The 144,179-nt window shown below is 37.1% G+C and overlaps 2 protein-coding genes and 1 long non-coding RNA gene across 6 annotated transcripts; 1 reads left to right on the forward strand and 2 right to left on the reverse strand.

The window, feature by feature from the left end:
* Window positions 1-513: 513 nt before the first annotated feature.
* On the reverse strand, window positions 514-13,985 carry LOC124153532. 3 transcript variants are annotated; one of them, XR_006863678.1, is made up of 5 exons: window positions 13,717-13,985; window positions 13,186-13,485; window positions 7,729-7,987; window positions 7,509-7,629; window positions 514-2,069 (listed from the first exon to the last, which is right to left on the reverse strand). It is a non-coding gene; the product is annotated as an uncharacterized LOC124153532 (long non-coding RNA). The 3 variants fall into 3 exon arrangements; XR_006863680.1 differs by having other exon boundaries at window positions 514-2,087; XR_006863679.1 differs by lacking the exon at window positions 514-2,069 and adding an exon at window positions 2,409-5,363.
* Window positions 13,986-14,139: 154 nt separating this feature from the next.
* Window positions 14,140-108,208, forward strand: LOC124153531 (sphingomyelin phosphodiesterase-like). 2 transcript variants are annotated; one of them, XM_046526758.1, is made up of 15 exons: window positions 14,140-14,321; window positions 71,522-71,574; window positions 92,261-92,475; window positions 94,456-94,814; window positions 95,131-95,317; window positions 95,679-95,812; window positions 96,312-96,476; window positions 96,896-97,126; window positions 97,490-97,662; window positions 98,103-98,297; window positions 98,446-98,616; window positions 98,733-98,931; window positions 99,156-99,340; window positions 99,949-100,134; window positions 107,362-108,208. In XM_046526758.1, exons 3-15 carry the CDS (start codon window positions 92,331-92,333, stop codon window positions 107,429-107,431), a joined length of 2,400 nt encoding a protein of 799 aa, XP_046382714.1. In that variant the 5' UTR covers window positions 14,140-14,321; window positions 71,522-71,574; window positions 92,261-92,330; the 3' UTR covers window positions 107,432-108,208. The 2 variants fall into 2 exon arrangements, with proteins under 2 accessions (XP_046382714.1, XP_046382713.1); XM_046526757.1 differs by lacking the exon at window positions 107,362-108,208 and having other exon boundaries at window positions 99,949-103,069.
* An 11,732-nt stretch (window positions 108,209-119,940) lies between these two features.
* On the reverse strand, window positions 119,941-123,510 carry LOC124174193. Its single transcript, XM_046553291.1, has one exon. It carries the CDS (start codon window positions 123,508-123,510, stop codon window positions 119,941-119,943), a length of 3,570 nt encoding a protein of 1,189 aa, XP_046409247.1.
* Window positions 123,511-144,179: the final 20,669 nt, after the last annotated feature.

The raw sequence follows: 144,179 nt of genomic DNA on the forward strand, positions 1-144,179 counted from the left end.
TGTAGAAGCACTAAACCTGAAAAACTATCACATGGAACCAGCTTCCCCCCTGCAAGAATGGTGACTTCTTACCTCCTTCATCAAACAGAATAAAAATAGATGCTAAATTTTGCAGTGTAACACACAATCACAACAGTCCAAAGCAATTCAGTCAATCCTGAAGTCATGGAAGAATTATATTATTCATTAAATCTAGATTGTTAAATAATTGACAGCATTTAAAAGTGGAAGTGTCCGCAAAGATTCTAGCCTTTCACTGAATCAAAATTAATGTTTCCAGGAATGAGGATGCTGAGAAAGAACATTGAAGGAATCTTGGGAATTTACAGGTTGAGATGTACTGGATATAATAAGTCATACGAACTGACTATCTCTATCATGCAAATGGTATACCAGTAATGAACTGTTCTACATGGGTTGAATGTGATAGACTAAAGCTAACTATTTCAGAGTGATTTGAAAGAACCCTAGAAGCAAGGGGATTCGATTAAAGGAGATACAAAAACATAGCAGTTGAATGTTTTATCAATCACATTTTATTCAGCATCACCACAAGGCAGCTGTATTACATTCAGTGTCACTTTTGCCATTAACTGCTGTGAAATTGGTCTTTTATAGAAGACAATTGTCTCCCATGCGTTAAATGAGTGGTTTATGTGACTTACTGGCTCAGTTACACATTACAGCCATGTATTTCCACATGAAAAGTGAATATAGACGATTGGAAGAGCCGGGGGTGACGATTTTGAAATCTGATCTTAATGCATGCGGAATAACGATTCTAGCAGCAGACTTGAGAATCCTCTAATGTAACATTAATGCCTAGAAGTATGATTGAGTTGAAGTCATGGAACAGCTCAAGATTTCCTCAGGTGGAATAATAAAAATTCACACTCAAGATAATTACTAGGAGTGAGGAAATTTAATATGGGATTACAGATTTGAAGATAGAATTATAGACAAAACATGACCTCTAAATAATTAAAATATAAGGGATGAATGCTTTTTTTTTCATATCACATCTCTTTCATGCCACATTATCAACAAAGCATGCAGATTATCAGCAACAAAAAGCCTTTCTATGAAAAAGATAACAGCTCAAATCAACTTTTATTCGGATACATTGTGCAGAAAATAGGATTCCCTTTCCATTTAACATTATTTGTAGTGACATCCAGCATTTTTATTTTCTTTTGGTAGACTTTCATTTCCTACACCAGCAATTGTGCTACTTCTCTTAGAAAATAGATTGTTTTGAGGGTGAAATTCATGGCAGTTTCAATTCTATCCCAAGTTTGTCTATTTCTAACTCAAGCACTTCTTCAAACACAATTCTCTCTCATGAGAATTCTTACATAGTGACACATTAAAAATTAAACAAAATGCAGTTTCAAAGCATTGATTTTTCCCAGATAAAAAAAAATTACCACCAACTTAAGATCACATCATGATTCACTTCATAAAAAGGCAAAAAAAAATTACAAATTAAAAGCCAGAATTCATAAAATAATTGAAACATATCTATTTCATTATCAATAGCATTAACAAATATTAGAGTACATATCCTAAAACAAATTTATCAAAAGCTAAGCTCAAAAGAGGCGTATAACCATCAGTATATTCATCCAAATAATTCTAAGGATAACCTTGTATTTCACCAAATACATACATATGAAAGAATGTTTTCAAGTGAATGCTGCATGAATACTTGATTTAGTTCATTTTGGAATATAATTTTTTTATCAAAATAAAGAAAAAAATGTAACAAGAAAACTACTTCTCACAGAAATTTAGTTCCTCCATGTTTACACAGCAAAAAAGTAGTTGAGTCAACCAAATACACATGGTAACTTGAATCTTTGTACTTCAACCCTATTCCTGACAATAATTCTCCCTTAAAAGGCAAATGACAAAAAAATCAAATTTTGATATAAAAAGTAATGACATAAAACTGATGTTAATTGAATTTCTGAATTCCATCAACTTGATATTACTAGAAAGTAGTTTGAGAACAGGCCTCAAGATGAACAATATGACGATGAAATATCTCTCCACCATTTTTCCGGCACCTGCAATAAGACATGCCACTGAAATAAACATTAACTTTATCACAAATGAAAAATCATTGAGACCACAAATCAAGATCTTACAAATGGACATGTTTTTGGCATTCTTTGAAGCAGTACCAGTCCACGGAATTTTATCAGTGTAAGCCAATTATGATTACAGCCCCACCACCCATAATAATCCAGAATTCATGACCAAGAAAAATTGAAGAAGAGGTTAAGTTTTTCTTAAATATAAGAATAATACAAGGGTTATGTATGCAGGAACCACTAACTTTCAACAGGACCATACCTTAAATAGTGACAAGATTTCCTGTTATCACCATTTTTCAAAGTACATTGTTATCCCGTCACCCATGACAGCATTTCATAACATAATCGGGGTGTCCAGCCAATTAAAAGAAAAAGTCATGCACTATTCAAGGATTTCCAGGGAAGTTTTACAAACTTCCAGGCTAATCTTCGTGATTACCGAGCTGGATAAGAATTTTAAAACACCCAAAACTACTTCAATGCTCTTAAATACTATTACATTTATGTATTTACAAGGACAAGGAATAGGTTTGTTAACACAAATTGAGTGTAAAATTTAAATTGATTCATTTCAAGCCAAGAAGCTGCCTCGACCCCCTAAGTAGATGCTGGCGTCACCTGGAATTCTTCTTTTCGCTTTCTTGAATCAAGAGAGCTATAAATTTCAATTCTGTTGTCTTATCTGACATTCAACATCTCAATGCGGCTGTAAAAATTCTACTCAGCTGCAGCACTTACAACTGCAATTACAACAAACACACTTTAGGCCAGAAAATGGGTGTTGACCCTTCAAAATTTATTGTGAAATGAATTTGAAATGCAAGAATTTGAATTTCCAGGTTGGAGCAAAAATCCAAGCATAATTCTAGATTTCTCTGATTGCTGGACACCCTCGCGATGTGAATGAAAAATTTTATAGAACATACCATTAGGTAATAAAAAAATACCACTGCCAATACCATGTAATCACTCAATGTATTGGAACTAACATACTTTTAATTGATTTTTTTAAGTCTATCACAGCAAAGGCCTCCCAGTATTTTATATTAGGTGCACAAATAAGTTCTCTAGTTTTTAACAATTAAATTACAACCTTATTATAAAAAATTGTTAGAAATAATTCATTCCAAATAATTTCCATCACTAGCTACAACTATTACCCATCTATCTGGCATAGCTCAACTACAGTTACGGTAATGGTGTTCGTCTTTCGAGGTTATCCACAATTAAAGATCTTTTTATGAGGACTTCATGTGAGTGGAACTTCTGATCCGGTTGCCCATGCGCCACTGAACAGAATAAGTGATAATCGGATGGCGAAATATCTGAGGAATACAGCTGGTGGGTTAGGACTTCCCATTTCAGTGTTTCCAGATAGGTTTTAATGGGTTTGGCAACATGAGGTTGGGTGTTGTCATGCTATAGAATCCCTTTGTCGTGCCTCTGTTCGTATTGTGGCCATTTTTCACACCATACTCAGCTCAATCGCATCAACTGGAGTCCATACCGCTCCCCAGTAATAGTTTTGCTTTGTTCGACAGTTCATAATAAATAACACTGACGAGGTCCCACTAAATACAAAGCATAATCTTCGCAGCGTGAATATCAGCCGAGCCAATGATGTACAGATATGACCAGGCAGTCCCAAAGAGTCAGGCAGTCTCTTGGAGTTTCTGTAATACAACCATTTTTCATCACCCCTCACAATGCAATGAAAAATAGTCCAGGAAATGAAGCTCATAAAAGTGCAAAACTTTGCAATTTCTTCAAACTAAATCGATTTGCAGAAAACTTAGGGATTAGACAAATCATACCTCTATTTATGCCAAAGGGCGCTTTTTATTTTTCGGGGGTGAAAACTACCCCAAAATGCTAAAACTTATAAAATTATATTTTAAAGCTTAATAGGTTAAAATTTAGTTTAAATTATTCGTATAGCTATTTTTTTATGCTTGGAAAATAATCTGGAGTATTTCAACCCTTAATAATCAACCGTTATTGGGGGTTAATGTAAAAAAATTTTTTACCCTAAAAATATAAATTATTTATCGCATTGTGTTGATTTAAGAATGCTGTTGCTTGAAAAAGGTAAAATTTCATTATGAAAATTGTCAACCCTTAAATACCACCCCATGTAATATATACTTGCAATGCTTATTAACTACTATAATTGGCATGTATAGGAAAATAAGTGAAATCACAGTTCATTTAAAATTTATTCAAACAAAAAAACTCTGAATACTTATACATAAATACAAAAATAAAACTTATACAAACTCAGACAAAAATTGATTTTTTTGATCATTTTAATTTACATTATCATCATCGTGGTCGATGTCATCCTCGTATATTTCTAATACAGGTGCCCTAATGTTACAATTCTCACCAGAGCACCCAGAACAAGTTGAATTGCTATGTAGTCCAACTTTTCTGCAGCCACATGAAATGCCACACCCATTTATACAATTACAAAAAATCTAATTTAGAAGTTCTCTAGGTGCTGGCGGTATATTCACACAGGGTGAAATGAACATTGCTTAAGAACCATCCCCAATTGTCTGTCGGCTGAATGCTTTTATTTCCAAGCCACTGCTGAATTTGGTTATATGTACTTTTTGAGTGGTCGTCTAAGGCATCAATGGTGAGCAGAAGAAATGACAGTTTCACGGCATTGAGTTCCTCTGTATCATCACAACACATAAAAGTAGATTTTATTAGCTTTCGCTTCGGATGGCTAAAAGATGCTATATTTTCTTCTTCTTTTTTTTGCGCTAAAAAGCTTGAACATTAATTGGATGGGTATACTGGCTTCTGCAGGAATTATAAATAAAATCTTCTTTCGAAAAGTTGAGTTTGGCAAATTTTAGATCACCTCTCTCATGCAAAACCTCCTTTAATTTCTTTTTTCCCTTTAGACATACATTTGAAAGTTTTTCGTCGCTTCTTGAAGTACAAATGGCACACTAACTGCCATCTGATTCGTGAGTGCTAATGCTCCCACTAGCTTGCTCTATGAATAAATTCTCACAATTTTAACATGAACTCGGAAAATATTGTAAAATAAATGTATTTTACCAACAAAATTTTGAAATGGAAAGCCCCTCATTGATGATGATGGTCGCATTCAAAAGATGTACTGTATCTTCTTATTCTTTTTCTTACTCCTTTTTTATATATATATTCACTTTTTTCTCTGATGATTTTAATCACAGCACAGAAACGATATAACAATATGATAAACAGAAAAAACTTCGTCATGGTAACCTAAAAAATAAATGTATATTTATGTAGACATTACATGAAACACAATCAAACGGAGACTGCAAGGCTTCCAGTCTTCCCATCACATGCATGCACACAGGTCACATGCGAGCAAGAGCACACATACACACGTGTGTGTGCATATATACATCTTATGGGTATGCGTGTTTATTTTGCAGTAAATTTGAGTGTATCGTTAGCTTCGAACGTAAAGCACATTAAGTATATACTGGTTATGAGGAATGTTATGCTCTGAATTGTGGATTTCAAATTTTTCGAAAATAAATTTGATTGGTATTTCAAACATAGCTCCTTCATTTTTGATGATAGAAAGTTCATTTAAATAGTATTTTGTAGGGTTTTTTGAGGAATACAAGGTTATGTGAATTAAATTTCTTCCAAATCCTTAATTTTGAAAGGGGAGGGGTTTAAAGGGTTTAAATAAGGCGGAGCTCCCTTGTAAATAGAGGTTTTAACTATCAATATATCACCAAATATTTATTGTACAGAAAATTTAAACACACAAAAATATTTGAAAATAAAGAAGCTACAGATTATTAGTCTTGTATTTTTTTTAAATATCTCCAGTTTTTTTTGAGTTATTTTGAAAAAAGAGCATTTATAACAAAATTGTAGAAAATGGCTTTTCACTTTTACCTCCATTTTTTTCAAAATTGAGAATTGTAAATTAACCAAACTTCTAGGTCTAACTAACAACTAACAATACTTAAACAAAGGGCACTTCTGAAGGGAATTAATCAATTTCAACTAGTGTGGTAATAAGGAGTTGTTTTCACGGATTTTTTCGTAGAAAAAAATAGGGACTTATCTTATTTTTAATCATAACTCGCTCAAATTACATGATACAATTAAATTTTTTTTCCCATTATAAGAAATTTTTTTAAATACTTTTAAATAGATTGCATAAGTTTTCCTCGAAAAATACAGTTCTCCAACCATTTGGTATTGAATCTTTCAAATTTAGCGTTTGACAAACAAAAGATAACCATCGACAAGTTGTAGCTCCATCCGAATTGGTCAAAAAGGAAATATAAAATAAGATTTTTATTTAATTTATCACAAGCTACAGTTTTCTAACTGACAATTTCCTGATAAAATTAATACTTTTCAAGTTATTTGCCAATAACCGATTAAAATCGCTGATTTTTTTGTCAAAAAACTGCTACTTTCAATCGCGAATAACTCTTAAAATATTAATTTGACGAAAAACATGGAAGGAACATTTTATTCTTGGAATTCGTTTATCTACCGATTCCTATGGTCAAAATATAATTAAAAATTTCCACCCCCGACATGGGGTGGAAACCACCCTCAGGGTAATAGCACCCGTCGGCATGACATAGATTTTGATCCTTGGTATATTTCCAACTTATTGTGAAAATTTCAAGAAAATCGATTCAGTTTGTAAAAATTGCAAGCCAAAATGCTTCATTTCCTGGACTAAAAACCCTTCTTTCTTTGTTGCAGGAGCTGCTGTTCACAGGAAAAAAAATGAAGCTCAACGTCTCCTAGCTTCAAATCATAAGAAATCCAAATCACTTGTTTTTGAATCATTCCAAACACATGCATTCACTTGGAAATGGGTAGGCGGGTAACTCCTAATACTGAAGCAAGCTCTTCTTGAGTTTGGGATGGATTTTCATTGAGCAATGGTTTAAGGTTTTTGGCCTTCCCTCACATGGAGGGTGGTCAATGTTGAAACGACCATCTTTGAAGAGACAGAAGCAATCACAGGAAGCTCTTTAACTTAGATCAACAACACCCGCAAATGAAAGTTGCTCAGCACAAACTCAGATATTGTCACGCAACAATAAGGATGTGTCGCCAATACATACTAACTCACCACCGTCATTAAGCAATTTCTTTACCAAATCTCTTAGCTTTGTTCATGATGTTTCCGATAAGTCAAAATTGACAAGCAATCACTGCTAGAGCCATCTATTGACTAACAGCAGGAACTTAGTCATGTACCTAATACATACAGTAACTCCAAGTACATGAAGCAGGATATTACGAAATTTTCAATAATACGAAGTTAAATTGTGGTCCTGGCGAAAAGCCTATGGTAAATACATGGCGCTGTTCGATAATACAAATTTTTTTGAAATTACAAACATCCCAACTTACCCTTTACAAAGCTTGGTCTGGAAAAACTTTCACAACCACAATTCACAGGCATCCCCTCCAAAGGACATGGTAGACAATCCTGTACATAATTGGGGTCCTTCATATTTCATGAGCTGGTTTCCTGGAAGGGAAGGAATCACGTAGGACAATTAAAGGACTTACAAATGATGTAGATTTTTTGGCAAAGTATTTTACAAACCATAACCGCCCTAACACTTACATCTCTTAGGCCATTACCTCAAAATTTTTGAGGACCTAGGTATGAAAGGACAACGGACTTCTGAGACCCCTGAAATCTGCTCCTGAGGACTGTCTCCAAGGCAGCTTCCATCTCTCATTGTAACTGCCAGATCTCAGCCCAGCTTGCTGAAGGCTGAATAGACTACTTACTCTTTTCAAGGCGAGACCCCATCCATTCTGTCAGTTACACAGCATGGCAAACACCCTTATTTTCCAATCCTTTTCTTAAGGGCAGGCATCTGTAAATTAATATTAGGGAATGAGAGGCATGTGGCATGAGGAACCAACTTAAATATGCTATTTTTACATATGCAAGGAGGTTGATCAATAAATTTCACCTTAGAAAACAAAGATTCGAAGAACCAGATTATTTAACGCAAGGAATGTATACCTATAGGTTCTGTATTAAAACATTAAAAGATTCAATATTATGGCCAAGTAAACATTTTGAATTGTCTCATATAGACTGATGGAGATTGGATGGGATGCAGAGTATATTCAGGGTAAATACTCTTAGAGATGGCAGCTCAGTTACTCATCAAACCTAGAGAAACTGTTACCTTAATATGTCCCTACACAAAAATTGGCTACATTGTTATTTATGTTAGATTAAACATCAAATATTGAGTCCTTTTCTAACATTGCACCCAACACTTGACAAGCTATATTAAACGTCATTTACATCGCGAATCCTCTCCCTTCCTGGGGCAAAAGACACCACTATTAATTAATGCTTAAAATTCCTGCATGACTCTTCAAAAAAACTGATTCAGAGGGAAGGCAATATTTAGCCTAGCTTGTCTCAAGTTTCCTTGTATCACCTAAGTAGCTGATGAATTCAAACAATAGCTAAAACCGCAAATTATTTTATCTTGTTATTTGTATATAAAAATTAGAATAAAAACTGTACCCTAAGAGCAATGTTTCTGATTACAAAAAACATATATAGATTGGTCGCTCGTGGTGATATATCGAACTATTGATAAGTCGCCCTTGGTGATATACTGAACTATCGATAAGTCGCTCTAGGGACTCATTGATAGGTCGCTCTTTACAATTTTTAAACCCTGAATGTTTTTGATGAAAAACTAAACCTTGTTATTCCACAGATTTCTGTGCAACTTAATTGCCCTGGTCTATCCTACTGTGTTAATATGTTTTATCCCCATACTAGCACTCATTAATGCCGAAGTCGTCCCTAAAAAAATTGAAATCATTATTAATCTGTGCAGAACTCGCACTGAGCCTGCCAGGCTCACATTGTTAATATTTTCGTTATACTTCATGTTCCAATTCTCAACTATGCGCTCAGATTTCCTCTATCTTTTCCTTGATCTTTTAATAACATTCTACATGCACATCAAATCCTTATCAATCTATCATCAGGTTGGAATAGGATGATTTTGCTTCATACGCACTCGGGCTGAGCCTGTCAGTCTCTACACAATCGCTCATGTTACATTTTTGATTCTCGCTCTTAGTGTTTTCTTTTTCTCTTATTGTGTGTATAGACAAAATGCAATCATTTATCGCTAACTTCAAACACTCTTATTCTCATGGAGTGTCTTCTTCTGCCTAATCAGCTTGATATTTTGAGTCAAAACTATTCACAAAGGAGTATGTTGGAGAAATCATTGTTGCTCTTCCTGCTGATTATGTTGTAGCTTGCTGGCAGTGTTTTTAATGAAATGCTAGAAACAATTACATAAAATACAAATATCTTAATTTTATCTGCTGGAGATCATTATACCCGAAATCAAGATGCTAAGGAGACAGAAGCTATTGAATTAAGGCATCATTCGGTCTTCTTCATTTAGCTGGTATCCATAAAATGAATCGCCTAAACTCTGCTGACTTTTGGGCTTCTGATAAGACAGGGATTGAGATGTTTCCATTGGTTATGTCAAGAAACCGATTTCAATGTTTGCTGTAATGTTTACCTTGTGATGAATAGAACCTCAGGGAAGGCAGAAAAGAATGATAAGCTAGCTCCGATTTGAGAGATATTTGAAAAATTTGTCAGCAATAGTAAGAGCGCTTACACTATTGGTGAATACACAACTATTGATGAGAAATTTGAGAGTTTTTGAGGTCACAGTGCACTCCAGCAATACAACCCAAGTAAGCCTAACAAGTACAGGATAAAAATTTTTGCTTTGGTACATGCAAGAGTTTATTATGCCTATAACATAGAAATTTATGCTGGTAAACAACCTGATGGACCGTATTCAGTCAGCAACAGTCCTTCTCATGTTGTGAAGAGGTTATACTCCCCTATCAGTAGTAATGGTCGAAATATAACGATTGACAATTGGTTCACCAGTTTTGCTTTAGCAAGTGATCCCCTGAAATGCCGACTTACTGGGGTTGAACAATTAGCAAAAATAAGCAGGAATTACCTCTTTGTTTTGTTTAAACAAAAAATCTACCAGAAATTTTCAGTTTATTTGCTTTCCACAAGGATTGTACTTTGGCATCATATATTCCAAGAAAGAATGCGAATGTGATTATTTCATCCATGCACCATGTCAAAAAAATTGATGAATGGAATGGCGGCGAAATAAAGCCAGAAATCATTACTTTTTATGACATGATAAAATCGGGAGTAGGTACACTAGATCAGTTGTGTGTGGCATGCAATGAGACAAGTAATACACAGCATTGGCCCATGAAAGTTCTTTATGCATAGCTAAATATTATTGGGGTAAATTCATACATTGTTTACGCGGGAAACAAAAACTTCAGAATATATTCAGATTCAGTAATGAAGTAAAATCTTGCAGAGCGTATCTGAGGCAATTGTCAGTTGAGCTCATAGATGAACATGTGAAAAGAAGGGGAACCATAAACACTCCCCAAAGATTTAGGGAAAAAATGTTAGACAAGCCTATCAAGACTAACATAATAGATGAATCAAAGGCATCTAAAAATATATAGAATCTAAAGTGCACTGGAATTAGAAGGTGTGCAGACTGTGGATACATGAAAAATAATTTACCAGATATGTCTAACAAAGTTATGGAAAGTGTATCTGTCTCGAGCATGCACATTTCTTATGTAGTGCTTGCATGCATTATAATGTTCATTGCTAATTTTTTCATAATGCTCTTTCTATCTTAATATTATCACATTTAAGTAGTTTTAAAAGTAAATAAATCAATAAAATGTAATGGTAATGAATTTTATATCCCAACTGAAATGAAGTAATAATTAACTATATTAAGGCTGTTTTACACGGTACACGGAATTGTGCAGGTTAGAGCAGCATTGATTTCTAAAATGGCGTGGAATTGTGCGAATGCATGAACGAAATTAGAACAGGGGCTATTTTACCATCTCGCATCCACGCATTCTCGCACGTGTTCAAGCAATTCACCGCTTTACACGACGCAATTTTGATTGTGCCTTCACACGTAAGTCAGACTGCGCAATTCCGTGTACCGTGTAAAACGGCCTTTATAAGATGCAAATGGGATTGATTTTAATTAAATGGACTGTTAAAGTATTATTAATTTTAATTCAAACAAAGAAAAAAGAAAAATAATCGACTCTCATAGGTTGAGACCTTCTAAAGAAAATAGAGCTAAACAGGCTCAGTGCAAGTACTACATGTGTTTGTGTCGGTCACTTTTTTGTCTAAACTTGTCAAAAGTGCAATTTTTGAACATTTATAGAAAAGAAAGTTTTCAAGTGAAAATCGTTTTGATAACATTTTTTAAAACTATACCAGCATATGTATAGCCTCTAAAATTTTTACCAGCTTTGCTCATTGGTTTAGGTTTTACAAGTGCACAAATATGGTAGTTTTGAATAATTTGACCAGTGTGCAGAATTTTTGTGTGTGCCTCATTGACTTCAAACACTCATATCTTGGAAAACACTTGAAATGGGTCTTTAATATTTTGGATTTTTCTTAACTAAGATTGAAACTAACAACAGGGGAAAAATAATCAAAATCTAAGATGGTGGGCGTGGGACCCCCCCAAAAATTGGTTGAGTTAACATGGAATGACCCAACTGCATAGAGCCATCCCAGTCAACACAACAATTATGGCCACAGTGTGGCCGAACTGTGGTTTACCTGTGGCAACTATGGCTATGGCTAGCCACAGCTTGCCATACTATGGCCAGACTGTGGTTGCCATGTGGCAAGCCATAGTGTGGCTTGCCAAACACATATGCAACTGTGGCCACACTTTGGAAAGCCACAGCTGCCACAGATGATAAAGTTTGTTTACGGTTGTTATAGATGCAGACTTGTTGATGAGTTATCAAAATGAGAGTTGGCTGATTTCATTGATATAAAGAAAGTGTGTTAAAGAAAGAATAATATGTATTAAAGGCTTCCACATTATTTATTGATTTAATCTATTTCGGCGTCTTTCCGTGAGTACTGTGATGTTGAAATGTGGGGAAGATTAGATAGATGTTGTAATGACGTAAATGTTGTAATGACTAAATATGTGATTTTACCTGTTACAGATTGGTCCATAAGCCTAGCTAAAATAACTTGAGGTGGATGTGTAACATGTTACTGTCTCAAATCCAAGGCAATATTGTAATACTAGCTTATCTGCAATGTTGTTATGTTTTTTTAGTGGCTAACCTAGGCGATCATTAATTATGTTTTTTATGGTGAATTTACTGCAATAATAAAGTACTTACAAACATCATTTACTTAGTAGGAACTTTTATTTGCATTTACCTTTCTGATACTCTATATCGCAAAGTGCTACTTGGGGTATGGGGTGCCAACCAGAGGGCATTTTAACGTATTTATTATTTAAATTGATGGTAAATTAAAATTTTTGGTTCGCATCTAATTTTCCAAAAAATCATTAATTTTGCATTGATGGGCATAGCTAGGATTGAAGGAGGCATAATAATACTAGTAAAAAGGAATTATTATATGTATAAATATTAATATATTAGTAGTGGAGCATTGTGGCTAGCCAAAATGTGGCCATAGTGTGGCTATCCACACTAAAGCCACATTATGGCTAGCCACACTTTGGCCACAGTGTGGCCGGGGGTCAAAACCATTATGGCGCCATAATGGCAACCCACTATGGCCATAATGCCATGCCACAGTATGGCCATAGTGTGGCCACATTGTGGCCATAATTGTTGTGTTGACTGAAATTTATAAAGCCGCTACACACGATGAATAATTGTATAAACCTGTTTCAAAATGTTATACAATCGTATACATTGCCATGGCAATTGTATAAATTGTATAAAATTTTGAAACAGGTTCATACAATTTTTTCATAGGGGTGATCATGCGAATGATCTCGTGATCATTCACTGGAACATGCGAGCAAAATAGAACATGTTCTAATTTTCACTAAGTGATCATGCTCATGATCATCCACCGTGTAAAGCGACCGGAAGTATGATATATAAATGTAAATCGCATAAAAAATTAATCACTCACATTTATATGTAAGCAGCAAGTAGCAGTCGACTATAGATGCAGAGGTTGCTACCCAATTGCTACCTAAGCACGTTGTTGTATCGTTGTTTATCCACAGCGACAATGTCTGCTACCCTAGCATCACGAATAATTATCACGAACGTGTTCTTCATTTCTTGAACGACGGAGTATTTTCCATCCATATTAAAAACGCTCATCAATTTTCATATGCAGCAATATTTATCAAGAAATAAATTTCTGGATTGACGATCTAGTCATTTGATGAAGTCCCCGACAAGTACATTTTTTTAAATTATACCTCTGGAAGTAAGCAAACACAAAAATGTCAGAATTTCCAAAATAAAGCAAATGTGCGGTTGACAGATGAATGTATCGATACAAGGGTTTTATCCCAATAATGACCACAGTATTATTTTTACACTTTTTCCACCAACACAATGAGTAATTGAGTTTTCGGTGTTGTCTGGGTAGGAAGACTTCTTACCCTATGATAAAAAAAAACGAATAATATATCAATTCAGCATAGCTTACCACTATCCACAGCAGAAGTAGCGAAGTGATCCTAAATGGCAAGTTCCAATGTTCACACGTGTGTTTCCAACATGGTATACCCATTTTCCATATCACCCCATTTTGAAAGCATCGTCACTTGCACCGCCATTCACATTTGAAGTAATCATCACACAAAACATTTCGAAAAAGAATGAGGTATATTTAACAGCATGAATGCATCGCTTTTCACCTGTGCCAACTGGTACCAACTGACGAAAACACCCCATGCCCACCCATGCCCTTAACAGCCCATGCTAGCCCATGCCACCGTGCCACCTGTGGAAAGTAGTAAGTACCTCCAATACTACGATAGATGGCAGCTACATTCATGCGGACACGAAAACACGAGTGTGAAAATGGCTGAGAAACTTATAAACTCTGTCGCTGGTGGCGTGGTGTTCAAAATAAATAGGTTGCTTCTTCGAATTTCTTGAGATTACTTGTTGAGGTGTGTCAAGGGAAAGGTCGCATTGCTTGGAATTCTTAGTGTCAAACTTGGATGTTGTTTTCATGGATAGCTGGACATGGTCGCCCCACGTAACATGCTGCAGGAATAGGTGATATTGGCGCTCTATTTTGTATCGGTAAGTGGGTGCTTCTGTCATCTTCTGAAATTTTACTCATTCCTTCTCTGCATCGGAAACGGGAGCAACCTACTATTCTCTCCTTTAACTCTATCAACATGGCATGTTAATGTTTTTTTAAGTTTAATTTCTGAAACGATGTCATAAATGTCCCACTCGGCGCACTCGTCATGTAGAGCTGTATTTTGTTTCTGGAAAATCGGCGGGCTTTCGAAATATCGAAGCGGGGGTATGGTCGTCTTCAGTGATACTATATGACTATTAGTATAAAGATATTTATCGGTATAAATCTTGATGCCAGCATCAAATTAATATAGAAACTTGCCATTTTACATTTTTTCGCCATAAAATTGATGTTGATTACGAATATACATCTTGTAAGTAGTACTTTGAATATGACCGAAGAGTGTCTCTTTGGTCTCCAAATGAATCTCGTGCGATCTTGGGAAATTATATGCCCTACCTACCTTGAATGTGTGTTATTCAGACGATCGTGGCTTTTTCTAGGCTGAACTCCACTCTCTCATATCCTACCTTAACCTTACGGTTAGATCTGATATTTTAAGCTTGTAGAGGTAAAGTGCTGTCTGTGGTGGAGTAAGGACCAAAACTTCTAGGTGAGGGAACCTGCTTGAATATCATGCTTGTGGTGAACATTAGGAGTTTAAGATGCTCGTGCGTCGCCCAATCACATCCAACAGCGCCAGAATCAGCCCCCGATCCGATCCTTATCTTCGAAGGTTGCAATTATTACTTTTTAACGACAGCCTCTGGAGACACCTTACACTTCTTTGCAAGTTTACATTTTTTCGTGCGTACTTTCTACTAACGTGCGTGCTTTCTTTTAAAGTTGTCTTGTTGCCATTCCTTTTTCATTTTTCTGTGTATGAATTAATGATAACGAAAGGTGTGAGATCTCAAAATATTATCAGTAATTGCAGAAGTTTTGGACATTGATACCTTATTTGTAATTTTTCTGCAATGGAATTGTGAATTAATTTCACTATATTAAGACTCATTGCCAATTTATTGACGTATTGCGTGAATTATGTCTGTTTTTGCCTGTTTGCCTGTTTTTAGGATGCTACCTTAAAGGCCAATCATTTAATCCAACGATGTAAGTCTTCCTTTCTTATGTTTTGGTAAACCCGCATTCCGTGTCTCTATGCGTTTTCTTTGGTATGTAATTTCTACGGTCATTGTTATAAGACGGTTTCGTTTGCCGGCTTTTTTTACTTGCCGATTTTTTGTGAGGTTGATAAATTATTTTTTCTTGTATTCCACCGTTTATGACACAAATGAAGAAATTTTTACTATTTCCGAGTACAATGTCAAATCTGGTAACTCTAGAGAAAATGTCTGTTTTTGGGATTACTGCCAAATTATATTAACCGGAGCAGGCTTATTTGTATTTTTTTAGATCTGAATCTCGTGCGGTGCCCAGAGCAAAGAAAATACGCGGAGTAAAGCCATCAATCGGAATTTGCATTTTATATAATTCCCAGCAAATCACTTCAGTGTAATTTTCGCGTGTCTATGCGATTGACAAAGAATGATCAAAATAATGCAGAGAATACTTCTCGTTTTTTATCCATCTCCTCACTCTAGTGTAATTATACATTATTAGCATCGCAATTCTTAATGCCTTTCAGGGAAAGGGACGTGGGAAGTTGATGACGTCACTCACTACTATAAGAAGCTGAGGACGTTACTCACTACCAGTCACCTTAGGCGATGAACAGGAAAGCGCCTACCCATTCATACTAAGGGGATCTGGTGGTGTCACTTCTGTTTTATCCACTAGATAATGGCCTAGCCTTGAAGCCATCTTTGGCGTCTGCTAATAGTCTAGTGCCTTTTAGGGTATTCTCCAATTATCTTGCCGGCCTCGGTGGCGACGGGGTAAAATCCTCGTCAGCCAAACATGAGGTCGCGGGTTCGAGTCCCGCCTGGGTAACTTTCCCTTATCCAGGGCATGGTTGTTCGTGTACGTTTCATTGTTGAATTTCTTGAATACCCCGATTTAAAATGGCCTATGAGAGCTGTATTCGGAGGTTTGGGAATAAAAAAAAAAAACATAGCTGGTTGAGCTGGAGACATTAAACCTTATCATGCTCTAGTGATATGAGAGCAAAATTAATTATTACCATAGTTTGCAAATTCCGATCGATAGCTTTACTCCGCGTATTTTCTCTGTCCTGAACACGACAACAGATTCAAATCCAAAAATTCCGGTCGCCACAGAAAGAAGTGAGTTTTGATTTTTGGGAGAAATTTGTCAAAAGTGGCTCATTGAATTGTCGCATAACACATTAAAATAGCCCTAAATATCCAAATGCGAGGGTTAGTGTTTTTTTTTTTTTTTTGAAATCCTAGACGGTCGTTTTCTGTCTATTGATTTGAGTAATTTGGCCTTGACCTTAGTATTAAGAAAATTAACTCATATCACTCTTATTTGTAAAGTATTTTACGCTAAATTATGCATAAATTCGCCGAAACGATGCAAACTTAAAGCATCATGCATCAGATTTGGTCTAGAAGATAGTTTTCTTCCTCCACATGGCTTGCATTTGTTTTGGAAATCATCGCAATGTGCACCATCAACAGCGCATTATTTTTTTCATTTACCTAGCCTTGTGACTACGGGATAAATAATTATCCGAGAGTTCCCTGATTTACCCTCCAAAAATTTATTCTTATTTCGTCTCAAGTACTTTATTTACTTTATTTTTTTTTCTTTTATATGCTGCGACCTTTGGAATTTCTGCGGCCGACTCATATTTCAGTAAATAGGATATCTTATTTTTTTCCTTTCCTGCATACTTTTTGCTCTTATTTTCGTATTTTTATCTGCCTCAAAATTTAAGGTACGGGTCATTCAGTGAATGAATGATGGCACAATACAGGCTCTTTACATTCGAACCACCAGCGACTTCCTTATCATTGCGTTATCCGCTGCGTTAAAATGTCTGAATGTGTCGTCAAAGGAGACAAAAAATGGCCCTAGCCCTGACGATTTTTCCACAATCCTTCCTTTCGAGAAATTACTGAGCTGTTGGTTTCCTAAGCGCTCAATCAATCAAATCGTTGTTTTTTTTCGTCGTCTTTCCTTCTCTCCCTTACTAGGAATATCCTCTCACATTCATTCTCTTTCTATTCCGTCTTTTGCTTCAGTCCTTTTTCACCCATTTGTGGCTTGTGATGTTTCAAGATGTTTGAAACACCCGAAAAGAGCAATGAGCACTATATTTTATGCACGAAATTGGACTGAAAAATTGTCACTTAAAACAAAAACAAACTAAAATTTATTCAAAATATTGCGGTGATATTTAATTAAAAATTACGTGAGTTTTTGAAACTGGGGGGTGAAAGGATCAAATGATCCCGTAATTATGACTCACATGAATTATTAAAAGACGTGAAATAATTTATAGAACCAAATCAAACTCGTGCGCGTTGTGCGGAAATTATTATTTCAAGGAAATACATTTATTTTAAGAAATTGTAAGTAGAATCTCCGTGAAATTTGTAACTTCTACTGAACTTCCTAGGTACATGATAAAAACTACAAATGGTAATTTCCACACTTCAATTCACAACTCTACTATGGACCATGGTTTCGACATTCTTTGGCATTTTCAAGGCCACCTCGAAAATGACGTACAATGTAGTAACCACGGCCATTAGTGGAGTTATGAATTAGGGCCTGGTTACACGATACATTAACACGCACAATCAGGGGCGCAGCCAGGAATTAAGGCTAGGGGGTGTTTCAGGTGCAACTAATACTGGGGTGCTTGGGGGTATTGTATAGCCGCCAGGGTAAGCGGGAGGTGTGGAGGCCTTACGTCAGAAAAAATTGAGATAAATGGTTCAAAATGGTGATTTTTACGGCCTTCTGAGGGATATTTTATTAATCCTCACATTATTATATAAGCAATATTAATCCGATTAAGTAAAATAGATTTAACTTAAAAATTTCTGTGAGCTCTTGGGGGGTTTTATCCCCCAAAACCCCCCCTCGCTGCGCCACTGCGCACAATGTCTAAATTTATGAACGCGAGAATGAACGCCAAAATGCACCGTATAATCACCCAACTTGTGCGAATGCATGCACAGAGATTAGAACTTGTGCTAATATGGTTCATGCATTCGTACATGTTCCGTTCCGGTCCACCGAAATCATTCAAGCGAACGTACATCAACTTGTACGTATTAATGTACCGTGTAACCAGGCCTTTAAAGTGCTTATCATGAATATATCGAACTTCCGCCATGTCAAGGCTGAAACGATTTTATACGTTCCTTGGTTCATTAATTAGATTTTCATTCAAAATCGAAGGTGGCCTTTTTCTCACCATTCCTTTGCCGCTAGTGGATCACCAGTCACATCTCTTGCTCGGCTTCCCCCTCCATCCCCCTTTCCCCTATCCACCTCCACCGCTAGTGTTACCCGCTCCCATTTTACCTCATAACGGGTCGCGTGACGTCACGGATCGTGAAGGATTCCACTTCTCCCGCGACGCAGTTGAAGTCCTGTCAGACGGCCTCTCCCTCCTCCCACCACTCTCCCCCACCTTTTACCTCCCCCCTCCCTACCTTGCGTTTTTACTCTGTTTTCACTATTTGCCAATTTCGTGACCGTCCGCGGTGAAGATGGGTCGCGCATGTTTACCTGCTTGCATTAATCCTGAATCACGCATCAGAGTCGACGAATGTAGATTATATGTATATTTGGTGGTGGGGTCTCGTAGCAATAATTTATGGAGGGCCACCCAATGATATTTTGCCTTTAAACAAGCGGGATTAATAAGAGACGTATGCCAAGCAATGCCCTCGTGCCTGATTTATTAAAATAATTTGACTGCAGTGCTTTATTTTCTCTTAATTTTCCTATTCTCATCGGGTCTCTGGGTATTGTAGTCGCACAACAGCGATGTATCCAAGGGCGTACCCAGGATCATAACTAGGGGGTGGGCAAGCCATGGTCTAGGGGGATGCAAGCCAAGTTGTAACATTTGAAAAAATAGTTTTATCTTAGTTACATATCTTATACTAATACATATCATTTTTCGTGGTTTTAAAGAAAATTTGTTGAATAGTTTCATTTCAGTTCACTACTGGTTTCGCTTAAAGACTTTTGCGATTTTTGCTTCTAGGGTGGGGGCAGCTGCCCCCACCCCTGCCCCTCGCTGGGCACGCCCATGGATGTATGTGAACTGTGCCAGTACAGTGGGTTTATTAATTTATCACTATATTTATTATTGTCGATTTCGATAGTTTTTGAAAAATAAAGAAATCCATTTCGATCCATCCATGAATTTTTCGATCCATCGCCTACTTCTCGAGCTATTTTCGGCTAAATATCGTCAGGCTATTATTCATTGTTACGGTATCCTTTTCGCTGAAAAGTTCATGACGTCACTGACTCCGAGCCGAGCGGCTCGCTCTTTCTCCTCTGCTTCTCGGCCTCGTTCATCCGTCTCTCGTGCTTCGTTGTCATAAGCACTCTAATGAGCAATTTCTCTTCGTCTCTCTGTTCTACTTCATGAGCCAGAACTTTAATGACATCACTAACTCATGAAAAGTGGACGGCAGCTTTCGTATTTTTTTTACATTTTCAAGTTATGAGAAAATGGGTGGATTTGAAAACTTCTTATTCGTTGTAACTTATCTTTCTTGTCCCTTTACAAAATTATCTTAATGAATCGCAAATTCGCGTCCGAGGGAAGGACTTCATTCGTGTTGGCAGGAGCGGAAAAGCAAACGGAATGCTGGCGGCGAATGGGTTATATTTTCATCACCTGAGGTTTGTGAGGAAAAGTAACTATAATTTGGCTTGCGATTGCCCCCTCATATACTACCTGAGTTGAAAAATAGCCAGCGGTTTCTACACTCATTGCATGAGTTGTTGTATTAACGTCATCCATTGCGATATCTCTATCATCAAGCAGTCAAAGTTAAACTGCTTCAACTTCGCTAATTGATCGAATGAAAGTTGACTTCGTCCTCAAAAGATTCGTAATCTCTTCCCGTTGCATTGCAGTCACTGTCAAAGCGCACGATTGAACGCAATAGTAGTCGACTTCTTTTTAGCAATCAACTTCAACTTGTAAATCCCGTACATGAAAGATCATCCCCAAATGTCAATTATCCGAGCCTTTGATCTAATTTTACTTATGTCTTTCCCTCTTTTCATCCGACTTTGTGTAAGTTTTTGTAGTTTAAAATGGGAATGAGTGTCTAAAAAATAATCCCTGGGAGGATATTTAATTTTTTATTATTTTATGATTGTATTTTTTATGCCTTACTTTAAGTAATTCGAGCAGGAAATCTGTAAACGCTGGTTAGGGGAATAACTAATTAAAAATTGTCGCGTGGTTTAGAAAGAATTGGAATGTAGAAATCTCTGACGGACTATCATTTACTCTGTGTGGTACCTATCCCAATGACCATTATCGTTTTCCACGGTTGTGAACCTCAGTCTTCAAGTTAAAAACGTTTAATCGTTTGGAAAAAGCGTTTTATAAGTTTATGTCCAAGTGATTACGAAAGAACGCAAATGGTATAATCAGAGGTATTGCTTGGAAGCTGCGAAAGACTTGAAGGCCAAACGTTGAACTGCGATTGCGGGATCGTTCGTATCGAGCGAGTTTGGGGTTGAATTTTTGCTTTATTTTCTATGATTTTAATGACATCCGTTAGGTTTATTGTTATTATCTGCTATTGCTTAAGCATTGATAGAAGCTGCATCATTTGGGGATAACCTGGTGAACTTAGAGTTTTCGATATCTGTCTTTCCACTGTCCATCGGAGCTCACTTAGCTTGAGGTAGTTACAGCGTTAAACGTGAGTATCTGAGAGCCCACTGCTACAAATCTTTAAAATGCCGGGGCCATTTTACGATTGTTACAAATTGACACCCTCTTATTTCGCAGAAATGACAGCCTCTGGTGTATTGAAAAGCATATTTTTGTTTCATTTGTAACGTGATTTACCAGTGGTCTGTAATGTCAGCTTAGATGGCATTTCTACCTCTTTTCTTGATACGTGTAGTCGTGTCATTTCGTGTATTTTTCTGAGGTGCATTATTTTTTTCTCATTTTACGTATAATGTATTACGATAGAGTAAATGCTTACTCTATGGTATTACTTTAAGGACTATTATTTTTGTTTCCTAAGTCATTTAAACAGTAATTTTCTATGATCCGTCATATTGCGAGTTAAATTTGTATTTAATAATAACAGAATGTAAAAGTTGTAATATTGCACCTTTTACATTGGGATAACGCGAGCTAAATCGCGTGTGCTAAGTATCACGCAAACGTTCGTATTTAATTTCTCTCCAACATGCCCTTGTACAGGCTTTCGAGGTAATTATTAGTTTTCTTACCTCACCTTGACCTATCAGCTCATTGAATTCGTGGAGGCGTTCCTTACAAAAGGATGATGGCAAAATAACTTTCCTTGTTCCTTTGTAAATTAATTGCTCGTGTGACGATCGACTTAAGACTTTGAAGCATCGGCATGTTTGAAGCTGAATTAATGGATTTTTCATGCTAGGCTAGGGGTAGGTAGCAGGTGTTTCGTTTACCCAAGCAATCATAGCCTTTCTATCCATTACGTCACGTCGTCGTTCCTGCGGAGGAAGTTGCATGCTTAACCTTGACTTAGTTATTGTTGAATTTCCTGGTTCCACACCACATCAAATTAATCACGTTAAATTATGGCCGCATGGAAATCCTGGGCCAAATCAGAAATGGATGTATAGTTCTCCCTCGAGATGTGTTTTTCTCATACTTTTTCATGCATCAATTTTTCCTAAACACCCTTTCCTGTTATGGAGGCATGAAGAGGTACGTTTCTTGTTTCCTCGTGTGTTCGCTAACTCATTCGAATTCTTACCTAAAATCCATTGTTTTCACAAAGGCGTCATCTTATGAACGCATCACCACGCTGTTTCCTTTTTACCATCACGTCTCACGTGCATTTTTTCTGAATCTTTAAATATATTAAAACGACTTAAGACTCGATAATATTTCTTAAGCTTCCGAAAAAGTTGTGAGGACTACGCTATCGTGGTCAAAAATACTTCATTTACCGAAGGATGAATTATTTTCATAAGTTCTATGGGTAGCGGCATATATTTGGGGCACCAGATACTTAAACCATTTTAAAATACAATCAAAAAATTTAACGGGTCGATCGACTAACGAAAGCGAGGTAAACCGCCTGTGAATTACTTATCAGTCGTAGAAGTATTCTTTTATGAAGGTAAGTCTTCAATTGGGATGTTAAAAAAAGTATTACCTAGATTGAGTAAATGTTCTCTCGCTTGTTTGGATTATTTTTTTTCGTATTCCAATGCCTTTTTCTCTCGGTTCTTTTGGCCCTTGCTCTAAAGTTGATTAAGTGAAGATGGTGATAGTTTTTAGTGTAGCTTGTACCTCAGTTTATCAGAAAACATCTTTGCAGAAAGATGTTTCGCCTACACTGTGTAAAATCCTTTTATGTGAAACTGCGTCGCAGATGTTTCTTAGCGAAGATTGAAGGCCGGTTGCTGCCCTCAACTCTTCCGCATACGACCGAGTGACGCACAGATGCCATGCTAGTAACCATTCCGCATCAGTACGCCACAGGCGATGTTTCCACGCGCGACGTACTTCCCATGTAGAAGCGTAACGAATGCTGGAAATATTCTTAAAATTATTTCTTTATTTGACCCATATCGTTTGAATACGTAATATTGATTTTCTTAGTGGAAAATTTCGCAATTGGTTTAGCATGAAATGAAATTGAAAATTTGAATTGCTTTTATTTAAGTCTATTATTGTGGAGCAATCTTCATTTTTTATTTTTTCTTGAAATTGTTTTTTTTGTACGAATCAGATTTAACGATGTTTACTTCGGCGTCATATGGACTCTGTAGACGTTTACGCCGGGCTTATGTCTTCACTATGTAAAATGAGCGGTAGCTTTTCCTCCACGACCCTGAATGAAGTAAAATCTGTCGAGAGACATTACATTTTGTCGGTTGATTATGAAGAATCAAAATCAAAAATAATTACTGATTTTCTACGTCGTTCATGGCTGAATACTAATGTATATTTATGTTAGTGGCTAGACTTAATTAATCGTGGCGTTTCATTTATTGTTCTCTCAGTATTTATCGTCATGCTGATTCCTTCGTAATGCACCAACAATATCGAAATTGCATCCATACCACTGGACATAACGAAAGCCGCGCTATGGCATAATGTTATGGCTTAGATTATGTTTTTGTAAACTCAATGGTAATGTTAACAGATCTTAATAGAAAGAAAAGGTTCATTAATAAGAGTATCCTGTCGGGTCAGAAATTTCCTCAGCGTCTCTTTCTACGATCATTTTCTGGGGAGGCTCCGGATATGTGGGTTACTAATCTCATTCGGTTTTCGTCACCATTGGACTTGAAATGCTAAAAAATGTCCCTGTATTAGGTCTCTCATGTCTTGGCGAGGCGCCAGTTTTGAGGAAAAACATTTCAAGGCCGGGTTCTCGGGTCTTAAAACTTTGGATTCCTCAGTCCATCCGCACATTTCAAGAGCCACGCCCAGTAGACTATCGGGAGCCGTGAGTCGTGCCACTTAGCGGGCCGATGCCCTTATTCTCTCGTTGTGTCACTTTTTCTTTCCTCTTCCGAACAAGAGTAAGGAGGTTCCCTTGCGACGATCCAAAGCAAATGCACCTTCCGCATCGTTTAAGAATTCTGCTTTCGGTGGTAGTATGTCTTTGAGGATAAAGAGATTGAATGATAGATTAATATAATGCAGATTGGAAAATAAAGTTTTAATTTAGGTTCGTATTTACACCAGCATCAGAGTAAATTCACACTAAATTTATTTTCGGCATATGCTCATACTGCCAAGGTTGAAATGGAAAAACCCTTGATCATATGATGGGTCAGATCCTGGTCTGATTGTCTTAGTGGCATCATAGTATTTCCCTATAGTAAAATAGTATATTTTTCGAAAATCATTTCACTTTTTCACAGTAATGCTGATGTACGGAATTCAATGCTAACTATAGCTTTTGTTGGTTGCATATTCATCTTGAGTGCTCTTTACTCTGTGGCTGTTACACTCAAAATAAAATGTCGGTTCCCTAGATTTTATTCGGTAAAGTAGTGCATTTTCAAGATGTTATCTTTGTTTTGCCCTTTTGTTAATTGCTTTTCATCTTGATTCGTCTATATCAGTTCGTTCCGTACATGGTACAAATTTCAATGAGAATGATTGCTAGTACCCCTCTTGACTGAGCTCTTCTCGCCACGCATTTCTCGTTCAAAACTGAAGCTTCGAAAAATTCTACGGATAATATAGTGTAGGTACACCTGCGACAACATTTTCCTGCATTTCGAAATTGAAAGTTTTCTTTCTATATTTTTTCTTATGAAAAAATGTCATATTTTTTAAAATTTCTTCGCCATATTCCCGGAAAATTTCACGCTGAATATTAATTTAAACTGGTAATTTGTCTCGAAAAAAGACAAAACACGATCGGTCGCAAGGGAGTGATACGGCCTCTAGATGGCTTACACACATGCGATCAAGGTTGAAATGACAAATTTGGGTGCACACGCATTATCAAGGGGACTAATTAAAAAGCTAATTCCTTATTTTTATTCCCAAATTGTGTTGTAGAATATAATTACCTTTATTTTTCTACAAATTACGCGGTAGTCAAACCAGACATTTTTTACCATCTTCAAACTCTGGTAATTATACTTTTGAATGGAGAGTACATAGTGGAAGCCAATGTCCGTCCCGTTAATTTTTGATTTATGTATCCATTTTGGGCGCATTTAAATCAGTTTTAAAGAAATTTCACAGCGCGCTGATGAGGTGAGTGAGATCCATTTATTCTCAATGGATAATATATAATATTTTAAATCGCGAATTATAGCATTGAGAAGATATTATTTTCAGTGGCGTAATTAGGAATATGCTTTGGTTGGAATGGCCTGGGGTGGCGGCCCCTTTCCCCAAGAAACGGGGGTCCGGGAAAACTTTTGATAAATGACATGCGTGGAAATACTATTTACATCATTTTGAAACTTAAAATTTATCTTTAAACAGATGCACTTATTATACGTCAAAACTAGACAATCGTTATAAGTATTTTTTTTATTTCCCTGAATCTTTTGGTGGGGGATCTATCCCCTCAAGCCCCCACAGTACGCCACTGGTTATTTTGTTGTATTATATATTTTTTACAGCTTCAGAGAATTCAATAGAGGAAGAATTGGAAATGTGGTGTTACAGAAGGATGATGAAGAATGGATCGACCGAGTAAGTAATGAGGAACATCATGAAGTATGATTGTATGATGAAAACAAACGTAATAGGCAGGTGGAAGGGGAGAAGGGAGGGGGACGTCCCCGAATGATTGACATGGGACAGGTTATTAAGGATGTGAAAGAGGAGAAATACGTCGTTATGAAAAGGATCGCGGATAAGAGAGAGCTGCGTCAAACCAATCTCAGGATGGTTGAATTATGATGATGACGTTATATTATCAATAATATACATTTCGGTTACCACCCCTATTATCATGCTATTCCTCCGTGAAATTCGAATTGCTCTGCCCATCAGCGACGCCAGTGGCGATTTTGGCTAACCATTTCCAATGCGCGGTGGGTGATAACAATGGTGAAAACACTTCCAGAGACCGAGTGAAGTGTCGTCTATCGTAATATTCGCGATCGAGTGTTCCGATGTCGGCTTCAGCTTTAGGTTATTGCGCAACCACCTTGTGTACTCTTGTTTTTATTTACTTCGAGGCTCCTCAGACTTCACCGGCTACTAACGCAACACGGTCTGCGCATAGGACTGTTCTCTCTCTTTCTCTAGCACGTGCTCTCACGTCCAGGAGTTCAAGTTCTCGCTGGCGTGTCTTATCTCTTTCATCTCCGCGATCCCCGCGCGGCCATCCGTCGGCGGAGGCCTAAATGGAGCGCGCCGATTAGCGAGGCTTTGTGATGTTTAGCGCGTCAGCGACTGTAACGGGTGCAGGTGGGGGAAAGGACGCAGATGATTCCCCATTGGAAATCTCTCCGCGTTTGGCCCAGTCCTCCTGTATTTCGCGGCCAAAACAAGTGCCCTAAAGAACGGATTTTTTTTCGGATGAAGGTTACCTCATTTTGCCTCGCGCGCAAACCTGGAAAACCCCCTTTCATTTCTTCAAACAGTGCATATTAGAGAGAAGGCATTGGGAGATGGAAAAACGTTTAGATGGCTGTTGCGTTTCATCGCTAATTTATTATAGTATTCTACCGATTAAGGTAGGTTTCCATGGAGTACTAAAGAAGTGATTTGGGAGCCTCCCTTTCCTTCCGCCGCTGCCTTCTTCAATTCACTGTAAGGCCAACTTCCTTTCAATCTATCTAAAAATCCTATTCTTTTCCTTCTCCTCCCTCGTTTCCCTAGCATTCTACCCTCTAACACCATTTTCAACATCCCCTCCCCGCTAAGTATTCCCTCCATCCATACATTCTGTCTCCTCCGTACCTCATCTAAAAGCTGCCTCTCCTCGCCAACCATATCCAGCACTTCGTCGTTCCTGTTCCTCTCCGTCCATTTCACCCACATCTCGAATGCCTCCAATCTTCTCTCATCTTCTTTCCTCAGTGTCAACGTTTCCGCACCGTAGAGAGCTACACTCGAGATCAAATTCTTCACTAACCTTTTCTTTAAACTCTTACATATTACTCCATAAATACCTGGAAACGAACTCTGCGATTTCTTATTAGTTCTTTTACTATAATTGGTTTTCTTAATTCTTCTAATATTGTTATCTGCTTTGGGACATGGTTTAACTTAGTGAGAAATTGAAGAAAAGAATGCTTTTAGCTTCAATTTCTACTTCATATACCTACTGTTTTGTACTATCGTTTTCTTTTTTTTGTGTTTCCTTTACTGTTATCGTTGGAATTCCACGAGGCGGCATTTTCTGGATCTTTCAAGGAACAAATTTAATTTGTTTTTTTTTTTGCTTTAAAAGTAGAGTTTACAATAGATTACCTTTTGAACTTACTAGGAGACATTTTTGTCCCCGTAGGACAAAATAATGGTAAGGTTTAAGATGAATATAGGTATAGCTTGGTTATAGTTCCGGTAGTAAGTTCTTCAGGGAGCATCTTTGGAAAGTGGTGGAAGAATAATGCTACTCTTCCATCCGGGACTCGAACCCGGATAACGTGATCCTCCATCCGTTACACTAACCCCAATGCAGGAGTATGGTGTGATGAATCACGCCTCTCTCCCGAGATATCGCGCATTCACATTAGCGAAAAGACCCGATGCGGCTGTAATCCGCGGGCCCTTCTCTCAGAGCGAAAAATCTTCGTGGAATGCAGCCTGGCACGCCCACGAAGCATCTTCGAAGGTCGTTCTGAATCAGGGACACCCTGACTGTAGATTCCAGGGTGAAATGAGGCAAGTCGGGACGAGAAGTCACCAAGAACAGCATTCGTTAACCTTTCGTCAGGGAACCCGCCTCTGCGTCCCACTTCCGAGGCCTCTTTGTTTACCATCAAGTCGTGATATCTGCTGTGGAGATAGGAACAGGCCATTGTGCTCAGTCAGGCGTCTTATCGAAGGATGCTTGTCGTAAGCCTATTTCTGTTATTGTTATCAACCTAATTCTCTGTCATGTGTCCCTCATAGCGCCGCATCCAAGGTTTGCAATGGGTGCCTCTCCTAGTAATTCTTCATTTCCGCTCGCAATTGCGACTCACTTCTGCATGAATATTATCGTTGTGACACTTGCGCTAGCAATAAAATTAAGATGGCGGCGGCGTTCAAGGGTAAGTTTTGCGGAAAACGACGCGTTCCTTGTTTACGCTGTCAGACGCGGATCGGTCACTGACAATTAAACATTGAGTCCCAAGAATTAACAAGTGCAAACATTGAGTGTGCTATGTGCATCCTACTTCTGAGTATATTATGGGATATGCCATATTACTTGTCGTTGGCGCCACGGCATAATCTAGAATCAATGGTGCCCGCATCCGGTATCATTCTTCCCTAGATCAAAGTCTCGTATCTTTCGTCGACCCTGTCCGCGAGTGGTAGCAGTTCTCCAGCCGTCGACACATAAGTCATTGTTAAGGAGGAACCATCATTTCAAACATGCCCGAAAACCTCCCCTTATTTTGACATATGTTGTTGCTCATTATTTTTTCTATCGAATAGTGAAAAAATATTACTATGTCACCGGCCATTTAAGAAAGATTTATTGATTTGAAAATGACGGATTTCCACCTTGAAATACATTGTCTTTATGGGAGAATGATGACCTTCCCTTGTAAAACATTTTTTATCTCAAATTTGGCCCGAAATATATCGTTGAAAAATTAGCACAGCATAGAATAGACATCGATGCTTAATATATGTATTTTTTTAGAAGGGGTTACCGATATGTTAGCGCCAGTATTTAAGTTTAAAGAACATACTTCCGGTTTTCTGCAGAGCGAGCAGCCATTATGCGGCGGAGGTAGTGGCAACGTTGCAAATATACGGAGGTTAAATATGAAGAGCGATATTGCACCTGTCGACCGCTGCATAATTCCAGTGAATTGGATTTTTCGGAGTCATTTTTCTACGTATTCATTAAACGAATATTCAGTTCATCTCGAAACGTGCAATACACCGAAGTATGAAATTTATCAGTGCTGGTTGTTAAAGTAATTCCTGTATGCGACTACATTTTATTAAACATGCGAATATTCATGACCGGAATTCAATACATCCCTTGAAATTGTCGTCGTATCGCTTCAAAAGCGAAAATGATAGAATATAATGAGACTTGCGATAGTTTATCTGTTCTTCTGAATACTACTTCAAATTGTTTTACGTTTATTTCGAAAAATATGTATCGTTTTCAACTTGTAGAAAAGTACTTATTTAAATACAAGTTCTAAGCGTAAAGTAGAAAAACTAGCGCATTATGTATTTAATCATCAGTTTAATTGATATTAAATGTCTAGAATAAGGTGTACAGGTAAATGAATGTACCACGAGACAAGCATATTGCCGTTGGGTACCGACTATGTAGTATTTGGAAATACAATTTCGCGAACGTACTAATTAATCGAATACTCACCCATGTAATTCTTCGAAAGTATAAAATAAAACAGACAAGAGTACTTCCTTTTTCACTGACCAAACAATTTACTTTGATACGTTTTCCAAAGGTCCAATTAGCATAATTTGAAAAAACAACAGTAAATACATTTACCTATTCATGAAGTCATTGCAGGAGGATAAAAATTAGGATGCATTCCTGAACAATCGATGGCAGCTGACATAAGTGAGTCCGTAGAAGTTGCAATGCCAGCCTTCCAAATTTACTGAAACTTCGGCACTAGGAACAAGTATTATTTAATTATCCTGATACTAATGATTCGAATTACATTTGGGTTATAACTGACACATTATTTTCTAATTTTCACTAATCAACTCCTTATTAATAGTATGGATGAGGCTATTGAATGGAAAATCTACAAAGAAATAATCATTAAAGAGCTTTGTGTCAGTCATTCGACAGGGACTTTAACCTTCATAAATCAAGACATAAACATTGATTATTTAAACATTGATGGACACTTTATGTTGGGAAATATTGCAAAAATTTCTTAAGAAATTAAAAATGCACGTAAACGATTCGGTATCCTTCAACAGATGCACTCGTTGAAATCGCTTCGATGGAATTGATGGATTCACTTTCGGCCACATTTCGTTTCCTCAAATAATCCAAGCTCTTACCTTTACCTTCAGACACAAATTTGCCTTTAAATCGGCATAATGACGCCATCACTTCAGCTCAAAGGTATATTTAATAACTTAAGGCTAAGTAAAAGGGATAATAAAACGAGTAATATTGTCACAATGCAACGTAACTCTACGAGGTAACGTAAACAAACAAAGGTGCTCAATCGCTGTGAAACTACGATATGCTGGCAGCGTTGTCAAGTTGGTGGTCAGCAATTATAAATAAACCATTTTTCCAAATTAGGTTGAAATTAACAGAGCAAAAGGTCTCATTAGTTAAGTTCATTTTATTCATCACAAATGATGTAGTTATAAAGCTTTACTGTATTTCCAGAGAAAGTACTTAAATTCTTCCGATACCTAAGAGTCAATATAACAGCCATTCTTCATATCACTATATTATTCCATTTTAAGTAAAATTCATGCATTGTACAGCTATTTTGATTAATTTAGCATTACTTTTAATTTTTATGAATGACTAATTTAGCGATTTTAACTCGTTGTTATCGAGTTTATCTAACTTATGAAAGCAGTATTTCGAAGCGCAGGTTCCTCCTTAACGTCTCGTGGAAAACCTGCGGAATTATTTGGCGTATTAAAAGATTGGAAATGATGCGTATTATACTCTTAAGATAGCGACGAAAAGCAGCATTATGTATGATCTCTTTACGCATGCTTTACTAGCAATATCTTTTGGAGAAAATGGAATATTTCCCATAGAGTAATGGAGTAGGGGGTTGTATAAGGTGAGATACATTGAACTATGAGATATATATATTTTATTATTCATGAGCGAACTGAGATAGTCACGCATATTTTACACAAATTAGATTGGTAACTGTTCAGAGACAGTGAGCTTACGTGCTAGTCTTAGTTTGCTTGAGCAACTAACAACTGATATCATTCAGAGCGACACGGAATACTTCATTCTAGATCGTATCTATAATACCACATCTGACAGATGCGATAAAATACTAGAAATATTTTGCCAACGGATAGGTGTTGGAGGTCATTTTTCTGTAGAACAATGAAGAACTTGATTAATGTTTTGTCGAGCTTAGTTCTCACTCAACGAGTTCTTTTATTATTTTCGATTCTTTTCGCAGGTAAGGGTGTTTGCCTAGTCGTGTTCCTAGCTCACGCTAATTGAGACTATTGGCGGAGGAGTATGTAGATGTGACTGCGAGTTAAAACGTCATTGATTATCTCTGGAACTGTTTCCTGTAAAATATCTTTCCATTCAATTCTTGAGATGGAAATGAATAGAATATACATCTACATCTACATAATACCCTACGAGCCACCTCTAGGGTGTTTGGCAGGGGGTGATCAATCACCAGCATGCAGCATGCATTTGGACTCCCACATGCACACCACACCGTCCAAAAAACGTCCCGCACACTAACAAACTATACTACTATATGCTGTTAGAAATAATAATTGAATTAAGAAGCATGCATTAATTTTTACATAGGTTAGTAGGCTACACTACAAGTCATGCAATCTATTTACGAGTTCTATTACTGCCGTTATAATCTCTTATTGATCGTGGAAAAAATGACATTCGGAATCTTTCTGTTCTACAATCTATCTCTCTTATTTCATTTATATGATCTGATCTTCCGTAGTATGTTGGCGTCCGTAAGATATGGTTAATTGCTATAATAATTAATTAATACTTGCTTAGTTTCACATTCAACCGTTCGTTTGCACTCTTTATCCCCGTCAGTAGCCTAAAAACGATGGAGATTCGACCCAGCCACTCGGATCGTTTCTCCATTGCTTTCGTCTCGCCATTTGGGACATAACAGATGCACGTGATGGCAATTGCGGCATGCATCTCCGCCGGACTAGACTGGCCGTAGCGGGTTGAAGTGTTCTCTCCCGCCGGTTGGCCTCATTCGGGCCCACAGCACGGAAGAGGGAGGTGGTCCTCCCCGGATATTCGCCCGGGGTAATGAGGAGCGCGTGGGAGGTAAGGCGGTCGCTACCCGCAGTTCGTGATTGCGATGCAGAGGGAAGGTATCGCCGGGTTCCGAATCCTCGCTCGCATTCTCCCGATGACAATTGTGACCTTAGAACTTTTATTAAAACGTACACACCCCTTTTTGCACTCCAGCATCGAGACAGTTGGTCCAAAATTGGGATCCCAACTTCAGCCTGCACCACTTCACGTCTCGCTGTTTTATGTTTTCAACTGATGGACACATACTTGTTTATTTAGGGGCTACTCGAGCTAATGTGTGTAGGACCGTTCATTAATCCTTGCGATTCTGCTGTTAATGCCGTATTCAGTTTTAGGTGTAAGAAAGACGTGCGTTTTGTATGCTCTATCATTATCCTCCTCGCATTGTCTTTGCCGAAGTTTGAAGCGCGTCAAAGCAGTCTCGAGGCGTTTTGTTGCGGAGGTGGTACATAGATACAGGTGTTCGTACATAGGTCTCGAGATACATGAGAAGTAAGTTACGGAGTCACGATTTGTGTACTGGTTCCATCATACACGAAGGGTGCGTCAGCTCTGAGACTGAGTCACAAAGCGAAGGTAAAGTCGACTCAGTGACGACTCAGCTCATTACATTGTGCATCGATGGGGGAAATGGTTGTCTGTTACTTCAATTGAAGTGCATCGTCGAGCCTACGATCGGAGAAGTATTTAATTACTAGGTAGGGCCTTCAGCGGCTTCCTCGGATGGTCATGTCGTTATCGATATCTGATAGACTTTAGTACTTTATTGTCGTGGGATGAAGTTACGCGTAAGGCTTGGGAGAGTAAGATATCTGTTGTTGGAGCCACCATTTTTTCGCATGTGGGGAAACGCTCAGTTTTTTTTGGTAGAGCAATTTTTTAAATCCTGAATTCAAATGATGCAATTGATGTGAGATTTTACTATCTTCGTTCAGAAGAGAATAAACTAGGGTATCCCAAATACTATACTAATCGCAATGAGTCGCATCAATTACCGGATGCCCTATTGCGTAAAATTCGTGGCTATATCAGTGCCTTTATATAGGTATTGCCATAAAATTTGCTTTTTTTTTGCTAGAAATGTTTCGTAAATTATCTTGATTTAGATTTTAGTCAGCAATGCGTTAATTGCGTTATTATTTATGCGTCTTGTAAATTATAAATGTAAGTGTTATTTCAGTTTGCGTGGAAGGATTTAGTTCTTTCTTGTGCAACAAAATCACTTCAGCAGGTAACCTAATTTCATTTTAAATGATATGCATGAGGAAGCCTCGTCGGAAAGCATCAATTAAATTTATTGAATAAAATAAAATTTATATCTTACACTCGCTAACGATTGATAGTTGAGTCAACTAAAGGGCTTACTTGTATTTATAAATTTGATTCGCAAAAGTAGAATCGGTGATGATTTCTCTAGGCTGAAGTTGTTCTCACTGGAGCTGATGGTTTCATAATATATAACTAGACCGACCTACGTAATCAATAGGCACGCCTATTTTTACCTCGGCGAAACGGAACTGTAATCGAATCTTCGTCGGTGAACAACTTCTCTCCGAATAATTTTTTACCCTTGGGCGATAGTGATGGAAATGGCTGTTGATTTTGCATTGAGATTTCTCCTTTACGCTGGCGGAAGTGATCGAAATGGCTTTGATATCGATTCCTCCAGTCACAGCCGAGGTAGGCTTGTCAGACTACTTTCGGGACTAAACAAATCATTAGTCAGTACCTGTTAATATTGTGTTTATTGACGACCTATCAACATGCTTACATTAATTTCTCTCTTTTCGACCCCCTTCTTAAATCTGTTGTTTTTAAAATGTTTAATTTTGTACAATATACGTAAGTGTGTATGTATTTAAACCAGTAAAAATATGTTATTAATTTCACATTCCAGCACCTGCTTGATTTTATAATGCGATGCTACCAAAAACTTACCAATTTACAATTAGTGGAATTATATTTTAATGTAATTATCATGCCTAAATATTCACCAGTGGAAACGTTCTGGTCCATAATTTGTCTTGTTGTTAGTGTTTTTTTCCACCAATTTTATTTGATTTTGGTTTTTAAAGTGAAGCCGGACGTGTGTGTGCAATTTTCTATTTTTCCGCTTGGACGCTTAGAGCTCTCTATTTTAAAATGTTCAAAGCCTATTGATGTGGATACAAATTTTAACACTTTATTTCATTCAACTTAAATTTAGCTTTTAGTACGCTAATATGAGGGACAGATACTTGTGAGAAGTAACTCCCTAGTCAATTTCATGAGCATGTTAGTTGCGATGACTGATAAAATTGGTTGTGCAACACAAAACGCAGAAAGTTGGTATATAATTAATACCCGTAAAGCATTTGTAATGGTTGAAATTTGGCTTCCCAGCTAAATGATGATATTAATAATGTTAATTTCTGTGCTGCTATCATTTTTCCCAAATTATTAGATTTTTAATGCAGATGAAATACATGTCTAACCATACACGCCCTGGGTATCGAGGAGGCACTCGGACTCGCGACCTTTGGTCTGGCAGGCGGGGACTTACCGCCGTCGAGGCTCACAATATTATATAATCCACTAGGCACCCAATTCATAGCTAATACTATTACTTCAGGAGTATATGACTTAAGTGTTCTCTATTTCTCGCAAGGAAGGAAATTATTACTTCACCGGTCTTACCATTCAACGTCCTGGATTAGATTTTTTAAAGGTCACACCATCAGTTGGAGAGCGACCGTCCTACTGAGGTCAGAGGCCTTATTAAAGACGTCTCATAGAGGTAGAGATGCCGGCGAGGTGAATACCATTCGGCCTATCAGTGGCTTAAACGGGAGCAATTGGCATCAGCTCTTGGGGTCATCGAGGGCGAAAGCGATCGTACACATCGAATGACATGAGCTCCTGCACCACGTTTTTCGCTGTTTCTGTTTAGAATGTATTTTTCTTATGTCAATTTCTGTTGTTCGTTTGCAAAATTTGCTCCGTTAAAACACGTTTCACCAAAGGCACTAATTTTATGGCTTACCACTTCATCACTTTTTCTTTAGGTTATATATTTCTCGTTTATAAATTTTATACTGTGCATTTGTAAACTGAAGTCTACCACAGAATCCATTCTGTGATTCTTCGGTAGTTTTATAGTTTAGTGTGCCCATTTCATTTCATTCCTAGAATATTAATGATATATTTTTTGTATTTTCATTGCCAATATTGCGAATTAGTTTTACATTGATTTGGTTAGTTAAAAAATTTGGGTATTTCGTGAAGGGTAGGATACGGAAGGAGAAAACATGATTGGTGTTGCCTTAGGGTACCATTATCATCAAATAACATTGAATTGATTACAGATCGTGAAATTCAGTGTAATTAAGTGATTGTGAGCTAAATATATGAATGAATCTAAATATCTGAACGGTAACTCTTACAGATTATTTCATTCTTTGATTTTTACGTGTTGATGAAATTATGTTGAAATTCCAGAATATATTTCTTGCTATTTGTTTCATTTTGGGAAAATGAGAATTTTTATGCGTAATAATAGCCAAAAATCGTGTAAGTGGTTTGATGTAACTCTCATTTCGGTCATCTTTTCGCACTTAACTTGATTTTCCTGTCTTAAATCTTTCATTACCTTGTCAATGTATCCCATTCGAAGCGTTTCTTAGCCGTTATTTCTTCCCCAACTCTTCTTAGGTCTACCACATTATTTACACTATATATTGATCTCCAAAATTATTCTGTAGCGCCTCTATTTCTAAATGTACATTTGCAAGAACCTTGTTTAAGTCGTGTGTATCACCTTCAAGTCGTTTTCGAAGTATAATTGCGTTTTATCTACCACCTGTTTCATAAAACCCTCATCTAAATGCTGCCCAGAGATCCACCACCTCTTTGGTATTTGAGTGAAGATTTCCAATCGGAAGCATTATCCAATATTCCTCATGCGCACTTCATGATCGTTAAAGAAGCATTCAGTAATAAAATAATACATACTCATCCATACGGATGCTGTGAGCTGTCTTTAGTAAATATCTCCCTGCATATTGAGACAACAATGAAAAAAAACTTACAAAGAAAGATAAAATCTGCTAACTGTTAGTATTAAAAACAAGACTATCCATGAAAGGTTAAAATCAAAAATATGGCTTACCTGAAAGGGCTATAAGTCAAACAGTCTTAGTAAAATGTGAGATGGGAGAATATAGTAGAATTTCAATAGGAAAAGTATAGAAATGGACAAAGAAAAACATTCACCTATTCGTCCATCTAGCAGAGCGATTAATTTCATTGATTGCGCAGCTGTTATGATGCCCTAATTATTAGAGAAAAGAATCATATCTTAAATCACTCTGTTCCCCAATATATTTCCTCTCCTATCCCTTCTGTCGTTGCACGTTGGGTGAGTAAGATACTTGGGCTTCCTCATGCAGCAGGAAGTGTTGTCTGCATCCAGGCCACCAGCATCTGTGTTCTTTCGGCCACCCTCGTCGGAACAGCCCTTCGACACTCTTTCAAGCGAGGGAGATTGAGCTCTTTGCTGAGTCACGCCGCCGCCCGATCCAGTGTCTTGTTCGAGGAGAATAGAAATCGCGTGACGCCGCTGTAGCCAGCGCTCCGCTTGGGCGACCCGTGAGGGTAATGCCTTCGTAAGTGGCACGACGATGATGCGGAGGGTGGCCGAGGAGACACTGTGAGTAAATACGTCGCTTATACGGCAATCGGCGGTTGATGCTCACGATTTTCTCGCTCCGAATCCGTGCGTCCGTGACTCAAGGCCGTCGGATAGAGCTCGCGCGTATAGAATGGATATCTGTGTTTGATGCGTGGGAGCTATTAAAACCCGGAAAATCTCTGTTTCGAGAAGAAGAATTTGCGGAAATGCATGAGTGTCTATTGTATTCTTATGATTCTATTGAATCCATTTCATTGTTTTCGTATCACCGCCAGGTTCTTGCCCTAATGAGGGCATTGGGTACCTAATGCTTCAGTGTACTGGAAGACCGGAACTCTGTATCCCAGTATTTTTACTATCCTCCCGGTTAAGGGATATTCACATGAATCAGTTTGCGAACTACCCCGGCTTGTCTTCCCTCCCAATTCAGCCTTTAATTTTTAAGGCTCCTTATGGCCATTCTTTCTAACTATAAGTCCTATTCTCTTCCGCCCCCATCTCCGTCCGCAGCATGCCAGGACAAAAATTTTGGAAAGAGCCAATACTTCTCTTTTTGATCCTAACACAGAAGAATTGTATTGGCAGCTACTGAAAAAAGTGTTGGCATCCAAAAGCGAGTGCCAATGTTCTGTCATGCCCACAACGGCTACCGTTTGCATCGTCATTTCATAACAGATTAAAATTCCATGGATTTCAGCCAGATGACGAGCATCACTCACACTCAAACAAGATCGTTGTTTCTCTTGATTGTTCGATTTAAGATATCAGTCGAACATACAAATTGGTGTAAATCGCTCCTGCTGCTTTATCGGTCTTTTTCTTGACGCGTTGCTCGTTTGAAAAACTTAACGCTGCTTTCTCGAAATTTTCGGGCTCCATACGCTTACCCTCTTCATCATTTGCCTGTATCCCAGATTTGAGAATTTGTCACGGTATTTTCTCAGATGTAAAATTTTTATACTTGTGGTACAGGTAAATGTAGGTCAAAGTCTACCCCCTATACCCTAGCGTTATTGAGACAATAATGCCAATTTTAGATCAGAAAGACCTCACGATGGAAGACAAAATACGACCGATCAAGAATGAGTGATACGTGCTTTTAAAGACTAATAGGCTGGTCGCGCGGGAATCCTTATACAGGCGAATGATTCTCTCGCCTTATATTCAAAAAGAAAAGTCTTTTGCTCTGAAAGGTTATGAAACTCAAGGCCGATAATCCCTTAGGCTTCGAAGAGAGCGATCCTTTCATGTTTCCGCGTTAGAGGCGGCTTCCCGCTTAGAATTCTACCCTGCTCACCTGCGAGCTTTTTGTCATTCAACGCCGCTGCCTGTTCCGTTGAAGTCTTTTTGCAGGAAACGTATTTTTGCCGTTTCCATATTATGGTATTGAGGTGATCACACATTCAGCCTCTTGTCACTGTCTTTCAGACGTGCATAGCGCGCTTGTCTTCTTTGCGTTAGTTTCTCCGGCGCAATTGTTTTTAGGCACAATTGTTAATAGGTTTTTTATGTCTTAGATAAATTCTTAGTTATTTACAACTTAGGCCTCGCAAGAAGCTGCTAGTGAAATCAAAATTGATTGTTCCCAGACAGGTGACAATGAGAGATTTGATCGCACGCTTCACCGAGTACTCATTTTACCGAAGTGTCTGTAATTTGTTTCTCGCTTGAGTAGTGCGAGAAGCTCAAATCAATAAAAAAAATAGCCAGGTTGTAGCGAGGGAAGTGAATGCGTAGGGAAATTTTCCGTCCATTTCTTTTAGTTGAATTTTGTAAGGCATGGAAAGTGATTAAGTGACTTGGTTGGAAAGGATACAATCCTATGAATGCAAGTTGACTGAAAAATTGTGAAAGCAGACCCTTGATTGTCTCAATGAAATAAAGGTGATGAAAGCATGTTTTTACAAGGTAGGACCTACTTTACGGTGACTTAAGGTGCGTTTACACTGTGTAACATGTTATATAAACAAGTTACCTTTAGCATGTTTTACGAAAAAGTTAAAAATCCGTGTAACAAGTTACATGTAACATTGTGTTACAAAATAAAAATTCATGTTACATAACAGGTTTTTGGTTTCCCTTTCGAAGTGGGAAAATGTGTAGCATGTTACAGAAAAGAGGTGAGTCGCATGGTGGGGATAGCCAGTTGACGGGTGAACTGCGACTGAATGTGTAACATGTTATTTGTGCATTTTTGGTTCCGCTAAACTCTTGTTATAAAACAAATGTTATGTAAAACAAATGTTACAAGTAACTTGTTACATATGACATGTTATACAGTGTAAACGCACCTATAGATAACACAGCCATTTAAAGTAAAAACACAAAAACTCTTTTTTTCTGAACGCTAACGTAGTTTTCGAAGAAAGGGAGCGCAGTCTGAATTTCGTTGATTTTCTCTCGGGGACTTCATATACCTACATCGTGTAAATGTTTCTGTCTGCCCTAAAATGGATGAGAACTTCAGCATGGTCCCAAATCGTTTATCGCGAAGGTTTTGTATTTTTAATCATTATTTATAATCTCCTGGTGTTGTGTGATTACCTCGACCCTCTTGTTCAGTCAGTTATGAAAGACTAGTAGCAGAATTTAGTGAGTGTACGAATCCGCTAATCAGCACCAACCTTTCTTCTAATTTCATATCACGGAATTTGGCCCTGAAAAGATGGTAAACGTGGTACAGGTGCATGAGAGTTTCTTAGCATTTTTAGCGTCGTTCCTGTCATTTTCGAAAATTTGTTACATTGATACTCATGTCAGCAGTAATATCTATTTGTATTGCGATTGGGTGGACTACATTGTTTTTCCGAAATATTTCCAAAGGATTGGAAATAGATTATTATGTTACAATGTAAAAGCAAGTATCCACCAAGTTTTCATCCTCTAAAAATCGCATTTTTTTAACTTCTATAAATAGTAGTTTGAATTGTTTCTTTTGTACCATTTTAATTTAGTGTGGAACAAAGCAGCTTAATTTAATTCCAATTGAAACTTTTTTTTTCAATTTTCATTGAAATGAGGCTCTATTTAAGGATTATTTCCCTATGAAAGTGTGATTCTCTTTTTATTTATCAGTAAAATCCTACTGTCAGTGATATGTATTGTGTTATTGTCGGTAACTTGTTCGTAGCAGTTCGATCATATAGATAATTTTTCTGATTACTCGGAAAGATATAGTTTCGATATTATACTGCCATGATCATCAGTTAAAGTATTTCTAGAATGTGCCTCGCAGATGCGGAGGAAGAATGAGACCGTTGTCACTTCCTCCTACGTCTCCTCTGATTGGCTCCCAAGGCCGCGATAGCGATTAAGACTTACGTAAAATCATTAATGCAGAAGGATAAGAAATCCATCTGATTCCGCATTCCGCTTTGCCTAGCACATGACGCTACCATACGAAGTAGGTCACCGGGCAGCCCAAAACATAATCATTCTGCGCATCACTACATAAACCGCTGAACACCGGGGATGATTCCGGGGAAAAATTTTCCTCCCTCAATTCACCTCCGAAATTTCTTCTGAATATCTTACCAAACCTATGCATCATTTCCAGGGTGTTGGCTGCCGGCAATTGTCTTTTCACACACTATCTAGCGATCGACTTTTCCGTTACGACTGCAATTATATTCTAAGTCGCCAGCTTTGATTGAGAATAGCAGTTGATAATAGACATCTTTCAGAGTGAAAAAATCAATTCCATCATGGAACCGCACTATATATCTCCGTCCGTCCGAACCGATACAATGAGAGAGAGATGTTACCAAACGGATAGGTATAGGGATTCATTTTTCCTCCAGCTATTAAGGACCTTTAATGATCGGTCGGAGTCAGGCACTCAAACCTCTCGCTATAAGCTCCCAACATTTTTTAGTATTCTCTAATAGATAAAGGGCCGGTATTCGTATAACTCAATCGCTCGCCTATTGAGCCAGCTTTTGCAATAGTATATGGATGTATATTGCCGTATGTGTTCTCGTAAGTTCTTTTTTATACAAAAATATTTCTGTTAATAACCCCCAAACCCCCCCCCCCCCCCTCGCTGCGCCACTGCTCTGAATAACAGCATCTTCGCGCCCCACCTTCCAAAGTGGAATGCTCCGAGTGTTCGAAATGCGATGACTGCGACTCAGAAGATGTATGGAATGCGTTACATGTTTGTCCGCCCTCGTGTGTGGTCCCATCCCCTCGTTTTTTGGAGTGAGCGGGTCGTGCCAATGTGTCGAAATATTCGGGGCTCGTGCAGTTTTTTTTCCGCATGATTGGCAGTGATCACGAACATTTGCAAGTGCTTTGGATCAAAACTATGGCGGGGATGGGGTAATGTGAATGAAGCCAAATTTTAAAGACGGTTATACCTATATGATCATAGAAGTTCTTAAGCTGTTGCAATAATTTTCTTGAATTTTTAACAATTTTATTCTCATCGAATGTCTTACAGAAATATCATTTTTTTGGATTTAAAGAAAAATTGTTTAAAAATGTATTACCGTTTTATTTTTTTTTTGCTTTTGAGGGGAAATCCTCCTCCCTCCGTTCCTTGCTGGGTACGCCCATGATCTTCAGCAACATTTATCTTTTTTTGAATTCTTTTATTACGCCTCAAATCCTCGCTGTTCAATTATTCTAACCGGATTCCTATTTTTTTTCGAGTTTTCTATTGTTTAGAATCAAGGCATTTCATAAGTGATTGAGTTATTTTTTTACACCACAAGTATTTCCTACTCTATGTTTTCCTTGTTTTCTCACTGCTTGTGGGGTAAAATTTAGGTATACTGTAGTTTTCTTCTAGGCTGAAAATTTAATTGACAAAACTGGATCTTTTCTGCACGATTTGTTTCTAAAATATAATGTACAGTAACAAGTCAATGGTTGTTGTTTACTTTTCCCCGAAAATGCTGATGTAAAAATGCACTAAGGTATTATGAATTAATTACTGCAGCTGCACAATGACTGAAATATAATTGTACTGTTAGAACCGGAAAGTGGTATTTTTGTAATATATCTTTAGGAGGTGAGGGGTATCGTCAACGTAATTTTAGGCTACGTAAATTTAAATGAAGACACCCCATGTTCTTTCATATTAAAAATAAATGTGAAATTTTAAAAACTAACTCACGTTAGTAGTGATAGATAAATAAGAGGTACAACGATAGTTCTTACAATTAGCTGTGGCCCAGCCAGTAGACAGCTTAAGCGTTAAAAATGTTCATCAAATCGAGGGGGTCTCAGTCCTCTTGGGCTCCTCCCTTCGCATACATCCCTGGAACCTAGACTTTACGTCCCTTAACTTAACGCTAACCCAGTACCCTTTGGTTTCTGAGGTTGACCAATTTGGAACCGATCCGATTCGTTTTGTCAGTGGCCCTTGTTTCCTTATAGTACGTGGATTCTTGTGGGGCGGGTGGAGACATATTTTCACCGAGTGAATGGATGTGGTGATAATTCTGGGCACGTATCTGTGAAGGTGTGCCCGTGGGGTTCGCCTGTTCTTACTACCAGACCCACGTGCTTTTATTTTCAGACGTCGGAGGAACAAAAATCGTTTTCGTCCCAATTGGCACCTCACTCCAGTGATAAGTCTTCTTGCGTCCGAGGTTTCCGTGACCAGAATTCCACCTCACCTGCGTGGTGGGAGGTATTACGATTGGTATTGGGGTCGCTCACCCACAGCCGAAATGGCAGTTTATTGAAAGAATTCTGTAGATGTTAGGAAATAATAAGGTGCGGCTGAGAATAATCTACCTCTCCCAGCTCGTCAACTTTTTGAAGTATCAAACGCGAAAGTTGAATGTCTCTTAATTCGAATTACGGTTCATTAATTCATTCATGAAGAACCGGGCATTGAGGGAGGGAATCGCTCACAAGAGTAAACAACAACAAACTTTGCTATCCTAGATGGCGGGAAGTTTTCGCCTACCAAACCGATGGTCGCGGGTTCGAGTCCCGGTCGGGCATAGCTGTTTTTTAATGTGTTGTCCACATATATTTAAATGATCGTAAATGGGGGAGCCTGTGATCATTTCAGACATTATTATTATTCATATTTTTATACCAAAGTTAAGCGAAACCAATGCGTGAAGGTGAGGGATAGTTGAGGAATGTTGACCCGCTGGGCGTTATTATCAGCGAAAGAGTTTGGAACGTCGATTTCTCTCTGCGAATAGTTCGACAAATAGGCGACGGATAAAAAAAACGGAATAATAAACATCACTTCATTTTTTTACTCTGTCACAATCGACTGTTGACATAATCGGTGAACGAACCCATTGTGATCCCGAATGGATGCGGTAAACATCATTTCTCGTATTGCTTGTTTTTTTTCCAGCGAACAATGGCAGTGAAGATTTCTCGGTTGTCGCACTTGACTAAATTTTGCATATCTCCTGCCTACGTTTCGCTGAGCGACTCCTCGTACACTAGACGGTTTCAGTCGTGCGAGAGCTGTCTCCAGTACTGTTAATAATAATCTTTTCGTACGGTTAAAATCGTACAGTATGAAGAGCAACTGGCCACTATTTAAAGCAGTGCGGTTTTTTCCCGCTCGGGCGAAAACGTGTGATGTTCAAGGAGCGTTACACTTCATTACCATATTATTTCTTCTTTTGATGCGGGAATCTCCTCGATACAGCTTTCTCGGTCACCACAGATTCAACTGTTGATCTCTTCCCTCAGATTTGAAAACGTGCGCTTACAACTGAAGTGTCTATGCGGGCCCTATCACGTTAGCCAACTGGGAGATGGGTCGTGGTGAAAGTGGCCGAATGAGCTTATTTCAATCGCGCGCGGTCGGTTTTCTCGTATGGTCAAGTGGGCCAGCGCTCGCTGTACCCGAAGGTGATAGACGAGCGTAACCCCGTGTTATATGGTTAGGGTGCGCTGCGTTAGAATAATGAAGTTGCTCAAGGGTTAGGATGGCTAATTCCATGTCCACTTCACCCTTTCTATCCATTTCAGAACGACTTAAAATCATCTTTTTTTTCTCTTGACGGATCGTGTCAACCTTCAATGTTTAATGTTTAAAATTTACTGATTTGTTCGAATTCCAAACAGTAATGCTACGACCAATATCGAGTCTCTATAATTATTTAATTCACTTTAAACTCGGGTTGTATAGGTGTGTATCTTTTAGTCGGTCTAACGTGGAAATCCATTCCAGTTTTGAGTCATCAGGACGTGCTGTGAGATTGGACTTTATTGTCAACTCTTCGTGATTTTTTAACATCGCAGAAGTTGAATTGGGGATAACATCTCCCCTTGTCCATATCTGAATGTTGTTCCTTTGCTTGATCACAATGCAAGTAGTGCATGGCCGATAAGGCTTAAGAGATACGTGTTTAGGTGTATGCAATTATCATTATTTATAATTCATGGTGGGTGTATATACTTTAAGTTTTCGTTTAATCTTTATCATTCTTTTGAAAAATATTTAGGATACCAGTAAACGAGTGCGAGGAAAATAATTCAAAGATTTTCAAAACGTTCTTTTGATTTGTGTGCTGCATTTGGGGAATCATTTTTATTGGAAGCCTTTCATTCTTCAATCGCTGGAAAAAAATATTCGTGAATATCACGCGAATTCGGGAGATACTTAATGATGCGTAAGTTTGTAGAATCATGCTCTCGTGTAGTTAGGTTGACGTCAATATTCTGGTTGGCTTCTCAAGTGCTTACGTAGATGAAATTTGCTATAGCAGTTTCAGCGCGCTAGAAACTTTTTATAAATTAATTATATTAATATTTTGTGGCCGAAACACATTTTATAGTACACAAACAGAACTTAATTATGTTTTTGAAAGCTTTTGTATTCATTAAATCTATCGCAGTCAACTTTTTATAGATAGGAATGTGCGATTAAATAACAAGTATGGCCTCACGTCTGAAATCCACAATGGGAAAAGGGCTCATTGTTCATTTCGTGCTCTGTTCTTTAAATATGTAGAAAAGCTTGACTCAAAGGGTCTCAGTTACTCAATATCACTATTCTATACTTTTAAAAGAGAGAGAGCTACGGGAATGGTTTCCTCTAGTTCGCGGGAAGGAATGTGTAAACACCATGGATGTGATAACACGAATGCAATTTCCTGAGTGCCCGAAACAATTTCTCAATGCTAGTCCCATGTATTCAATTATCCTTTGTGTAAATACTCCTTTCACTCTCGTTGCTGAAAATTTCTCTTTCTAATGAGTTGATTTGAGAACATAAACGTCTTCCCACGTGTGAATTGTTCCTTACTTTGCATTCCCCGACATTCCCAGTCTCAGTTGTGATGTATGGTGTGGTGATTATCTACCCGTTATTATGTCGAGGGAAAATACTTCTGATGATAATACCATCCATTGAGGTTAATTTCAACGTCTAGGTGAGAAGTTTCCATTTAAATCAGCAGTATTGCGACGTAATCGTGAGAATTCATATTCGTATTGCCATGTGAATATTGGTGCTAACTCCATCCCTCCATTTCCTGTTTTATCTTCTTCGTGTTTTATAATTTTCCGGGATAGAGCACGGTCATTTCACTTATCTATTGAGTAGCAATTGCCATCATTAAATTTTTATATTAAAAGTAATTATTTTTATTATAATAAATCCCATACTGCTTTCTAAAACAAAATATTGACGCTGATTTATAGGTGCCTCCTAGTTGAATTATTCTGGCTTTTATACCTACCATGCTCGTTATGATGGTTCATTTAGGAATTGCAAGGGATCGATTAAATTGTTGAAAATACTATCTGATTTTGTTCATCTGATACGTTTTTTTTAAGTTAATAAAATTATTCATTTTGAAATTTTACATTTCAATCTTTAGGATCTTTTGCGTGGTGTAATCTTTGATATAAATATTGCATAAATTGATTTTCCTCCTAATCCTGACGTTTTTTTTACTTAAGAGGATTTATACTCGTTGAATAAATTGACAGCATTTGCTGCATTAATTTCCGGAAATGTATCTATTCTCTAGCTCTAATTTTTTTTATTTCCTCTGGAATCTATCTAACTTCCAAGTGAGACCAACCCTTAAAAATTGGTTAGCATGAGGTATTTCTGAAACCCTTTCCTCCCTATTCAATTACATATAATAGGGGTCATCGTAATGCATCTTCCATGGGTGAATTATTTTCATATTTGCTGTGGAATGTGGAATCTCATTGTTTCCAGTGCTAATTTATAAAATACGATTTGTCGTTAACCAAGATGGACGCCTATCTTGACTCACGCACGCTCACAAGAAACACGCTGAATGTTTTTAAAAATTCAAGAGACTCTTATCCAATCCAGCTTCGCAATAATTGCTGTCTTAACGCAGATAAATAAGAGTGGTGTGATGTTATTTTTCTTATCACGCGCGATTGAATCCGGTCAGTGACAAAGAAATTGAACTAAATCTCACTGAGTCAGAATTTTGATTCTGGTGACTTTTTTTGCGTTTTGGGTTTTTATAATGGCCCTGTTTTTATTTTCATAGATCTCTCTGGTTACCTTTTACTGACTTTATTTTATTGTTCGAGTGTATTTTCACGTCAGTTTTTCATGTATTATCTTTATCCTATGGCAAATACAAATATATAACAAGTAATTGCGAAAGTTCACTGAAGGGAAGGCAAACATAGCCTTTTTTTTTTGGATGTTTGAAATCTCCAATCTCACTGAGGGGAAAAAAAGATTTTTCCACTCAATTTTATTTATAACGACCATGGTCTCGGCAAATGCACAACTTAGGTCACAAGTTATCAAAAATTCGTCGTTGTGAAAGTACAAGAACGCAGTGTATTTTCGTAATGTATGATATATCGAATTTTCACCCTCCAGAAGTCGGAGATTTATTTATTCTGTAAACTACAAACTCATAGCTTTCTAGGTTACCAATATCAATGTGCTAACGCTGGTGACTTTCAATATTGAGTGTTTTTCCAAAGATTTTTTTTATAACTGACTCATTACTTGATTAAACTTACGCTATCATCTTTAAATTTTAATAATTCCATGAGTAGGCTTCGATTCCTTGAGATTTCGATATTTTCCTACGTCTAAAATATTATGCCCAATAATTTTCCGAGACGTTAACATTTTATATGTGAGATGATAAAGTGGGAAAATGTTCACTATGTTCTCTGAACATTCCAGTGTGATATTTTAAAGTTTTTATCTAAAAATAATAAAGGAAAAGACAAAAGACGGTCGTTCGAACGGGAGAGACTCGTCCTCTTAAGCTGCCTATTTCCCAGGCCATTAAGCCCATAATACTCCAGGCATTCAATTTTGTCCAGTATTTTGTATGTAAGTCAATACGATCGGATGGAAGTTACCAACATTCGAAACGATGTGGACCTCCTTTAATTCCTCATCATTTCTCGAAAGAATGATATTGCGATTAATTGTGACAAATTGAAACCTTTGGTCAAACTCAGATAAGAAGGTCACTTCTCACATTCATTTGAAGGACTTACATTATATCTCATCGGATGTTTCTTTTCAGTAGCGGATGTGTAGTTTTCATTACCCCATTCAGGTCCTAAATCACGCCTCTGATGCTTCCATCTCATGGTGTGACGTTTTATCCTCTCATATTTTATGAAATACATTTTTCCATGACGTGCTCCTCTCTCGATGACCTACATTGCTTTATGAACGTATTGACATTTGCGTTGATGAGACATATTGATGGTCCTTTTTAACCTGTTGGCCTTTTAGGAATGCAGTATATAATACTCGAATATAATATGTAGTATAAAATAATCGAAATGTTTGTAAACAATATAAATCTTTCGCTTGTTGTGAGATTTATAGATAAACCTAATTTATTTCTCTCCTTGAAGAGATTTTGAGCGATCAGACTTCTATAGTCAGCACAATGAGACGTATGCGGTTTATCTGCTCCTCACGGACCAGGGTATTAGATGAAGACTTACAGCAATCACTCTTTTGCATCTTTTGGTATTTTCCGCTAACATTCGTAAGACTCAGCATGCAAAGCCGTGGTTATCAAGCAATTTCTGGGGGCTTAATTTGGAGGGGGTATGAATTCCGCTGTGATTTCGTTGCAGGTTAGTGCACTTACTACTGCATCCCATCAAACAAAAACTCCGGGTCCCGATTGGAAATCGAGGTTGTTACGTTTTGGAAATTTGGCAAACTGCAAGAGCAATAATGAGCAAAAGGGGGAGTATGGTAATGAAAATAGTGGCGCTCCGTTGTACAAATAACTCGTCTATGAGTCTTTCCTTCTTGCAGTTTTAGTTAATTTTCCATTGCACTATTTCCTCAAAATTTTGTTAAAAAAATAAAAATTAAATCATATTTTAAAAAATTATAACAATTCAAAAGGAAAAAAATTTGTTACTTGCAAAATAAAAAAAGAAGATAATACTACAAACCAATCAAAAAATATAATAAAAATAATAAAAGCAAGTATTAGAAAAAATAACAATATTCAAAAAATAACTTCAAAACAAATAAGTTCATGCCAAAAAATGTATTAAATTTAAGTTTCTGTTCGCACAAACACCACACTACACTCACAACACATTCATTGGCGCAAAATAACTATTATAATGTGAACTGGCTGGTTACGGTGAATATGGCTCACCGGGGTAGCTGTATCGCGCCTGCGGCGCATCAATCGATGCGTGGTTTGTGTGTAAATTAACTTTGTGAATTTATAGAACGTGTCATCGCTTCCGGTCTTCGTCCTGAGTGCCTTTCCTGGACAAGTAAGTGTGTTTGCAATCTCTGTTGACTAAATTCGTGAAGTTGCGTTACGTGTTGTCGCTCCCGATTTTCTTCTTGGGCACTTACCCAGGGATATTGTGTTTAATATTTATGTTGAATTTGATTTTCGCTCAATATTTAGTTGTTAATTTTTAATTGAATAATTAAAAGTTAATGTTATATAATTTAATGCGAATGTCATGGAATATTTATCGGACTTCACACCGGGTAATATTTTCCATATCTCCTTTCAACGTTTCGATGAGCCACTCCAATCGTCCTCAGGGATTGAGGAATCCAAATTCCTTGGATTGGATTGTGTGTGTTGAGATTATTAAGACTTATACAGTGAACGCAACCCTCTCGTAAATTTATGAATGCATTAGTAATATTAGTTTTTTACCGACTTGAGATTCAAATTATATTTTTAAATGTCAGCGATGTTTGTTGTATTCTATTCAGAAGTGAAACAATATTGATCTAACAGAGGGCCGATTGTCATTAAGAATATTGCTTTAACTACTATTTACGGTGAATATTCCTAAAAGTAGATTAATTTTATTTTTCCTAAGCATTTTCGAATTAATGGGGTTTAGTTCGATTAAAGAAGCTTGGAAGTATTTTTAACTCATTGACGTTGTCGAGCGCTGAGGTTTAGATATATAAATATCAGCGATAGCAGTAGCTGTGAATGAAAAGATATAACGATCATCGGAAGATATAAATTATAGTATTGCACAATTAATCGCTGTGTTGTCGCCTTATATTGTAAGTTCCGTCATGGATTGTTAGACTTCAATCATTCTTATCCCGGTCATTCTCCTCGGAAAAGATGTGGAAATATGAGGACAAAGTAAACATCGCATCCCAGCTGGCAAAAGCTGTTTAGTAAGCAGGGTGGCATGATGTTGATAAGAATAAGTCAACAATATTTTCGTGAAGTAGATTTGACCTTTTTAGCTTCTTCGCCTTTTTTTATGAAGGGTTGGATCTCCAAGTCTTTCTTTGTTATCTTTTTTCCGCTAAATCATTTTTGTTTTTCTAAGCTTCTGGTTTTCTTACCTAACTTGAAAACTTTATCGGAAGACGTTATGGTCTAAAGGATTCGATGATATCCTTTAGCCATTTTAAGTAGGGGATAACTACGAATAATTGCGAAAAATGTGATCGGTTATTCACAGGAGGAGAAATTGTGGTTTCTCTCGAAATTTAATAAAGATTTTACATAGCTTGCTGCACGGAATTTATTCATCTCGACCACACAACTTACAATTAGTATGAATGAGCGAATTTCATTACGCCGCTCACGTCATTTAAAACTCTGGTTAATTCAGGTTATTTATATAACTTTTAATATTTCCATACAGTTCTCCATTAACGCTTCCGGTTACTTGTCTGATGAGATTTTGTTATGAAGCAAGTTATCGTCGATTCAGTGATTGACTATGTTACATGCTAATATGTCTTTTACCATCATATACGGATTGAAAGGACATATGAACATCAAACTCCTTTAAATTTGTCAGATTTATTATCAAAACCTTTGTGATAAACCTTTGTGACATATTAGTTTGTGTACTGGCCCGGGAATTCGAAGTTCCACGGTTCAATGGTCGGTCTCGATGAATTATTTCATGATAATTTGTTGTCCATATATATATTCACATATTTTATTTTTATTTGGCTTCAGAAAGGGTTCCCATGATTTCAGGCGCTTCGATGCAATTCAATGACCTCTTATATCACACACATCGTCCTCCTTTGCTATTCAACGTCGCTGTCTCAGTTAGGCTGTAAAAACTGGAAAATACTGGAAAAAAATTTTCTTTTTTCGAATTGTGATGGCGGGAGAAATATATCATCCTATAAAGTCCCTAGGAAAGAAACTTTCTATTTAAAAGAAAACACGCCATGACTTAACGAGATTGCTTCTATAAGAAAGCCATCCGAGTTCGGTTGACCATGTACCTATGGTATGGTATTTGCCATAGTATTTTGTTAGTGTCTTTTGAAGTCAACCGCTGCTGCAAATATTTTGAAATATCGTCGGAATTTGAAAAAAAAATATTTCAAACGTCTTGCCTGTAGGCGATTCACGGAGAAGCAGTTATCTTCCAGAAGTTTCCTTTATGTAAAAAGCTTATGATTACGAATCACCTCAGAATTTCCCGGAAAATGGAGTTTATGAAGATCTGTCTGGTTTCCATCTGCGTTAGTGTGTACGAAGTGAATAATTCATGTTCCTGTTAACTGTACGATGAGTCTAAAACTGGCGAACAAAAAATAAGTATGACCAAGAATACAATGAGGAATGGAGGCTTCACACTCAATAAATTTTAGAGACCGTAGACCTTAATATGACGCATCACTTCCACTCGAGCAGCCTTTTTTTCGAGAAGCATTACTCTTGTAAACATTTTACATTAATTAAAACGTAGGTTAAAGTTTTACATCTGAGGACATATCGAGGAAAACTTTAAAAGTGTCCTCAGATGTAAAACTTGTGTCGTAAAAATTGTCAAATTTTTACTAGTCTAATTTGGATAGCAATTCGTCGCAAAAAAAAATACAGGATACGACGATTTGGCGGGAGTGATGCGTCCTCTTGACGAAAGAAACCATGAATTTGAATAAGCCACGTTAAGCATGTTGGGGAAGGAATGCATCTACATAATACCTTGCGAGCCATCTCTAGGGCGTTTAGCAGGAGGTGACAATCACCAACGTGCAGATTGCAAGAGGACCGCCACATGCACACCGCACGGTCATGGAAATATTACGCATACTAGCAAAATAAACATGCTTATTCATAAATAACTTGCTAATGGTTAGTAAGTCCTAGAGCAAATACATGCAAGGTTAAAACTATGAAAAAAAACATGCAATGAGTGATCCCAGCGAGCGACACCATCAATCCTATCAATTGAGACAACGTTGCTATCCTTAATAGTACGAGGGAAGAATGGCATTTTAAATCTCTCTGTTTTGCAGTCTATTTCTTTTATTTTATTCTCATGATCACGTCTACCATAGTACGACGGTAAACGATATGTTTCACGTCGTCTGAGAAAATATCTTCTTCTAATTTACGAGGTAAATTTAGCCTACACTACAATATACGCTCCTGTTAAGATTCCCAACCTACCTCGTGTAAAATACTGAAAACTTTGCACTTTTTGTCGTAGCAACTCATCACAAATCTGGCCGCCCTGCGCTGTACTCGATTGATTAGAGTCGGTTAGAGATTAATAAGAGTCGGTACATTTGTAAGTTACTCAGGAAATAAGCCATTGATACAGTACGGCTGGGAAGGCATTGGTACAGTGCGGTTGCAGCTGATCAGTACCTATTCGGGTTGACGGCGGGCGAGATTTATCTTACCCTAATTCATTTCATATTTTCAAGCGTAGAGGGGGTGAAAGTCACAAAAAGTCAGCTGAGCCCATGACGTAGGTTAGGAATTTACTATTGAGATCACTTCTCTTTCCCATTTGGGTTATTTTTTCTTCCTCGCTGCCGGCTGAGATTCTAAAAGGAAACAAAGTCGGTCCGGCCGCAGTGAAAACGTCGGAGTGGTCACGCGGCGCAGTAACCCAGAAGCTGAGGTTAATCCACAGTAGGTCGAGAAAGCCTGTCGCTTGGAGAGAAACTGTTGCTCAGATATGGGCTATTTATGAACGCATTTCGTGCTTCTCCATTATTTTCATCCTGACGTTTGAAATACAAACGAGCCGGGCGACCTCCACGTATCAGAATAAAATAATTGGAACTGTGCCATTGCATCCGCGTTTGATAAGAGTTGTATCCCATCGTGGTCGAAGAAAAAACTGAGCGACGAAGCTTCTATGCCGCCCATGTTGGCCAATGTAATTTTTATTATCGTGTAGTCCAGTGGCCTAGTAAACACATCATTTTCTTTGAGTACATATGTTTGGAAAAAAATGGCTTTTTTCTCTCGTGATCATTATCACTGGTGGTAAACAATCCTAGGATTTGTTTCACGCAGCTTTAAACTCAGTGTTCATGTCTGCTAATCTTTTCAAACCTACGTATTTCTTCTCTTTCACTTCCTTCTTTGCCGTTACTATATATTTGATTCGGGGTCTTCCTTTTCCGTTCTAGTCATCTACTTTTTCCTCGTTGATTGTCTTTATCAGGCTATCATGTCTCAAGACAAGGCCGATGAGGTTATTCCGTCTTCTTATCGAGGATTTCACGAGGCTTCTCTTTTCTCCTGCTCTTATTATAACTTCCTCATTTCTTACTCGGTCGATCCATTTGATCCTCATCATCCTACTGTTGCAGCACTTTTCGAAAGCCACCACTCTAGATTTTTCCGCTAATGTCCATACCTCACTTCCCTGGAGAAGCATACTCCGAATGTAAATTCTCATTAATTGTTTCCTTGTCAATTTACATGTGAATCTATGGCGTGAGAAACGTATCGCAAAAATTGGATAGAGTTCGACTCGAATGAAATCATATTTAGTACGTTCGAATGGTTTGGAAGTGTTTCCCATTGCATTTTGCTACTTAGTTCCAGGTACCAATACAGGTAGACCTTTTGAAGACCATTCCAGCTGGTATCTATACCGTATCAGTTGTTCCAGAGAAAGGAACTGGTTCCATATCCTGAATGTGAGAAATTCCCATGTCCTTGCGTACAGTGAGTCCGGTGTAATCTGTACCCTCTCTTGCCCAAATCAACCTTCGGGTTAAAGCTCTGAGGTAGTGAAGGCCTTGAACAACGAATAATGTCGTCAAAAGTGCGAGTGCCTTGGAAATGCTGTAATGCAGACGGAAGGTATCATTTTGTTTGTTTGTTTGTTTGACTGGAGTCTTTCTTTGATGGAATTACGCTCTCCTTGCCTCTTTGCAACTTCCTTCTCAACTTGTCTTCCAGTATCATGAGTTTTTTCTTCGTCATTTTTTTACCTCTTCTTCCATTCTTTATTTGTGCATGATGTAATCAAACGGCGTCTAATCCCTCTAACATCGTCCACCCTACATTGCAGTGGAGTTTAAATGAAATATCTTTCATTATTGCTTCCTTTGGCTTGTTAAATGTTGCTTTTTTTTTTTAATGAAAAACGGGATTTTTATCGGGTTTGGGAAATGTTATTTCAGTTTTATATATGTTTGTTTATAATCTAAAAATTTTAAGTGAGGCAAATTTATTCTTCTATTGAATTCTGAAATTTCTTTTTCGGCAGAATTTGACGTAACTAGTGAAGAGATGAAAGAAATTTAAGCTTCAGTTGGAAAAGTAAATTTGATCTGGCGTTTCGAGTCAAGTATTACAAAAACGTGCAATTTCTTCTCCCCAGGTGATAGAAAGTTTTAAGATCAGTGTATAACGTGAAAAATCTCGTATTTCTAATTCTTTTAAAAAACTTAGTGTTCCTAGAATAGAAGCAACAGCATCATTGCTCTCGATAATGAAGATTTTACTTTCCTTAGTTGCGTTTCTTGCTGGGAAGTTAACTCGCGGAGTCTTTTACTCAAAGAATTCTGCTCTGACTTGAAAATAATCAAAGACCGGATGAAGTGCAGTTAAAGAGAAATTAGCTGAAAAAAGAACGGCTCTGTGGCTAACTCTCCACGCCAGATATCTCTGAGACCGCAATATCGAGGCCAAATTTCAGTACTTAATGGGTGCGGAAATTTTTCCTACTCCTTAATGAGTTAGAAACTATGGCCCGATTAACAAGCCGATGACGTTATTGGTTCCGTGCTCGTAGGATGGAGAATTGAGTCTGCAAATCAGTGTTTTTTCTCTTAGAATGGTAATAGCTAAACAAAAAACTACCTTTATGCGTCAAGAAGTAGCAGCATTGCAAATTTTCTGGTCGTAAATTTGAATTACCTTCTGGAAATTAATTTTTACGAAGGTAAGGTAATTTTGAGTTGTGAATTTTCAGTTGGTAAGAAAATTTACTGCTAAAATTATTCTTCATGTATTTTTTTCGTGCTTTTCTTCAATGTTATTAGCATACTCCTCATCAAATTTTCTGGTCGATTATTTGAAGAATACGATCACTGAATGGGTCTCATATTTTAATAGTGTAAATAATGGAGCGCATTTGGTCGGATGAAAAGTTAATTAGTTCATGTGCGAAATAAAATATTAGAATATAATCTCAATTCATGGTTTTGTCCAAGATAGATGGTGAATGATGATGGAGGAAAGTGGCCATGAGGCAGTCTTGTCTACTTCTCCTGGTAAATAGTAAGGAGATTTACGGGTAAAAGGCAACCATGGGGGAGCCCTAACACATTCTTACTCTATCTGGGACACCATTATTCTCCTTGCGTGAGGTCCGGGTGCGGAAATCTCTATCAATAATTCGAGTCAAGCGGATGGAACAGCACATTAAGGAACAGATTTCTCTTATGATAAAAAAAATTCTCGACACAATATCACCACATCCGCCGCCACCCGTAGAATGTTCACGGAAGTGTAGCCGTGCGAGTCGATGAATTTTATAAGGGTTCTCACGGTAAAATTTTTATTAATGTTTATCTTTTGTTCCTTTAGAGATTAAAAATAATGCATAAAAAGCTCAGAATTTATTGAAATATTAGACAATGTAATTACTTAAGTGTATAATGTGGTTTTATTCCTTCTTGAGTTTGATGAGGACTAATTACATTATGTTTCCTGGAGGAAAAAGAGTTGCGTTAAAGTAGAATGATTCATATTTTTTTCTTTGAAACGTGAATTACTTGCACTAATTTCATATTTTCCATGCTTAATCATGTGGGATTATTCAAATTAAACTTCACCATGAAGTTCGCCTTTATTCCTCCACAATGAGAATCTAGATTTTACAAGTACTTTTCCCCCGTCGGAAATAATAATTTTAGGATAGTATTTTTTACTCTGTTTTTCTTATTAAAATTATATTATATGTTTGCATCAAAAGGAGGGTGGCATATGTCTTCGTATTAAATCACTTTTTTTCTTTGAATTTAAATACGGGTCATTGTTTTAAATTATGACTTACTGTCCTGGTTAAGTATTAAGAATTTTAGAAGATACTAATACGAAGAAGTTACGAATTTGAAACTTCCATCAGATTTTTTGGCCATGACATTTCACTAAAATGGTCAATTTGATTATTAACGAAAATTTTCTGTGGCACAGGAAATATTCACCAATTTTCTGATAAAATTCGATAGCGTGAGATGTGCGTCTTCATTACATTCTTAAATTGTCAAAACCTATATGTTCAACCCTATATTCTCATAAATTGTTAAATACGGCTTGTTCTCTTGATTTGCATCCTTCTTCGACTAAAATGAAAATATTTTTCAACCTTCTATGAGCAAATATTTTTACCTGTTAAAATTATATACTTACATCAATCAATTGTGTTTTGCGTGATACTTTCCAGAATTTGTGGCGAAATTATAATTTTAACGTATAATGTGTATTTATCCCGTAGCTTACGTAGGACTAGACTACGTTTTTTACTTGTCAACCTCGTGTCGTATGTCGTTGATGATCTTGAACTTAAGTCACGGAGAAATTCAAGCCAAGCAGGTGGATTGACCGCAGGAAGCGACCGCGAGTGTAACTCCATTGGCGTATTTTCAATCTCTCTCCGGCATCTGGACGCATGAAAAAAATGCCTCTCTCAAACCCGAACATTCGGGGCTGCGCCACTTCCTGGACCACCGCATTATTTCCTCTCGGTATATATTTATCTGGTTTAATCGGGATCAAATACCCTCGGCTTTAGGTTTCTAAATAATGCCGACGCTGGCGCTGACTCGACCCACTTCCTTACAACGGACCCAAATCCCCGTTTCCCTTCCATAAAGAACCACGGACAATAGCAGTTTGATTGTCACCCCCCCCCCTTGCGTGTATGCTTCGCAGAATCTTCTTGTTTCCTTGCTTTGCGCGATTCCTTGAAATTTCCCATCACAATCCGGAAATACATATGTGGGTCCGTAGCTTGTCTATTATTCGTCCTTGTCGGTGCGTTCCAGTCATCTATTCCCTGAGAAATTAAGAACAGATATAGCAACGGCTCCCGACCGGTGGTACGCGCACCCATCCCTTCGGGGTACTTGACGAACCAGCTCGGGATACGCCGAAAATAATCGGTAATGATGGACGCCAGGAATGATGTATTTCTTAACCAGGAAATATGTATTCATATTATATGGGGTATTTAAAACAAAGCTTCTATCTATACAGTTATTGACAGCTAAAAGTGTTACCTAGCCGTAGTGAAATTATGTGTGTAATAAAATGTGCAAGTCACATTTTTGAGGGTACAATATTAGTTATGCATGGAGGGAAAAAAGGTTGGGAACCACTGTTTTAGAGCATCAACATAAAATCGTACTCTGTATGTATCACAAAATAAATTTCAGATGGGAGTTAGGATTGAGTGTCAGCATGTTACCATACGTTGCTCTTAATTGAAAATTAATTGGACTGAATGAACCATTAATCACCATGAAAAGTGTCTTTCTTCCCATGTGCATACTAGTGACTGCATTAGTATGCGTCAGTGACTGCAAGCAGTACCCGAGTTTTTTTTTCATTTTCCTTACATTATGGCTGGTTATTGGAAAGGAAATTCTGACCCATGCATGCGTGTAATCTTTCACTCGCTGTTTCGGTACGTCAATAAGTATTCCAGCACTGAAGGTATTTTTGCACAACATGGAATATTATGTAATAGCGCAATCTCATTGGCGTTTGTAACAAAAACATAGTAACTACCAGTAAAAGTCGCACGTTCCAGTTTTTCTCCCAGGTATACTCTCTGTAAGGGTATAGTTTTTATAAATCAATTCGCCATATATTTCCCGTGGTGTTCCGATGCCTCTATTTCCTTTGCACTTACATAAACTCCTGTATTCATTAGCGTGTTGATTGTACAGAAAGGTAATTTATTCCCTTGGTGCCTCTTGAAATGGACTATGATTATCTGTAAATTAATAACATGCCAGTAAAAGTTTTAGAGATTTCAAGTATGTCTTGTTATTTTTCCAGTTTTGTCCGTTTCCAATTTGATGTGTGTAGTGAGAAAAATATTTTTCTCATCCAATTGGTCTAAACTGTAAAATATGAGTATATCCCAATATATTAAAGCATTTTTAGAAGCTCTAGTATGACTTATAGAGAACAAATTTATTTTCAGTGCTGGTGGTATTTAAAACCCACATTCAGAAACCGTGGTTCTTATTCTGACTCAAGGAAAAATCGCGAACGAGTTCGAAGCTAATATAAATAATTATACTTTTTCGAAATTATTCTATATTTTCATGTCGATATAATCTAGCATGAATATAGATGTTTCGAGCGTTATATCGATCTGTATTACGATGTCGTATCTAGATTATTTCTATTAGTTCACAATCGGCGATGGTACCGTGAAAAATGTTTGTTGTTAAAAAAATATTAGTATATTTGTATGTGAAGAGATCATGATACATCAGGGAAAGGAATTAATTCAATCACATTTTCTTATTATAACGCCCTTATGTAGTCGTTAATGGAGCACAGAAGGAAGTAATATGGCCCCGCAAAGCAGTGCCATCCGCGTGATCCAAGATGCTGTGGAAATCCTGGCGTGATCTTTTTCCCGAGTCCTGGTACAGTGATACAAACGTGGAAATCCTGGGATGTATCTCAGCAAGTAGCGGTGTTCAATACGTGCGGAAAAATGGTGCCGTTTTCAGTGGTCCTTCCGTGGGAGGATATCAATGTGGCTTATTTCATTCGGTATCCAACGCCGTTGCTCTGCAGCAAAACGGTAAAATATCTGTATCTGAACCGTTTCCCGGTCATGGAACTTTAAAAGAGTCCTCAGCGGTCCCGTCACATGGTATCGTCAGAGATCGGCAAGAATTGTCTCTGTCCGCAAGATTTCGTAGCCTTCACGTACTAGTTATCGGAGCCATTAGCGGTGCTCCTATCTAATATGACCTCAAAATGATGGCTTGATATTTTTACACATTCTGACACTAAAGTGCAGTATTAGCGCTTTTATGTTTTCATAGGTCACTGCTGCTGGTAAAGACTTAAGCTGTCCAAAAGCAGCTGCGTACTTGTAAATTAGTTGAACCTTTATCCCGTAAATTTGCATTTTTTTTAACGTGTCGCTGTGGTACATGGATGTTTTTGCTGCACAAAACAATCATTTTGTACATTTTATGTGTCTTCCTGATAGATGTCATCTTAAATTATTTTAGTAGTTGTGTGCAGTATGAAATTCAATCCTCTATCTATCTGCGATGAAATTTAATGCTTATGTTCTAAAGTGTGAATCTACGGGAAAAATCGCGCAAAATTTGGGGCGGCGAAATTTTTTGCTAGCGGCACTGAATAAATTAAGGCTTTCGACTGACTTCCAGGATATTAACATAGGCTAAAATCAATACTTGAAAGCGCATGGACTAAGAACACTTAGTTATTTTAGGACGAATATTTAAGTGGAGAAAACTGTTGTAAACTGTTATCGATTTTAAAGAAATCCTCAAAAACATTCCATCTGAAGATTACCGCATATCACGAGATATTAAACCATAGTTATCTTGATATCAAATTGGTGGATGAAAAGGAACTATTACGCTCATTGTCCCAGTACGGCTGAGTAACTTACGATAGCAGTGGTTTTGGTAGTCAGTGGCTGAAAGATGTGAACCATGAAACATTGCGGGCTTACGTTTATCTTGCACCTGCGGCTGACACAGATGGCATTCTTCTCATGTTTTTTTTTCTAAAAATTTCTTACGTTAATTCTGGGTTATTGTCGTTAACTTCCGATTCGTAAGTTGCACAGATCTCCTCATTACTTTCCATTTAAGCAAAAATGATGTTTAGAAACTGCCTTTCAGCAATAAGTGGTCGTAAATTGCCGTGAATTTCCGTGTTATACTTACCTATTATCTCTCCGTATTGTAATGCCGTTTAGTATTCAGCGATATAGACTATTTTGTGTAGTTTTTCCCATTTTTTTAAATACCCCCAAAATGAGAAAATGGCTCAACCATTAGCTATCCCCAAAACTGTTATTTCCAATAGTATTGAATAATACATTAAATTCAACCTCAATGGATGAGAAAGAAGGATTACTGAGGAGCTGTTGGTCTCACTTACCACGGTATTACTTGCCCTTTGTAAGGAATGTCATAGATGGAATGAAATGTACTTCGAGGAAGCAGAAGAATAATGCTCTTCAAATTAAGACAGTTGAAACACAATGCTTAGGTTTTTATAGGTGGAGAAAATAATGAAATACGTACGCAACCAACTTCAGAATGACTGTTTAAATTGGTTTTTCTTTGTTAATTGAGTTGTACTTAATGCTAGAGTATCAAGTAACTGTTCGTAGTCTTGGCCAAATTGATTTTACAAAAACCACGATAATTTTAATTTAAAATACATAATCTTCAGTAATTTACCGTGAAATTATTCTATATTTTTTCTTACCCTTATTCCAACATCATCTCGCCTTTAACGTGGTATTTCAATTGCAGAATCTCTCAATTTTTTTACTGCTCCTCCGTTAATTATGGTCTTCCAATCTCATCTTTTCAAAACTGCTGATTTTGAGCTATTAAATCGACCAGTGCATCTGGGAATGAAGCTTTTAAAAGATAAATAACGATTACCCAGTTTCTAGTGTTTCAATACGTTGCTACGTCGAGGTTGCCGAGTTACAAAATGAATGTCCCTAGAGTAACAGTTTTCTCGAGTCACCTTCTCTGTTTGGCCAAGAGCGAATCCTTTTCTCTGGCCAAGTGGCGTGCTTCCCCGAGCGCTTCCTTATTTGCTGGTTCCGCATCACCATTCCAGCCTTGATCGCCGCGGAAGTTTCTCCAGCCTCCATGATTAGAAGATTGCTTTCGGCCCTTCGGTTGAAATGTTTCCGGCTCTCCGAAGCGTTCAGGAAGGAGTTTGGCAGGAAAGTGGCCATTGGATGCCTCCCCCTTGTGACCTAATAGGTGCACTTGCTTGCAGCTCCTTAGGATGTCCTCAGCCAGTTCCAGTGTTTTTCTGCCTGCCTTTATATGTAGTATATATGCTATAAATATTATGTACAAAATATATGAGTTGAAAAAGAAATCCATATATTTCCATTTCGGCTCAAAAATTATTTTTTCTGTTAGCTTATGGGAAATAAAATAATCTCCATAAAAATCTCTCGTCCTTTGAGGAATTATTGATTGCCAAAAATTGTGCGGTGGCATTACGTTATATTTCCATACAGTTGCAGAAATGATTTTGCCATTGCAGATATTAATCATAAATTACCAATGTAGTAAACTATATATCTGTGTGTTTGTAAAGTTCTATATATCTTCTATGCTCTGAATATAACAGTGTTTTTTTACATTGTGCAAATGCTGCTAAATTCGTGGCATAAATTTCTTGGAGTATTTTTCGGATTTTTTATAATTTAATTTTTCCGAAAATTATTCATTTGTAATTACCTTTTGCGATTCCCTAAACGATGAAAGTTATGGAGATAGATAGCAATGTATTTTTATTTTTACCATCGGTTCGTACTTACATGAAACAATACTTCATACCCACGATTGATAAGTTGTATTATGATAATATAAAAAAATATCTTTTTCGTTATTTTTTAATTGCAATTGTTCCACATTCTCACTCTTCACTTTGAAATCGGATTTGGTATTTTAAACACTTTGTTGATTACCACACCCTACACCCTCCCCACCCTGTGTGGACAAAATAAAATAAATGTTTTTACTTTCACCATCCCCTCAGATTTAAGAATTCCGTTCATATTATTATTTGAATAAATTAGAATGATTGAAATCATGAAAGAGCCTGCCAAAGAGTGAGCTAGCTTCATGAAATCCTAATCGCGACTTGTTTGTGCTAATTGTTTGAAAATTTTCAATTATGAACAATGACTCGCAAAAAAATTAGCGTCTTATTATGATTTGTCTAATGATACATGAGTTTGGATGATCAAAAGAGGTAATTTATTACGGCTAATGCGTTTTTTCTCTCTGAAACTTGCGAGAGAATGACTGAATCAGAAAGATGTCCTTTCGCTGTAACTTATCTTTGCCTTCCAAGCACGAACGTCTTCGACTGAAACGAGATTTTGGGTGTAATGGAATTACCCCCTTGTACAGTTATTTTCTCTCAATTGAAAACAGTGATGGATTTTGAATTAAATATTTTGAATTCCATTTTATAATTTTGATTTAATATTAATTTGGTTGGTGAATCAAGCGCGTGTCTTTTGCCATTAAAAATTCCTATTAAGTTTGAATTTAATATCTCAATGGAAATAGGAAATGAAATTATTTATTTATTTGAAATTTTTATTTCCCAATTGATTTTACGCCGCCGAAACAAGACTGCGTGATAATCACTTTCAGATTGGGTGAGGTTTTCGTCGTGGGTACGTACATACAGTGAGTGGAGTGTAATTGGTGAGCTTCATTAAGTGTACAGTTTTTTTACGTTCCCGTCCGAATTGCACGTGAGGCGATTGCCCCACGTTTTGGAGTGGTAACGGAAGACGAAAATCGGTGGGAGAAAACGGCAAGTCAGCATCCCGTAGTAAGCCGTCGTAGTGGGAAGCCAACCCAGTGGGAATTTTCTGTAACGGTAGTTCATCGAGTGACGTCGTAAAGATAACCGAAAAAAAATAATCATCATACTTTTCGTGACGAGACCCGATTGCCTCTGGCGTCTTGGATAATGATAATCGTCCGGAAATAAATTCCAGAAAGGTGTAGGAGTCAATTCTCCCCGCGAGCAATGAAGCCACACCAGTAGGCTTCCGCGGCATGACGTAACCGTTTTTTTAGGAATGTACTCCGCGTTTATCCATTTTTTGGGAAACATTTTCTTCGAAGTTGCAGCTGGCTTCTTCAGTGAAGTCAGTCAAACAGCCTGTAGTAAAGTCAGTCATACCATCTTCGGTGAAGTTGGTATTCTCTGACTTGAAGAAACTGTCAATGCCTGAACTGTCGCCCAAATATAATAATACACGCGAGGCAGATCCCGTGAGAAGTTTTTCAACCTCCAGTAGCTAAAATAAAGGATGCTATCCAGCGGATGACTTTCGTGACGGTACTCTACCTACGACTGATAAATCAAAACATAGGCAGAGGTGAAATTTTTGACCTTATGTCAAACTCGAGAAACATAGGAAGGCTACTAGAGCTATCATTGTTATTTACGTATCTTCTAACATACATAAAAAGAAAGTGTACATATGTTAAGATACATATGAAAGTGTGGCACATACGAATGTTTAACCTTAAAAAAATTGTATAGTTGAAAGACTCATCGTTCATGAAAAAGATGGTTCCTCGTAAAAATTCTTTCGGCTTCATTTATCCGTGTGGTTGTGCAGTAGCTTTTGATGTAATTTGCCTCGTAGTGGGGTTTCATATGGGAAACTGAACCTCGTATGCCCTTCCTGGTACTCCTTGTGCATACTCAGCGATTCACTCGTATATATAAGACAGTCTGCGAAAGCTACAGCCATGTAAAAATCTACTTATGTGATTTAATCTCATGGTAAGTATTCAATTATCTCGGTGAATAGAGTGAGCGCGAAGATACTGCGTAGCGCCCAAACCCATTGGAGGGAAGCAGCCTGTAACGTCAGTAGCTATCCGAGACTGTTTCCGAGTAGGATTAAGATCTGCGATGTTTCATCTCTGCTCTCTAAAAAGTACACAGAGTATTGGAAAAGAGCAGATCCTTAAATTAGGGGAACCGTATAAGTCATGCGGAATGTGGGTGTGGAGGAGAGTGGAGAAGGTGAAGTGGACGGACAGGAAGAGAAACGACGAAGTGGAGGACGAAAGAGATGAGCGAGCGATGAGAGGTAAGCTTTGCAGAATGTGCGATGGAGACAGAGGGTTTTGGGGGAGCGAGTACTGAGCGGGAAGGAGAGTTAAACGACAGTATTGGTGAGTAGGGTGTTAGATTTACAGGGATGGCAGAGGAAGAGAGCGGTATTTATGCATAGAATGAAAGTGAGCAGGCCTTGTTGAGAATCGAAAAGAGAAGTCCTATTTGGGAGGGGAGGCAGTCCGTGGTATTTATAAAAATGCTCCATTTAAACCTACCTTTAGCGTTAGATTACTTTTAAAATAAAAATATTAAAGTGGATACAAAATATCACCAAGGGAGCCCGTAGTTTTTTTGGCTGCATGCCGAACGCGCACGAAAGTTGATGAACGTGGAATTTTAAGCTTCGACTCGCTCGATCTCCAAGTCTTGAGTTAGGCCAATCGAGCTGAATTCGAATTTCCCCGAGACGCTAACGTTATGTCCGGGTCGACCAGCTGGTCACCATGATGGGCATTTGGTTTTTTTTTCGAGGTTCTACGTGGGGTGGGATTTTGAAGAGGCGCTTAGCGTTATTTCGTACCGAGGAGGTGGTAGGAGTACGGGAAAAGAAAGAGAGAAATAAAATGACGGTTCCCCTCCGCCCTGGCCTTCACCTGAGCTGAGTGGGACACCGTTATGGCGACCCAAGGATGGACGGAGCACTCACTGGATGGGCTGGTTGCTCCCTCAGACCTATTCCTGCATGCCACAACCAGTATGCTCTTACCTTCTTTCGGATCAGGCACGTTGCCAGAAATTTGCTTTTGTTGGGGGAGGGGGGTTAGATTAGCATGGGTAAAGTAATAAATGGTGTAACTAAACTGTTCAGTGATTAATAGGCGGTACGAAGTCCGCCGGGTCAGCTAGTAAGGTATAAATTTAATTTTCATATTGCTGAAATGAGTAGACATTTTTGGGCTTTACCGAAACGGCCTTAGTTTTTATAGCTTGGTCTTCATAAGCGTTAGGTTCTGAAATCCGTCTGATTTTTCGAAAAAAATTAAAACTTTTGAGCACTGGCGATTGTAGAAGATATCATCTGAGTTTGAGAAAATTTAGGATCTGAGACCTTGATCTCAGCCAACAGCTTTTAATAGATATAAGAAAGTCAGAGGTCAAGTGTCCTCTACTATTTGTCTCGTAAGGGGGTTTTGAGTTCCCCTGGGCTAGTTATCTCGGAAGGGGATGTGTGGCGGGCCGTCGCTACAAGGGAAAATATTTCGAGGGGGATTAAGCCCCTAAAACCCCTCTACCTGACACCTGTTTATGATCTTTGGCGGTATCCTGTCTAATCGACTCACTTGCACGTAATAGTTACTAATAATCCTTTAACACGTGCGTTTATGTTGTTAAGTTCCCGCTCTGCGTCTGTGCTCGTACTGGTGGACCTTCACGTTGATGACCGCTCCGAGGCTCACTCCAACTCACCTCAACCAGTCAGTTTACAATAGCAAAATAAAATGGCGCATGTGTACCGTTGTCGAATGTAATGTTGTTTGTGTGAAAAGGAAGCCAATTAAAACTAATTATTTGGTTTTACATAAGAACAGTTGGTAAATGCAATTTGATACAGGGACAATTGCTTTTTAGATTTTAAAAAAAAATATGCATTTTTTTCTTTTTAATGAAACTAATAATTTTGTTTGACTGTCTTGCATTTTCATCATTTTTAACAATAAATTCGCTCATGCTAATTTATTCATTCTTTTAGCATTTTTTTTGTATTTTATTATCGTTTTTTATTTTTTTTAATTATAAACAAACATATATATGAATGAAAACTTATGATTGGAAGGAGGTTAATGTATAGAAAATATTCAAAGAAGAGTAATTTGCTGAGGCAGTGTGTATGTAGGTGGGATACGTACTCGTGGATTCATATAGCAGTGTGGGAGGCGCCTTCATTTCACCCGCGTTCCCTTTCCAATGAGATCGCCGCGTCACGCCGCGGGCCTTGCCCGTCACGTCGTCGGCGGATGCGCGCCCGCTGTTTTAGTGGCACACTTACTCATCGTGCGTGGAGTCAGTCGGTCCGATGCAGGGCAGCGGCTATCCTCTCTTTCTCTCCCGCGACTGGCTCGACCTGAGAGTGTGCCAAATGTACTCGAGTGCAGTCTAGTAACCAGCTACAGTAAGTCCTCTACTTTCGAACGTTCGAATTGCGAACATTCAGAGATACGAACATTCAAATTCAAATTGAAACGTGCCCGAAATTTCAAATTTGGCGCCTTTGAGGTTGGCCGACGCAACGCGATTTGGTGTTAAAGTACTCGCTTTTTGTGCTCAGTCTTAACGACGTATCATTTTTTTTTATGGAGTTACCCCCAGCTTGAGGCAACGGCTGCTGAAGTGGATATTAAGGTCTGCAACTTTGAACTTCACTGACAGTCTGAGATAAAGCTTCATTTTATGTGCCAAACTCGCTCTCGAAATTAAATTGAAACTCGAAGCTTGTACATGGTGGATGGGCTCCATATTATGAATAAGACACTTGGTTACTTCCACAATATATTTAACAAATTCCGACCGGTTTCGGTTGTTACACCATTATCGAGTGCATGAAATATCTTTTATGGCCTTGATAATTAATATAAAAAAATCTTATATGTACTTTATAATGGTGTAACACCCGAAAGCGGTCGGAATATTTTAAATATAGTGTGGAAGAAATGGAGCGTCTTTTATTGATAAAATGGAGCCCTTCCATCACGTACAAGCTTCAAGTTCCGATTTAAATACGTATCAATTAAACCGTTGTGAAGTCAGGGACTGTTCAGCGTTTCGCTCGTTCGTCCTTCCCGCGGGCTGCGACATTTTTTCCCTGCTTTGCTTAGGTTTTTCAACGTACGAGCTAGGTCTCGGAACGTATCTTGTTCGTATGCCGAGTAATTACTATAGTACGTAATGAAGTGTCCATATAGATTGTAGAGTACCTAGGTAGGTAATGTATTGAGTACCCCGACAGTTTTTATCTAATACTTAGGTAAGTTATGGAGTCGAGGTATTGGAGTACCCAAATGATGCATTATTAAGTATACCAGATAGAATTTTGAGAACTCGGACAGGTTATCTGGTTGGGTATCAATCAAGCCTCCGCACCAACCAGCTGTGTTCGAGTTCGTTGCTCGATCTTTCCAGCGAGTGGAAATCCTCGATTCGCCGTAACCGATTAGTCCGAGGGTTGAAATTAATCCCGAACGTTCGTCCGTGAGGAAGTGGGCGGTTGTCAGAACAGTTACTGCACTGGGCTGAAGCTCAATCCCCCGCGGCGCTGGAATTTAAACGAGATATTTTCTCGTCATGTTCCACCATTCATTCTCATGATTTGGGACCATGTATGCGCCAAGGTATCGCCTTCTTACGGTTTATCCATCTTTGGTGCTTTTGGAGTAATTTTTGCTCAGTGCAACGGAGGAGAACGGTACTTCTATTCGACCGTGTGATCACGTTCTCACGTGTAAGTCCTGATATCAATTTTTCGTAACCAGGAGTAGACGATCAAGTTTTCATAATTAACATTGTTCAGTTAGCTCGTTAATAGAGTGCTGGAACCACCCTACTCTATAAATAAAGGAGTTTTTATATTTAATATAATATCTATCTAACGTCAAAAACATTTACTATCCTGCTGTCCTACGTGCTTCCATGAAGTATTTCGTATTTGCATGCGCCAGTGAAGTGACATAAGATATTTTTCATTCCCCATTGCTGTAGAAATTTTGCGGAATAAGTTTAAATTTGAAATTATACTACTAATGCTCACAAATGGCTGACTCCACTTCTTTTAGAAAAATAAAAAAAATACTCCGCGGGCTTTCACTAAGGTTGTGTGACACGAAAGACGGTGAATGACTTCATTTTTTCTCCTTGGTGTTTTTAAAGCAATGAGTTAATACCTTTTTTTATTCATTATTGTCGGTCTTGTTTGAGCTATTGAAGATATTAGGTATGTAATGGAAATGATGGGTTGGATAGTAAAAGATTACGCATGACATTATTGAAAGGCTCAGCATCAACTCTTGCAAATGATCATCAGCCAAATGCCTTGTGCCGCTCATTTGCGACACCGTTGATTTTGGTTGGACTCGTGAGTCTTAGTGTTGGATATCTACTAATACCATTTTAACCCTCTTAAATGTATCTTTTACCGGATTAGTATCACGTTAGTTTACGTACAACACTGCTCTATGAAGAAATGGTAGATGACAATTATTTGGTAGAGCATCCATGTTTACTCTGAGAGTATTCGACTTAATGCAAAACACCAGATTATTGAAATATATATTCTCCTTTAAGATAATAATCATCACCAATGCCGTGAGTAAATTTTTGAAAATGATACCGTTACTGCACTGGGCTGAATATATTGGATACTCTGCCCCTTTATTGTGCTATGTATATTATAACATTTTCCTAAAGATTGTTCATTGTGTTTGGGAAATTTTTGATTCAGAAAACGTAATTTCTTTTATCGATTCGTCATTCGTTCATACTGGTTTGTAGTTTAATTGGTTTCATGTAAAGGCATTCTTCAAATTTAAAGAACATCAAAAGTTGAATCTTTGACTTTGAGGAAAAGCTTAATAGTGATAATAAATTATACATAGTGAAATAATTTAATCTTTAAAAAGAACGGGGTCGGTAGCTAGGTTATCCATGCTCGATAAGAACTAAGAGGTGTAAGTCATTACGATTATGTCTATATTTCATTATCATTGAGTGATACCACTTCACCTGAACTTGTTGAAAACTCAATAATAATACTTACAATAAGATTAAATACTTACTTATAATAAGATTACGAACTAATTCATATATCAGGAATTAATTTTCGTATTTGAATTGCTTGATTGAATAGTAAGTCGACACGAACATAAATATGCTCGCGTAACTACAAATTTGTACATTTAGAGTTCATCTACACGGTGGACAATTTTCACATCGCAAAATTTCATGAGGTACTAATGAGGTCAGGTGTAGTCACCTGGATCCACCTTGTGGCGGATTCCCCGAAAGATTATTTTCGCCTGTACGGGGGTGATTCCCGGAAAATCCTGAATCTTTGTCCTTCTCAGAAACCCTCTTCGTATCGGATGACTTGGCCGGGCGATCTCCTTAGCTCCTGTTCCAAATCTTCCGATGACCGCATTGTCTTCCGACAGTTTCGTGGATCCAAAGGGGTGGGATCGCGGAAGCGACAATTCGGGCGCGCAAAAACGGAGTATATGTGTGCAACCATATCCGGCAGAACCGGTGTCCCCCATTTCACCTATATCCATTTGCTCGACGTGTAAGTAACCAATGTTTTCACATCGCCGAGGCCGCGCAGCATTGCGTTTCTTATGTCAGAGGGGGCTCCTTTAAAAATCAAGGTCACTGGTGGTGGGCGGTAGGCAGGTTGGGGGGAGGCGGTTGGAAGGAGAAAACCCGGCGTTTGTGGCGGCCGTCGCCCGCTCTCTCGGCGCAACGCCATTGCGAGCCCTCGTGGCTGTCCGACCAGTCCTCAACCCTTTGGGAAGCGAAGAAGTATTTCCATGCTCGCGAGCGGAGCGTAAATATCTCTTCTCCTCCCGCGATGCGATAGCTCGGGGGTGGAGAAGGATTTCACGCGAGCCAAATTGAAGCGGGGGATCAAAGGTGATTTCACTTGAGGCAGTCGGATGAGGTTGCTCCTCTACGCCTACGATGAACTCAATTTTTTTTATTGTTGTTATTTCAAGGTATAACTGTTCCAAACGTATCCGAGTACTGGCGTTCGAGTGCCTTTCGCTCCAAGATATTCATACATGTACTGTAGTAATAACAAAATTAATGATTTATTCCTGTTGAATTTACGATAAAAAGAGTTATCTATTCCCCAAGAATGGCCTCATTACTTAATCCCCAAAAGATAGGCTCTAAGAGTGTCAACTTCCTCAGGTTCGTAAGAAAACTTTTTTTTTAGAAAAATTAAATTAAATTTTACAATAGATGTGATATACTTCATTGTGAGAGCAGAAATTTACAAACGTATACTTTGGTTTAGTGTTTCAACTTAAACGAGATTTACATAGCGTTACAAAAGCATTGAATTTACTTGTTTTAAATGCAATCATAGGGAAAGAAAAATTAAATTAAATTTTACAATAGATGTTATATACTTCATTGTGAGAGCAGAAATTTACAAACATATACTTTGGTTAAGTGTTTCAACTTAAACGAAATTTACATAGCGTTACAAAAACATTGAATTTACTTGTTTTAAATGCAATCATAGGGAAGAACGAAGTCTCAATCAGAAAACGAGCCCACCATTTCGGATTCAAAACTCTTGCCGTGAATTTCTTTTCATAAAACTTAACTAATCCTGATATTGGTGCTTGCTTACAGCGGCAACTGTTTCATGATAAGGTGATAATTTATCGTTCAATTCTCGTGCCATGAAACTAACTTATGGCTCAAGTAGTTGAGAAGGAATGGAAGCGCACCTATATGAACACCTGCATGAATACCCAGGCGACTGGCGAGACGAGATGTCCCTTCGTAAGCACTTGATTGCCTCGTAGAATTCATCTCGGGTGATTTACCATTGCTTACTCATGTATTCATCGACACTTGTTCATCTGGTCACTCGTACTGGATTACCAAAATTATCACGTGCACGCTCAATAATCTGAACTTAAGTTCATTGCGCACACTCCCAATTCAGGAATCATGTAATACCGTGGTGGCCAACTTCGTTAGGACTGCCGCGTTGAAAAATCCCTTGCTAGGTTTTCTGTAGGCAGCTCAGTAGGAGCAAGGATTCGCAAAACGTTGATGGTATAAGGTCGCTGTTTGATAGCTCTGTAAAAATAATATGGTAACGAAGAGAAATGCCTGAAAAAATCTGCGTAGCGTGTTGAGGGTTTCACTATGAAAAGTGTTTCAGTATTTAACCTCAGATCAAACAGGATTCGAGAAGAATTTCATGGGAAATTTTCATCCAACAGGGTGTCTCACTGCTGAAGGAAGTGACTATAGGGACGGAACTCACTATTTATTCACTTTACCGGGATAATTAGGCAGTATGAATTGAAAATACCATTATTATGAGCGTTTCAACCTGTAGGTAGGAAAAGGCTTCACGTTCGTGCATTGTTTTTCAGAATTCTAGGTTTTTTTACGAATAGGTCGGTGGACCGGATCCGCTCCCCACCTCCTGTTCACCATATTAGCTCTTATCGCATTGAAATAAATGAAAGAAAACTATGTACTTATCCCCAAACTTATTCTCGCGGTACAACTAGTTTCGACGCAGCGGCGTCATCATCAGGTACAAGGGTGGAGGTACAAGGGATGTCATCGAATTATTAAACTAAGTACAACTTTTTTTGTTTTTATTAATTAGTTAATGAAGTAGAGGGCTAGTCCTGAGCAAAGAGAGTAAAGTCCGGATTTTACGGGAGACAAAGGGTTGGAGTTGAGATTTTACATAACTAGGCTTTGTGCAGCTGCCTCTCCCTTTGAAATTACATGCACGCATTGTCTTAGGAAGAAGTATAAATAAGCCACAGAACGTTCGTCCACGAATTTTGAGAGGCTCGTGATCTTTAGCGGGGCTTCTATTTATGTCCCTCACTACCTAAAATATTGGCAGTATTTTCTGGCGGAGTTTTCCAGCTTAAATCCCAACTTATGGATAAAATAAACAATTTACCTCATGAAAATTCTTTAAATTCCAAACTAAATAGCGAATACGCGGCCCTGATAGAAATGAATACGTTTCTCGTGGACTTCATTCATTTTCAATTTTTATTCTCGTTTGCAATGGGTTTATGACTGAAAGTGTTCGTGGATGACTCTTCCCCCAAGCAAGTCAATGACCTAAAATAGACAGTGACAATTAATACTCGTTACATGAGTGTTAGTGGCCGTGTTATAAATATTTTATTGAAGAAATTTATCTTGAATTTAGTTTTATTAACTCTTGAAATTCCTAATTTTAAATCATTGAACATACTGTAAATCGTAATTAAGTCATGTTGATAAATATCACTATGAGTGGGCGGTACACTTTTTTCCACGATGAAGATGTGTGTTGGTGAAATGTGAATCTGATTTTATCAACTTTCTACTTCTCTAATTGTAAGTTATTAGTTTATTGTGAAAGGTGCATGCATAGAAACATTCATTTGAATTTTACATTTTCTTTTCAGGGACGCTGAGATCCTTTAGAGGCGCTTACTTCCTTTGGGGTCCATCATGGGTGGTAAGTGCGCTTGATATTCCATGTAATATTTTGTTTTGTTTCAAGCTTCTTCTTCCTCTTCATTTATTACCTTTTGTAACATCATTTCGTGAGTAAATGAAACATCCGTATTTGAAAGTTCTTACCAATGTGTTCAGCAGAGGGTGACTTATTTTACACAGAAGATACTTCGGATGGCCTATTCTAAAATTTATCCGGTTGAGGAGAATGATAAAAGCCTCACGAGAATGCAATATATTTAGTCAGGAAGTTTGGATGCTATTTATTTTCTTAATCAATGCATTTCTTTCATAATCGATGATTACCTTATGTTATACCCAGTTATATAACCATCCCCATTGTACGAGGAATTGAATATCTCGAGTCGCGAGATGTTTGTAGCCCTGTAGCATAAATTACTTATGTAGAATGAATGGCAAATGCTTGGTGAAAGCAAACCCCTAACCCGTACGTGCTCTTGTAAGTGTGGTAGAATCCAAATCTATATTAAATTTGGCGTAGTCCGTGTAAGATGAAAAAATAAGACCCTGCCGAACACATTAGCCGCAAGCTTGTGGAACTCCTACAATATAGGATTGATAACAGACATTAATGGAGTACAGCTCGGAGTTTCCGGTTTTAGTCAAGAGTTTTAATTATATACTGTGAATCATGTACAAGATGTTGGAGGAGTTGGGCTGGAAATCCTATTTTATGGCGACAAGAATAAAGTATAGGCTGGACTTAATATTAACTTACCTAAGTTTTTCTCATATTATGCGAAAAGTATCTTTCCCTTCCTTCTAACTGTGGCAGAAGAGATCAAGAGTGGAAGATAAAGGAAATATACTGCAGAGCAGAGAGATATAAGATGGTTGTTATTATTTAGTTATTATGAGAGATATAAGATAGTTATTAGATTAGTTACCTACCAGTCGGGGTTTTAACATTTGCGAAACTCATGAAATCAATTGCTGCACTCGCATGGACGATGTATTGCATGTTTTACTCATTTTCCGTATCTCCTGAGCGCGATCCTGCTTTTATTCGAGTTTTTAATGTTCGATGGAATACGAATGCCTATTATTATCCGTTCGGCAGAACATCTCTAAAATTTATCGTTTCTGTCGGACCTGGAAATAGGTTGCGGTTCTGATTGTAGCGTGATGCTCTCCACATCACTAAGAATTATATCTGTTCTTAATTGGTCAAGCACTAGCTTAGGACTCAGCCTCCAAGTCTCTTAAGGCCGTTTTACACGGTACACGGAATTGCGCAGTCTGACGTACGAGCGAAGGCGCAATCAAAATTGCGTCGTGTAAAGCGGTGAATTGCTAGAACACATGCGAGAATGCGTGGATGCGAGACGGCAAAATAGCCCGTTCTAATTTCGTTCATGCATTCGCGCGATTCCGCGCCATTTCAGAAATAAATGCAGCTCTAACCTGCGCAATTCCGTGCCCCGTGTAAAACGGCCTTTACAGCTACCAGCCTAGAGTTGCGTCAGGATGCAAGGAAAACCAGTGTTTACTGCCGGTATTCCAAGAATCGATTTCGTTCTTCGTTCCAGAGGTAGCAGTGGCGCCTACGTGTTCCCACTCTGGTCTCAAATATCTAGCATATGTCGTGAGTGGTCCACCTCGAATGGAGTCACCCGGTTTCGATGGAATCTAGGCGAAAGCTTTTATATTTTTGATCTTGAACTTGGAGAAAGCCGCGTCTCATTCATTGTTACGCTCCGCTTCTTGATTACAACCGAGTTGCCGAGTCGTTTCATCTTTCCCCCCGCCCCAAGGCTGTCGACCGTTTTGGTACGCGGCCTTGTATCTCCCGCGTCCTTCGAATACCAGCACGTAACGACGTCATTTCGTGGCTTGGGGGAAAAAATTAGCTCCCGCTCCCCGCAATGGAAGCCGGGTGACTGATCACGCACCTTGTCCCGATGAGCAGCAAGTTACATTACGTATTCACTGGAAGAGGAGTTGACCAAAGCTTAATTTTTGCTCGTGACGGGAAACGTAGTGGCCAAATACTGTCAATAATAGCATGCGTTAGACCGTGAGAAATAGTCATTTTCATTGCTAAATTAGTACTTTCGGTAGAATGTAAAAAATAGTAAAATATGTTACACCCTTGGAATTCTGTAATATAAATATTAAACATGGAAAGCAAAGAAAGAGATAGCGATTTTAGGGGTGTTTATGTGCAATTAAGCTAAGTGGTCACAATAAAATGCATAAAATGTCGCGACGTGAAAAACCTAATGTCATCAAATAAAATCGCCGTAGATAACATATTGTTTTAATTCCTTCGAAAATAATGGATATATGCCTCCGTAAACTTTCTCCGGAAGTGTACCAAGTCCCTCCCCTTCCATGTCTAAATACACTACAAACAAGTAATATAAGGAGTTGCAAATCTCGGGGGAAGCTTTTGGACATCCTTATATGACAATCCTCGTGTTGCGAAGGTCGCCCTCCTGCCCTGTATGTGTAAAATCATACCTATTCCTGTGGATTAGTATGGGGTAAAAATAGGCCTGGGCGACAGTGAAAATTCAATATCGGAATCCGATAACTATTAATATCGATAATTGGCAATTATGATGCGTTATAATGTGACGAAAACTATCGTATCTAGAAGCCCGATAATAGCATCACTATAGAATATCGTGATACATAATCCACTGAAATATCATGATATGTCTGATTAAATCTGATGATTAGTCGGGGTATCGTATATCTATCAAATTATGCATTATGATATTTAATCGTGCATTGAATTTTTATCGGACTATACGCATCACGACATTTTATTTTCATGTCTGTCGCTTATATACTTATCTATCGGGTGCGTTGTGTTGATTTCTTTTATCTGGTGATACATCCCGATTTCTATCGGAAAATGTGTATCAATACATCGCCAATGTTGAAATATTAATATCGGATTCCCGATACATTAGTTCAAATATCGTGATTTTTTTCTATGCTTCGATATATCAGCCGGGCGTAGTAAGTACTACCTGTCCTCCGCTATTGAACCCTACATTCTGGGCCCCAAAACCTAGTGAGTGACGCTTAATAGACGGTTCTCATTCACCTCAAAATAGTTTTTATTCTGCAAATATTTTCACCTTGTTTAAAATCTGTACAACTATGATAGAATGTCTATTATGTATTTTAATTATAGCTAATATTGTGGAAAGAGGTAATTTTAGGAACAATGAGGAAGGATGTATTTGATTGCGTCGCAGCTCTTTTTTTTCTAGGCGTTAGCAGATGTTAAATGATGATGAATGGTTTCTGCTGAAAAGTAGCTGGTGACATATTAGCAACCCATCCATGTATCCGTATGAAACGACGGAGAGAGTGTAGATACGCTATTTAGCACCATTGAGTGTCGACGGGTTACACTCTGTTTGCCAGTGTAATTAGGTCAACAACTTTTTCTGGAAAGTCGTTTGGGCTCTTCTACGCTCGGAGAATATTTCTTTGTCGCTTTTTTTAATTTTTCTCTAGATATTTTTCTACAATGGCTACTTTGTAAATTTTTGAAAATTCGTGACGGCATTTTTGAAGTCATAAAAAATTAAGTTTTATGTTTTTCTGCTATTTTCAATATTTCGTTTACTGAAATTATAATGCGCAAAAACAGAACCGAGAACATTTTTTTGAAAACCATGCCAATTTGTTGCTGTGAAGAAAAAATATGTGGTCGAATGACCATCGATTGATTGATTGATTTCATCAGAACTTATATCCTTTAAACGTTAAGTCAGAAATGTCGTGATTTTTTCATCATCATCACTGGTCAACAATCCTTAGATTGGTTTGACGAAGCTCTCCACTCAATTCTTCTATCAGCTAATATTTTCATACCTACGTATTTCTTCTCTTTCACATCTTTCTTTACGTGTTCAATATATTTTGCTCGAGGTCTTCCTTTTCCGTTCTTGCCATACACTTGCCCCTCGACGATTGTCTTCATCAGGCCATCATGTCTCAAGGTGTGGACTACAAGATTGTTCCGTCTTCTTATAAGGGTTGACATGAGGTTTCTCTTCTCTACTACTCTTCTTAGGACTTCCTCTTAACTCGGTTAATCCATTTGATCCTCATCATTCTTCTGTAGCACCACATTTCAAAGGCCTAGTCGTTAAAATTATTTGACCTTTAAGGTAGTAAAAATGTCGACTTCATTTGAGTTTTGCAATTCTTAATTCTATTGTTGGTTTTTATCCTCCGTTAAATGTCACTGAATGAAGAGTATCCTTGAATTTAAAATACAATTGGGTCACAATATGAGAGAAATGAGGTTAAATAGTATTAGGTGCTATCACTTGGAATGGTGCAATCCTCTCTTTTTTCCCACTTCAACGATCCCTAAAATATTACATCATTACGCTGAAATTGGCACATTGAATCCTCATCGCATGACATAAATTTAAAAGTCAAACTATACTTTCATCTTAATATTCGTACCGTTTTTTATGGTTCATTTTTTTACTAATACGTTTGATGAAAATCATAATTTCAAGGTCATTTTTTAAGTGACTTGATTGAGGCTTATTTTTTCGTCACCTTCCTCCAATGCTGCTTTGTCATCGAATTAACGCCTGTCAGTTCCTTATTAATGGATGCATACGCCTTCCCATGCATTTGGGAAAGTTGGGAAGGAGACTATTGATAGAACTGTGGCGGGGTCGAAAATTTTGGCGGTGGGAATATGAAGAGACATCTGTAAATTATAACTGTAATTGTCGGAGAAAGGTGCATTGGTGCATTAAAGGGAAGACGAGTATGGGTGTTACTTTTAAGACACCATGAATGAATTTTTGTGGTTGAATCTTTCCAGAACAAGAGGTAGAATTTCTAGCATTAATTTTGCCGCAATTTCTGTATAATGCATCGTTGGCATACACGCTGTTATTTAACAAGAATAAGTAAAACGTATAAATTGCAATCTAATATTTGTAAGAGAGTACTCATTTATATAAACAATGTCTAGTTAGTAGTTTAACTTACAAATCAGGACAGCGGGAAATACTGCTGCGAATTCATTTCAAAACATTTATTAGCATACCTTAGTGTTGAAAGAACTTGTTTTATCGCGCAATGCCGTTTATTACAGTTAGGCCCAAGTAATTCAATTTTTTATTGGATCTCGGCGAATCTCCCTTTTCCAAAGAATGTATTTTTGACTCCTGATTGGGCAAAATTTCAAAACACTAGCTGATTTTGGCATGGTAGGCGTTTATCAATACGTCTCCTAGTCACTCAAGAAGTACGAGTTTGTTTAATGTATATCATAAAACGTTAAAGCCCCAGAAGAGAAAAATTACTAGTCATAATAGTACATAATGCATATTGTCGACTTGTCTGTAATATTTCTTTAAAAAGTAAATAACGTTTACTTTCTTTCTTATTTTGAAAACATATGTATGTTTAGCTTTTCTTTATGTCTAATTAAGAGAGATGTTTTGCCGAACGGATAGATATGGGAATTCGTTTTTCCCCCGAACCATAAAGGACTTTAATAAACGCTAGTCCCAACTTCGTTAGAGCACTTCATTTTTTTAGCAGTAAACGGCTGGTGTCCTAACACCCCCTGCCATGCGCCTTTTAGGCGGCTTGCGGTGTATTATTTAGGTGTAGATGAGATGTCGGTATGGGTGGGTTTCTTACATCTTCAGAATATTTAAGTTTTTTCCCCCTTTAGGCATTCAAAGATTCAATGCCTCTAAATTTCTTCTTCGTTGTTCCAGCAAGTCATGGGATTAACTTTGGACAGTACCTGAGATGAATTCGATGTATGTTAATTCAGTATCAGTTATGGTTTGCAAAAAAAAATGCTTAAGATTTACGCAAAGGGAACCTCGCTACAAGTCGACTGTTTAAGTTTCAGGATCAGGCATATTTTCCACTAGACTAATAGACTATGCCGTGGTAGTAGGTGGAGGTAATGACCACATCTGTATCTCCGGGCATCCTGTCCAGCTTAGGTCTATAAAACCTAAGTGCTTGGGAATAGTGAATGAGGACTCGCGCGAAAGTGATTAATTTTACGTGATTGATTTACCAACATTTTAGGAGATAAATCTGATGACAAAATCAACTGTTCATTTTCCTCTCTCCTTCTTCGATCGATATTTTTTCACCGATACCTTATCAATGCATATATTTTTTTGCTTCTTTAACTTTGCTGTCACGTCTGAGTTAAATTTTGATGAACGCATGCACTCGGAGAGGTTTAAAAGAGTAGGGAAGTTCAAATATCTTGTCTCCTATCTATTTAAAGGTGGTGGGCTGGAAAGAGAGGTGAACCATATAATCCAAGTAGGGTGGAGAAACTGTAAAAAAAAGTATCAGGGGTGTTGAATGATCGTAGGATTGGGAACGGGATCAAGAGAAAAGAATAGAAAACCATTTTGCGGCCAGCACTGCCGTATGGCAGTGAAACCTGGCCTGCCAAGAATGCCCTTGAACAGAAACTGGATGTGGCAGAGATGAAAATACTTAGATGGATGATGCGGGAACAAGAAGAGATGGGATTAGGAAGAAGACAGTTAGAGAGATGGCAAGAGTTGTTAAGATCTCAAGGAAGGTGAAAGAGGGAATGATGCAATGGTTCGGTCATATTTTTAGGAGGGATCAGGAGTATGTGGGGAACAGAATCAGAAATTTGCTGGCAGACGGAAAGAGGACGAGACGAAGACCGAAGGGGGAGATGTAGGGACTGTGTCCAGAATGATTTGAAGGATTAGGGATGACGAGGATCGAATGACTTGGAGGTGACTAGTTAGGAACAGCGTCACCTAACGGGAATAGCTGGATTTAAAAAAAGAGGATTCGCTCAAATATCACCGTCAGCTCCAACCCTCGTGGAAGATTTGTTGTCTTCACAATGGTCTTCCTCGTTTCAAATTTACCCGTTATCTGTAACTGTGTCCTCGCCTTTAATTTTGCTTAATCCTAATTCATGTCGTGAAAGTATTAATGATTTTTTCTTACTTATTTCGTTGAATTCACTTGGGAGTACTCCTTTTATTGGCACTCGTGTATTGCGGAAGTATGTACAGATGCACAGTCTGGAGATCCGAGTTCGTATTACTGTCAATTGAAGCCTTGAAGAAAAAGAATTCCTTCTTTAGGCGTAAATTGTCATTTTAGCAAATGATGGAGAACTTTACTGACCACCTCCGTTTTTCGTAACGAATGGAGTGTGGAAATCATTTTTCTCCCCTCTCTTCAATTTAATTTAACTCTCGTGAGACACCTTTGAAATGTCTGAGGCATTGCATCCCTTGCTGTCATTTTTGTCTGTTAAGGAGGAAAAAGGAGGATTTACCCTCTAGACGGTGAGATTTTACTGCGCCGTCATGCAGCGTTCGATTTCACCTTGGTGTCAGTCTAGTCAGGTAGGTATTGCTCCGTAGGAGAACTTCTAATAGCTCATTACGCTCTTACGATGCAAAAATTCTTACGATTTTTTTCAATTACACAACTACCTCACGTTTTGCAACATAATATGGTGTCTCATTAACTGCGGGTGATTCCGTTTTATTTTTTTTAATTACCCTCTGGTCAACTTGCTTTTTTTGCTCACAAAAATTACAGGGCTCATAGATCAAAATTTTTCCACCCTGAAGAACCAGTGTGTCCTGTCAGTCAGCGCTATCATGACCGGAATGAATAGCAATCATAAGTACATCAGTATGAACCGTGAACTTATTTTTTATCGGCCTTTTTATGTTTTTTCTTGTTTTCATTCCGCTTATTTCCGACTAGAGCAACGATTTTTTTCTTTAGTTTCTTTTGCTACGCAAAAATATTCCTCTAACTAGAATAATCGTTTCCTCTGTATGGTAGTTTACTCCTTCTCACTCTGGGCTATTGCTTCATAGTCAACATTAACCGTGTGCGTTGCGTTTTTGGCCTCTTGGTGAAAATGACTTCGTGTTTATATTGACGTGGTTATTGGTAAAAAGCTTCACTTCTATTGCTTCGAGCTTCTTCCAGCGACGTGTTAGCCAACTATTAGAGCTTCCTCTTGACACATTTGAGCTATTCTACATTTCTGTGTCATGCAGTCTTCTCATTCTCAAGTACGTATATAAGTGGAAATCCTATCGGTAATGAAGGTCATAAGTGGGAGGGTAGTTTTAATATTTTTCAATAGGTAGCCTGAATTTTGTTCTATTTATGTTTCGTTAGCGATTTTAAATAAGATTCCATTTGCTCTTACAGCTCTCCTGAGTAGATTTAAATATATCAATAGTTTTAATTTTTTTAGCACTTCTCTCATCAATCAGAACTGAAATACGACTCTTTGGCTAATATTTGTCATGCATTTTCATTATTTATGTTGTCCTATTTTATTTTTTATCTTTTCATTGCTTGTGATGGAGTTGGTAGCCAATAGCTCCAATGTCTTCCCTCCCATAATATTTCCTTTCTCTTGGTAAAAGAAGCTCTTCAAGTCACTTTGCGAACGACTGAAACTTAATTAACCCTTCAGCCAGGGGAAATTTGAAATGGAAAAATGGCTTTCGTTGTTGAAGTAATCGGACAATCATTTTGAGAAATATGAAATATGGAGAGGAAATTATGAAAATATGTTTTTGAATAGCCATGAAAACGAGGGAAACAGAAGTACTATTAAGCCCACATGAGCCACTTATGATCTACCTGTTTACAATAAATAAATTCGTGTGTACGCGGTGAACATTTGTGACGGAAATACTCGCAATAAAATAGGACGGAAATACTCGCAATAAATTTAAGCATTGTCTAAATTTACATGAGAGCACTTACTAATCCTGTTTATGGGATCCAATGCATTCCTCGTAAATTTGGCTAGGATTTCTTAAATTTAAGCAAAATATTAGTGCAAAGGCAGACACAGCTTGCGGAATTCAATTGACTCGCTATATACAGTATTGAATAATAATGAATGTAGCCACAAGAAAATCATGATTTCTTGGTTTTTGGAAGAGGAATGAAAGCAGAAGAATGGTGATAGAAGGTGCGCTTAGTAAACTTGAGGTACATAGTGACGGAAATCACTGGAGGCTATGCAAGCAAAGCTTGGTCACGGAATGGGGAAGATAAATAGTATGGGCAACGGCGTGTTTTAGGGAGTGGTGTAAGCGCGGAAGTAATGCAAAAGGATGTTCTTTATTACATAAATTTGGCCGCCACGTCATATCCTATCTCTGATAATGTGTAGTACAAAAAACTTTTGCCATTTTTTTCTTCGCACTACATTAAATTTCTTCAAATTCCTCTTCTTCCAGGTACTTTTATTTTTCCTGTGGAAAATAATTTTATATTTCACTGAGTCATTACTCAGTTTTTGGTGAAGACCTTATTTGAAGTGGGGGTTTCTTACTTTCCGTTTAATTTATCTTTGTGGCTCATGGCTCTCTAATCTTTACCTTCATCCTCGTATGCCAATGCGCTAATATCATTATCTTTGAAATTATATCCGTGTAGTTCTCTCCATTTTCGGGTTTGCTGCGTCAAATTCGATTTCCGATGACGTTTCGTAGCCTATGCTGGTTTGGACTATGCATCTTCAGATCAGGTGTGTCACCTGATCTGATCTGAAGATGTGGCCAGCATATGCTACGAAACGTCATCGGAAATCGATTTCGACGCAGCTAACCCGATAATGGAGAGAACTGCAATCCAGCGCTACGAAAGCCTCAAGCATAAATATATCCGTATAAGTAATGACATTCGTTTCTTAATTTTATTTGGTAAAATAATCATGGCGCTATTTGGATTCGCAGCATATGGTTATCGGAGTTAACGTCTTTTATTGTAATCTACTGTTCATCATGTAAATATTAGCGCGACGGTGGATCAAAAAATATTTTACGAGGAAAGATACGAGCCAGAGTTTTAGAATGCGGCACAGAAGGACAATAAACGTGGCCAAGGACATAACTCTCCAAGGTCTACCGCTTTCGTTTTTCTACCATCGACGAGTGTAGTGCGCCATATTTGCGAAGCGAATGAGAGAGAAGGATAATGGAATAGGTAGGAACAATAAGTGAAGTGTCGTGCATCATGCGGCAGAATTCCAATATTTAGTAGAAGTCTATGCTCTATGATTGAGAGATTCAGTGATAATGAGTGATTCAATGATTTCTATTTGCGTTCTTCGACAATTTTAAGACTTAGTCTCCGACTGATACAGTGAGTCCTCGTTTAACGTTGTTGATTCGTTCCTGAAAAAGTCGACGTTAAGCGAAACAACGTTAAACGATGCAGTGTTTCCCATAAGAAACAATGTAAAAAATTTAAATTGGTTCCTAGCCATGTTCCTAACAATCCATTTCTTCGTGAAGAATCCAGAATTTCCCGGGCGAGAATCCAAGGAGGCCAATTATCGGAGCCGTAACTTTAAGCAGACTTTGTGACCAATCGGGAGACACCTGAATCAGGCCAAAACGAAAAAAATGTGATTCTGACACTCGGAAGCACGAGGATGAAGGGCGAGTCAATTTTCGTGATGCTATGAATATTTTAACCCGGCGGAAATCGCGAGAAACATTCATTACCGATTATTCACTTCAGCATGATAACGATTCATTCGAAACGAAACGAATTTTCATAACGAAAAGGTTGGGAAGAAGGCATTATTAAATGAAATATAAAAACTAAAAAGAAAGTATTTTAATGGCGAAACATCGATATTTTCAGTAACAGAAGAAATTTTAATTGTAAAAACTCGACCTGCAAACCTAAAACTCGACCGATCTCTCCAGCAGTTGCACCTTCTTCAATTCTTTTAATAATACCAAGTTTTTGTTCTAATATCGCCGTTTTTTCTTCACGTCTGAAGAACCGCCAGGATAGCCACTCTTCTTCGTGGACATTTTTTTCGGTTGGCATCAGAAAAATAAACGGATAATGGGTAAATGAGGCGATAATTATTCGCTCAGACGCATATTTAACATACGCTACCCACGCCAACCTTTTCTGTCGAGCGAAAATTACCAATCGCATTAATATAGTAATATTTACTATACATCAGATGCGCTTGCGTCCTATTCGCCATTCATTTTTTTTTCGCCGCGCATAATTTGAACAACGTTATCGCGAAGCAATAACGACGTTAAATGATCAAGGGTTTCAATTTTTGGGCAACGTAATCGTGAAACAACGTTAAACGGGACGACGTTAAACGAGGACACACTGTATTTTGAGATGGCTAAGTTTTGTTCTGAAAATGATCTACATAAAGTGAAAAATGCTGCCATAATCATTAGTATTTCGCCGGTGATTGTCATCGGATTTTTCCCATCATTCCCGATACTTCTATTAAAGCATGAACTCTGTGTCTGTTAGCCACTTTACTGGTTGGGATATCCTTGAAAATATACTTTATTACTGTAATTTTTAGTATTCCGTTAGATTTAATAAAATTAAATACCAGAATTAGTGCAGGTAAATGACTAGTTTAATCTCGTAAAATTTTATTTTCAGCTGAGCTGGTTGTAGGACAGGGGTTCCCAAACTGGGGGGCGTGGAGAAAGTCCAGGGGGGCGTGACACCCAAATGAAATAAATAAAAAAATTACAAAAATAATTTCCTCAGATCTTTGAAATAAAGTCTTTCTAATTTTTCATAATTGTTTTTGTAAAGTTTCAATAAAGTTGTAAACTTTATCAAAGAAATATGATTGAATGCTTTCCCGGCGAATAAAGAAGGTTACAGTTTTTAAAACTACAAAACACACAAGAGTTCAAGGTTCTCAAAACCGTCCCCTTCCCTTGTCCCGACTCCAAAACCGTCCCCGTCCCCGTGTTTCACCTTCTTAAATTGAAAATGTATCTGTGTTACAATGTTAAATTTTGTATCAGTAATTATATTCGTTTTTCATGTAATACTTGTTTTAATTTTCATCATACGTACAATTATTGAATCTTTCCATTCTGCGTTACCGCATTCAACAGTGAACAAAAAATCTACCTACTCACCGTATCAAGTAGGCACATACTTATACGAGTACAAGTACTTGTACTAGTAGGAGTTGGTATGTACGGCTCCGTGGAAATAGGGTATTGCAAAATGGAAAGCTGATATGTGTAGCGGGGGGGGGTGGGGGGTGGTACAAAAAAGTTTGGGAACCCCTGTTGTAGAACGTAACCGTGGTAATTGATAATAATTTTTCCTTGGGAAAAGATGTTTGAGACATAACTTCGCGAAGCCTACCAATGAAGTAAAAAGCAAGATTTACATTGTGCGTTCCTCAATTTATTTTAATGTATTAACGAGTTATGACCAAAAGTTTCGCCAAATAAAAAGCATTGACGCTTATGGGATTGTCAATGTTTTGGTCAAAGTGGGCGTGGCTTGTCCTACCCAAACACCCCCATTCTAGCCACACTTCGCTTCATGCTCGAAATGAGTGGCGCCCCCTCCAGATACTTACAACCTCCTTGGTTACTTGAGGAAGTGAAACGTGCCTGAGAGCTCAAAATTTATAAAATCATATGTCACCTTAGGTTCCAAATTTTGGATTACCCTTAAGTACACTGTGTTTTTGGAAGCGTAGCATATTGCGATGCATGGAATTTTTCCTATTTATAGTTAATATTCTACCGCCTTTTTGTATACAAGAGTTTAGAGTATAATTTTAGGCTCAATAAAATGTTACCATCGGCAGTAGTATTCTGGAATAGGGAAATTGCATACTTTTAATAGCCAGTATGCTGACACACTACAGTAAATTAGTACCGCAATATACATATAAAATATATATAATAAAATATGTGTATAAAATAGATGAGAAGGAGAAAAGGATATCTAGCAGCTCGCTGATTAAAATATTCCCTTTATATTATATACCCAATATTTAAAAACCTGCTGCTCTACAGCTTAAAATGGGCACTATAATCTCTTAAATTATTAATAAAATGGAATAACAATAATCACACACGTGATTTATTACCCCAATCTTTGTTAAATATACCTTAATATAAATTTTTGTTGTTAAGTATAGGTGGAGAGCCCCCGAAAATTAATCAAGTCCCTCGAGAGATCTCTACAGTATTAGCATACCTCAAATTAGATATGGTGATAGGATAATTTTAACGTATCGATAAAGTGGCGATGAAAATAATACACATAATCGTAGTAATTGTGGGAGGAATCGATGATTAACGATTCATCATGATATGCGCCTAATAGGGCAGTCATATATCGTGAATGTTCAAAACTCAGTGTCGTCTTCAATGACGATAAACCGATGTATTGCCCAGGCCCCTCCGACACAGTGGCCTTTATCTTCTATTGACCACGGCGCTCTTCTACTTCCCTTCGGCGAAAAATAAATCGAAAGAGAAACGGAAATTTTGAGATAGGAGCCTAAAAAAGCCCTCCCATTCTCACCGTTTCGTTCTCGTGAGGCAGGTACGAACACCTATCGCGTAGGAAATAACCGTAGGCGCATATCTTTGCGGTGTGGTGCTGAGGATAACGGTTGTGGCCTGCGGGACGACGGCGAAATAAAAATGAAAAAAAAATGAATCGCGTCCGTAAAAGGCGAAGGGAAGATGAGGTGAGAGTGGGAGTGGCGAAGGTACTAAGGCGATGGGAGTGTAGGGAAGGAGAATCAACGGGACATGTGGCCATCCGGATGATGGCACGCCGTATGAGGCAGGACTCGGTGGCAAGAGTTCATTTCAAATGGCTTAGCGACTCCAAAGTCGTCTTTTATCTTAATATTTTAAATAAATGAAAGTGAAGACATTTTTATTCCTCATACAATTTATTTGTCATCGGTTTCGGCTAAATAGGGAATTATAGGTGACGGATCTGTTGGGGTAAGGGGAAATCGCAAAAAAAATGAATTTTTTGGAGGTTGCCTCTTTGCTCAAACAATATTTAGTTATATATTCCATTAAATTTTCCTACTATTACGAATTTAATTACAAATTCGTTTTAAACATATTGCATATTTGTGTCTTTTTTCTTCAAAGAATTAACCTAAAACAGTTGTTTTTGAGCCTTGAAAATCCCAAATTTCTCAAAGTTGGTCCAACTCATCTAGATCCGCCACTGGTCACCATCAGGCTCAATAAGAAGAATCTCACAAAGATACATATATACACTAAAATGGGGGTGGGAAGTCTGATGAGGGCGGCAAGGGAGGGAGAAGTATCGGTGACTTGCTAGGGTTGTTAGTTGTTGCAAAAAAATTGTATTTTCCTTTTTTTACGTGTGACAATAAGAGTTACTTAATACTAATTGACTTAACTCCGTCGTGTTTAGACTCTTTTTTCATGAAATCACTTGTAGAAATCAAAAGTGTAAGAAAAATTACAAATCACGCTTACTAATATGTGATAAATTTCCAGAGTGGAGAGCGACTCATAATAGAGCACTTCACTCCGACTCCATAATAGAGCACGGTCGACCGGACCCTATTGTTTGGCGGACGGTAGAACTTGAGGCATGGTTGGGCTCTGGAGCGGTGCCTTTATATCTTACCTGCCTTCCCTGTTTAGACAGACTATAGGGGCGGGGAATGGGGAGTCTGCATCATTTTAATTTCGACGGACACTCTTTAAAAAACTTTATGACGCCTTTTGTGTGCCATGATCCCCTTGGCGCCTGTCGTTTAGAGCAGGCTCATGCCGACGCTGAGTTGCTCTCCTCCCTGAAAATGAAATAGAATACGGGGCAAAGAAACGCTGACTTCAGCGTTAGCAGTGCTCTGGTATTCGCCTTTTCCTGGAAAATCATATATGTTGCTTACTTATCCGCAATCTGTGGTGAATATTTGCTATATATTTGGGGGGGGACTAAGATCATTGTTAAGTTGGGTTAAATAATTTTTAATGGAGGAATTGATGATTATGATATTTTAGATCTCATTATATTTTATTTTGAAAATAACTTTGAAATTAAAAAAATAATGAAGGACTATAGTGGTTCGTTAATTTTTTTAGATTAGGAGATACAACATCGACGTATCACTGAAAGGGTTGAGACCTTGTAATTTTTCGCTGCCAATAGGTCGAGAAGTAGGCGACGAATCGTAACTCGGAAAAATACGGGTCTCTTTATTTCCAAAACTCGATCACAACCGTCTATAACAAAAATGATGATCGAGGCCATTACATGTATTTACCATCTATCACTACTAAACCGAGGCTATAGTAGTTTTTCGTGTCATGTGACACCGATATCCTCTCGTCGCACTATCGAGTTGAAGATTCGGTAGCGGGCCTCTTTGCCTTACGCATGCGTTTGGAGGGTCGCATACCTTTTCAGGTTTGTGTCCCATGCCATTTCGAGGAAATTCTTTCATCCCGGATGCAATCCTCCTCTTTGAGTTAATTATAACGAGCTCACCCAAAATAAAATTGAGGCTCCCTTTTTGCATCGAGGTAATTAGTGGGTAGTAGTCATCCTGCACGGAGTGCATTTATCGCTACAGAAAGTATCATATGGATGGGATTAGAAAATAAATACCAGAAAACGAATATTTTGTAATATCAAATCAAGTGACTCTTTCTTTCGAATGTAGAAGTCTACTTCGTAATATTTCCTACCTCTATTTCTTCTGCTGATAGTAAAGTTAAAGCTATTCTAGATTACTCTCTTTCAAAAGATCATATTGCCTAGTAGCAAAATCTTATGTAAAAAGTATTTTAAAATAAATTGCGAGAACATTTTGAAATGACTTTAACTTAATTTTGAAAACATATTAGCTCTCTCTGTTTCAACCTTACAATTTTTTTTTCATTATTTCAAAATGATTTTAACATAAGTTTAAAATATAATTGTCTTTATAAAAATATAAACTCTTGAAGGAGCTATGAATTATACTTTTTAAATTGTTTTAAAATACGCCGTAACTAACTCAGTTTCCTTATAAAATGATTAATTGTTATATTAATATGATATAAGTTTGAACACGTTTGAAATTACGAACAGTGCTGGAAACAGTAAAAAAAAAAATTTCCCACCTAATAATTATTCTACCTACATGATAGCATGATAGTTTAACATGCATGAATATTTCGACTGAAGTAGTACAATCATCGTGAGAAGTGAAGAATCTCCTTATCTTCGTGCTTTCAATGAATACCTGCCACTGCACGAGACGTTCTGAGAACATATGAGTTAGATGTCCTTGTTAGGATTATGAGATATTTGCTATCCTAAATCTCTTAAATTCAGGCCTTATCCCTTTTTAGTATGCAAAAAAGCACATATTGAGAGTGTTTTCAGGCGTTGCTTGATTGCATTCTGAGATCATTCAATGTCCATTTTCAATTATATGCCTTCTTTTTGGGATAATTTTCCCATAAATTCATTACTTTAAATTTCTAGAAACCTTATGGAAAACTGCCAAAAAAATACCATTTTGTGGATTAAGTCCTGAAAACCGCGAAATTCAAACTCTGTTTTGAAAAAAGGGATTCATTTTTGGTAGAAGAAGTCTCCAAAATCATCTGTATTACTTGTTTTATGTATAGCTACTTGTAGTTATCTCACATTCACCTCAAAGGAATGATAATTTTTATACTGGTTTATTTTGTCACATTGGTATGACTAAGATTATACTTACCAATGAAAATTTATATGAGTTTTAAAAATATTTCAAAATAATTACCTTATTATTTCAAAATTATGTTAAAATGATTTCAACATTAGGTTAAAATGAGTAGAAAATAAATATCAAATTATTTTAAAATGTGTGTAAAATAATTTTGAAATTGTTTTATAATAATGTTCACATAATTATTTTTCTGTGAAATTAAAAAAAGGGACATTTTATGCAAAAAATAGGCCATTACTTCCTACATATCCATATATATACTATCAACAAAATGAGATCAAATGGTTGAAGACTCAAAAAGAGCAACACCTAATACATTATTTTAAAATCTTGAAAAAGTCATGAATTTAGCCATCTTATAATATTTTGATTTTAAAATTATTTGAAATAATTTTAAAATCATTTTTCAATATTCTTTTGCTACTTGGGTTACGAAAAAAGAGCCATGAATTATTTGCATGGGGTTTTTTGGGACCCCAAACCATGATAATAAGATTAGATGCGGTAAATATCCGATTGCCAGTCAAAAAATAGTTAAATATTGCTGACTAAAATTTAAATATTAATGACTTTAATTTTCTTTATGATGACTGGCCGATTATAATTTCAGAAGATTTTTCATGATACACTACACAGGAGAATGATTGTAAAGTATTTTTTATCAATTCGATTTTTCAGCTGTTTTAAATAAATGATAATACCAAATAATTAGGTATGCTATATAAATGTACTCATGGTTGATGTTTTTAGCCTTCTGTCATGTCGGTAGGCCTCTCAGTAGGAGTAATTTCCCAAATTCCAGTCACTGATCCCAAGCACAGCTGTAGGTATCAGATTTGATGTGGGCAGTCACAAAGCATTGCTCTTCCCCCTCCCCTTTCTCTTAAATAGCAATTTAAATGTAATAACTAGGGATGAGTCGATTCCAAATGTCGATTCTCGATTCCACCGATTCTCGGGCATGGAATCGGAATCGAGAATCGATCGCCTAAAGTCGATTCCGATTCCAGGAAGATAAATGTTTTGAGCAGAGACTATAAGCTTGGGGCATAAAGGCTGCCTCACACCCAAGCAGCCGCGGTGTCAGCCTTGCCCGCGCGGAGGATACGCCCGGCACGCGGGTGCTGCGACGAACATACCTGAGAGGCCTCGGAAACATGAAAATGTCGGCAAGAGCGACAAACCGATGAACCCTGAAATGGCGCGTGTTCATGAGCAACTCTCAGAGAAAAAAAATTGGAAACCACGGGATCGGGAAGCAATGCATACGTTTTTCGTTCTTTTAATAACAGCTGGTCACGGCAAATCAAATTATTGCGATTATGAATCATCATCGGAGAATTCATCTGGACCACCAATTTTAACGCATAATAGATCGAAATACATTTTTTTAAATTTTCGAATGATATTTGAAGTCTGATGATAATAAAAACGTGCAGAGAGCGAGTTTTCCTGTGAAAAAAAAGTTTCATATAAATACGCGCAGAGAGCGGTTTTTTATATAATTTTTTTAGACTAACACGCTTCTGCGTCAATAATAAAAAATTTAGACACATTGACGTTTGTATAGCCCAGTGTCATCAATTCAACCCTTGAGAAGGTTGAAACTTGCTCGGCACAAGCCGCCGCGGCCTCCCGGCGTACTCGACAGGTTGCGTTCGGCCGCCACCGCGCACCCGCCAGGCTGCTCTGGTATGTATGGACGCAATGGACGCTACATTATTGTTTGGCCACCGCGGCCAAACGAGAATGTAGCCACCGCGGCTATTGTTATTTTTAGGGATGGTCGGATCGGATACCTCGGATCCAAATATCCGCGGATATTGCCCTTCATCGGATAAATCGGATCCAAAGTCGCGGAAGACATCGGATCTGGATCCGAAATTTTGAATAATAGCTTCAGTGAATGCAACGGTCCATAAGGGTGGAAAGAGTTCTGATTCTCTCTTCAAATGCGCCGTCGCATGCGATTCTTGAACCGTTTTGTTTTTAAGCTCTCGCAGAGGTTACGTAAGAGAATTTCAGCCGTGGAAAATAAAAAAAGGCAAAATAAGACTGGCACGTAGGGTGACTCTTCCCAAGAGATTGAACAATCATCGGGGGAATCTCAGCGTCGTAGGATAATAACCACGTCAAAAGTAACTACGTCGCAGATTTCAGAAAACCATCCTCGTCCGTTTATTAATTTTAACACCGTTCATAATATAAATAACTTAATTTTTCAAAGATTCATTTTTTTTCATTTTTGTAAATTCATATTTTTAAACATTTTGTTTCCTTTTATGAAGGAAAGTAATTGTGTTTTTATATTTTGGGGGGTCCGGATCCTCCGGATTTCCCCCTCTCGCTACGCCACTGGTCAGTGGTTCACCCTAAGATTTTTCCTATTTTCATTTCCAAATCCAAGCGTAACAGTTTAGGTCCTGAGTATGTAAAGATGTTTTTAAAAAACAACTTGAAAGTCTATAATATGATTTTTAATTTATAAAACTATAAAAATGTGTATGAAAATCTAAAAAGCATTCCTTTGATTGTATGTACTTACCCAGAATTGACTTGAATAATTACTTTGTTTAATAGCTTGAATTTTAAAATGCATTTGGTTCCGAAAATATCCGATCCGAAAGATCTGGCTCCAGAAATCAAGGATCCGATCCGAATCTGGATCCGAAAAAAATCCTGGATCCGACCATCCCTAGTTATTTTATTCCGTTCAATTCTTAAATTTTAATGACAGCAATGCTACAGATAAATCAATATCCCAAATTTTAGAAGGATTAAGAATCGATGGAATCCGAATCGAGAATCGGGAATCGATTTGAAGGAATCGGAATCGAAAAAAAGTGGAATCGACTCATCCCTAGTAATAACCATACTTACATCGATGCTACAAATGCTATTAATGTTGACTGTTTATTAATAGTATTTGTACTTCACATCCATATTCAGGTTATCAATAATTGCCTATAGCACAAAAAATTATATTTTAGCCTCTTGGAATCCATGTGGTAAATATCACCAATATGGTATTTTTACCTTTGTGGTTCTCTTGCAAAGTTACTTATCTCTTTAGAATGCCTTTCCACTGAATTGCTTTTATATGAATAGCTGATATTTTATGTTAAGAAGATGCAAAATAATAAAGATTTTTACTCTCTTACACAGTCATTTCTGATCAATCATAGTGAGAGGTTTTGCTATCCTTCATAGATTGGAGAAAAATAGGTACAAAAGAGATGTAGAAATTTAAATTATGTACATATATGTGGGGTAACCCCAAGGAAACTCATATTTTTCCTTTGAAAGAAGTTTGGAGTTCATAAGAGTGAATTTCCCACCAAAAATGGAAATATCTCATTGCTAATGATCTACCCTTAAAGTGATGATTGGACTTAACGTTTGTTGCAGTATTTTTAAAAATCATTTGACCAACTAGAGGAGAAGTCGGTTCACCTTGATGAGTGAGGTTAAAATAGGAAGTAGTCACCTTTTTAACCATTAGAAAACATAGTATTAGAAATTGCCGTTTTTAGGTTTCATGTTCTTTCTTTGAAAAATTTCAGAAGTACTTTGAATTGATCAATTATTCCCAGTCGTTGTTATCACAGTTTAACTTTTAAGAATCTATTTCTTAGCCCCTTTGCCACCCTTAATTGATAGGCTCCTTTGTAAAACCAAGATCAACGTTACTAAGGAAAAAAACTATTGTTGATAATTTATAAAAATGCAATATTTTGGGAATGAATGAAAATTCTCTTTAAATAACTATGCTTAGAAAAAATGAAATTAAACTAGAAAATTCACCAATACTTCTTCCACATTTCAGTGGTAATATCAACCCTTTACCTTAAGCCGATTCAAATAAATGGAATTGAAATTATCTGAACAAATTCAACTCTTTATTGTTTTTTTAATTTTATTGTTTATTGATGATATGCATAATATACTTCTTGATGAAATGAATTTATAAAACATCTCAAGTATGCAGTGGAACAAGGGTAAAACTTTTGTTGTGATTTATTATCACAAACAAAGAAAATCCACTACCATTTTATGTAGGTAATTTTATGACTTATAGTTCATAGTTCTCTGCTTTATTGATTTATTTTGTCTCCTTTTCCAGGCTTGGGTCGCAAGATGGATGTCTGACAGTGAGAGAACAATTCCACTGCATTCCCAACAGGCACAAAAAAATGGAGCAACAACCAATGGTTTCATCATTACCGCGGTGGAATTGTTTTTCATTATGGCCCAGAAGAAGCTGTCTAACATCAAGGCTCCCTATTTTTGTTATCATATTCATTCTTAGTTTCCTATCATGCACATACACCGTTCAAGGTATGCCAATATATTTATCATCATCATTTTTAGGTGTCAACATTTTTACTTTTTTGGGCACACCCTATCAAAAATATACTCCAGTTATGAAACTAGACAATACGAGCATACTTTCCATGGAAACGGTCTGAAACTAATATATAATATTAATTAGTTCTTTAGTCTATACTACTTCCAGCTCAGGAACTTAAGTACCATATATGTATGTTCCAGATCAGGAACATCAGTTCTATGAATGTTCCTGATATGACTTGTCCAATTTCAGTTCTTACTTTAATTGGGAACTGGTATGAACTTTTTGATAGGGTATCAAAGAATTTTTATCTTCCAGTATGGTGCTCAAATAAATTATTGTAACTGCCTTGATGTTTTGGCTGAGTTTGAGCTAGGGTAGGTACTTGTGTCAGTTACTTGTGGGGACTGCAAGCTAGTTGTGGTTGCTCTTTTCCGAATAAACTCAATCAGAAAAAATGGCTATAAAATATGTAGTAACATTGGCTCCTGTTTGTATCCCCTATCGCATTTATCAGAAGTGGCAAATGACCAGCATCAGCTTCTTGTCATGGCCAACAGTGACTGCTGCTAGCCTCTTGGTCCATAGCTAATATCAGTGGCCACTAACTTATACAGTATTAAAATTTGAGAAACAATAGGAGATGAGCTATGGTGACCTCTATGGACCTTGTGATGGCAGGGGTTGGTGATTACTGGTAGTGATGAAAAAAAATCGATTTTGATTAAATCAAAAATCAAGTTTTGACAGTCAAAGATCGAGGGGATCTAGATCGAGCCATGATCTTCCAGTTTCCATCCAAACTTGATTTTTCAACTTCAATTTTGTACATTTTGTTTGATCTCGGCAGCATCACTATCGGCATTTGATAATGTCATTCGTACCATGTGAGAGACTTCTCTTCAAGGCCAGTATAAATGAAAAGGTACGCCCTCTATCATCAAGAAAGTTTTGGTCCATAAGTTGATCTTTCTTAAAAATTTAAGTGAAGCAGAATGGTTTCAAGAGGTGATCCCCAAACTTTTATGTGCGTGCATTTGTAAATGTTTACCACTAGAAATTCAATCATGTTTTATGAGCAGATTTTTTTCTACCGCTCAAATGTGTATTGTGTTTTTCGAATGAAAAAAAATGCTTTTTAAGTACTGTATTTTTTTCCAAAAATAAACCATCTGTTTTTTCCATTAATCATAATCTTTTGGTTCATATTTAGATTTTTATTGAAAAGTCGAGCTTTTCGTTTGGATTAAAAATTGATTTTGACCGACATTTTGTCCATCTCTAATTAGTGGCCATCATTGGTATCGAGAGCTGGTCTCCAACCCATGACTTGTGGCCCCTCATGAACCAAGTATGCATAGATTCCATAAATAATAATGCACAGCAGTATGCACAGTGGCTTGTGGTGGTCGCTAGTGGCAATGGCCTATGACTGATGCAAGGGGTCGAATGAGCTACAGGCATAAAACATAGGAAATAGAATTCATGAGGAAGATTGCATATAGGTGTAGTTGTGGGACTTATATGTATTCTCATCCAGAAGTTTAATAGATTTTAAGTTTTTCTAATGCCCAAGAGTTTGAAAACCCATCAGTTGGACTAGTGCAGTTTGTGATTTGACCAATGTAACAGTGTAATTTGATAATGGCCATCCTTTGCAGCATTTTATATTAAAAACCTGATCCTGGTTAAAACAAGAGCACTACTTTGGGTTCTCCACTGATACCTCATAATAAAATGTTTCCACATAAATTTCTGTTCTTGTTTTGATACGGAAAGATTCCACAAAGTAAGATCTTCATACAATTCTAGTTTATCGTAGGTTTTTCTGAATTTCCTTGCTGGTGCTTAGTTTACTTACAAATTCCAACATCTAAGTTTTTATTTCACCTTACACATTGCAATCTCTTTTTCATGTGATTATTTTTCAAATGACAAGTAAAATGTGATATGTATATGTTTTATAGGTGGCCCGCTTCCTTCATTGGAGTTATTTATGAAATTGAGGCAAAACAAGAGCTTGGAGAATATTAGTAAGAAGGAGACTGTAGACAATGGGTACAGTTGGTTGAGGGAATGGCACATGCAGAAGATGAACCAATCAGGCTACCTTGCTGGTTTCAATGGAACTGGTTTACTTATGGAGGAGGTTGTTTTAACTCCAGTGGAAAAAAGAGTGCATGTCATTGATGGCCCTTCACCAAAAAATACACCTGAAAAAAATAGTGTTTCTTATGATTCAGAGGAGCAAACAATTCAGCATTTTAATGCCCTGCGGTTGAATTACACTGCTTTAATTAAAGAAATAGACCAAGAAATTAATGAGGTAAGACCATTTTGTATTGTTTTAGTTTTCATTTTTACTGGGAGCATATGTAAATGTTGATCTATGTATGATAATGCTCTTCTATTTCGATCTTAATTGAATAAAAAGAACTTGTTCACATAAATAATTTTTTAAGTTGATTCTTTTCTCTGTTTGAATTACATCCATAATTGTTGTCATTAATTATTATAAATTTGTAATTTTTCAAGAAATGTATAGGGTGTACGTATCTTTATTTTTGTATGTATTTTAAATTTTATCATAATTTATCTATGACCACTGAAAGCTTTTAAAGGAGTAATTATCCTTTTAACAGTTGATTGCAAAGAAGAGAAATGGCAGTCGCTCCCTGGAATTTTCATGGAATGCATTTGATACGCATCAAAAGGGTCACCTTCCTCGTATTGTGGACAAAGCTCTTCGGCTGCTAAATTTGAAACAAGTGGTCACAGAGGTAGAAACAAGTGTTATGTCCAAAGTGTCCTGTACAGCATGCAAAGCAGGTTTGTTTCCTTTAAAAATCTATTATCTCATTACTTATGCACACCCTTATTAATTATGTAATTTTTACGGGTGCCTATGCAGTAGTGTAGCCAGGATTTTGAAAGGGCGGGGGCCAAAGATTCTGGGGGCCTTTTAGGGTGTATGGAGGTGGTCCTCCCTTTAGCCTCTTTAAAAGGCTCAGGTCGTAACCTGGAAAACCATCCCCTTGGCTATGGCACTGGGTGCCTATTTTGATTAGTAAATGTCTCATCTCTCTAGATTCTATTGTAATTATTTAATGACATGCATTTATATTGTCATGATGTGGATATAATATTATGGAATTACATCATTTTAATGAAAATATCTTTCCATGCATAGGTGTTGGATTGCTTCAGCATTATATAAAAACTGGTAGGACTGCTTCAGATATCATCAGAATAACCAAGCATTTCTGTGTAAATCTGAAAATTCAAACTCCTCGTGTATGTGATGGAATCACTGAGCTGTTTGGGGTAGGTTATTGATCATTAAAGTGTATTTAATATTATGCTACCTGTAATTCTTTTTTCTGCATTTAAGCAGGAAATATTAATCCAATATTTATCAAATTGGATATGATGAAAATATTTTATAATTTGCCATAATCAGTGGCGTAGCAAGAAATTCTGTTTGGGGGGGTCCAAAACCAGGGGGGAAATTTTTGAAAAACTGGGTACTAAGTAGAGGGTTTTAAACTAATTTTAACTTTTCATAATAAAAAAATCTGAATTTTTAAATAAATCTTTTGTAAATTCATGATTTTTTCAATCTTTAGTTTTCTTTTGAGATGCAAAGTAAGTGTGCTTTTATATTTTGGGGTCGGGGGAAGGGTCGGAACCCCCCCTGATACATACCTTGCTATGCCACTGGCCATAATAATTTTGTATTATTATTATTTTCAACTTGTTTTTATTGTATTAGAAAGAAATGAGATGGACTTATGTGGATGCATCATTTCATATTCTTCTTCAGGGTGAAGTTACCTATGTATTGAAACGAGTAGATATTGGGCCAGATGAAGTCTGCAGCTTCGTTATTGGTGATGCATGTGGTGAAGTGGATAATCCATCACATGAATGGAAGGTTCAGTTTCCTCCAGTTCCAAAGCCTAGCATTACCAGTAATCCTCCTCCTAAGGTAGGAGTAAATTTTTTAATTATTGCGTAGGTTTGAAAAAACAAAATGGAATTAGCTCTTTGATTTTATCATTATAAACATTTCATGATCTAGAGCCTCATACATATCTGAATTCAAAATATGTATAATGATTGCTTGTTCAGCCTGGTGTTGAGGACGTAATTTCCTGGTCAGTTTTTGTTAGTACATATTGCATATTGGTTCAATGTGATATTTATTAACTAAGAAAATGTTTGATTTGTGAATTTTCTCATGGATAGTTTTAGTTTCAAACAACAGAGTTGGTAACAGATGTGTATTATGCTACTGTATTTCCATCTTACTTAAAGTTAGCAACATTGCAGTGTTACTTTTCAATGCCTTATTTTTTTGTCAATTCAAGTATGAAAGACCTGAAGAATTCATTACTGTTTTCACAGCCTGGAACAACACCAACTTTTAAAGTCCTGCATTTGTCAGACACACACTTTGACCCTTATTACGAAGAAGGCACCAATGCTGAATGCAACGAGCCTTTATGCTGCCGTTTGACTAATGGAAGGCCACTTCATCCATCTGCAGCTGCTGGCAGATGGGGAGATTACCGCAAGTGTGACACTCCCAAGCGGACTGTCGATTCCATGTTGGAGCACATATCTAATACTCATCCTGTAAGTAAATTTGATAGAACAACATTTTTTTACCTGTTGTTTTTTCATATATATTAATGGAAGCTTCTCCAAATAAGGGGAATACAGTCTGTGATAATACATATGTCATTCGGCAAATCCATGCTAGATGCTGCATTCAGTAAAATGCTTTTTACGTAATATTTTCCCCAAATATCCATTAGACATTGACATCGTGTGCATGAAAGGGAAGCTTCATACTGCATTTCACAAATTAGGGTATTACTTAAAGAACTTAATCAATTGGAATTTCCATCCTGGGATTCCATATCCACGGCAATTTTCACTATATAGAGTACAACAACACTTAGTTTAATTAATAATTAATGCATCCATTTATTTTAGGACATTGACTACATTCTATGGACTGGAGACTTGCCTCCTCATGATGTTTGGAATCAAACTCGTGAAGAAAACTTGATGGTCTTAAGGCAGACAGTGGATCAGCTCTCTACAATTTTCCCAAACATTCCAATTTTTCCTGCCTTGGGTAATCATGAAAGTGCTCCAGTCAACAGGTGAGGATTTGTATGAAAGTTAATCAACTGTTGCACCTATTAAATAAAAACATCATCATACATACATTGTAAGATTTTGTGATTTTGTATGAGGCATTTAGTGAATTAGTCCTTGTTTCCAAGAACATGTATTTGTGACTGCATGATGGATGATGCTTAAGGACATGATTGCATGCCATTTACCTTATGGGTGTTCTGTGCTATTGGTATCATAATATTGTGGATGGAGCAGGAGTCTTATCGTGCTGTGTGATCAGTCACAAATGTCACACAGAAGATTCCTCCTGGGGCATTTTGTGCATGTCACAGCTGTGATTCTTGGAAATCAGTGCTTTAGATTCTCGACATCCTTTCTCAATTATATTTCAACTGATAATATATTCAATATACATCACCATAGCTTCTTGTGGTACTTACTCATGAAATTCTTTATTTTTCAGCTTCCCCCCTCCTTTCATCCAACGTGGAGATTTTTCCATGGAGTGGCTTTACAATGCCATTGATGAGCAGTGGCGAAGGTGGCTCCCGGCATCTGTGTCAGGAACTATTCGACGAGGAGCTTTTTACTCTGTTCTTGTTCGTCCTGGCTTTCGGATCATCTCTCTTAACATGAATTACTGCAATAACAAAAACTGGTAAAATTATTGAAATCATTTCAGTAATTGTTCTGTTTTCCTCAGCTTCCAAAATTCTCTTTATGCATTTTTATCCTAATAAATTTCTGATGTCTCATGTATGCTTGATTATGAGGAAATTGTAATTATGACTTTTTGGTCTCATCAGGTGGCTGCTACTAAACAGCACTGATCCTGCTACTGAACTGCAGTGGATGATTTATGAGCTTCAGGCGGCTGAGTTCAATAGAGAAAAAGTTCACATAATTGGGCATATACCTCCTGGCCACCCAGATTGTCTTCGTGTTTGGAGCAGAAATTATTACTACATAATTAATCGGTTAGTTTTTAGAATGAAGCTTGAATTTCATTGATCGATTTCTAGCATATTAAATTTGTAGTTAGCTCTTTGCATTTTTCAGATTTATTATTGACCCATACACTTGATTTTTCCAGATATGAGTCAACCATTGCTGCTCAGTTTTTTGGTCACACTCATTTTGATGAGTTTGAAATCTTCTACGATGAGGCTGGTGCTGACCCTACTCGTCCCACAAGCATAGCATATGTAGGACCTTCTGTTACTCCATACTTCGATTTAAATCCAGGTTATAGGATATACTATGTTGACGGAGATCACAAGCAAACCACTCGTGTGAGTGATTGATAATTAATAATTTCTTGCATTCTTACAGTTTAATTGAGAAACAGCTTATCAGTATCTATAGTGATAAATTTTTCTCCTAAAATCAATGGTGATTATTTTCATTGAATAGTTTCAGCTTTTTTCTTTTCCTGTTTTTTGAACTTCTCTCTTTTCAGTTTTCACTTATTAGGATTAATATTTTTGAAATATTTATTCATAATTTTCACTTGCAGGGTGTCTTGGACCATGAAACATGGGTGATGAACCTCAAAGAAGCCAACTTGTATAATTATCCCATTTGGTATAAGCTTTACTCAACAAGGGCAGCTTATGGTTTGCCATCTCTGTCACCTGCAGATTGGGACTCCATGTTACAGAAACTTACTGAGGATTCTGATCTCTTTGACCTGTATTACAAGTAAGTAACTGAAATAAGTTAATTTTTCTGTCTAGTTTGTACTTGTAAAAGTTGAATTATACTGTCCTGACCAAGGTGCATAGTTGATTGGATTTTTACCAAATATATTTCAATGTGGCTAAGTTCTGTCTTCTTAGCAAGCTGAAGAATTAAAGAAAAGTACCTAATTTTTCAAGTATTAAAAGCAATATATGCTGTGCTTACTTTTGTAAAATAAATGTAATGATTCATTGTTACTGCATTACCTGTGGCTATAAATTTGTGGTGCTAACCTGTAAGCGGCAATTTTAACTGACTGAGCAAAGTGAAGCCAATCAGGGAAAATTTATGGCTATATTTTTCAGTTACTAATGTCAATGTTACTAAGTTCAATGAGGGTTTTTTAGTTAACAATTTATACATAATGGAATAAAAGGTAATATGTACACCTGAAGTCCATAACGTGAGATAAGAAACAAACGATGCGGTGCCTTAAGTGAAATTTGTCTGAGAAGCAAAGAATGAGGATAATTCTGAATTAAATATTGCCCTAGAATGAGTGATGTGTGGAGGTGTTTTAAGCTAATATTTGAACTTTAAATATTTTTCTAATGTTATTTCCCTTGCAGGCATTACTGGAAAAACTCACCAGTCCGCCCTGTTTGTGATGCCAATTGCCGGAAAAGGATGCTCTGTGACCTTCGTTCAGGAAGGTCTCATGAAAGACGTTCTCTTTGCCAGGAAATTGAGAGCCGTGTGGATGCTTCCACAAAAACTGGATGGCGCTCCTGGATATTGAACGGCCTGGCCTTATCGTATGTGGCAAATATATTGTCTGCCTTCACCTGGGTGCAGGACACAATGGGCTTTCGAATAATGAACCCATTTTCTAGTAGTGACTAATTTAACTGTAGATTCAATTTGTGCTGTGGACTCATGGTGGTGGTTGTAAAGGAACTATAATTTTCTCGGAGCTGTCAAAGCAGTCATATCTTTACATTTATTTTTAAACACTGTACATATTTTTGTAAATTTGCATTTCTTGTTTCTCTGTATCCTTGATTTACCTTAATTTTTATACTATTCCACAATTTTATGAAGCTTGGTTCCTTAAGTTTCATTTGGAATAAACAAAATGTGATCCTTGGGTCCCTTGTCTTCTCCTAAGCTAGCAGAATGAAAGGCAATGGTTCATAATGGTGGCATAGTGTTAAGATATGCATTTCTTATACCCATTGAATTTTCTTCTGAAGAAAATGGCAAAAACTTTGTTGCCACTACGTTTCATATATGCTTCACTTTTAATTATTATAACATCATGTAAGATAAAATGTGATTGCTAAAATTGTACTCGGTTTGCCAATTTTCTCTGAAAAAATCTCTGGATGTGGAGTCATCTTATTAAGTGGGAAGAAGAGAAAAAGAAGATGAAGTGGATTTGGAACAAAGTTCATTAGCTCTGGGTTCTTTCAAGAGATAATGTTCCTTTGCATTCATTAGATTCAATAGAATTGAACATTGGCTTGTTTCACCACTTCTCTTGTATATCCTATACAGTTCAATGTTGTATACATTGTTGACATTACCTACTTGTATAATTCTATTTTATTGAGAACATATTCTGATCACATCTCAATTAAAAATTTAAAAAACTGGTAGTAGAAGGGAAGTTAAGTTCAGTGGCATTTCCTTTCTGCATCTTTTACTTTTTATTATGTCAGTATTTAAGGTGGTGGGCATTTTTTGTGATATTTATTGAAATGGATATCAACTTAATTTTTTATACACAACTTTGCTGAACCAGTTTGGTAAATGCTGAATAAAGCATGTCTTGCTGTTTTTAAATTTGACCATATGAAGAAATTTTGCATTGAGATAAAATTCTTGAATGCATTTTATGAAGCTGAGGCATTATACAATTGTATTTATTGAATATTTCGGCCTATAAAATGACCAAAATTTTATACTTTTCAACGTTATAACTTTTAGTTATAAAATTGTAGTTTTCTTTTACAATGAAATATATGTTTATTTGTGTCTCTGAAGTAATATAGTGATAAGGCTTTTATCTCGTAAAGCTTGTATGAGAAGTAAGAGAGAGAAGATGTTCATTTTGGAACTTGCTCTTAGGCACTGAAGTGAAAAATATCATTAAAAATATAAGGGTGGTTGAGCCCAAAGAAATGAAAGTAGTTTACTGTAAAACTTAAAAGATCAATATGAACCATTCAAGCAACTCAAATGCAATTTACAATTCTACCCATTTTTACATTTGACCGTAATACCACATGGAATTAATTCAACTCATGTAGTTATTTCAAAGCCATTTGAAACTCATAAAATACTTCATTTGATCTTTTTAAAGTTTAAATCATGAAATAAAACACTTCCATACTTAACCACCCACACAAATGGCAAAGTGCCATTCTACCTCTGGCACATTTACAACACACAATAAAAGGTAAATTTATCATGAATAGTTAAAATTAAAATATCCCATTAAAAACAACAAATCACATACATACTTAGTAAAACATTTTCAATGTCACCACAACATGAAATTAAAATTGAAAGAAATGCATTAGCCATATAAAATTCAAATTGGGCTCCAGAATTTAAATGGTGAGCAACTCTTTCACATATACTACAAACAGTTCATCTAAAAATCACAAATTCTTTCACATACATTATCTTCAAAGAGGATGGCATCACAGTCTGCGAAGATTCCTTTTACTTCTCTTGCTAGCTGCTAAATTCAGCTGTCTTCTGGTGGCTAGAAGCATAGGCCGAGGGGGAGATGGAGGAGAGGCAGCCTTTGGAGCAAAAGGGCAAGCCATGTACCTTGGAGGCGAGGCCGAATGAGAGTTGATGGGCATAGTGTGCTCCAAACAGTGGCATAAAGTGCAAAACCTGAACTGACATCCAAGCCTCGAGCACACACCTACATTGAGTTTTGCATCAACCAGGGATGGGAAACTACAATGTGGGCATGGTTTCAAATGCTGAAATTCATTTCCATCCACCCGTAGCCCCTCCTGTAATTGTGAAGTAAAATAAAAAAAATTTTTAAGCAAGATTTTATTCCGAATCGCAAATAGCAACAAGCATACAAAATAAAAACATTATTTCATCAACAAACAGCAGGAATGTCATGGACCAGTTATTTAAGGAAGACAGTTCAGTCAATATGCATTCATTGATTCATTTTCCGTAACCACTTCATTTTGGCACACAAATATTCCTCCATCTGCTCCTTTCAGAAGCTGCATCAAGTAATTTAAAAGGAAATGGTCATTGACTCCTCAGCATTAAGTGATGTTCAAAGGATACTGTCCATAAAATTTAGTTTGCATAGTAGCATCACAGTCTGCGAAGATTCCTTTTACTTCTCTTGCTAGCTGCTAAATTCAGCTGTTTTCTGGTGGCTAGAAGCATAGGCTGAGGGGGAGATGGAGGATGCCACTTTTATCATTAAATTATATTTAAATCATTATAAAGATTACATTTGTAACTTTTGACAAACTTAATGCATTATACTTTATGATGTGTGTATATATGTGAAGTAATTGGTGCCTTTTTTATGTGATAAAAATAAGTTCCTCTTGGGAATGGATATTGTATTTTTGCATGCCTTCAAGCATTTCTCCTAGTGTATATCCTCAAAAATATGTTACCAATGTGAGAGAAGTCATTCTTGATATGGAAATATATCATTTACATATTAAAAAATAAATATTTATTTTAATACAACTTTGGGGGTGGTATATTTAATAACCGTAGCTAGAAAATCATTTCCTGCCTTATTGAAGCTATCTCCAGCATGCATTACTATTTTCCATTCTTTATCAGCCTTTGCACAAAATTCTTCAATGTTCCTGCAATTTCTTTCACTAATCCTGAGGTGGGAGATCATCATGACAGCAAAATTTGTATTGGTATCTTCATTTGTTTTACACAAATGTGAGGCAACTCATCATATAAATTCCGACAACTAATAAAATATACTTATGCAACCCAGTATAGGCTATCTATAAATACCAGGAATTGTGAACATTTGGTATCAGCACAGAAAAGTCGAACATAGCCTAAAGGCTGTTTCACACGGTGCACCTACTTGCACAATCTGACGTGTGTACAAAGGCACAGTCAAAATTGCATCTTGTGAAGCGGTGAATTGCGAGAATACATGTCAGAATGCATGAAAGTGAGATGGCAAAATAGCCCCTGTTCTAATTTCGTTCATGCATTCGTGCAATTCCACACCATGTTAGAAATTAAAGCAGATCTAATAACCTGCACAATTCCGTGCCCCGTGTAAAACGGCCTTTACAAAAGACAGAATTTACAGCGTCTTACAGAAATGCAATTGGTACAATGTGTATTGATAAGCAAATCTGAAATATTTAATGGATAAAATATGCCTTTGCAACATTGAGGGCAAACATAACAGATAGGTTGCCATTTCAACATTCCAATTCCTTATTCAGAATTACAGGATGGTAACTTTCCTTCATGAGACCGATGCCAAACTATCAATTGGTTGTTGCCCTTCTCTTATTATCATCATGACAAACTTTCCTCATCACTTATTTTCAATATAAATTGAATTGTACCTGTTATTTGAATAATAAATGGGCCAAAAGCTAGATTTTAATATTGGAGTTGTTGAAAAGTGTGTAATCATCAATAGTACATGCATGTTATTGAAAAATAATGCTAAGATTTTTAAGTTAGAAAACTGACATTATCAATTTAACGTTAGAGAAATTACAAATGATAAAATCATGTCATGGTAACGAGCAATATCATTATGTGCTATTATTATTGGTGTAACTCGTGGTAATTTGGGCCTTGAATACCATTGTAAAGAAGATGTGTAGGGAATACTAAAAGAAAAATAATAATTTCTTGTGCTCTTTATGTTCAATAATGTTATATAACTTTCAAAAGAAATTTTAGATTACTGTTTCAAATTTTTCAAAATTTATAGAAATACGTATTTAAATCGTGATTTATGGATTGCTATAACTTTAGTCACGTTTGCTCATTGTCAGTGGTATCCTAATATTGCAGATTGAGAAAAGAATAATATCTCCTATGCTTGTTAAAACACAATCTCGGTTTCGTTTGCATTCATACCATCATATGGCAATACAGTAAAACTTCGATTTTACGCACTTTGATTTTACATCAAGTCTCGTTTTTACGCAGTGACACTCAAGTACCGGAAAGCATAGGGAATTGCAATGGTGAAACTTCCATTTTACGACTTTTCTTGATTTTATGCAGTTTTTCGATTTTGCGCAGCATAACCCCAGCCCCAAAGAGGCCGCTAATCTTGATTTTATGCAGTTGTCTTTCGACTTGTTTTGAACATCTCGACCGGAGCAATATGAAGGTAGGTTATTATTTTGTCACAATGAGTTAGAAAAATGAATACAGGAATGTTTGAAATGACGTCGCGCTGTTGAGCGTGAAACTAAAGACATCGCGAATCTAATTATTGCTTCCCCCTGCGCCCTCTCAGTAATATTTCAGGGTCCTTTACGAACGCGAATATCGCTCTTTGTTCAAATTTGCCGTAGAAGGATATCGAAACCTAAAACACACGGAAATCACCGTGCATGCGAAACTACTTTTGATTAAGACATGTTCGCCCGAGATATTAACATTATCACCTTTAGTTTATTATTCGACTTATTGATCGACGCTGTTTATAACATATTTATTTTAATTACAGTAGATGGTCGTTAATCCGGAATTATGACTACGGAATATCTATCCCTAATAGAAGGTTTTCTAGAATTTTGCCAACGCTATGTTTACCGTCGCCCCAGCGAAATATAACGTCGAAATGAGCCGTTAAAAATCCTCCCGTGCCAAAGTTTGGCTTCCAAGGTGATCCAAAAAAGATAATCGTACTTCTAGTATGGACGTAAGTCTATGGTGATTCAACACGATGGTAAAAGCAGCATGCGTTTTCTCATTCCACGGGCTAACCCCACGTCTGCGGGAGGAATGGAGGTGAGGGAAAGTTGCTTGCGCGGCGTGCTTATCAGAACTGACTTGTATCTCATTGTCAGTGGGTTTAAATGAAACATGGTTGGAACTTGAATAGCTATTAGCTAACTCCGCTAGGTGGCAAGGGTTTATTTTTAACGGAACGGGAATTAATGCCCTCGGAGACAAACTCGCGCCGTCAATCGTTATGTAATCATTGAAGTAAAATCCAAGACGTGAATGATAAGGCAGTCCCTTTAAACTCAGGAATGGCTTAGCACCATTAAATCGAAATACAAAAAGTGTCCGGTGTTGTTATCAGATATGGGGGAGCAAAATATTACGTGAAGATGAGTTTCATGGCTTGTGAGTCGAAGGTCCCGGCGCTGAATTCGCGGAAGAATGCCGACGGAGAAGTTATACCCGGTAGATTGAATCTACTAACGCTAGCTAGCTAAAATTTCATGGGAAAATCTTTTTTAATGCGTAAAAATTATAAAGAGGGAAAATTATCCCGGACTATTAATCATTTTTTTATTCATCACTGGCGGCATGACGGTAGTTGCACGGTTATTTAAATAGCTCACTTTAAAAAAGTAAACTAAACACCAGAAAAATCTGAATTTCCGAATATCCCGGGTCCTGTGTGCTCCGTATTGTCTATGGTACATGCTTTTTGGAAGGAGGTAACCAACAGCTGGGGTCATTAGCACCATGAAGTAAGGGCTGGGGGGATAGGAACCCTATGTTGGCATTAGCCAAGTTGTAACGATAGGCTCAAAAGGGACCAGGACTTAACGTCCCATCTGCTGGACAGAGTGGTGCGCTGGAAGTGCCCTCCACATTACACTCAAGTAGGGATAGGGCAATCTCTGATAAGTTTCTGCTACTGCCAGGACTTGAACCCAGGCCCCCAGGGTGTAAAGCTTTTGTGATGTATTAGCAAAATTTTGCCCCCTGTTAATAGGGTTAATTTGGATGATTGAAGAAATGAGATATCCAAGATATCTCATTTCTTCAATCTCCAATCTTTGTTTGCCTGCAGGTGGTTAAACGGATTTCCTGAAAACTGACTTTTAATGAGAATATTTTCAAAAATTAGCTTCTCTGCAAGCATTTAGTATCACCATTCTGAAATTTCTCCCGGGTAACAGAAGTAATCTTAATGCCAGAAATGCTAGCAATTCAAGCATGTTGTTCAACCATGGGAAACATTTTTCAGGAATGCAACGTTGTTTTTCTTAAGGTAACATGTCATCTGTGGTGTTGCTTGTGAGTAAATAAGATTATTAGGTATCATTTCCTTGCCTCCAAATGAGTAATTGAATCCAGGAAACATATATATCTAACGCGATTTAAAAGGATTTCATGCTCTTTTACCGTAAAACCTCACATATGAGATTTTTCTGGTTACGGTTCTGGCTTAAATCAGAACTATACAAAAGTGTATGACTATAGTCCAGTTGATAGACCAGTCCAGTTCTGTTACAGACCAGTCCAGTTCTGTTACAGACCAGTCACAAGAAAAAAAAATTAGCCATTCAGACAGGTTACAGACCAGATCCAGATTAGTTACAGACCAAATGTTTTTACCTGGGTAAGCCTTCTAAAAATAATGAGCAAGTGTTATCCTGAAAACTATACTCCTCCTCAATACCAACTCTTGATTTTCCACAGTGCCCATATTTTGGTCCCTCCAACTGCGTAAAATCGAAGTTTTACTTTGATAGGAATTATTGGTATTAAAAATCCTTTTACCTCAGAATAAGCAAAATCTGCTTGAAACCAGCTCATACCATGTTACATATATAAACAAGGTCACTTGTGTTTGAGGTACTCACCCAGGTGACAGAAACAACCTGGTTTTCAAGCAAGCATGCTGGCAAATCGTATCTTTGTTATAAAGACATTCTGATTTGCAATGGAATGCCACGTAATTATCTCTTAATACCTCTATTTCTGTCATGTGGGAAAGGTTATTTTGGTTTGGCATTCACATCATTCAGCCAAGGGGATTCATTTCACATGTTCTATCATTTCAGGGTATCCATATTCATGGCTATTCCTGCACTTACATATTCCATACCCAAACTGGTATTGGGGTTTGGATAAGTAGGTCATATGATTACCAACATAAGTGTTTTACTGCTGTGATCGGGACTAATGAAAAGCTCAGGGGCAAAGAAAAAATTTTAAAATGTGAACAAAGTGAATTTCAGTGGCATTCTTTGAATGAACTTGGTGTTCAAGTCTCATAGAATTAATCCAAGGAAATTTTAAGTGCCCTCATCCAGCATTTAGAAGGAATGTTAGCATCAAATGCAAGCACGAGAGGAGTAAGTCTTTCCATTGTGTATGCAAATGTTTGCACACATGAATATGTGAACTACAGAAGTGGCAGGATAAAAAATGAGTAGACTGCTGGACTAATCCTGTGGAAAATAGCAACTCGGCTTTGGAAAAAGAAAACGGATTTCACCTAAGAAGTGTAAGTGTGATAGATTTATAATACTCACTAGCATTACAAGTGATGAAGAAAAGTTGGAATACTTGAAAAAATTGTGACCACGTGTCTAAGTGAAACAGACCTCAGGAGTTCTTCATGCTACGAAAGTCATAACTTTTTCTGTAATTTGAGCAATTATTTCTCAAAAAAATAACGTGATACTAAAATTAGTATTAACAGAGAGTTAGGTTTCCTGGGAATATGAAAAGAACAATCCTGCTGCAACTTAAATTATTTCCCAGCCCTTTAAATTAATAGGGGATCTGTCCTGTACCATTGCTCATCTTCGGATGGATTTTTCCTGAGACTGTGACAATATGAACTGCTCTATAAAAATGAAGAATGTACCTTTCAAGGCCTTGATAAAAAGCTCCAACCTGTGACCACTTAAATTATTCTTCTTGTAAATATGATTGTTAGAATTTGTTTTAAGATATGTATTTATGAAATTATTTATAAGTAAATATAAGATTCAAATTTTAACAAATCTTATAAAATTTATTCTTCTTTAAAAATAAATACAGTGCAATACAGGCGGTCCCCGACTTTCGTACACAATGCGTTCCCGAAAACTTGTACGAAAGTCGAATTGTACGAAAGTCGAACCATTGACTTCCATACTAATTAGGGGTTACGTTCCAAAAGAGCGGAATTTACGTACTAAAACCTTTTTTTTCACGGAATTCATTTCAATTGACTTAATTTAAATAATGTATTAATAAAACTCCTCAAATCATCTAATTTATTTCGAAAATACGCAGAAAATGCAAATATAAGTTTAAAAAACAAGAACTCCGTTGGCTATCGAGTGAAACTTCCTCTTGGCGTTTAAGTTGACATTCCACTTATTACGTCCACTATAAATAAAAGGACATATCAAGTAGCATAAAAAAATGTATTCGTTGAACCCGCACTCTGGATACCGTCTAATTTTTACACCAAAATTCGATATTTGGCAGGTGACATTCGTGATCGCGTATATTCCGCATGTTATTCAAAAAAGACAAAATACAAACGGAGTTTGGGTGATATTTCGTGCAATATCGTTGCTGAAGGTTTACATGAATTAAACAGCACTCAAACGTAAAAAACACAATTAAAAAGAAGGTCTTACTAGTTTTATTGAAAGCTATTCGATGATGTCTAGTCAACTTCTTTTGAAAAATATCTTCAATGAAGGCTTTCCTCTTCTCTTGATAAAGGAGCCTATAGCAGGCAGTCTCTCTCCCAAATAAATCACCTAAATCAGAGTCAATTACCAACAATTTCCTTCATTATATACGTTCATATTGTTCGCATATACTGCCGATCATGAACATGCATGTTCATGCTGCCGATACTGCAATTTGAAACAATTGAATGTTGGGATGCGCAATAAACATGGCGGGAATTTTAAAAAAATTACGGACCAGCGTCCGAAAGTCCGAATTTAGCGTACGAAAGTCGAGTAAAAGGTGTCAATTTTGAATGTACGAAAGTGCGAATTGTACGAAAGTCGAGTGTACGAAAGTCGAGGACCGCCTGAAATATATTTCATTTAAAGCGAGCTGAAACTGGGAATGTTCATTTTGGAACTTGCTCTTAGGCACTGAAGTGAAAAATATCATTAAAAATATAAGGGTGGTTGAGCCCAAAGAAATGAAAGTAGTTTACTGTAAAACTTAAAAGATCAATATGAACCATTCAAGCAACTCAAATGCAATTTACAATTCTACCCATTTTTACATTTGACCATAATACCACATGGAATTAATTCAACTCATGTAGTTATTTCAAAGCCATTTGAAACTCATAAAATACTTCATTTGATCTTTTTAAAGTTTAAATCATGAAATAAAACACTTCCATACTTAACCACCCACACAAATGGCAAAGTGCCATTCTACCTCTGGCACATTTACAACACACAATAAAAGGTAAATTTATCATTAATCGTTAAAATTAAAATATCCCATTAAAAACAACAAATCACATACATACTTAGTAAAACATTTTCAATGTCACCACAACATGAAATTAAAATTGAAAGAAATGCATTAGCCATATAAAATTCAAATTGGGCTCCAGAATTTAAATGGTGAGCAACTCTTTCACATATACTACAAACAGTTCATCTAAAAATCACAAATTCTTTCACATACATTATCTTCAAAGAGGATGGCATCAGTCTGCGAAGATTCCTTTTACTTCTCTTGCTAGCTGCTAAATTCAGCTGTCTTCTGGTGGCTAGAATCATAGGCCGAGGGGGAGATGGAGGAGAGGCAGCCTTTGGAGCAAAAGGGCAAGCCATGTACCTTGGAGGCGAGGCCGAATGAGAGTTGATGGGCATAGTGTGCTCCAAACAGTGGCATAAAGTGCAAAACCTGAACTGACATCCAAGCCTCGAGCACACACCTACATTGAGTTTTGCATCAACCAGGGATGGGAAACTACAATGTGGGCATGGTTTCAAATGCTGAAATTCATTTCCATCCACCCGTAGCCCCTCCTGTAATTGTGAAGTAAGATAAAAAAAATTTTTAAGCAAGATTTTATTCCGAATCGCAAATAGCAACAAGCATACAAAATAAAAACATATTATTTCATCAACAAACAGCAGGAATGTCATGGACCAGTTATTTAAGGAAGACAGTTCAGTCAATATGCATTCATTGATTCATTTTCCGTAACCACTTCATTTTGGCACACAAATATTCCTCCATCTGCTCCTTTCAGAAGCTGCATCAAGTAATTTAAAAGGAAATGGTCATTGACTCCTCAGCATTAAGTGATGTTCAAAGGATACTGTCCATAAAATTTAGTTTGCTTTTGGATTATTCTATGCTAATTTGATTTAAATTGATAAATAAGTACACACAGTTTTATTCCTCTTGTAAAACTACTATCAATGCTGTGGGTTAATAATTTGAGATTTGCATGTTAAGGCTGTTTTACCCGGTACACGGAATTGCGCAATCTGACGTACGTGCGAAGGTGCAATCTAAATTGCGTCGTGTAAAGCGGTGAATTGCTAGAACACATGCGTGGATGCGAGTTGGCAAAATAGCCCGTTCTAATTTCGTTCATGCATTCGCGCAATTCCACGCCATTTTAGAAATTAATGCAGCTCTAACCTGCGCAATTCCGTGCCCCGTGTAAAACGACCTTTACAATCTGCCCCTCCTGACCACAATGAGTTGTGACCAAGAATTATTGAACTAAGAATAAACTGAAGAAATCAGTAAGATTCCATTCCATAATCAATATGAAAAGGTATACCAAGTTTAAAATTTCTTCTATCTAATATACTTCTATCCCATGTGTACTATGGTTTTCACAAATAATCATTTTTTCAAGATCAATGATTACTACAGAAAAGTCATTTCAACCCTTCACCATCTGCTTCCCAGAGTCAAATCAGGCCATGCTACTCATTCAGTGTGGAGCATGTCCACTCATGTAGCCTAACCAAAGCTGATACACAGACCACATCAATAGAAAGACCCTTTTATTTCCACTTTCTAATAAAAAATTGATTGGATCCCGATGACTTTCCTCATAATCAGTTCCACAATTTCAGAATTTGAATATGCATTACATATAAAAATTTGTGAAATCCAGATTACATTCTGAAAATAAAATTTCTAAGAATTATGCGTAACAGTTTAAAAATTATGAAAATATTTTCCAAGTTGCAACAATGTAATTGAAACAGCACCTTTTGAAAAATTAATGTGGAGGAAGCTAGAATAGAGGAGAGGAAAAGAGTAATGAGATATAGAAGTAAGGTGAATGTAGACATAGGTCTAACGACAACCATCACTGTCAAAAGTTTTAGGACAAGTTAGTGGTGCCACTTCCACTTCTCAAGGGAATTTTGTTTCCCTTGCCCGTTTGTTGTCCTTGGTTACAAACTGACAAATATGTTAACGCTTGCCCAAATTCATAACTTTGATGTCACTCATTGCCAATAAAAAAAGTATACAAAGACACAATTATTTTCCATCATATAAAAAAAACAAAATATTGAAAAATCATGAATTTGCCAAATATTTCTTTAGCAAATGAAGTATTTTTGATTATGAAAAGTGTTAAAATTAGTTTAAAACCCTCTGCTTAGTACCCTGTTTTTCGAAAATTTCCCCCCTGCTTATGGACCCCCCCAGGGTTGGCCTGAATCCATTGTCTCAATGTTCATTTCAGTTCTTACAGGAAAATGTTATATTAGAAAGGAAAGCTCAGATGCAAATAGAGTATATATTGTGCGAAAGATCCACAGAGAAAAAATCATTCGCCTTGACCGGGATTCGAACTCGGATCCCCCGATTTCCGGTCGAGTGCTTTAGCCAGTTAAGCTACCAAGGCGTCATTCTTCCCTCTGGATATTTTCGGACACTACCGGACAAGAGGTTGCTGGACTGCAGAGCATAGGATGCCACAAGCAGTCCCATTCGTGCGCACAGTGCCACAGCCGGAGAGCAGGCCCGGACATAGAACACAAAGAGGTGTTCGCTCTAGACTGGTTCAAAGTATACTGGGACTAGCCGCGGTGATAACTTTTTATCTTTTTTATTAACTTTTAACGTGATTAACTTTTATTGTATATATCACAAAGAAAAAAAGGTGTTTGGGAAAGTAAATATCTGTGAGAAGTTGAGGTGGTGCCACAAACCTTTTCCTAAATTTTTTAAGTGACTGAGCATCTTGCAAGGTTAAGTGGCAGAGGGAAGATAAGAATGACACTGAAAGAAAAGCAATGGAAAAGTAAAATTACATGGTAATAGATGGCAAGTACATATGCATAAATGATGTTGATCAGCTCTGCTATCCTAGAAATAAGAGAAAAGAATAACACAGAAATCTTAGGCCTGTAAAATATATCCTGAAACAGAGTTAAGTTCTCTGGAGAATGAAAGAGGTAGTAGAACTAGAAACTAGTTCTACTACCGTGTAACTAGAAAAAAACTTAAGAAAGCATTCGAAAAGAAACTTTTTGAGTTCAAATAAATTTTATTTCACAGGTAGCAAAGTCATTATTAGAAATGTAAATAGTAAATAGGTTTGGTCAAAAGAAAAGAAATTCCTTGGAGAAGGCCAACTTGAGTTAAGGAAAAGGAAGGCAACTAGATATCCCATTCCTGAGATAAATGCCAAGTAGAGAGGGATTTGGATTGTTATCATCAATTATTTCCATCATGGTTGAATAAATATTGTAAGTAGACACTAGCTTTAAAGTAGTTTATTATTTGAATGAAACGTTCCAATCAAATTATGAGTAAAGAGAGTAAGTGGTACCTGAAGTACAGAAATAAGGAAGATAGTTACACTAGCAAAAGAAATGCTTGCAAGAAAGGGGAATCAATTATGAGTCCAATGCGTGTAAGTACGAGTAATAGAAAAGGAGTGGTTTAGAGCTTTAATTGAAATTGATGTATTTTACGAATTGCGAGGAAACATGGGCTACATGGCAGGAAGATGAGAGCAAGCTGCAAGCATCCAAGGTGTAGGGGTAGGTGAATGAATATCACTCATTAAGTGGAGAACTTTGGCCACCACTTAGTGAAAGTCTATTACACTAGAAAAATGGCACTGAAAGGTTGAAACCAGTAGCATAAAAAATCATTGTGGAATAGAATTTTGCCTATTTTTTCAAAAAGAATAGTACTGGCTGGAGAAGATACTGAGAATGGGCGAGGCAAGAGAATGCTGTAAAATTTGGTAATAGAAGAAAGGATATTATGTACACAAAGATGGGGAAGTGAGTTGATACCTTTCCAGAAGGCTGAAGGGACATACCAAAAAAACAATGAAATCATGTAAGGTAATACATAGTTGATAGTTATCTGTGCAAAGGTAGAAAAATAACACAGATTCAATGAAAACCTACCTTAATCTGTAAATTGCTTACAATGAAGTGCACAACTGACTTAGACTAAAATGCCATGTATGATTCCACTTAACTGTCCTAAATATTTGTTTCACAAAAACAAACAACAAAAAAAACTGGAGGTACTACTAAAAATGCATTATTATGAATCAAGGTACTACAGAGGGGATAAATCTTCCCAACATAGTTAATACTGCCATTATTTCCTCACTCACGGCATGCTGTTCTTTGGCTGGATTCTAACATGGGAAATTCAAACCCATGGCATGGAGAGTAGAGAGAATCAAATTTACCAGGCAAAAGAAGGTGCTAGGTGAAAAGAAAAGAGAGGGGGGAAGAGAAAGAATGAGATAAATTTTCATCAAGCATTACATATAATGTTTCAAAGGAATTATTACATAAATCAAGGGCAAGATTTGCCATGAAAAAATCATTTGGCTAAGCTGGGATTGAAACCCTGGGATTGATATCCTGATTGATGGTGATTAACGTTATAGCACTTTCTTCTTCCAAGGTGAATCTCAGACTGGATTAAACGAACAAGACTTGCTTCAGGGCTATTAAATGTGCCATCATTAAACTGATAAGAGGGTATTCACTCATGGCATGCAAATTGTGTGTTCTCCATCACTAACTTGTATGGTCAAAATATCAAGACAATGTAATGTGTTTGTATATAAGTCGCCCTTAATTAAGCCTTAGAATAAAATTCCATCACAAAGGAAATCAATTATCTTTCATACTGACACTGGCAACCCTAACTTCCTCAGGAAACTTTTTCTTCTATAGTATGTACACATTTACATTCCAGTCATGCATAAATTTCTAAGGGTTGGTCAAACTAAGATGCATTACATAAAGGCTATTAATTGCTCTTAATCAAAATCTGAGATTGAGAAAAACAAGAATATAAATTAATTTCTTCAACATAGAAAATGAAACCAATAACTTACTTTCATGTAGAGCTCAAACTTGAGTGTTTTTGGACTCATTTTTGGTGGTGGAGTTTTCAGAATTGAGCCTTCAGGAGGAAATAACCTCTCCTTCTGGATGACACCCAATACAGAACGGTTTTCTTTGAGGAAAGCCACTCTATCTTTTGATGGAATCTGCAAGAATAAGATACAAATACTGTTTAAATAATTAATTTTTATAACGTTAATAAAAAGGTGTGCAGGAAGGGCACAGACGCATGAGAGCTTTAAAGAAACGTTACTGGGAACCAAATAGGGATAAAACTGATTTCTATAAAGCGTAGAAAAGTGACAACCCCTACCATTGAAGTAAGGCTCACCCAACATTGGAAAAATTAGAAATACATATTTCACAAAATATAAGGACAACTGATTTTAAAGAAATCATTTAAATTAACCATTTCTCACGCACACAATTATGAATATCAGCTTACCTGAGACATATTCTCTTTTCTCAGTTTTCTTTTCTCGATAGCTGCCAACCTCCTTGAATTGGCAGTTCTATCACTCATAATAAGTGTTCGCCATGTCTTGCTCACGGCACTGCATGCCATCAGATCTTCACCGCTCAAACTCGATAGAACAAGGGACAATGCCGGAGCCATCATCCTCTCCTTGCCCAAGCACCAAAGAAAGTCTACATGCTGAGCACCGTATCTAGGGCGACGAGGATTACGATACTCGGGAAGTTCAGAAAATGATGGAAACTTTGTGATGGGAGAGGAATGGAGGGAGCCTTTCCGGGGAGGTGTGCGAGTTTTTTGACTGAGGAATTGGGCAGCATTATGGCATAACTTTCCTCGGCTAAAATCCCTTGAATAGGGATGATGCTTTTTCGGACTTGGAGTGCTGGCCAGCACTTCAACTTCAACGAAGTCTCTTCCGTGGAAACATTCCAGCTGCAAAGTTTCCACGGAAGAGACTTCGTTGAAGTTGAGAATCCATGCACAAATTCTTCATTTTCGTGAGTCTGCTCGCTACCCCGAGAATCTACCTCTTCTTCCACGATAATGGTAGGAATGAGACACTTGCCAGATACACGACGGGACGATCGCTCCTTACGGGTAACGTCTGGAGTCGATGAGTTGACTCCAGAATCGAAAAGCCTCTTCCGAACATCCTTCGGTGACAATGAAGTACCCCGGAGAGACCTCAAAGATATCCCTGATGAAGGTATACTGGAGTAACCACTTACCTCCGCGGACGAAGAAATCAAGGAGTAACGAGATGAGCATTCCGGGGTGACACATTGCATTTCTTCGGAACGGCCTGGTGGGCTCATGGATTTCATTTTGAAACTGGCTTATTCGATCTGCAAAATCAATCACGAAAAGGCACGACTAGAGACACGATAAATCTGAGAGCACAATCATACTAACGGGTACCACTGAGTGTTTGCAGCACGGACGGTCTGGCATCATCCCATCGTTTGCTAATGCTTTCGGGGCTGCTTTTTATAACAGTTGACGGGACTGAGACCAGACTGACTGAGACGGCATTTTACGGTTCATAAAGGGGCCGTCTCAGGCCGTGGTCCTTGAATTTTAGAGATCGGAGGTATGGTATACATTTTTCACATACATCGGAGACAGCGCCCCTATTGCCGGGTCTACACTAGTAACTTAAGTGACTACTTAAGTTGGCTCTGTATTTAAGTTGGTAGTGTAGGTGTCACCAGCTTCATTTAAGCCGTGTCCCAATTGGCCATTTGGCTATGCCAATTCCAGGATTTAGCCATGACGCCATCTTGGAAGGATGTCCCAACTCGTTAGCCAGCATAAGGGAGGGAATTTAGGCAGCTAACGCGGCCGCCAGATTTAGGCATCGAGGAGTGCATCCTTCGCCCCACTTTTCCCATGATTCAAAGCGTGCAAAGCGTGTTCAGTGGTGTTCAGGAGAAAGGGCATCATGGCTGTCAACAAGGGATAGTACTTGTTTGCAAGTAGTGTTGATATTTTGAGACTTGTTTCGAATAATTATTAATTTTTATTTTGTTTATAATAATGAAATTGCGTTAATGGAAGTGTAAGAATTACGGAGAAATTAGTTAAAGAGAAGGCGGCGTTAATTTTAATGCTAATTAATGTTTATATGCTTCTTATGTATGTATATGTTATTTTATAACTTTTTATACCGATCACATGTTATCTTTTGCTACCGTTTACTTTTTTTAACGTGTTATATAATGCTTATTGATGTTTATATGCTTCTAATATAGGTATACTTAATTATGTAACACTATGTCTAAATTCTTATTTAACACTTTTTGTACATTAGGTTAACACCCGTAAGAATAAACAATTATTATTATATGTTATTGGACTAAGTCCCGAAATTGGAATCGGAATAAGTAACAAAAATTAAAATCTATAGTGATTATAAGATGATACCGAAACCTGATTTATGTACGTAAACCATACTTTAAATAAATTTTGAAAATAATTCCCAAGTCAGACGGTAACCGTTTGAATAGACTAAATAGACCTGTTCTTAATAATACAAAACTAGAAATTAAATTGCTAAAATATAAGGAATTCGAAAAAGTACTTGGTCGAGAGACGATTGAAATATTACAAACCAATTAAAAGGAATATACGCTAACATTTCGCCACAAACTTATCTAAAACCTCTTAAACAAAACCATACGGAACTAAAAATACGAATTTGAAAGTATACCCCTACTCTACTATTACAAAAAGATTGTCTAAGATACTAAAATTATGATTAAATACTCTTCTCCGACATCTAATACTCAAAATCACTTGACACATCACATTAACAATTTAGGGTGGGTTTTGTTGATCATTTGTTCAAATCATTCCGATTATCTCTTGTTTTGCATTGGCCTAGTGCCCAGTAGATGGCAGCACCTGCGTAAGGATGTCCCAATTCATGCTCCCTTGCGGTTGGCTGCCCAGAATCTGGCTGGCTAAATACATGATGCCTAATGGCTAACGAGTTGGGACACGGCTTTAAGTACACCTCCACTTAAGTCATCTTAGAACCCAACTTAAATTGCGTAGGCAACTGTTTCCGCACGGTTGAAGCTCTTCATGTGTTGTAAATGGCACATAATACCCATCTCACATCATCCCGTTGATTATGTTCTAAGTTGTGCTGTATTGTATGATGTGGTTATTGAGCGTTCTATTTCTTTAGTTAATTTCTAGTGTTGGGGATATTAATTCGACGAATTTATTTTGTAGTGTTTCTCATCTTATTGTTGGTTTTATTTCCGTGAAAACTAATTGCTATGCCTGTTGCTCACGGTGAAACTCGATTTATAAAACTTAGAAACGTTTTAAGGAATTTTAAGACTGACAATGAGACGACGGCAGAGGATCCGGTAAAACAGTTTATTTTCCATGGTGTCATAATCGAAAATAACGTAAACGAATGCACTCAGTAACTTCCCACACACTGTTATTGAAACTATTGCATAGGGCTTAAATGTTAGTCCTAGGGATGCCGAGGGAGATAAGATGTGGCAATTTCATTGGACGTGGGAGGAATTAATGGTTGAAATTTAATATCAATGGTTTTAATAAAGCAGTGGAATTTGACTAGCAATAAGTGTTTTTGTTTACGTTATGAATATGTCATTCCACGAAGTCACGCTTAGTAATTCTAAATTCCTCTGGCTCCATCACCTCTCGCCATATAGCGTTCCCTCAGGAACTGAAATCGGTCTTTCCTTTTAACCTTCTGAATCCAAAATGGTTAATTCACGGAGTTTGGAAGTTTATTTCAAATAACAGTCGCTTTGGATCAAAGAATCACTAATTGCTCTCCTAGACCTTCATCTGTCAACATAACTGTTTCCCGATATAGACAATCACGGTGCTGAAGTCGACTTAAATCTCAAGTGTAGCTACCGCACCACATTTAAGATTATATTTAAGTGAAGTCACTTAAGTTAAGTGTGTAGTGTAGACAAGGCATATGCTGATATTTGGAATCAAAAAAACAAATGAGTAACTAAAAGCGGAAATATCCCTTTCTTTTGGAGGACTCGCGCCACAGTGGTACTAATCCGAACCTGAAATCGGATTCGAAATACGTGCTACTGTTAATGAAATCTATAAAGAAGGCAAATTATACAGCTACAGCTGCAGAGAAAAGTACACATCAATTGGAAACCGTTATTATATTATTGTTTGATGCACAATTAGGCCCCGAGAGTGACTTTAGTTTCAGAACGTTTCGGTTAACATTTTTGATGAACATCTTCATGCCGGTATCATTCACCTTTTACATCATTTCGTGAATAGAATGTGTCTCTAAATCATTAAGTGGTTTTGTTTTGATGTCATCTATCTATGGGAAATCATGTTTGAAGAATATATCAGTGTAAATATTCGATGTGAACTTGGGGTAACATTTCTGATGAACAATTTTCTCATGCGGCATTCATCCTTATTTTCATCGTTCTGGAGTAAACATTCAACTGTGAATAACAAATAGGTAAACATATCGTGTTATTATACAACTAGAACGCTTTTTAGATGCAAATTAAAGCAATGGGAGTTATTTTAGTTTCAGAAAGTTTAGGTTAACATTTTTGGTGTACATCTTCATGTCGGCATTTATTGGCATTTTACATCATTTAATGACTAGAATGTGTCTCGTAATGATAAAGTGGCTTGGTTTTGATGTCATCTTACAATGGGCAATCATGTTTGAGGAATGTATCGGTGTAAATATTTTATGTGAACTTGGGGTAACATTTCTGATGAACAATTTTCTTGTGCAGCATTTATCTCTATTTTCATCGTTGTAGAGTAAAAATTCGATAGTGAATAATAAATAGGTGAACATATCGTGTTATTGTACAACTAGAACGCATATTTAATGCAAATTAAAGCAATGGGAGTTATTTTGGTTTCAGAAATTTTGGGTTAACATTTTTGGTGTACATCCTCATGTCGGTATTTGTTGGCATTTTACATCATTTAATGACTAGAATGTGTCTCGTAATGATAAAGTGGCTTGGTTTTGATGTCATCTTACTATTGGCAATCATGTTTGTGTAATGTATCAGTGTAAATATTCTATGTGAACTTGGGGTAACATTTCTGATGAACAATTTTCTTGTGCGGCATTTTGTAGTAAAATATCAGTTTCAGTAAAAACCTAATCAAGGTTTTATTCAGCAAGAATAACACAGTTTAAGTAAACAACTTAAGTGTTGCCACGACAAATACAATTATTAAAATTAAGATCAACAACATAGTATGTTTATACCACATTCACCCCCACTAAAAATCGATTAGTATCAGATGTAGTCATTTAGATAAGCTGGTAGCCTTCGCTGCCGTCCACGTGGAGAACCTTTCTGTGGAGATGGACTCTTGGGTTGTTCAGAGACACTCTTACTCGAATTAGGTATGCCCTTATCTTGCCCTGTCTCTTCATCGCATGAGGAGTTTTGTGATGTCAATTCTCCGGAGTCAATAGATGGGCTCAAGGGAGGTCCGTCAAGCTTGACTGGGAAGTCCCCTCTTGGAGCCAAATGTCTAATGGAAACACTTGATTCTTGCCCATTGGGAAGCTTTACATATGCATAGTCTGGATTTGCCTCTATTAATTCGACTTCCTGAACAATCGGGTCATACTTGCTGTGCCGCAAATGGTTTTTCATTAAAACTTGACCTGGTTTAGTTAACCATGTAGGCAAGGAGCGACCATTGAAAGATCTCCTGGGATGAGTGAACATACGTTCATGTGGGGTAGCATTTGTTGAGGTGCACAACAGTGATCTAATAGAGTGAAGTGCTGACTGAAGCACTTCTTCCCATTGTTCTGTCTTTAACCCTTTTGACTTTAAGGTCAAAAGTACAGTCTTCCATATTATTCCATTGTATCTTTCGACCTGACCATTTCCTTGGGGGCTGTAGGCAGTAGTTCTACTTGTAGCAACGCCTAAGGAGGTGAGAAATGATTTCAGTTCATGTGACATGAACGAAGCTCCTCTGTCGGAATGTATATAAGCTGGTGTACCAAAGAGCGAAAACACCATAGTCAATACTCTCACAACAGTAGATGCCGAAATATCTGTACAAGGAAATGCAAAAGGGAACCTTGAGTATTCATCAACAATAGTCAGTAGAAAACGGTTCTTGGATGAGCTAGGTAAGGGTCCTTTGAAGTCTAAGCTTAATCTCTCAAATGGAGAAGTTGCCTTTATAAGCTGCCCTTCATTTCTACAGAATCGAGGTTTTAATTCATTGCAGCAGGTGCAAGAATTAATCACTCCTTTAATTTCTTCTAGTGTGTAGGGCAGGTTTTTAGCTCTAACCCAGTGGTGCATTCTTGTTACCCCCGGATGACATAAAGCATCATGTAGTTCTTTGAGGTTCATTCTTCCCTCTGAGTAGGTACTTGCTGTAATCCTCGACATTGTGTCTGCAGTTGTGTTTTGGTTGCCTGGTCGGTAAACGATATCGAATTTGTAATTAGCTAATTCAAGTCGCCATCTCATAATTTTCTCATTCTTTATTTTACTTGAGTGATACTGATCAAACATGAAGGCAACAGACCTCTGGTCAGTGATGACCTCAAAATGTCTTCCGATAAGGTAGTGTCTCCAGTTCCTCAGTGATTCCACAATAGCATAAGCTTCCTTCTCAACAGAGGAATGTCTTTGCTCAGCTGCATTAAGTGTCCTAGAGAAAAAGGCAATGGGACGTTCGGCTTGACTCAGGGTGGCCCCAATGGCAAACTCTGAAGCGTCAGTTTCTACTCGAAAAGGTGTATTTTCTTCTATTGCAGAGAGTGATGCCTCTGCTACATCTTTCTTGAGTGAATTGAATGTTGTCACAGCTTCTTCAGACAGCGGAAATGGTCCTTTTACCAGAAAAGGGCGAATCTTCTCTGAAAATTTGGGAATCCATCGGCAATAGTGAGCAAACATACCTAAGGTTCTCTGAAGGGCTGGCATGTCATTTGGGACAGGTAGGTTCATCAAAGGTGCAAGCCTATCCGGATCAGGCTTTATAACTCTATCTTCGATCAGATATCCTAATATTTTCACAGATTTAGTTGAATATTTACATTTATCTTGGTTTAATGTCAGATTATACTTTTCTACTGCACCTAAAAATCTTTCCAAATTTTGGTCATGTTCCTGTTGGTCATGGCCGCAAACTGTTACATCATCTAGATAAGAAAAAGTACCTTTGAGCTTTTCTTCCTTGATAATTCTGTCAATGTTTCTCTGGAAAGCTGGGACACCGTTAGTTACCCCGAAAGGAATTCTGCGGAACTGGTAAAGTTTTCCAGCAGCTTCAAAAGCAGTATATGGCTTATCTGATTCTAGAATAGGTACTTGGTGATAGGCACTCTTGAGGTCAATGGTGCTGAATATCTTGTATTGTGATACATTCCGTACCAACTCCTCTATTCTTGGGAGAGGGTAGGCATCAAGCATTGTAAATTTATTAATAGTTTGTGAGTAGTCAACTACCATCCTAGGTTTATGATTTTCTCCCTTAACTACAAAAACTTGAGCACGCCATGGTGAGTTACTAGGTTCTATTACACCTTCTTTGAGCAATTTTTCCACTTCAGCAGCGATGAATATTTTGTCGGATTCTGTGTGACGTCTTGACTTAGTTATGACGGGTTTGCAGTCTGGTGTGAGATTGGCAAATAGCGATGCTGCTTGAACTCGAGCAGTAGCTAGTGAACAGATTTTAAGAGGTGTTTGTTCTCCATGGAATTCTATTTCTACAGATGAGTGACTCTTCAGAAGATCGTGCCCAATCAGGAAGTCAGCACACAGATTTTTCATGATTAACACCTTAATATTTGCATATGTATAGGTCTGAATCTTCAAGGTCAGCGTACCACATCCAGTAACATCAGAACTCAAAGAAGAATTAGCCATGGTTATCTTACCGGAGTAAGGCTTAACGACTATTCCGCATCTCTCCACAAAACGTTCATTCAAGAAACTAAGAGAACTTCCAGTATCGATAAGTGCATTTAGTTCCACTCCATTGATCAATACCTTAGTCATGGATTTTTGAAGGCATAGAGGTGCTGTTACTGCAGAAGCCAAAAACGACGTAGAAGCTGTTGAATTTGTAGATGAATGTTTAAATCTTGATTTACATACTTTTTGGTAATGTCCTTTTTTTCCGCAACCTCTACAGATAATATCCTTTGCTGGACAAGAGTCCCTTGGGTGCCGTTTGTTACCACAAAAGAAACATTTTTCAGATCGTACCAAGGCAGCTGATGTTGTTGTAGTATCTTCAGGGCTATCTTCTCTATGGTCAGCAGCAGCAACAGGAGTTGAATCTGCTGTATTCAGATAAGACGCTGAATGTAGCTCAGCCAGCTCAAGTGACCTAGCCTGGTCATGGGCCTTCTCTATTGTGACGTTGGTGTTTTCCAGTAATCTTTCTCGAATACGAGAGCTCTTGAGGCCTCGTATGAAAGAATCCCTTATGTACTCATCTTTATATTTATCAGCTGTTACTGCTTGAAATTCACAATCTTTGCTCATTTGTTTTAATACCTGGAGATATTCATCGACTGATTCACCCGTCTGCTGAGTTCTAGATGCTAGGCAGTGTCTTGCAAATATTTCATTTCGTTTTGTGATATATAATGAATCTAGTATTTTGATGGCATCTGAGTAGTTTTCTGAGTCACTAATATACCGAAAGACGTTAGCAGATACATAATTGCAGAGTAATTGCAGTTTACCATCTTCTGAAACCTTGTTCACTTGGCCCAGGAAATTAGCAAATGTTCTTTTCCAGTGTTTCCACTTCGATTCAGCACCCACATGTGAAGGGTCAGTATCAAATCTTTCTGGCTTTAAAAGCTGTTCCATCTTACTAAAGAATTCTTGCTGAATAAATTGTAGTAAAATATCAGTTTCAGTAAAAACCTAATCAAGGTTTTATTCAGCAAGAATAACACAGTTTAAGTAAACAACTTAAGTGTTGCCACGACAAATACAATTATTAAAATTAAGATCAACAACATAGTATGTTTATACCACACATTTATCTCTATTTTCATCGTTGCGGAGTAAAAATTCGATAGTGAATAATAAATAGGTGAACATATCGTGTTATTATACAACTAGAACGCATATTTAATGCAAATTAAAGCAATGGGAGTTATTTTAAGTTTCAGAAAGTTTAGGTTAACATTTTTGGTGTACATCTTTATGTCGGTATTTATTGGCATTTTACATCATTTAATGACTAGAATGTGAATCGTAATGATAAAGTGGCTTGGTTTTCATGTCATTTAACTATTGGCAATCATGTTTGAGTAATGTATCAGTGTAAATATTCGATGTGAACTTGGGGTAAGATTTCTGAAGAACAATTTTCTTGTGCGGCATTTATCCTTATTTTCATCGTTATGTGGAGTAAAAATTCAATAGTGAATAATAAATAGGTAAACATATCGTGTTATTATACAACTAGAACGCTTTTTTGATGCAAATTAAAGCAATGGGAGTTATTTTAGTTTCAGAAAGTTTAGGTTAACATTTTTGGTGTACATCTTCATGTCGGCATTTATTGGCATTTTACATCATTTAATGACTAGAATGTGTCTCGTAATGATAAAGTGGCTTGGTTTTGATGTCATCTTACAATGGGCAATCATGTTTGAGGAATGTATCGGTGTAAATATTTTATGTGAACTTGGGGTAACATTTCTGATGAACAATTTTCTTGTGCAGCATTTATCTCTATTTTCATCGTTGTAGAGTAAAAATTCGATAGTGAATAATAAATAGGTGAACATATCGTGTTATTATACAACTAGAACGCATATTTAATGCAAATTAAAGCAATGGGAGTTATTTTGGTTTCAGAAATTTTGGGTTAACATTTTTGGTGTACATCCTCATGTCGGTATTTGTTGGCATTTTACATCATTTAATGACTAGAATGTGTCTCGTAATGATAAAGTGGCTTGGTTTTGATGTCATCTTACTATTGGCAATCATGTTTGTGTAATGTATCAGTGTAAATATTCTATGTGAACTTGGGGTAACATTTCTGATGAACAATTTTCTTGTGCGGCATTTATCTCTATTTTCATCGTTGTGGAGTAAAAATTCGATAGTGAATAATAAATAGGTGAACATATCGTGTTATTATACAACTAGAACGCATATTTAATGCAAATTAAAGCAATGGGAGTTATTTTAAGTTTCAGAAAGTTTAGGTTAACATTTTTGGTGTACATCTTTATGTCGGTATTTATTGGCATTTTACATCATTTAATGACTAGAATGTGAATCGTAATGATAAAGTGGCTTGGTTTTCATGTCATTTAACTATTGGCAATCATGTTTGAGTAATGTATCAGTGTAAATATTCGATGTGAACTTGGGGTAAGATTTCTGAAGAACAATTTTCTTGTGCGGCATTTATCCTTATTTTCATCGTTGTGGAGTAAAAATTCAATAGTGAATAATAAATAGGTAAACATATCGTGTTATTATACAACTAGAACGCTTTTTTGATGCAAATTAAAGCAATGGGAGTTATTTTAGTTTCAGAAAGTTTAGGTTAACATTTTTGGTGTACATCTTCATGTCGGCATTTATTGGCATTTTACATCATTTAATGACTAGAATGTGAATCGTAATGATAAAGTGGCTTGGTTTTGATGTCATTTAACTATTGGCAATCATGTTTGAGTAATGTATCAGTGTAAATATTCGATGTGAACTTGGGGTAAGATTTCTGAAGAACAATTTTCTTATCGGCATTTATCCTTATTTTCATCGTTGTGGAGTAAAAATTCAATAGTGAATAATAAATAGGTAAACATATCGTGTTATTATACAACTAGAACGCTTTTTTGATGCAAATTAAAGCAATGGGAGTTATTTTAGTTTCAGAAAGTTTAGGTTAACATTTTTGGTGTACATCTTCATGTCGGTATTTATTGGCATTTTACATCATTTAATGACTAGAATGTGTCTCGTAATGATAAAGTGGCTTGGTTTTGATGTCATCTTACTATTGGCAATCATGTTTGTGTAATGTATCAGTGTAAATATTCTATGTGAACTTGGGGTAACATTTCTGATGAACAATTTTCTTGTGCGGCATTTATCTCTATTTTCATCGTTGTGGAGTAAAAATTCGATAGTGAATAATAAATAGGTGAACATATCGTGTTATTATGCAACTAGAACGCATATTTAATGCAAATTAAAGCAATGGGAGTTATTTTAAGTTTCAGAAAGTTTAGGTTAACATTTTTGGTGTACATCTTTATGTCGGTATTTATTGGCATTTTACATCATTTAATGACTAGAATGTGAATCGTTATGATAAAGTGGCTTGGTTTTCATGTCATTTAACTATTGGCAATCATGTTTGAGTAATGTATCAGTGTAAATATTCGATGTGAACTTGGGGTAAGATTTCTGAAGAACAATTTTCTTATCGGCATTTATCCTTATTTTCATCGTTGTGGAGTAAAAATTCAATAGTGAATAATAAATAGGTAAACATATCGTGTTATTATACAACTAGAACGCTTTTTTGATGCAAATTAAAGCAATGGGAGTTATTTTAGTTTCAGAAAGTTTAGGTTAACATTTTTGGTGTACATCTTCATGTCGGTATTTATTGGCATTTTACATCATTTAATGACTAGAATGTGATTCGTAATGATAAAGTGGCTTGGTTTTGATGTCATTTAACTATTGGCAATCATGTTTGAGTAATGTATCAGTGTAAATATTCGATGTGAACTTGGGGTAACATTTCTGATGAACAATTTTCTTGTGCGGCATTTATCTCTATTTTCATCGTTGTGGAGTAAAAATTCGATAGTGAAGAATAAATAGGTAAACATTTCTTGTAATTATACAACTAGAACGCTGACTTGATGTAAATTAAAGCAATGGGAGTTAATTTGGTTTCAGAAAGTTTGGGTTAACATTTTTGGTGTGCATCCTCATGTCGGTATTTATTGGCATTTTACATCATTTAATGACTAGAATGTGTCTCGTAATGATAAAGTGGCTTGGTTTTGATGTCATCTTACTATTGGCAATCATGTTTGTGTAATGTATCAGTGTAAATATTCTATGTGAACTTGGGGTAACATTTCTGATGAACAATTTTCTTGTGCGGCATTTATCTCTATTTTCATCGTTGTGGAGTAAAAATTCGATAGTGAATAATAAATAGGTGAACATATCGTGTTATTATACAACTAGAACGCATATTTAATGCAAATTAAAGCAATGGGAGTTATTTTAAGTTTCAGAAAGTTTAGGTTAACATTTTTGGTGTACATCTTTATGTCGGTATTTATTGGCATTTTACATCATTTAATGACTAGAATGTGAATCGTAATGATAAAGTGGCTTGGTTTTCATGTCATTTAACTATTGGCAATCATGTTTGAGTAATGTATCAGTGTAAATATTCGATGTGAACTTGGGGTAAGATTTCTGAAGAACAATTTTCTTGTGCGGCATTTATCCTTATTTTCATCGTTGTGGAGTAAAAATTCAATAGTGAATAATAAATAGGTAAACATATCGTGTTATTATACAACTAGAACGCTTTTTTGATGCAAATTAAAGCAATGGGAGTTATTTTAGTTTCAGAAAGTTTAGGTTAACATTTTTGGTGTACATCTTCATGTCGGTATTTATTGGCATTTTACATCATTTAATGACTAGAATGTGAATCGTAATGATAAAGTGGCTTGGTTTTGATGTCATTTACCTATTGGCAATCATGTTTGAGTAATGTATCAGTGTAAATATTCGATGTGAACTTGGGGTAAGATTTCTGAAGAACAATTTTCTTATTTATTTATTTATTATGTTTAAAGTTCGCCCAACATGTACATAATTATAGGGCGAACAATACATGATTATAACTACAAAAAATAGAAAATAAATTGGTCACAGCCACAAAAAAGTAACAATCATGATAACAAATGGTAAAAATATTAACTAAATAATACTATCACAGTCGCGAAACATATTCTTAACATCTTTTAAAAAGCAGTTTTTCTTTCGATACAGGTCTAAATCATTGAATTTTTTGTTATATAGTACACAGATCCTTCGTATTGGCGTATTGGAACAATAATTTGTTTTAACAAATATAATCAACAGATTTAGGCGTTACTTCCCAGACAGCACACTGGTAACGGTATACATATACCGTAAGTATACCAGGTGTATACTGTTTCCTTGAGAAACTGTATACATGTTTTAGATTCTAAGTATACATAAACAGTATCCTGAAGCGTATACGTATACAGTATACGAAAGGTATCTGTATACCTTTCATATACTGTATACGTATGTGCTACATATGGAAACAGTATCTGAGAGGTATATGTATACCTTTCATATACTGTTTCCATATGTAATCTCAGTGGCGGATGCATATGGGAGGCGCGCCCCCCAACCCTTTCCTGGCCGCCCGCATAACCAAACATTGCAGGACTACAATTTTAACTTTTTTATGTCATAAGATGGCTTTGTATTTCATGTGCGTATAATCAGTTCAAATAACACTTTCTTAAACTTTACATCTGACTTGATTATTTTTTTAGGATAAAAGTAAAGGTTGGTCAAGATATCTTTTGCGCCCCCCTCTAGAGTTTTTTTCTGTATCCGCTACTGTGTAGCCATTAGTAAACAATTAGTGCCCTTTAAAGGTTACTCTGTCCATATACTATTTCCATATGTAGCCTTCAGTATACACAGCGTCCTTTCCAATGGGCTAAAACCTTTCCGTTACTTGCGTGCTCCTATGACCCCAAGAGCTACACTGACAGGAATAAATCTAAATTACCTCAGGAAGGGCCACTCACGCCAAATATGTGGAAGGGTAGGAGCCAGACGAATGGTAGTCCACGTGATGGTGTCACGTGAAAAACACTGTTGGAATTTAGTTGGAAAACCTTACCAGCTAACTCTTCCCTGAAAACATGGAGTGGGACCTGTTCGCAAAGGGCAGGTGTCATTCACGGCAGCAAGGTTGGCAAAGCAAATAATTACGTTTGTACATGTATCTTCATTATTTGTAAAGGTATCGGCTCGAGCCGCTACTCTCTTCTTATTCTCCTTCTGGTTTCATTGGATAAAGACGTCGTCTCATTTAATATCTTTAAACTGATCCATCAGTGAATTTATTTTCCCCGGTTGGCTTCAGGCAGCCCTGGCAAAAATGAAGGAGGCTGATAACGGTGCTGGAGAGTTTTTTATCATTTCTGTTCGGAACACCCAAGAACGCCGTCCGCCTGGGTTATTAAGAAATGCAGATTAATTTAAAAAATCAATGAACTGCCTTAAGATGTAAAAAATCCTGCCATGAAAAGTCCCTATTTTCATAAAGAAAAATGCTCTTCGAAATGTGATTTCAATCGTGCTTTTTTATCTACTGAGGCGATGAAACAAAAAAGATATTTTTCAGTGGAATTTATTCCTCAAGTCATAACGCGAAACTTAATTTTTTTGAATGCCAAGATTTGGACTCCCGCCCGTGATTTCGACCTATCGATAGTGGATTCCGTCGATAGTCGATTCCACCAGTAGTCGATTTCCACAGAAACATATGCAAACATAAATGCGTCCATAACCGCTTTCACAATCAAAGACCCCGCGAATAATGTTACGTTCACTGTGTTGTGTTCGTCGTTTGCGAAATTGATCCTGCCGAAGTTTATCAGCCTCTTAAGTTCTTCATATACTTGTTTCACCTGCACCTAGGCAATCAATTACCGTTATAACTTAACTTTGTAGTGTTGTGTTTGCTGTTTGCGAAACTTGTCCAATGAAAGTTTATCAACCGCTCAAGTGCTACTTTCGCTTCCTTCATCAGAATCTGGGTAAGTAGAAGTGTTGCCATTGCCACATTTTTTATTTTAAATGACGCAAATTCTTAATATTTTCAACCTTCTTCCATCTTCTATTGATTGAAAAACTTTGCATTTGCGTAAACTTTAATTTATTTATGTGCTTGACGCATTTAATCACCTTAGTGTGGGAGGAATGTGAACAAACATTTCTCGACTTTACTATTTATTAAGTAATTTAAAGTTATTTACATTTTTTAAATTGGCTGTTGTGCCATTAGTGTTGCTTTCTTTAAAATGTAATCATATTTGTTGGAGATCAGAAGGTATTTCACTCTTTAGGTTTAGACAAATTGGTTTTAAATTATTAAGAATTAAATTCTCAAATTAATTTAGTACTTCGATTATTCAAGGTGAATAACTTATAGTTTTTTACATATAGAACTGATGGGGAATTTTTTCGAAATATCCTTTGTTGAATGTTGGTATTTATATAGCTTAAGGGAAAATCCCATGAATAGAGATTACTTTTTAACAAAGTGACTTACTTTAACTAGTCAAATTAGATGTATCACTAATAGATTCTAATAAAGTTTATGTGATATTATTTACAGGTGTAGTAAGGAAGAATTTTCCAAATTGCCAATGATGAAGAAATACGAGGAAAAGTGAGCTTGTTCTTCATGGATTCTTGTGACCTTAAGGAAGGATAATCAGGCAAAAACATTGATATTGATCCTAATGGTCTTTATTTTCGTTTACATTGAATAAAGGCATTTCTAACGGTATTTGTTATTTATCAACACTCATCAAAATATTCAGAAAATATTTGTCTTGTTATATTTGACATCTAAATTCTTACTACTTCTTAAATTGACTTTTAACTTACTATGCTTAGTGAGTTTACTCATACGATAAGATGTTTTTTTTACATTGGATGAATAGACTGATTAAATAATACTGTGAGAGGATCCGCTAAAACCTCTTAACGATAATTAAGCACAAAATGTGGTTTACCGTCCGGGCTTTGCCCCTTTATTGTGTCTAATGAATTCAATCTCTTATGTATTTCTGAGATTAATCTTAATCAAACAATTGTGTGGTATATTAGTAAAAATATGTGTAATATTTAGTTAAATATAATTATTTTGTTTTAACAGCACACATGTGTTTTCCATTTCCTCTGTAGACCCTGTAAGACCTGAATTTCACAGATTTTTTTTCTCTATTCAATTTATTGTCAGCAAGAAGTCTCAAACAAACTGGTAAGTGTTCCTACAGAACAATGCAAAACACACTAGCATGTTACATTATGTTTATGAACGCTCTCTGCTGGTTAGACAGGATGTTCTCAAATGTACGTAAACACTCTGAAATGCTGGAGATGTCACTCACACTAAATGACAAAATGGATGTACTAGTACTTCCACGCTTGCACTAAATACACACTGGCACCAGAACAGAGATTTAGTTTCTGTTTTGCTACTTTAATTTCAGTTTTAATACAGCAGTGCATGTCAACAACTGCATTCAGGATTTTGCTCAATCAAGAAAAATGTACTCAGGGTGTTCAGTGATTGGGAATATGGAAATATGCATGATTTTTGGTCTCTCAAAATATCCATGAATTTTTGCTCCTGCTTGGAATTTAAAATCTTTTATTTCAAACTCGTTTCACATGAAATTTGTCAGTGCAAGGCCAATTTTCAGGCCTATTTTATATACTTACATGCATGCTTCAAAATGCATTGATTGCATTTTAAATTGCACTTTATGAGTGCAAACACTGATTAGATAACTTTTTCAATTTTAACAAATTTGTTGATATTCCAAGTGTTGCATTCATTAAATAAGTGAATAATTTCTTTTAAAAATGTAAGAATTTTAACTAGGATAATACATAATTATAGAATTAATTAAAAGTATTAAGTAAATGTAGTGTTTTAAATTCGTATACATAGCTTTTATCTCGTAAGATTGACCTGGAATTTAGTAAAATTTCCCTAGAAAACCTGGAATTCTGCAGGAATTTTTCTGCTTTCATACATATATACGTCTTGTATACTGTATATATATATGTCTTGTATACTGTATACGTATACTGTATATGCGTGGTAGGAGGACATTTGCTGCGTTATATACATTTGGTAGATGGTGGGTAGAAGGTTTTTATACGTATACGGTTTACGTGTATCTTCTACTGTATACGCATGTTATACACTACGTATACGTATATTTAATGTATACAGTAGCATGTGTGCTGTCTGGGTTGGTGGAACGATGAGATATTCATGGTTAAATAAAAAACACAGTACTGTTCCACAACCTTATAATTTTGCAGTCTACTAGTTTCAACGTTACAATGTCATTATCAAGACTAACTGTTAGTCTTGATAATGACGTTGTAACGTTGAAACTAGTAGACTGCAAAATTATAAGGTTGTGGAACAGTACTGTGTTTTTTATTTAACCATGAATTTGTTTTAACCTTAGATATGTAAAATGTTCTTTTGAACCGGCTATTAACATTTGGTACTATTATTTTTATTTCCTTAAGCAATTCATAACATAGGCCCTTATTAATGACATCATGCAGAAATAGCAGGTCGTTTATGGTTCTTCTATTTTGCAGGGTATGGAGACCAAACACTCTTAACAAATCACTATAACAAACATAATTCTCGAACAGCGGATACACATGATATAATACAAAATGTAGAAATCTTAAAAATCTCTTTTGAACTTGCTCCAGCAGTACAATATGTTTCTTTAAATAGGGATTCCAAATAACTGACCCATATTCCAACTTACTTCTTACATAAGAGTAGTACAATGTCTTGAGTACCATCTCAGAGTCAAAATATTTTGACATACGGTGTATAAAGCCCAAAAGTTTACATGCAGTTATGCTAATATTCAATATATGTGTGGTGAAATTCATTTTGCTATCAAAGGTGACCCCTAGATCCTTCCATTCATTAGTCCTATTCAATTTGGATTCTTCCATATGGTAATTGCATTTGATTACATTTTTTCTCCGTGAAAAAGATAAAACAATACACTTATCAACATTAAAAAATAAACCATTTTCATGAGACCAGGTGACCAGACTGTTTAAATCTGACTGTATCTGGAGACAATGTTGTAAGTTGTTCACCTTTCTATATATTTTAACATCATCTGCAAACATTAGACATCTTGAATGATGGATACATTGTGGCAAGTCATTAACAAATATCAAAAACAGAAGTGGACCCAGGTTCGAGCCTTGAGGCACACCAGACACAACAGAGTACTTGTCAGACACCACGTTTCGATGCACTACGTATTGTTTTCTTTCATTTAGAAATGAACTCAAAAGAGTTAACAAAGAGCCTGCAATGCCAATACTTTTCAGTTTGCTTAGCAATATGTTATGTTGTACAGTATCAAAGGCTTTTTTAAAGTCTAGGTAGACTGCATCCACCTGAGAACCGCTATCCATGGAATTCATAACATAATCGGGTAAGATAGCTAGGTTGGTCGTTACTGACCTATTAGCTATAAAGCCGTGTTGTGTATCACTTATCCGATTTTTTAATAGAAAGTTAATACGCTTACATAAAATACCCTCAAATATTTTTGAAAAAAACAGACAATATACTTATAGGCCTATAATTTTTTATGTCGTTTCGTTCTCCCTTTTTAAAAATAGGACACACCTTGGCAGTTTTCCATTTTGTGGGAAATACTCCACTTTTTAAAGAGTTATTAAACAACTGACATAAAGGTTGAGCTAAGATCTCTTTACAGCCTTTCACAATATACGTAGGGATATTGTCAGGACCAATAGATTTTTTGGTATCTAAACTTTGGATTGCTTCAAGCACTTCATCCATGCTAATACTAATAATGATTATATTATCATTGTTTTGGGCAAGGGTTTCATTAGCATACTTTATCTTAGAGGGATCTACTTGAGTAACATAAACAGACATAAAATATTCTTTAAATGCATTAACTATTTCTCTTGGTGAGGCAAATTCACAACCATTTAGTGTAAGCACTTCAGGGATATGACCACTAGCCTTATTTTTTCTCACAAATTTCCAAAAACTACTATAGTTCCCGTTGACAACTTCATATTTGATATTTTCCAAGTGAACACTTAAAGCTTTATTAATATCTTCTCTAACTTCTATTCTCAAAGTATTGTATTTTGATTTGTGATAACTTGACCCAGTTTTCTTGAACAGTAGTCTATGTCTATCTTTCTTCTTTATTTTTTTAATTACCTCGTAATTGTACCACGAAGGATACTTGTACTCTAATATTTTACATTTTGGAATAGATATATCAATCGCTTCATTTAGGTAACTGTAAAACATTTCCAAACCAATATTGACATCATTAGTAGATGAAATTGCGTTCCAATCTTTAATCCGCAGCTCCTCGTATAATTTCAAGTAGTTACCTCTTTTAAAGTTATATGAATTGGCAAAATCATCTTTTGTTTTTTTTGTAATACCACAGACATAATGAGCGGTTACTGCTGGGTGATAGTGATCTTCTTTAATCACTGGCAACGTACAGCGAATCACCTCAATATTACTCTCGACCACATTAGTAAGAACAATATCAAGAAATTTTCCGTAACTGTTTTCCACATTGTTCTTCTGTTTCAGACCCAATAAGTTCATGAACATTGTAACATTACGTTGTAAAATCTGGTTGATTTTTCACGTAAGTCCAGACAAGGGAAATACTCCAACCGTCGGTCACATGCTGGATCAGGGTAAGACTCCACAAACAAGAAAAACAGCTCACAAGAAAAAGGTAGCCAAAAACAATTTACGAGTTATTACCGTACGATATCTATTCAAAGTAGAGTATTCAAAAAATCAGAAGTATTACAGAAAACAATGATAGTAAATTCATGATCCCAAAGGAATCATTACCAGCTAAATACCAGCAGAAAATTGCTCTAAAAATCTCATGCCTCACAAGACATGTGACTCCCAGCAGGTCACGACCAGAAAAGAGCTTGCCTATGCAAGGCGAGACAGCATTTGAGGGGAGGGCTTCTTCCAGGGAGTGGAGGGGTAGCCAGGCGAATTCAACAACCGCCCACTGATGCGTCACTGCCCCTGCAGAAACGGCCGCTCCGCAAAACACCATTCCCTGGTTTTGAGACAACAGCCAGCACCCAGAATTTTCCCCTCAACTTCTGGGTTGGAGACATCAGAGGGATAGTTCATTGGAACACATGGAGGGGAAGGAGATACTGGGGTGAGGTGTTGGAGGGAGAGAGAGTTGTGATAGGACAATGGTAAAACTTCTCACTCCAAGTGCAATACTAAGGCCTTAGCACCGATTTCCCCTTGCTTGCCAAGGAGAAGTATTTCTCCGCAGTAGTCCTATATAAGTCTTGCATTGCAGGTAGGCTGGTTCGGGGCTGGTTCGGAGGCTGTTTCGGAGGCTGTTTCCAGAGGCTGAGTTTCCAGAGGCAGGGTTTTCAGAGACAGGATTTTCCAGAGACAGGATTTTCCAGAGACAGGATTTTGCGAGACAGGATTTTGCGCGAAAATCCTTTGCGCGAAAAACCTTTGCGCGAAAATCCTTTGCGCGAAAAACCTTAGCGCGAAAAATCCTTAGCGGGAAAAGTTCTGCGGATAAGTTCGGAGGAAGTTCGAAGAATATCTGGGGGGGAGGGGTACCAGAAATTTTTGGGGGGGGGGGGTACACTAAAAAAATGCCACATCCTCTGTGGGAAAATGACCACAAAAATTGCTTGAACTTGTGGACAAGACACGTCCACCAAGAACTGATTAATGCCAGGAAAACTTATCGAGGCATCACAGGTCCACTGGTTTTCACTGGATGAACCCCCACTGTTTAAACCCCATGAATTTCACAAAAACCATTATTCAGTGGTTAGAATTGAACTGAATATAAAAAGTTTATTGATTGAGACAATAGTTTTCAAGAAATATCACTCAAAAAATAGTTTTGACAAGAACATACATTTTTATCACTCTGTAAATAATAACCTCAGGAGTGATGTTTGGAATTCAACAGAATTCTTAAGTGAGTAACATGACATAATTACAAGAGTGAGACAAGAAATAATGCTGAATGATATAGAGTAAATTATTTAGTATTACATAGCAAGAAAATAAAATTAATAATCAACATGTCATAATGTGATGCTTGTTTCGGTGTACAGTGAATCAAAATTACAAATAATTATCATCAGCGACTAGAAGGAACTGGGAAGATTTTTATTGGTATAACACCAGGATATCTTTACCAAACTCAAATGTTCCTTCTCTCATCAGAGATATTTTGTGGTTTTTAAAACCAAGTAAGGCAATACAATAACCAACCACTTAGTAAATGGGCAAGATTGGGTTGGTAAAGCAGTTGGGTTCATGAGAACCCTGGGTTGTCCCATTAGTTGGGTTCAACCACCTTATCAAAAATCAACGATTGACAAAAATGGGTTTTAACTTCTACCCAAAATTCATATTGCAACCCAAGAGAAAGTTAGGGTCGACCAACAAAATATATATCCCAATTTATATAAACAATAAATACAAGGTTATTCAAATATACGGTTATTCACTAAATAATTATTAGTTATCAAAATAGCAGCAAAAATATTCAGCATAATATGTCTCTCACTTAATTAATATACATTGGCATTATTAATTCTCCATTTAAACCCTCCATGTTTGTGAATATTATCAGTCCATAATTAATCATCAATAAAGGATCCTCCAAAATTCAACAAGATTTACATAAATAACAATAGATTGCACTAATTTCCTCGATTTTCCAATAATTATTAACAATTTACAAGGCATATGGTATTCATGTCAGCTATTGATCAAGTACTGACTAAATTTAATCAAGATGTGTATATATATCTCTCAGTATTAATTAAACAAGTCAAAAAGAATCATAGGCGATGCTAACAAAATGAGAACTGCATATTGCATCAACAAAAGAAATCACTCTAAATTTCACTCTTCAATTAACAATAGAAATGAGAGCTACATGCTGGTTGCGACAAGATGAAAGTTCATACTTGTCGGGCGATGAAGGTCGCAACTCAACGCCAAAGCCACACTAAAACACAGTAGGCAGTCTTAAGATCAGCTGATCAATTCAATCACTCAGCCATCGATAGAATATCGAACACTGCAAAATCACGACACTTATCACTGTCAAGAATTGTGAGAATGTCCATAAAGTCTTGGTGGAGGAAAGGTGACACAAAACACAATTGAATCTTAATAACTGGGGCCACCTCCACAGCTTATCTGGAAACGAGCCATCTCGGGGATTTATCCCCAAGTTATTCTCCCGTCCTCTCCCTCCAAGCACCCATAATCCTCCACCTTACCCCATCTCACAACCACGGTAGACCGACACTAAATAACATGAGTGATTTAAAAGTGAGAATAAGCATGTACAATACAATATTTCAGAACAATTTCAATTACAAGCATAGAAATAGACTTATTATTCATTATTCAAAACAATATTATTAGGAATCAAGAGAAATTCAACACCGAAATCAAGCATCAAATAGTATTTGAGAAAGCAAACATTAGCATTCATTGAGAAAAAAAAAATAAAAAAAAATCAATGATATTTCATTCCTTTTAATTACTGGAATTAGCAATGCCACCATGATATGCCTTTAAATGAGAAACATGACAAATTTTCTCTTTCCCAGGAGGCCTATTACGAACGGCTTACCGCATGCGGTGAGATACCGCCTGCGGTATCATACCGCCCCGAAGCGCGTTTACCGCCCCCGAGCGATTACGAGTGGCCACCGGTCGGTATCATACCACGGCTTAAGCCCGTATGACACTTGCCAATTTATTGGCCAATAAATTGCCCCAATATTGGTTAAAATATTGGGCTTTACGCATCGTATGACACGTACCAATATTTACACCAATATTGGCCGTTATAGTGTTCTAATATCCCGCTAGAGAACGCCATATAACACAAAATGACAAAAGAGCATCTCAAAACGCAGATTAATTGCTATGTTAGTTGCCAATGAGCTACAGAATGGGAGGTGGCATAATAATTGTAAATTTAATAACTAATTCGAGGGGCTGCAAAGATATTCTCGAATTGCTCGAAATATCATTCGGGTGAGTTCCTTGAATGATGAGAGATAGGCAATATTGTGATCTCATAGGTGAGCCAAGATAACGTAGCGGCTCGTTTTGGCTGGAATATGTTCATCGAATAAACAGAGATTGTGTCATCAATTGGGACTTTCACCCGAAACTTTAGCGTTCAAATCATGAAAAATAGTTTAATAATTGTAAAATAAACCAAATATAGACGCTATCGAGGAGAAACACGACGTTTTTATTCATTAAATATCCGAAATGTTATTTCCGAATTACCCACTTTAGACAGTTGACGTTTGTGAATTTATATTCTCTCAAAGTACATATTAATTATTTGAGCTATTTCATGGGTTGCTATGCTTCTAAAGTTTTTATATATGTTATTAAAATTCCGAGGTGAAATGTTTTGCAAAGAGCTTCTAGTTTTGGCCACTAGGAGTCGACAAGACTGAGTTCTGATTGGAGATTGGCCTCGAGAAAATAGAACCCGTTCTAAAATCTAGATTGGCCAAGAAATTGTGCCCAATATTGTGAAACGGAGATTGGGCTAGAAATTGGTGTGTGTCAGTGGGTCCACAATCCAATATCCAATGGATTGGCCAATAAATTGGCAAGTGTCATACGGGCTTTAGGGGTCGGTATGATACCACGGCCAGCTACCCCGGTGGTGAGATACCGACCCCCTAATGGCGGACGTCTGTTTACATTTTTCGGGTCGAGCTGGCGTTTTTAAAACAAAATATCGGACGATAGAAACTCGGAAGCTATCATATTTTGTGTTATTTATAATATTAATGTCTGAGTAAGCGTATAAAATACAAAACTGGAGCCGACTGGAGCAGTTGAACAAAAAAAAGTATAATACCCATATAACAACAACGTTGTAGCCGTCTGAGATGAGAGAGAGGAGGCCGTAGGAGATGGATACGTTGATTGTAAGTTGACCCTCATTCATTTATTTAATTAGAACAATTTGGATGTTTTTTAATGTCCGCAATGTTTTTATATGCAATAACATCTTCCATTTCTTCATAGGTGCCAGAAAATTCGTCGTTAAGGACTGCCTGTGCTTGTATTGTATGGTGAATACAGCTGTTGCTCGCCGCTTGGAGATTTCTACGAACATCTTTTGTGGCAAAATATTATTTTTTCAACGTGACAACTTCTTGTATTGCAAGGTGAATACTACTTTTGCTCGCTGCTTGGAGATTTCTACGAACATCTTCTGTGCCAAAGTAGTGTTATTTTCAACGTTATAACTGCTTGAATAGTGAGGTGAATGTAACTTTTGATCGCTGCTTGGAGATTTCTACGAACATGTTTTGTTTCAAAATAGTGTTATTTTCAATGTGACAACTACCGTTAATCACAGTACCAGTGGTTGTAATGCACAAAGTTTGACGAGGTTGACAAACATCTGCCAAGAGCTGTAGTTATCAATGTTCCATTGTGGTTGGTTTTTAAACAGTGGTTTACGCTATCGAGAAGTGTCTGATAGTAATGTAAAGATTGTCAGTGGCGTTTATACCTTCGTCATTCACCGCAGAGATAACATTTCACGATCAAGCTATCAAGTTCAAAGTCATGTGTGAAATTTGTTTATATACTAGTATATCAATTTCGTACCAAGGAATTGTAGTGAGAAAATTCACCTGTGCCACTTGCGTAGGATAATGTGAGGCTTAAAATCAGTGATTATATAGTTGTTTTCATCATAGCGAGATCTTGATGTTTACGTGATGAATATAAGAATGGTAGTGACTTCCAGTTTTTGATGATCGTATTTGCCTGTTTACCATTATTTATAATGGTGTGAGCTTGTATCGATTGTGGATTTTACCTGAAATATTGAAATAAATTGTAGCCTGTGTGTGTGATTGCCGAGGAACCGATTCGCGATCTCACATGTTTATTGTGGGCAGACTGTTTTGCTGTGGTTGTGTACTCGTGATTAAACCAAAGAAATGGTGAAACTCTGTCACATTATTTTGAAATAAAATTTTATTGTAACCAGAAGTGAATATCTTGTGTTTTTTAATTCTCCATTGCTTTTCATAGATAACAGCCAAAAAGTTATTTTTCATTATTTTTAAAAGTGCCTTTCTTGTTCTCTGAATTTGCATTAGGTTTCCAAACCCCGTTACTAACACGAAAGGAATGCAGAGCAACAGATATTTTGTCATTTCACAGATGTTGAGTGTCATATTGTCTGTGATTAAGGCTCTCCAGCTAAGTATTCGTGGTGGATTTTCATATATTTTTTAAGAATGGACATTTCGGTCAAAGCTCTAATGGAATTGGTGGTTCACCTTGCCCGTTGGCCCTAAAAGTACTTCTATCGTAATTTTTCGATGGTCTGCCACGCAATTTGTCACTACCTGCGTCTGCTCATACGTGATTTTTTGATGATATCTTCCGCAAGTCACTGCTAATTATTGTTTAATTCAATTTTTTATCCTATAAGTAAGAATTGAGGAGCAAAATTCGTTCATTTGTCAAACTTTTAAGGTGAATTAACGAAGAACACATCCTTATTAATCCATAAATACCACTAATTGTCTTTATAGACTGCCAACAACTCTTGCCGAAATATTCGTCTGCTAGGAACAGTTGCCGCGGAATTGGAACACCGCACGCCCTTGCCATTGGCTACACCATTTTCGGGCTGAAGGAGCTCAGAATTTTTCATACAAACGTCACTTCCGCCGCATCGCTCCTTACCGACCCCCTGACACGTACTCTCCGCCCGGCGGTGACTTGCCGACCGTCCCATTCGTAATCGCAAGGGCGGTATGATACTGTATACCGAACGAAAACTCCGCCCGGCGGTAGCGTACCGCCCGCTCGTTCGTAATAGGCCCCCAGGAGAAACTTCCAGAATAACTGTTACAGGAGAGAGATACTTTTTAAGGACGAAAGGTCCGTTCCACAGAGGTTCCAGTTTTGCCATTTTCTGTTCACCTTTAGAACTGACAGGATGGTTTTTGCAGAGAACAAGATCTCCCACACAGAAAGTGATTTGGGAGTGAGATTTATCATAGAATTCTTTATGCCTATTTCTGGCCTTTTTTAAATTAGCAATAACATGATTCAGACATGCTTGTCTGTCATTATCGCTGAGATCATTCTCGAATAAAGATTTTGGAATGTCCCACTGATTAAATAAAGGATGCTTAAGTTCTCTGCCGAAAATTATTTTGGCAGGAGAATAACCACTGCTCTCATGAGAGGCAGTGTTCAAGGCAAAATTTAAGTCAGCAAGCATAGAGTCCCACATATGGTGAGCATTATTGCACAAAATAGCAAGTGCAGATTTTAGATTTCTATGCAATCTCTCTACCTGATTAGAACAGGGATAGTATGGAGAAACAAAAATTTGCTTAACCCCCAGTTGCAAACACATCTCCTTAACGGCATGAGATTTAAAAACTTGTGCATTATCAGACACCAAATATTTAGGAAAACCGAATTTCGGGAATACTCTTTGAGTGAGTATTGAAACAACCGAACCAGCAGTAGCCTTACGAACTGGCTCAAGAAAACAGAATTTAGAAAAACCATCAATAAGAGAAAGTATATATTGGTGTCCACCTTTAGTCAAAGGTAAAGGTCCCACAAAATCAATATAAAGTCTTTCCCAAACTTCAGAAGGATTGTGCGACGATAGCATGCCAGGAGGTGGAGCATTTCTGGGTTTACAAGTTTGACACAGATGGCATTTTCTGACCATGTCATAAACCTCTTTTTTCATATCCTTCCACCAAAAGTGTCTGCTAATCTTATCATAAGTTTTAGCCATGCCCAAGTGAGCAGACATACTAGAGCAGTGAAAATATTGAAAAATCATAGGCCTCAAGACCGTAGGCAAAACAGCTCTTCCTCGCTTAATTTTAGAATTCCCATAACATAATAGCTGTCCCTTCAGAAAATAGTTTTTGTCGTTCAAGGAATTATTATTAATCTGATTGAAAATATCCTTTAGAACGAGATCAGTTTCTTGGTGTTTTCGAATGTCGACAAATGACAAAGGCAATTTATGTAACACACAAGAATAAGGAACAGCTGACTCCTTATGAGTGTTAGATTCCACATCTAAATGACTATTTGTAGATGAGGATGGCTCAATGCGAGAAAGACAATCTGCGACAGAATTAGATGATCCTCGAACATGATGCACAGTGAATTTATAAGAGGATAATTTAAGAACCATCCTGCCTAATTTGCCCAACTGCTTAGGATGAGAGAAAAGCCATGTCAAGGCACCATTATCAGTGTACAAGTGAAATGGTTTTACTTGTAAGTAAACACTGAATTTTTGAATTCCAAAATGAATTGCGTGACACTCCAATTCATAAGAAGAAAATTTACGTTCATGTTCCAAGAGTGCCTTACTAGCGAAAGCCACAGGGACAAAATCACCATTTACTTTGTGATTCAGAACGGCACCAACCGCCAAATTACTGGCATCGACAAATAAATGAAATTCCTCGTCAAATCGAGGGAAAGATAATACTGGTGGATTGGTGAGAGCTTTCTTCAACTGACAGAAAGCCTCATTTTCAACAGCTGTCCATTGAAAAGGAACATTTTTACGTTTTAAGCGATTCAGTGGCATAGAAATTTCAGAATACCTTGGAATAAATTTGCAGTAAAACCCACAAAGTCCAATGAATCTGGCCACTTCCTTCACGTTTCTGGGAACTGGGAATTGTTCAATTGGTCTCACTCTCTCAGGATCAACTTGCAAGGTTCCATTTGTGATGAGATGGCCCAGAAAAGTGAGTGATTCCACACCAAGCTTAACCTTGTCCTCGCACACCGTCAAACCGGCACTGCGTAGTTTGTTGAGGACAGCATTAACATGAGATACATGGTCTTCAGCAGACTTGGAATAGATACACAAGTCATCAATATATGGATAGACACATGAATATTTCAAATCGCCCAATACTTCATTAATGAGACGAGTGAATATTTGAGGAGAATTTACAAAACCAAATGGCAATCTATTATACTGGTACACTCCGAACGGCGTCACAAAAGCAGTTAATTTCTTAGAATTCTCAGATAATGGTATTTGATGAAAGGCAGAATTGAGATCAAGAACAGTGAAATATTTAGCATCAGCAAGATATTGGAATGCATGTTCAACAGAAGGTGTTGGATAACCGTCTGATTTAACAACTTTGTTCAACTTACGGTAATCAACCACTAATCTTTCAGATCCATCCTTTTTAGGCACTAGAAAAGCTGGCGAACACCAGTTTGAATTGGAAACCTCAATCACTTTCTTATCAAGTAAAGATTGGATGTGCTTCTTCATTAAATTAGCCTTTGGAGGTGACAACGAATAAGGATGAGATCGAATCGGAGTTGAATCTAGCAGTTCAATTTCGTAGGTCATAACAGATGTGACTCCCAATTCTTGAGAAATCACATCAGGATACTTTGACAATAAACCCTTCAACTTATCACACAACGTAATTTCAGTGGACGACAGAACATGTGATTCGGACGAGTTACTAACTGGCGCCGATTTAAACGCTTCGCAATTGTCCGTAAAAGAAAAAAGAAAATTCGGGGCAATTTCAAAACTGACGTTCGCCGGACGAATGATCATCTTTGAATTACAAATGAAATCCACACCCAGTAACACGGGAAACGGGATTTTAGCTAGATAAAACACGTGGTTCCAAGAAAACTTGCCTATTTGAACCTTGAGTGAGACAGAGGAATTAATATGAAAAGGCTGCCCCGACACAGTGATTAAATCGACGTCAACATTCTTACGAATAACCTTTCTCCGGCAACATTTCAGAGAAGCAAAGAAATCTTCATCACACAGTGAAACTGAACACCCAGTGTCAATTAGAGCCTGGCATGGCATAGAATGAAGATTAATAGATAATTCCAAATAAATAATTCCAAACATCACTCCTGAGGTTATTATTTACAGAGTGATAAAAATGTATGTTCTTGTCAAAACTATTTTTTGAGTGATATTTCTTGAAAACTATTGTCTCAATCAATAAACTTTTTATATTCAGTTCAATTCTAACCACTGAATAATGGTTTTTGTGAAATTCATGGGGTTTAAACAGTGGGGGTTCATCCAGTGAAAACCAGTGGACCTGTGATGCCTCGATAAGTTTTCCTGGCATTAATCAGTTCTTGGTGGACGTGTCTTGTCCACAAGTTCAAGCAATTTTTGTGGTCATTTTCCCACAGAGGATGTGGCATTTTTTTAGTGTACCCCCCCCCCCCCAAAAATTTCTGGTACCCCTCCCCCCCAGATATTCTTCGAACTTCCTCGAACTTCCTCCGAACTTATCCGCAGAACTTAGCGCGAAAAATCCTTAGCGGGAAAAGGTTTTTCGCGCAAAGGATTTTCGCGCAAAATCCTGTCTCTGGAAAATCCTGTCTCTGAAAACCCTGCCTCTGGAAACTCAGCCTCTGGAAACAGCCTCCGAAACAGCCTCCGAACCAGCCCCGAACCAGCCTACCTGCAATGCAAGACTTATATAGGACTACTGCGGAGAAATACTTC

The sequence above is a fragment of the Ischnura elegans genome, chromosome 2 (assembly GCF_921293095.1).
Source record: "Ischnura elegans chromosome 2, ioIscEleg1.1, whole genome shotgun sequence".
NCBI classification, from domain to species: domain Eukaryota; kingdom Metazoa; phylum Arthropoda; class Insecta; order Odonata; family Coenagrionidae; genus Ischnura; species Ischnura elegans.

What these genes read in the sequence shown, in the direction of transcription:
- LOC124153531 (XM_046526757.1), top strand. Translation starts at nt 92,331, where the DNA reads ATGGAGCAACAACCAATGGTTTCATCATTACCGCGGTGGAATTGTTTT. An exon ending in CCAGTAATCCTCCTCCTAAG is followed by an intron (nt 96,477 to 96,895) that starts GTAGGAGTAAAT and finishes CTGTTTTCACAG; the next exon opens with CCTGGAACAACACCAACTTT. An exon ending in TACTGCAATAACAAAAACTG is followed by an intron (nt 98,298 to 98,445) that starts GTAAAATTATTG and finishes TGGTCTCATCAG; the next exon opens with GTGGCTGCTACTAAACAGCA.
- LOC124174193 (XM_046553291.1), bottom strand. Translation starts at nt 123,510, where the DNA reads ATGGAACAGCTTTTAAAGCCAGAAAGATTTGATACTGACCCTTCACAT.